This window comes from Lactuca sativa, chromosome 4 (assembly GCF_002870075.4).
Source record: "Lactuca sativa cultivar Salinas chromosome 4, Lsat_Salinas_v11, whole genome shotgun sequence".
Lineage (NCBI taxonomy): Eukaryota > Viridiplantae > Streptophyta > Magnoliopsida > Asterales > Asteraceae > Lactuca > Lactuca sativa.
The window spans coordinates 15451913-15596091 of NC_056626.2; the positions used below are offsets into that span (position 1 = coordinate 15451913).

General features: G+C 36.3%; 6 protein-coding genes and 1 long non-coding RNA gene across 25 annotated transcripts; 5 read left to right on the forward strand and 2 right to left on the reverse strand.

Annotated features, from left to right (window-relative positions):
- Positions 1 to 2120: 2120 nt before the first annotated feature.
- On the reverse strand, positions 2121 to 6143 carry LOC111894911 (myosin-binding protein 2). The gene is made up of 4 exons (XM_023890989.3): positions 4294 to 6143; positions 4106 to 4225; positions 2796 to 4012; positions 2121 to 2616 (listed from the first exon to the last, which is right to left on the reverse strand). The coding sequence occupies exons 1-3, from the start codon at positions 5894 to 5896 to the stop codon at positions 2817 to 2819; spliced, it is 2919 nt and encodes a 972-aa protein (XP_023746757.1). The 5' UTR covers positions 5897 to 6143; the 3' UTR covers positions 2121 to 2616; positions 2796 to 2816.
- A 25053-nt stretch (positions 6144 to 31196) lies between these two features.
- LOC111894905 (uncharacterized) lies at positions 31197 to 38828 on the forward strand. Of its 7 annotated transcripts, none has more exons than XR_008231376.1 (4): positions 31197 to 31626; positions 31854 to 37807; positions 38018 to 38075; positions 38370 to 38828. XR_008231376.1 is itself a non-coding variant. In XM_042900841.1 (3 exons), exons 1-3 carry the CDS (start codon positions 31508 to 31510, stop codon positions 38526 to 38528), a joined length of 336 nt encoding a protein of 111 aa, XP_042756775.1. In that variant the 5' UTR covers positions 31197 to 31507; the 3' UTR covers positions 38529 to 38757. The 7 variants fall into 7 exon arrangements, 1 of the variants encoding a protein (XP_042756775.1); XR_006190053.2 differs by lacking the exon at positions 31197 to 31626 and having other exon boundaries at positions 31876 to 36979; positions 37065 to 37807; XR_008231375.1 differs by lacking the exon at positions 31197 to 31626 and having other exon boundaries at positions 31876 to 32258; positions 32354 to 37807.
- Positions 38829 to 61776: 22948 nt separating this feature from the next.
- LOC111894915 (uncharacterized) lies at positions 61777 to 63576 on the forward strand. 4 transcript variants are annotated; one of them, XM_023891002.3, is made up of 4 exons: positions 61780 to 62045; positions 62276 to 62399; positions 63034 to 63070; positions 63292 to 63576. In XM_023891002.3, exons 1-3 carry the CDS (start codon positions 61908 to 61910, stop codon positions 63039 to 63041), a joined length of 270 nt encoding a protein of 89 aa, XP_023746770.1. In that variant the 5' UTR covers positions 61780 to 61907; the 3' UTR covers positions 63042 to 63070; positions 63292 to 63576. The 4 variants fall into 4 exon arrangements, with proteins under 4 accessions (XP_023746767.1, XP_023746770.1, XP_023746769.1 ...); XM_023891001.3 differs by having other exon boundaries at positions 63320 to 63576; XM_023890999.3 differs by lacking the exon at positions 63034 to 63070 and having other exon boundaries at positions 61777 to 62045.
- A 12214-nt stretch (positions 63577 to 75790) lies between these two features.
- On the forward strand, positions 75791 to 77109 carry LOC111894914 (B3 domain-containing protein REM10). 2 transcript variants are annotated; one of them, XM_023890998.3, is made up of 3 exons: positions 75791 to 75912; positions 76029 to 76406; positions 76476 to 77109. In XM_023890998.3, exons 1-3 carry the CDS (start codon positions 75844 to 75846, stop codon positions 77007 to 77009), a joined length of 981 nt encoding a protein of 326 aa, XP_023746766.1. In that variant the 5' UTR covers positions 75791 to 75843; the 3' UTR covers positions 77010 to 77109. The 2 variants fall into 2 exon arrangements, with proteins under 2 accessions (XP_023746766.1, XP_023746765.1); XM_023890997.3 differs by having other exon boundaries at positions 76029 to 77109.
- On the reverse strand, positions 75908 to 76598 carry LOC122197261 (uncharacterized). The gene is made up of 3 exons (XR_006190051.2): positions 76461 to 76598; positions 76152 to 76377; positions 75908 to 76074 (listed from the first exon to the last, which is right to left on the reverse strand). It is a non-coding gene; the product is annotated as an uncharacterized LOC122197261 (long non-coding RNA).
- A 3582-nt stretch (positions 77110 to 80691) lies between the features above and the next one.
- On the forward strand, positions 80692 to 91204 carry LOC111894908 (cell differentiation protein rcd1). 6 transcript variants are annotated; one of them, XM_042900838.2, is made up of 6 exons: positions 80692 to 81125; positions 87131 to 87774; positions 87932 to 88052; positions 88550 to 88618; positions 88758 to 88847; positions 89817 to 91204. In XM_042900838.2, the coding sequence occupies exons 2-6, from the start codon at positions 87663 to 87665 to the stop codon at positions 89863 to 89865; spliced, it is 441 nt and encodes a 146-aa protein (XP_042756772.1). In that variant the 5' UTR covers positions 80692 to 81125; positions 87131 to 87662; the 3' UTR covers positions 89866 to 91204. The 6 variants fall into 6 exon arrangements, 4 of the variants coding, with proteins under 4 accessions (XP_042756772.1, XP_042756774.1, XP_042756773.1 ...); XR_006190048.2 differs by lacking the exon at positions 80692 to 81125 and having other exon boundaries at positions 82717 to 87774; positions 89817 to 90362; positions 90779 to 91204; XM_042900840.2 differs by lacking the exons at positions 87131 to 87774; positions 87932 to 88052 and adding an exon at positions 89600 to 89660.
- Positions 91205 to 92529: 1325 nt separating this feature from the next.
- LOC111894913 (putative B3 domain-containing protein At5g66980) lies at positions 92530 to 120098 on the forward strand. Of its 4 annotated transcripts, none has more exons than XM_042900835.2 (4): positions 92530 to 92716; positions 118636 to 118772; positions 118848 to 119303; positions 119396 to 120098. In XM_042900835.2, exons 2-4 carry the CDS (start codon positions 118710 to 118712, stop codon positions 119960 to 119962), a joined length of 1086 nt encoding a protein of 361 aa, XP_042756769.1. In that variant the 5' UTR covers positions 92530 to 92716; positions 118636 to 118709; the 3' UTR covers positions 119963 to 120098. The 4 variants fall into 4 exon arrangements, with proteins under 4 accessions (XP_042756769.1, XP_023746764.1, XP_023746761.1 ...); XM_023890996.3 differs by lacking the exons at positions 118636 to 118772; positions 118848 to 119303; positions 119396 to 120098 and adding exons at positions 93137 to 93273; positions 93349 to 93804; positions 93880 to 94387 and having other exon boundaries at positions 92532 to 92716; XM_023890993.3 differs by lacking the exon at positions 92530 to 92716 and adding an exon at positions 117770 to 118228.
- The last annotated feature ends 24081 nt before the right edge of the window (positions 120099 to 144179 follow it).

A 144179-nucleotide genomic window follows, 5' to 3' on the forward strand; every position in this document is an offset into this window, starting at 1 on the left:
CTACTTTACCCATACAAATCTACCATCTACTTACATTATTATAGGTTATTATTATTATATTTATTAGGTAATCATTACATTGTTTTTTTACGATATATTTATCGAAGTTGACGAAAATCGATGTAACAATGAAGTTATTTATTTATTTATTTTTTGTAAAAATAAAACATTAGACATCCCGAACTAAATTAATCGACCAATAATGATGTTACAAGTGAACTATACCTACGTATGTCACAATTATGATTAAATCAACCAACATCAACTGAATCATATAATGAAACATATAAATGTGGTTATAACCGATACAAGATGGTAAACGATATGTTTTTTTAATAAAAGAAAACAGGACATTGCAATTTTATTCACACAGTTATTAACTTAAATATCCTAATTTATGAAAATTACATTTATAGTCTCTAACATATAAATATCTCAATTTTATTTTGTATAACTATAAACAAAAAAATAAATATAGGTAAAATTAAACTAACACTGATATATTATTTTAGTTTTATTTATAATTTTATGATTATAAAAGTATTTTAGTATATTAATATGAAAGTTTGAAGATCAAAAAAAATATTGAGTTAAATACATGTTATATTGAAAATTATTTTTCCTGAAATGTAAAAAAAGAAAAATTTGTTATATATATATATATATATATATATATATATATATATATATATATATATATATATATATATATATATATATAATGGGCCCGCTGAGGTGAAGTTATAACACCTTATAACACTAAAGAGGAAATTATGTTTATAATGTTATGACCATGTAATGAGATGTTAAGAGGAGAAAAATAAAGAGAGAAAAAAATATGTAACCAATCAATGTTCCGGTTTCAATGTCATAACGCCAACAAGATATGTCAACGCCAAAGAGAAATGGTGTTCATGGTATTATAATCATGTTATGAGATGTCACATCAAAAAAATATCATTTTTCTTTGTCCATACCATATACTCTAATAGAAATGATTAGATTAGATATATTAAATTGGTGTTTAATAGTGTTGTATGTTTTTTTTTTTAACCGGCAAATCTAATCTTTTCCTAAACTAACAACACCTATTCCACCTATGTCCACAATGGGACTCGAACCGTCAACCTCAAAGAGGAAAAGCACTATCTAATAGTGTGGTATGTAGCATGTAGAAAGAAATTGCCGTATTAAAAATGGAAAAAGAAAAAGAAAAAGGAAAAGAGAACGGCGCTAAAAGGATGAATAATGGCATGCTGGATATATGGTATTTTGGTATGGATGTAATCATGTATCTGCCACCAAACATGAGCCGATCTTAATCATTATTTCCTTTTTAATTAAATTCATCGACTTTAATCCTTTTTAACACTTTTTTTTTGTTTCAATTATTGCTCCAACTTCACACTATATGATTCATTTTAATCGTTTTAGTTGAAATTTTAAAAACACATACAATTTTCTCTAGTAATTAAAGAGTTTTTTTTACTACTTGTCACGTTCTCATTAAATGTTATAATTAATTTTTTTTCCATGTCATTTTATGAAATTTTATATAATATTTTAATACAACAATTACAATAAATATAGTAATAAATGGATGTCAATTTTATTAATAAACTTATATTTTAATTTTAAAATTCCTAAAATTAAACCTCATTAATTTTTTTTATTTAAATTATTTCTTTAAATTTAAAAAATAAAAAATATTTTCATTATAATAATTTATTACTTTTCTTATTTTCTTATAAATTCAAAGTTCTCAAATATTTTGAATTTTATATTTAATTTTTTTAAATTAACTCATGTAATACATGAGTTTCACAGTAATATAAATATAGAAAATAAATGAAATGAAAAAGAAAAATAATAAGAAATCAACTCAAATATTTTATGCTTTGGTCATAATATAAAATGTCGTTATATTGTAAAATAAACATAATAGTGTTTTATATTCAAAAGTTATTTATTTATGTTATTTAACTTAATTGTTCTTAATTGACTTAAATTATAAAAAGCTTCATTTTTTATTCAGCCCTTTTTGGAGGTAATGGACGAACACAAACATTCCATGACTAAAATTCAAGTACAACACAATGACAATGCCAATAAACAAATAAAATGATGAGTATGCATATAATATATATATAGTTAATTCTAGTCAAAACACCAAACTTGGATATACTTTCAAAAGGACACATAAAATATGAGGAATAGGACCCCTTGCCCTTTCTTCTTACTCCAAAGACAAATAAAAAAAATAAAAAATATTCCTATACCTAACCCTCTCCAACGAATTCGAATGCGACCAAGTATTACATACATGCTTTAATTAATACACATAGTACAAACTAACTTAGCGTGATGTGAACTTAAATCATCCTAAAAATGGTAATTTTTTTGCAGTTTTGCCTTCTTCTAAAACCTCATTAGCCTACACACCATGGACCATCATCCTCCTTTTCCCCTTCAAAAGTAGAGATGAATGGACATAAAAGCTCTCAAGAAAAATTGGGTTGCTTTTGAAACCACATTAATAGTACAAAGGCATATATAACCACAACACAACAATAAGCCTCCGTGGACCTCAACTTCACAATGCACCACCTTTCACCCCTAAAAGTGAAAAAAGAATAAAACTATATGAGGCATTATAATAAGTGAATATAAGAAAATTATATTCTATCATTTTCACAACAAAAAAAAAATCAACTTGTTAATTTCATCTTGTAACAAGTTGAAATTAGATGCGTTGATATATGTAAGAACATAGCATGAGTGATCGATTATATTACCGTTCGAATGTTTGTAGGGGCTCATAGGAGGGCGTTTTCGGTATAGTTCTTTGCTCGAATATTCACATTTCGAAGATCTCGTAAATGATATAAAATTTCTTGAAGAAGTTTCATTCCTTTGTCACCCTTATTCATAGACCCGATACAATGTCTTAAAAACTCTCGATCTGCCTCTAGGGCTTGTAACCTTCCATACAATTGATCCACTTCCTCTTCCATATCAATTCTCTTCTTCTCAAGTTCAAATCGTGTGACAGCCGTGTCTTCAAACTTCGTGGAATAAAACCCGTTTTCGTATCCATTTCTTACCGTCACACCATCTTCGCCCAACGTACTATTCACATTAAATAGAGGAAGAAGTCTCTTCACCATTGCTTGTTTTCCAATTTTCCCGATTCCATTTGCAGTATATTCGACAATATGTTCACTGAAACCATAATTTCCAATCTCTTCGTAATGGTCCTCGGTTACTGTTGTGTTAGCAAAATGTCGATCCTCTTCATCGCTCAATGTGAAAAGCTTCTCTTCTAGAACTTTCAATTGTTCGAGGATCGACACCCTTTCTTCCTCAAAGTCCGCTAACGATGACTCCAAGTCCAAAACCGAATCAATCGGGGTATTTTGATGATTTCGATGTTGACTTTCTTGATTCGGATGTTGGCTTTCTTGATTCCCCTCTAAGTCAATCGACAATCCATCGTCATCCTCAGAGTGACTCCAAGAAATCGATGATGTCCCCGTTTTCGTACTCCCCCGCAAAACCCTACTCTTCTCTTTTGACTCATATTCCGACACTTTCTTTCGGAACAATTCCAATTCCTTTTCCTTTTTCATCATAAGTTCATTCAAGAGTTGTAAAGCTTCTTGATCGTATTCCGACTGTTCTTCCATCATTCGTTGATATTGTAACGCCTCCATTTGCATGGCCGACTTTTCTTCTTGAAGCCGGTTTATCATTGCCATGGTCTCATTAGCGGCCACCATCGAAGCATTCCTCTCTTCTTCCAATTCCGTGTATAACTCTTGTAAGGCTTTCCTCTCGGCTTTTAAAGCCGATTTCAACTTCTCGGCGGTGTTCACAGGTTCACTCATTGTACTTCCATGAAATGAATCTTCGGCCCCCGATTCTTTCATCTCGGGAATCAACCAGTTCCTGTGGAGTGGGTTTAGGCTATGAATTGAAGACGGTGTTTCCGGAGCTTTCTCTTCCTCGGAATCTAAACAAAATACGAAAACAGAGCTTTATTGAATCTTGAAATTAGGATTCAATTGGGTAAATATATTTTTCTTATGTCACTCATAAAGATTACCATTTTCAAGATCTGAATGCAAAATATTAGAATTTGTTGAATGTTCTTCTTGTTTGATCTCATCACATGCATCCAAAACTGGAATCTCTGTTCCGATTGAAACATCATCTTCTTCATGAACTGCAAAAAAAAGTTGAACTCTCTTAAAACCGAAACAAATTGGATATGAACAGCAAGTTTAAATTTACCTGAATGAATATCGGAATCACTTTCTTGAAGTTCTTCAACATCCATAGATCGGGTTTGAATTTGTTCATCAATTGTGACATGTTCATTTCCAAAATCAATCAAATTCGCATAGGAAACACGAGTTCTCACAGAAAATGTAGATGGGTTCTTTGTTATATGATGAACAGAATCATCAGTTTCCGATGAATCAATATCTGAATCGCTTTCGTGAAGTTCTTCAGTGTTGATTGGTGGGAGTTGAGTTTTGTCATCAATGAGGACTTTCTCATTACCGAAATCTATTAAATTCTCATGGGAAACAAATGTTTTCTCAGAAAACTTGGGTGATGCCTCTGTTTTCTGTTGAACAGAGTCATCAATTTCTGATGAATGAATATCTGAATCGCTTTCGTGAAGTTCTTCAGTGTTGATTGGTGGAAGTTGAGTTTGTTCATCAATGGCGACTTGCTCATTACCGAAATCTATTAAATTCTCATGGGAAACAAATGTTTTCTCAGAAAATTTAGATAATGCCTCTGTATTCTGTTGAATAGAATCATCAATTTCTGATGAATGAATATCTAAATCTCTTTCTTGAAGTTCTTCAGTGTCGATTGCTGGGGATTGAGTTTTTTCATCATCGACGACTTGGGCATTACCGAAATAAATTAAACTTTCATGGTAAGCAACAGTTTTCTCCGAAAATTTAGATGATTCCTCTGTTTTCTGATGATCGGAATCATAAATTTCTCCTGAATTCACCTGTGCTTTTTGAAAATCCCCAAACTCATGATCTTCTTCTTCTGGATCAGTTCGAATTTCGTCTGTTTTCGGATCACTTAATTCAAATGGAAACAACTGATTTCCACTGTAATCAATGAAGGAATGAAGATCATGTGAATTTAAATCTTCCCCTTTATCAAACTGAATCAAACTCTGTTCAAATGCATTCAAATCTCTAATCACTTCAATCTCAGCTTCCTCTGTTTCAAATTCTTCATTACCGTCAATTTTGTTGGTTTCTTCAACATAAAGCGATTCTATCTGGTCATCATCAACGAATTTTTCGATATGATCATCAACGGAATTCACTTTCTTGGCATTACCCAATATATCCCACAAAGGATGAATAACAAAACAAGAAGAATCATGGACAATTTTTCTCTCAAAATTCACTCTGCAGCAGGAACACTTCAAATTCACTTCATCTTCTTCATCACTCTGAATCGCATCAATTCTTTCCACCTTCGAGAACACAAAATTCCTTGACTCTTTTTGAAAACCCAGATCGGAGGATGAACAATCCTCACACATATCATGTGATTCCGCTAGCTTTTGATGAATCGAACAGAACCCCATATGCGAAACTTCCTTTGAATGAAGCTCACATAGATGGTACTGAAAATTGTTGTCATCGGATTCGAGAAATTTATCAATTCGAGCACACCAGAAACATGGCGGTTTTAAGCCGAAGAATTGGGCAAAATTGACGATTAAATAGGAGAAAACGGAATTGAGGAGGAGGAGGATTATAAGCGTCCATTCAAGAACAGCATAAATGAGAACTAGAGTGATCCTGTTTGTATTGTTATGCAGCATGGTCGCGAACTTGTTTGCAGCCATGGCGGTTTCGCTGCTACACTGTTTTCCTATATGTATTTACAGAATAAGAAAATGGTGAAATTGGAAGAAATGATGAAAAGGGTTTTAGAATTTTGGGAGTTTTGATTAGAAAAACAGCTAAATTCTAGAGAGAGAAAGAAAAAGATGAAGACTTGAAGAGAGATGTTCTTGAAGCATTTGACAAATGGGGTATTGACTGAGTTTTAAGCAACATATTTAGACTCAAATGGCATTGGGGTTACATTGCCCTTTAATTTTATAAGAAATCATTTTATAATCGTTAGTATATTTAGAAATTATTAATCGTTAGTATATTTATAAAATATCAGAGGTAGCAAAACCATAAAATAAGGAAGTGGGGCCACAAAGAAAAAGCAAGGAGTTGGGGGCCACTAAGGATGCCACATGTTGGACCTAATCATAATTCATACATGTCTATTACTTTCTTTTAGGAGAAAATAAGGTAGAAATTTTGATGTAACTTTTATCATAGAAAATATATTTTTGAGATCAATTTGTAAATTTATGTTAAATATTTATAGTTAAAATAAAATTCTAATTACTCACTGGAAATATGGTTCTGAAAACGTGACACATTCTTTTAATTTGCATTTTTATAATGATCTACTAATAAATTATTTATAATTTAATCTAGAACAAATTATTGAAATCGTCTTTGTGAATTGTGATTTTTAAAAATTTCGTGTTTGGTCTTTAACTTTTGTTTTGTATTTGGACCGTCTCTGTATTATTGTTTTGTTGCATTTTTGGTCCCTAACGAACATGAAAAGACCATATTACCCTTGTTTATTTCTTGTAATTTTTTAATGTTTATTTGTTATTAACCAATTAAAAAAATTATTGATTTTTACATGTGGTTCCACCATTCCCATTCACCAAATCTTTCACGTGATCTCTCTCTCTCTCTCTCTCTCTCTCTCTCTCTCTCTCACACACACACACACACATATGGACTCACTCTCACGTCCACCACCAGACACCATCAACCACCATCAGACACCTCCATCCACCAACAACCATCACTAGCCACCAACAACCACTACCGAGAACCAAAAATCAACTCTAAAAAAATATGACTGGAAACCTAAAAGTCACCACCATATCCACCTGAAAATCTGAAATTAAATACACCACCACCACCAACCATTTTTGCCATTGACGGCCACCACCACCCACTTCTGTCATTAACGACCACAACCAATAATGCACCCCTATTGAAGATTAAACTTACACTTAAAAATTCTAGATCCAGAGGCTCCATTCCCATCAAACCCATTGTAAAGTTTTTGTTCATCAATACTCTTCTGATTTCTGACCAACAACAAACCCTGATTTTTTTCTTACCAGCCTTCTTTAGCATAGAAAACCCCCAATATCAATTTTTTTAAACAATTCCCTATCAGAGCTGGGGGTGTAGAGGTGAACTAATTTCAGAACTACATCAATTTATGTATGGTGGCTTATTCACGTTTAACATTTTATAGGTACAGAGGAGGGTGTCTCTGGTTTCAAGGGTAGGGATGTCAAAAAGTCCCATGGGGGCCCCGTCCCGTTTGGGGGAATTTTTTTAATAAAATTGAGGGCGGGGACGGGGCGGGGGCAAGGTTAACTCCCGTTTTAATTTCGGGGGCGGGGCGGGGATAGGCAATCCCGTCCCGAAACCCCAATGGGGACTCCGTTAATAAATTACACATATATTTACATATATTAAATATATAAATATAATAAACTATTACATGATTTTGAGCTTACAAAATTCATCAAAAAACATGTTTTTAAATTGTTAGTATAATGTTTTTAAGATGTCATAACCTTTTTATTTTTAACATATAAAATTTTATTATACATAATTATTTGTTATCTAAAAAATAGGTTCTTTTAGCATAAATAACAACTTCTTTTAGCCAAAAAAAAAAAAAAAAAGACAGCCCAAACTCAATCGGGGGCGGGGGCGGGGGCGGGGGATGCACTCCCCGTCCCGTTTGCCCCCGTTGACTTCCCTATTCAAGGGAAGGTGTCACATGTTTCTGGATGGAGGGCAATCAAAATCTAGATGGTTTCTAGAGAGATACCCAAATCTAATATTTGTTGTGGTAGGAAATCGAAGGCGTACTCTTGAATACTTCCATGTCGTCATCAAACTCACCTGTTATCGGTGTCGTCATTACGGGCTTCGTCGGATCTGTCGATGAACATGAACAACTGTAGTGGTGTTGGAGAGAAAGATGAGGGTGGTGGTGTTGGACAGAAAGGTGGAGTAAATAGGTGGTGGATGGTCTGCGACGACAGTGCTGGTTGTCAACGATGGTTGTGGTATCCATATGGTGATAGTTGTACAGAAGACCAGTAAGGGATTTAACAGAGGAGAGGTGTCACTGAGATTAGAAACGGGGATAGAAATGGGAAAGGTAAATGGAAGGGGTGGGGTAGGGTATAGGTAGGGTGGGGTGGGTGCGACATCCCCATTTTTATGGCCAGAAAAGACCGATTTTTTTATGCTTGTAAAATCAGAATATTCTTTTAAAAAGGTTAATTATGCAGAATTTGTCCAAAAAACATGATAATGATATTATCAAATCATTTTCGAACAAAATGTGTTTTATTTATATTTTTAAAACTTGGGATGTCAAAACTGATATAAACCATATGCATAAACAGTGACTTACAATATCTCAATATACTAACGGTCTACATTTCCTTGAATCTCACATTGTACATGCACCTTTGTATCGCTACCTGTGATACAAAAAAGTTGACTGGGTCAGGTTGGGGAACCTGCTGAGTACATACGGATTTCAATACCGCAGTGTTATAATATATATATATATATATATATATATATATATATATATATATATATATATATATATATATATTGTGACATCCCTAAATTCACGGTCTTTTTAAAAATTTTATTTATGCTTATTTTAAAATCTGAGTATTTTTTTTTTGAAGAATAATATCAAATATTTCACATATAAACATATTTAATAATTTAATTAATACTTGTATTAAAATCATGTTCATGAAAGGGATTATGCACTCACTTGTTAAAGTGATGACTCGAAATTTGGGCAACGCTTCGCTTTTAACAATTTTCTTTTCCTTCGACGAAACTTAGTATCATTATTACTAAATTTTAGTCTAATATTTATTGTGACTAATTATTAGTTTAGATTCATCATTAACTCAATGTCTACTTCATGATCTATCAAGTAAGGAACAACTAGGTAGAATCATATCGGAGGTAGGGTCCTTTTGGTATACGAAGTATATTGTTTGGAAAACCCACTTTAAACACCTCACTAAATCACAACCTAGACATCATCCCCGTAAGTAGATCAATCAGTATAACGACTTGAAATCACTGATAAATCTTGTTTATAGGTTCATAATAATGATAATGAACTTAAACATAAGTTATACTTAAAATAGGGTAAACTTAACTCACCTACAAGGGAGTTGAGCGAGAAGTCGGGTCCTGCGCGAGCAAAAATTCTGAGCCAAAAGCTCTTCTTCTCAGAGCCTTCTGGCGCTCCGGGACACGCCTCTAACACTTAGAAAGTGCTAGGGAAAGAAAGAGATGATTTGGGGTATTTGGGAGAGAAAGTTTAGAAAGGTCTGGAGAAAAATGAGGAAAAATGCCTCATATTTATAGGTTGGAGGATCGGGTTACATTTGGCGTAAATTTGATGTACGTGGGGTGTACCAGGCGCTACGCGGGGTGTACATGGCCACGTTTCAAGATCCGGTGCACAGCCGTGGGGAGGAAGGTACAGTTGGGATTTAGCCACGTGCCACCTCCGAAGTTTATTAAAAAAATAATTATTTTCTAAAATCCGTAACTTTCGCATACAAGCTCCGTTTTTTACGTTCCTTATATCCACACGTAGGTAGCAACGTGATCTACAACTTTTGTTTAGATTCCGTCAGCTAATTTTGAATTTATTTTTAAAGTTATATTTTAACAGGATTAGACAGTTAAAGTCCGTTAAAAATTCATAACTTTGTGATCTAATGTCCTTGTTGTCTATCTTTATATCATTGAGCTCTTATTAATGAGATATTCAATTCTCGTTTAGGTTGTGTTGGCTAATAATCGATCGATCTAAAATTCAATTTCCTGGCTATGTAGTGTTATGCTAAATCTTAGAAATATCTTAATTTCCTCAAACGAATTCAGATTTGGACGTTCTCTATATGCACGCTCTCGGTTTAACATATATTATGACTTTCGTTTAGGTTGCTAAGGCTAAAAAAGTATTTTGTTAAAAATTCACTTTTTTACGATACGCGGCGTCGTGCCGGTTTGGTAGCAAAACTTCGATGTGTCATAACTTCTGCGTTATAAGTCAGATTTCAGCATTACTTATATGTATGGAATCCTTGTAACATATACTATTACTTTGGTTAAGATTATTTATTCTAGATAATCTTCTATCAAAAAAGTCATTTTTAACGCTTATTATCTCTAAATTGACTAGCCCGAATATGCGGGCGTTACATGAGTGCTTCGCAGATTTATCGGGGATGTGTTATGAACTTGTTCAATGACAAGTATTCTATTGACTTGGTGTTGATTCCTCATCGAGGGTCAAAGTTTGTTATCGGGATGGACTGGTTGGGTCCCAATGGGGCCATGATTGATTGTGAGCGACAACTAGTGAGAGATCGAACCCCAAGCAGGGGAGAATTGGTTATTACTGGTGAAAGGGCTTTGCATGGGCCAAATCTCTATTCAACTACAAGGTCTAGGAGATATCTTCAGTGGGGTTGTTCTGGATTTTTTGGTTACATGGCATACACTCAGATTAAAGGCAATATGACCTTGGGTGATGTGCTTATCATTCAGGATTTTCCTGATGTATTTCCGGAGGATCTACCTAGAGTGCCTATGGAGAGGCAAGTTGAGTTTCACATTGATTTAGTGCCTGGTGTAGCTCCAATAACCAAGGCACCATATCTTTTGGCACCACCAGAGATGCAAGAGTTTTCTACGCAGATTCAGGAGCTGCTAGACAAGGGATTTATTCGCCCGAGTAGCTCACCTTGGGAAGCACTGATCATGTTCGTGAAGAAGAAGGACGGTTCACAGAGGATGTGCATTGAATATTGGGAGCTGAATAATTTAATGGTGAAGAACTGTTACCCACTCCCGAGGATCGATGACTTATTTGACCAACTTTAGTGCGCATCTTGGTTTTCCAAGATTAATTTGTGATCGGAGTACTACCAGATGAGATTCAGGGATGATGGCATGCAGAAGACGAACTTCAAGACTCGTTATGGTCATTATGAGTTCGTGGTGATGCCATTTGGGCTCACCAATGCACCATCAACATTCATGGATCTCATGAACCAGATTGGCAGGCCGATGCTGGATCGGTCGGTGATAGTATTCATAGATGATATTTTGGTCTATTCCAAGACCAAGGAGTAGCACGAGGATCACTTACGAGAGGTGTTAGAGTCCCTATGGAGTGAGAGGTTGTTTGCAAAATTCTCCAAATGTGATTTTTGGTTGCATGAGGTACAGTTTTTGGGGCACATCGTCAACCAGAATGGTATATTGGTTGACCCAGCTAAGATTGAGGTCGTGTTGCGATGGGAGGTTCCAAGGACCCCATCTAAGATTTGGAGCTTCCTTGGTCTTGCGGGGTATTATCGGAGATTTATCTAGGATTTCTCCAAGATTGCAGTTTCGTTGACCCACTTGACAAAGAAGAATGTTACTTTTCGGTGGTGGCCCGATTAGTAGTCGGTATTCGAGACATTGAGATAGAGATTGTGTGAGGCCCCTATCCTCGTGCTTCCCAAGTGTGTGGATGATATTGTGGTTTATTATGACGCTTCTTAATCGGGTTTGGGAGCTTTTCTCATGCAGAAGGGGTCATGTGATTTCTTACGCTTCGAGTCAGTTGAAGCCTCACGAAGCGAACTACCCTACGCATGATTTGGAGTTAGGGGTTGTGGTTTTTTCCTTCAATATTTGGAGGGACTATCTATATGGGGTAAGTTGTACTATCTACACTAACCACAAGAGTTTAAGGTATTTGATGGATCATCCAAATTTGAATATGCGGCAACAGAGATGGTTAGATGTGGTAAAGGACTATGATTGTGAGATCTTGTACCACCCTAGGAAAGCCAATATGGTGGTTGATGCCTTTGAGCCGTAAGGAAGTGAATGCTCCTATCGGGAATATTTGTATGATGATGGTTATTATTTATCCTCTATTGGATATGATCAAGAAGGCTCAGGTGGAGGGATTAAAAAAAGAGAATTGTAAGGCATAGCGTATCAGGGGGTAGATTCCTTTGTTTGTAAGAGACAGTAGGGGATTGTTGACTCGATTATATCTGAATTATAGTTATGGTATGAAAAGGTGAGTATGAGATGGTACCCATGATTGAGACTCGTGTTAGGAGTCGCCTTGTTATCAAGTGAAAAATTTTCGGCAACAATGAATGGTCTGTGATTGTGTCTCCTAGTAGAAATAACAAGATAGTCCATGGTCGGAATGGTTTATGCTCAGTTTCATTGCAACGTGGAGTTGATTTGGCAGTGATGTTTGTCTATCAGGAAGTCATACAAGTTAATCTTCAGTGGTTAATGCTAGTGGGGTAAGGATTTGTTCATTGTTAGGGTATGAGAGCCCTGTTAAGGTTGGGTTCGATTATCGTTTTGGAAGGTTGTTGTATGTATGAGTCAACTTCTCATTCCTTATTGGGGTTGTGGGAGTATCATCCAGGTTTTCGGGCGTCTGGAAGGTAGAAAGGAGTGATTTCGAGGACGAAATATAATTTAAGTGGGGGACAGTTTTAATGCCTGGATCTTGAGATAATATATTTGTAATAAAATTATCATTTTGAGGATTACCACAACGTGGTGGATACCACCACGATATGGTGAGGCGAGAAGGGTTCACGTGTTTTATTCAAGCTACCACGGCGTGGCAGTATTGGCAACGACGTGGTGGATGACTGACGTGAAAATCTTTTTTTTTCTGGGTTTGCTCCATATTTAATGGAATGAGGAGGCTAGGTTTTTCTCATCCTCAGCCTCCATCAGCCCTTTCAATCCCTAAAAAAAAAACTAACCAATTTCCTCTATAATTGAGCTAGTTTTGTTGTTCCTTGAAGCTAAAGAAGAAAGGAAGAGGAAGGAAGAAAATATCAAGCAATCAAGTATCTATTCTTCACCTTAGAACTCTTCTGGACCTTTGTAAGTGTCCAAGACTCGATTTTTATCATGCTAGATTGCTAGATCTTGAGTTTTGTCCCATAAATTTCTTTTTCTTGTTAGTTGGGATGGTAATATCTCTTAAAGTTTTCAACTTTATGAATCTTTGGGGTATTTGGTGTAATTTGTGCCTTGGATCCCTAGTTTGGTTGGGTTTTCAATCCATGCATGAGATTTAGGTCATAAACCCTCATTTTGACCTAATATGGGTTCAAGACATGCATTGGACATGCATGTCTATAAATCACCAACTTTTAGGTTAGTTTTGGTGCTAGAATCACTTATAGAAAGGATGGACTTTGGACTTTATGGAATAAGTTCTTATTGGTTAATTTCTTGCATTGCTAAGCCTTTTGGGACTTATAGATTTGGGTTTTGGACCTTTTGGGTGGTCATAATGGATAAAGTTAAAAACTTTATCCTTCTAGATCATATTTTGGACGAAATTTGAGCTTTGGAGCTCTTGGAATCGAAGAAAACAGCTTTAAGTATAAAGTTGTTGGAACCTCGGCTACCAAGGTGTGGTCCTAGGACACCATGGCATGGCGACTGGGATTTTTGTTGTATGTGGGCCACGACATGGCCAATGAAGACCACGAAGTGGCGGTCAGCTAAAGTCGACTCTAGCCGTTAACTTTAACCGTTGACTTTTGGCAAGGGTTGAATTTTTGGTCAATCTTTATTTTTAGAAGGTAGACTTAGGGTTTGTCTTGTGTAGATTACTAGGAGGTGTTTTGCACCCATGTTTTGGCAGGAGAGTAGTTAGTTGTGTTCGACACGATTTGGAGCTGTGTGTTAGTCGGATTTGTAATTCAACTCCTCACAGTACTTGCGGGTCAAAGGCACCAATGCCAGCCCATTGGATTATGTTATAGTATGGTAGCTATCTTTGTTACTATTGCATGTATTGTATGTGTTTGTATGTATATCAGTCAGCGCCTGGCATGATGAGTGTGTTGGGCAGGGCCCATCACTTGTTACAAATAGATCTATTCCAGGCAGGGCCCGATGCCACACGGGCCCCGATGGTTGTTGGGCAAGGCCCATTGAGTGTATGATATACGGTATTTTGGGGAACTCACTAAGCTTTGTGCTTACGGCTTATGTTTATGGTTTCAGGTACTTACGGTTCGAAAGGGAAAGGCCCGACGTGACTGCATATAATCCCCGAGAGTTTTCCGCATTGGCAATTAATGAAACTATTTTGATGTTTAACTAATATATTCACTTTGTTCAGTTTTGGAACAACTCATTTGTATAATTTACTGTTTTAAAAATAAAAAATTTACTATGAATTTTTGGGACGTTACACCAACCCTTCTCACTTCCCAACCTCCATTCCTCTAAACCCTAAGAACGAAAACCCTTGCCTTGAGAGTGAGATTTGAATCTTTTGAATGAGTTTTGTGTATTCTTGTGTGTGAATGAAGATCACCAAGGAAGGGGTTTTGCTATTAAGTCTTTGGCTCCAACAACTACTCATCATTATGCATCTTCTGGAGGTATAAAGCTCCAACCCTGCTGCATATTTCTTTAGATCTTGTTCAAGCTTATATTTACACTCTTTTTTCCCAAAGCTTTGACCTTTGTGAGTATGGAATACTCCAAAGCCTTTAAGTTGTCCTATCATACATTTTAGGGTGATTTATATCCTAAAAATACAAGTTTGGGTCTTGGTTTCTTCCATGCAAGATTTATTGAGTTGTAAATGATTGAATAAAATAGGTTTCTATTTTTAGGATCCTTGTAGCCATGCAAAGGCATAAAGGTTGCAACTTTATGGCCTTAGATGTTTTATTGAACTCAGATATGAAGTTTGGACGTAAGATCTTAAGGAATTAAGACCTTCATATGAGGTTTTGAACCATGCTGTGTAGGCTAGGCGTAAATCACGTACGATGTGTGTACTGTAGCTCGGCCCCGACTTCCCTTTCTACATCATCCGCTTGTATGCAGGGCGTACAAGGATGTATACAGAGTGTACTACTAGGACTCGGTGTTTGGGCCATTCTTTTAGGCCTTAGACCTTTAGGGTTGGGATTAATAAGTTGGGTTGTGATTAGAAATAAGAAATAACCTTCTTGCCCTTATTAGGATAATGGAATAATTGGACCATTTAATATGGGTTAAAACCCAGATTATCAGTTAGGATCATTTTTGGAATATGATTAGTGTGAGGAGCCGTGTTAGCAGCAGCTTGAGTGTGTGGTTCAATTATATTCATTTAGAGATGAGTCTTCTTACTACACTAGTGGGTCGAAGGCACCAATGCTGACCCACTAATTTGGATATGTTGAATATACATGGTTATATGACTATGACTGATATGGTTGAGTGATATATATATATATATATATATATATATATATATATATATATATATATCCAACCTGGGTTCGGGGTTTGATATGAACCTGACATAACTACTTGCAATCATATAGGGTTGATATAGACCTGACATAACTACTTGCTGTCATATGGGGTTGATATGGACCTAACACAGATACTTTTTGTCATATGCAGTTGATACGTACCTGAAATAGACATGTGTTGTTATATGTTTATGTGTATTGTATGTGGTACTTTAGGGAAGCTCACTAAGACTTGTGCTTACAATTATGTTTATGGTTTCAGGTACTTCCGGTATGAAAGGGAAGGGTTTGGCATGATCGCAACGCATCCAACCATGTTCTGTATTTTATTATGATTTGGATTTTGTACTCTGATGATTATTCATATAATGACATACTTTGTATGGGGCTATTACAACATCATACCGAGTAGCACCACCAGAGATACAAGAGTTGTCCTCTCAGCTTCAGGAGCTGTTGGGCGGGCGATTTATCAGACCAAGCGGTTTTCCATGGGGAGCACCGATCATGTTTGTGAATAAGAAGAAGGATAGGTCTCATCTCATGTGTATTGACTATCGGTAATTGAAAAAGTTGATAGTGAAGAACGTTACTCGCTTCCACGGATTGATGATCTCTTAGGTCAGCTGCAGGGTGCATCTCGGCTCTCCAAGATCGATTTGAGGTCATGGTATCATCAAATGAGGGTTAGAGAGAAGGACATGGAGAAGAAAACGTTTCGGAATTGTTATGGTCATTACAAGTTCGTGGTGATGCCGTTTGGGCTGACCAATGCGCATACGGCATTTAGTGATTTAATGAATCGGGTGTACAGTTCGATGGTCAATCGATCAATCATTGTTTTTATTGATGACATCCTTGTATATTCCAGGACCAGGGAGCAACATGAGGAGCACCTTTGAGAGCTTCTGGTAGTTTTGAGGTGGGAACGACTATATTCCAAGTTCTCGAAGTGTAAGTGTTGGTTATGGGACGTCCAGTTTTTAGGACACCTCGTTAACCAAAATGGGATTTTGGTCGACCCGGCCAATATTGAAGTTGTGATACAATGTGGGAGGTTGCAGACAGCTAAGATTCTGTAGAAAATTTATGTTGACAGGCGTCGATCAGAGTTGGAGTCTCAGGTCGGCGACATGGTTTTACTGAAGGTATCACCCTAGAAGGGTGTAATACGCTTTAGGAAGAAGGGCAAGTTGGGGCCCCAATTTATTGTTCCGTTTCGAGTGATTGCCAAGGTTGACAGGGTAGCCTATCGGTTGGATTTTATTGAGGGGATCAATCAGATTCACAACACCTTCCATGTTTCCTAGATCCGGAAGTGTGTGGATGATGATTTAATAGTAGTTCTTATTAATGATATCCAGGTCGATGAGTGCCTGAATTATGTTGAGATACAGGTGGCGATTCTAGACCGGAAGACGAAGGCGTTGCACAACAAGGTTCTACCTTTGGTCAAGGTCCAGTGGCAACATCGGAAGGGTTCCAAATGGACCTGAGAAGCTGATGCGAAGATGCGAGAGCACTACCCTGATTTATTTGTAGCACCAGACTTCGAGGACGAATTCTGATTCAAGTGGGGAAGAATTGTAACACCTGTTAGAGGTATGGATTTAATTTACTAATGTCAAATATTATTCTGGCCGACCATGGCGTGGTGGAGTCTTACCACAGTGTGGCAGTATTTTTAGGCCGCAAGCTTTTAATGGACTGCCACGACATGGCTATAGGTGCCACGACGTGGCATCTGCTGTTGGTGAAACCCTTAATTTTTAAGGTTTGATCCCTATTTAAGCATCATTAAATCCCAAGACCTTTTTCCTCATTATCCTCCTTTGCCCACTTCATCCCTTAAAACCCCTAATCTCCATTTATGGTATATTGAGATCATTTTGGTGTTTGGTGACCACTTTGAAAGAAGGAGGCCATTAGGAAGCAAGGAATAAACTCCAAGGTTTGTAGATCTGAGTTTTAAACTTCTTGAACAACCCCCAGAAGGTATAAAGTTCTGAACTTGATGATTATCTCTCTAGATCTTGCTAGTTTTGCAAGTTATGTGCTTTTAGTCCCGTATTCTTAGTCTAGGCGAGTTTGGATTGCTCTAGACCGAATGAGTTGCCCTTTTGGGTTTAGAGTTATAAAAATGGGATCTTGACCCTTCACTTTTCTCCATGAATGTATTATGTGGCTTAGAACATTGTGAAATGTTAGGGTTTAATGTTTGGATAACTTATAGCCATGAAAGGTCATAAAGTTGGAAACTTTATGACTTAGAATGTTATTTGAGACTAGGACTGAGTTTTGGACGAAGGGACTTTAGTGATTCAGAGCTTATTATTTAAGGCATCTTGAGATTTTGCTCTTTTTGGACATAGAATGGAGATCTTTGCTCATTGGAAGGTCTTAAGGGATAAAGTTGTAAACTTTATCCATTTAGAACCTAGAATGGACCATATTTGGGCCTTGGAGCCCTTAGGATCGAAGAAATAGACTAATCATATAGGTGACCACGGCGTGGCTTGGACTGCCACGACATGGCGATTGGGCTAAGGCCCATCTATTTTGGCGATTTGTGGCCACGACGTGGTGGTCAACTGTATGTTAACTTTTGACGTTGACGAAGTTTGAAATAGGGATATTTTGGGTATTTTGATTTATAATTGAGATTTGGTTATTTTTTGATGTATAGGTGACCTGTTTAGTCAGTAGTAGGAGCTGTGACCTGTTCAGCTATCTTTTTAGATTGTGAGGTGAGTTTTCCTCACTGTACTTGTGGGTCGAAGGCACCAAGGGTGTCCCACTAGATTTCATATCCTGTTGAGTATGTGTTAGATTGGTAGATCTGTATGATTACCTGTATTCTCTGAGTATGCGTTAGATTGGTAAATATGCATGATTACATGTGTTGTTGGTTATTGATTGTTATTGTATATGTCGACATGTTGTGGTTTGTTGGGTTGAGGCAGTTTGTGTTTTGTGCTGCAGGCCAAGATACTAGGGGTGGTCCGGATAGACTTAAGGCCTATGAGGGGGTCCAGTTAGGCTGAAGGCCCAGAGAGCAGTCTAAATAAGTTGTAGGCCCTACGCGGCGGTCCAGTCAGGTTGAAGGCTCATTTATACATGTTGTTATTTGTTCTGGTTGTGTGTGGTACTTTAGGGGAACTCACTAAGAGTTGGCTTACGGTTTAAGTTTTATGTTTCAGGTACTTCAGATGATCGTGGTAAAGTAAATGCGTGATCGTGCACATCCTTCTGGTTTATGTTATTGGATTCTAGAGATACTCTAATTTGTGATTATTGCTTTTGAGAACAATGTTTTGTAACAATTATTGTTTTTGGTTGGGTTTTAAAAATGAAAAATTTTACCTTGATTTTTGGGATGCTACAAGTTGGTATCAAAGCCATAGTTTGAGAGAATTGGATGAGCATTCGTGTGAATCCATACCCAAACTAAGGATCTATAAAAGTTTTCAAAATTATTTTCAAAATGTTTTTCAAAATGGTTTTCAAAATTGTTCTCAAAAAGTAACCAAGGAAGGATGAGATGTGTACGATCAGTGAGCAAGAAAGTCTACCCCAAGATGCCCACACTATTATTGTTATGATGTTATGATAGAACTGCATGCTAGTGATAAGTCGCTACTACCTTTCACACCTAATCATACTCATCCCATGTATTTTCTCGCTGCCACTAAGTTATCACAAAATTAAATCACACAGAAAGCACATAACATAACTTAGGAAATTGCATTATCTTTGAAAACATTTACAAGATTTATTTATGTTACATGCCTATTACTTCAAGCCACACATCCTAATACTAATAATTTATCTCCTTCCCTCAAGTACTCCAGACAAGCAGCTCCAAATTCTCGTCCTCTTGTTTCCTCATCAAGCCCCATGAAATATGCCTTCACCCTTGGCTTTGGTGGAATATTTGGCCTGACAGCTTCTTTCTTCTTTGGGCAGTCTTTGTGGAAATGCCCTGCTTCTCCACATTCGAAGCAGACTTCCTGCTTGGCCTTTCACTCATTGGCATAGTGACAAGTCTTCCCATGCTTGAAGCAGATCACATTTTTGGTGCATCTCCCAAAGTGATTCCTTTTGCACTTGTCACACCATTATGTCATGCTGCTACTTTCAAGATTCTTGTCGTTAGGTTTTGAAAATCTAATATTTTTCTTGGATTTAGAAGATACTTCGATCTTCCTTTTCTCTCCTTCCTCAGCTTTCTCTAGACACTTTTCCCTTATTTGGATCTCCATATTCTTGGCTGACCAGATAGCCTATTTCAAAGTCTTTGCTAACTTTACTTTTAGACCAAATCCCACTAGTAGTCTGTTAGAAATCCATGTACTTGCATCCCGTTATCTCAACCATATCATCAGGATTGTTCCTTCTTATTTTTTGGGGCTCAGTCTGGCTAACAGTCCGACTATAATTTCCTTTCTCTGACTGTTCTTCTTCCAGCCCATGTTGCATGACGGGTGGAGTGGGTGGGTTCATTTCTATTACCCCGAAGTAAATGTCTTGTCCCTTACATCTAACAGTCTAACATCATTGTATGTACTCCTGCCATCACGATAGGCTTAGGTATAGCTGCTACCTCTGGTGCACGCTCAATCAAGTGTGGCCTAGGATGACGGTTTTCATTATCATTTCCTAATCTGCTATGTGTCCTCACCGTGACGTTCTATATACTAAAACATGCATTTAGTGTATCGAGACGAGAATATAGATAAGGAAGGTTTAGACACGTAATCCTCCTTATCACTATGAAAAGTTATATGTCAGTTCTAATACCATAATTAAACATTTAGAAACTTGAACACATAAAATTTCATAATTCTAGGTCAACAACAAACCATAAACCTAATAATAGAAATTAGACAAGCAACCGAAGGCATGCTACAAATCATTTAGCACTATAAAAGCAAATTAGGCATCTTATCCTGAAGTAAGGTAGTGTTTGTGTCAGTTTAGGTGTACTACCTAAAATATAATAGACACACCTCTCACGATCATCGCTTATGATTCTAAGTATAAGTCTATAAATAAATCCTTACTCCTAGTTCGCTTAAATTAATGTTGTGTTAATACTGTGACATCCATATTTTACGACCAGAAAAGACCGATTTGTTTATGCTTATTAAATTAGAGTATTCTTTTAAAAAGGTTAATTATGCGGAATTTTTCCCAAAAACATGATAATGATATTATCAAAGCATTTTCGAAGAAATGTGTTTTATTTATATTCTTAAAACTCAGGATGTCATAACTGATATAAAACATAAGCGTAAACAGACTCTTACAATGTCTCAATATATTAACGGTCTGAGAGTATCATTATAATCTTGAAATAATATATATATATATATATATATATATATATATATATATATATATATATATATATATATATCTTAACGCATATAGAACCGTACTTGGTTCGTATATCATGTTGTATCAAATTTGTCGTTAACTCATATTCCATGTAATAAGCATATAAATCACATATAAACTCTTTAACATATATTTAATACTTTAACTTATACTTATATTAAAATCATGTTCATGAAATGGACTATGCACTCACTTGATAAAAGTGACTGGCGAATTCGGCAGCGCTTCGCTTCGTGCTTTGAAAAGACCTAGACGCTAAGTTCTAAGGCTTAGTCTAGTTTCGTAATCCTGGTGACTATTATAGTCTAGATTTCTCACTAATCCTAATGTATACATCAAGATGTATCAAGTAAAGATCGGTCAGACATGACAGTTAGGAGGGAGGGCCATTTCGGCATATAGCTTTTTTAAAATCCAACAACCAAGCCAATGTGAACATCCTAGACATCTTTCCCGTAAGTAGATTAATCAGTATAATGACTTGAAATTACTGATAAATCTTATTTATGGGTTCATAATAATGACTTATGACTATAAATATACGTTACACTAAAAACGATAGAGTGTAGCTTAACTTACAAAGCTTTTAAGCGAAACCGGGAAATCGCACTGGCAGGTATCTGGCCTACTAGCTACTAGATGTCGGGCTCTCAGGAACCTCATAGTTTCACCAAAGTATCCAAATTATTGAGAATTTTCGGGCTAAGTGAGTAGAAACTTTAGGATGAATGTTAGGAATGGAATGGGGGGAAAATGAGCCTTGAACGCTATTTATAGGCTATCCTTGGGTCTCTCACATCGTGAGACATGGTGTCTCACGCCGTGACACATGGCATACACTGGCTGGAGCATCGTGGAGGCTTCTAGAAGCGCGCGCTGTGCATACTTACTCTGCCCGAGGTATACTTGGGAAAACTTCAAAAATTCATAAGTTCTTCATCAGAACTCCGTTTTTGACATTCTTTATATCCTCGAAAATCTCTCGACGAGATCTACAACTTTCCTTTAGGTCTCAACTACTAATTCTCACTTTATTTTTCATCCATATTTTTATATATATCTAAATGATTTTGCTAAAATCATAACTCTCTCGTACGGATTCCATTTTTTGTATTATTTTTCTCAAAATTCCTATCTTAAAGACTACTATGATTTTCTTTTTGGTAACTTTAGCTAAAATCAACATTTTCTTCGTAGCTTTTTACGTCACACATTCCTTGTGTGGTGCTAACTTTTATATCTTATAAAAATCATATCTAATTCATATGGAGTTGGATTTTTACAAAATTTATAATTTTAGTATCGGGATGACATGTATTTTCTATGTGTGTGTGTGTGTGTGTATATATATATATATATATATATATATATATATATATATATATATATATATGTTTTGGCACACTTATTTTCATGATTTACGAACGATTCGGTTTATTTTTCCTATTTTTCATAATACAAAAGTTATATTATATAAATAGAAGCGCATATAACTATTGATTATCTTATTCAAGGATTTTAATTTTTAATAATTATTAGTTATTATGTGTAGCCCAAATTTACAGGTGTTACAATGGGTTTATTTAATTGATAAATAAAGAAAAAAAATGAAAAGAAAATTTAAAGGGTATTATAGTCTTTTTATGTCTATGACCACCTTAAACGCAAAAAAAAAACAAACAGTAAGTACAATCCGAGTGCAAACGAAACGTTATGGACCAAACACGAAATTTTAACAAACCACAAGGATGATTTCAATAATTTATTCTTTAATCTATGTTTAAAACGATATTGAATCATCAACTTTGAAAAGGGAGCAATACTTGATATCATTGAAATGAGAAAATTATACGAATCGTCCCTCGTTTGGATACCAAAAAATATGTTTAGTCCCCATTTTTAAAAATTAACTCGGAGCATCCTAGTGTCTCCATTTCCTTACACGGTTAATCTTTATCGCCGTTAGCCGTTGTTTCCATTTAAGTTCCGCAAAAGCATGTTTAGTCCCTCGTTTTTTTTTTAATTTATCATTTTAGTCTCTCGTTTCTTCTTAAAACACAATATTGCCATTTTCTTTTATTATTTTCACTTATTTATAACTTATCAATTAATTTAGATGAATTATAATTTTAAAAACTTATATTAATTTTAGACAAATAATTAGCAATTTGGCTAAGTTTCTCTTTATTTTTTTATTAAATCACATAAGTTTAATTAAATAAATTTAATGATATGCAGGCCAATTTACCATAATAAAATAAGAGGAAATCACAATGTTGGCATGTATTTTAAATTTGAGTAAATTACAAATTGGTCTTTATGGTTTACAAAAAGTGTAATTTCGGACAAAAAAAAATTACGCACGGATGGTCCATAATTGAAACGTCGATGCAGAATCGACCCCTCGACATATCTGTCGTTATCTTTTTCCAGTTAAGTTGGTCACATGCCACTCGTGTGAGGGCAAATTTATCATTTTATATGTATGTAGACAACAATACAGTAAAAGTAAAATAAAGAACTATCGCTACCCATCATCTTCCCCATATATATATATATATATATATATATATATATATATATATATATATATATATATATATATATATATATATATATATCCCTCTCTCTCCCTTTCTCTTTCGCTGGGCATCACCTTCCTCAGCTGACGTTGCCTTCCTCGCTGGAATATCACCTCTAAAACACCCCCTCTCTCTGTCTCTCAAATCTGAACCCAGCCAACCCACCCCTAACATCCTCTCTGTCACCAAAAACTACCAATATCGCCAGAAATCACCAACCGTCATTCTTTCCGAAAACCAATGTCGACGCCAATAATGTCACAGGGAACCACCGCCAAAAACCACAGGAGTCGTCCTTACCCAAACCATTTTCATCGGTGTCGCCGTCTGCCCGAACCACGTTTATTGACACCTTCATCTTTCAACGTTTAGGATTTGCAGCCACGACCACCACCGACCAATGACGCCACCACCACCCTATCATCCGTAGAAGGTGAATCAAACTATATATATGGACTATGATGTTAGGGTTTTCTTCGCTACTTTTTCACTCTCTTCTACTAGTACAACAAGCAGAGGTTTCCCAAAGGAAGCTATGGTTTTGTATAGAGAGGATGAACATGAAGTGTCACGTTATCGGAGAAGAAGAAACTAAAAACGACGACGATAGTGTTAGGTTCTGCTACTAGAAAAAGACAAATCGTGTTAGGGTTATGTACCACCACTGTCAAAATTGATGGCAAAGATTAACCGATGGGTGATGTTAGAGCAATGATGATGGTGGTCCGACATTCCAGCAAGGACGAGGATGTTCCAAGAAGGAGGGCGGCGTTCCGGTGAGGATGTCGGAGTTCCAGTAAGGAGAGCGACACTCGATTATTTTCTTATTAAGAGAGAGAGACAGAGAGAGAGAGAGAGAATATTTATATAATTTATTACATAATTAGGGACAAACTTGTAATATCACAAATATGTCATCACATGAGTAGCATTTGACCAACTTAACTAGAAAAAGATAACGACATTTAAGTCGAATGACAAATTCTGCATCGAAGTTTTAATTTTGGACCATGCATGAAAATAAAATTGGTTCGAAAGCGTACGTTTTGATAAACCACATGAGCCAATTTTTCAATTTACTCTTTAAATTTTGTATATTTTTTGTTTAATCATGGGCAAAAAAGAGGGGACCTAAACCATTGTAAAAATCAAAAGAAAGTTAAAAAAAATGGTAAATTCTATTCATCTATCTTTTATATTTTTGCTTTCCCACTCTCTACTATTAAACTAATATTATATATATATATATATATATATATATATATATATATATATATATATTAATTACCAAAATCGTTTGTGAGGGGTATCACTATTCATTTCAACTTCTATTTTTATCCGTGGATTGTGCTGTGGTGTCATTTTCTTTGTCTATGATTCTGCCACGATTAATATTTCTTTTTTCTATTTCCAAATCCAAGTTTACTAAAACCAAATCATGTTATATATGGTCAAACATTCATTATTAAATGTAAAAAACAATAGTTTTCTGGAAATAACCATTTAGATTCTGGTCATAGAAAATTTTCATATTTATAATCTTTTCCCCTCAATTAATTTTTATTTAACAGTTTTCACCCCTTATAATTTTAAAGTTAAATTATTGGTATTTTATACATTACGATTTGATCCCATATTATATTTTAAAGTTACACTTTGATCCCTTACATATTTTTTTTAATAATCTTTTTATTTTATCAATTTCTTTATGATACAATTTCAAGTCTTATTTTCGTTGGCCTCCTCCATACATAATTATTTGTATCCAAGTTTTATTTTTATATTTTTGTGCTCCACTTTATATTGTTTAATCGTCTCTGTGATATGTATAGTGTTGATCTGCATTTTTTAACATACTGGGACTTTCGCAGCATCGCGCGGACGGTCAAACCCTAGTTATATAATATAACTCAAATAAAAAGATCAACACGTGATATATATATATATATATATATATATATATATATATATATATATATATATATATATATATATATATATATTTGAAACCATATTAATTTATTGAGACATGAATGGAGACGTGATTCTATCCATTCATCTTAGAGATCAGAAAATAAAATAAAAATCTAAAATGCAAAATAAAAAGAAAATAAAAAAATTATGTTTTTAATTATTATTTTTTGTTATTTTATTTACCAATAAATAAATAAATAAAATTACTATTTTTGTAAATATATGTTAAATATTCTAATAGAATACTACACTGTAAATATTCAAATGTAATTTTTTAAATGTTAGAATATTTTAGTATTCTACTAGAATTGTTAGGTATGTTAAAATATTTTAATATTCTATTAAAATTGTTAGAATTTGTAGAATATCATAATATTATATTAAAATTATTTAAATATTTATAGTCTAATATTCTAATAGAATATGTGAACATAATATATGAACATAATAACGAAAATAATATTTAAAAAAACAAATTTGAAAATTTATAATTATTTCACGTTTCAAAAATATTTTTTTATCTCAAAACTGAATGGCTAGGATTTCGTCCCTATGTTTTATAAAATATAGTGGTTTTAAATGAATCTACTCATATATATATATATATATATATATATATATATATATATATATATATATATATATATATATATATATATATATATATATATAGGGTTAGGATTAAATGTGAAACATAATTATTGTGTGAGTGTATGACTTAGTATGGGTCGTTGGATTAGATAATCTAATGACTAAGAATGGGTGAGAAACTGATGAATTTTTAGTATATTCTTTAAGAAATTGATTGATAAAATCGTGCATAAGGGTAATTGTGTCCTCCAGCTTAAATTTAAATTAGGAATGACCGATTAATCTGGTACGCTTAACATAGAACAAATCTTACGTTTTGTTCTTCATTATTTATAACGAACAGATAAAACAATATGCATTCTTTTAAAATGACTCTATTCTTGTAGAATATACATTTATAGTATCAGTTTATGCGTGTTGGTAAATCACAACAACATTCTTTTAGAATGTAATGTTTTATATGACAAAAAATTATAGTCAGAGGCAAACATGAATATATTTTTAAAGAATGTAAAGTTATTGTATATCTAGTTATCCACAATACAACTTCCATTTTATCATTCCCATTCTTTTTTTTATTGGAGATTACTTTGAATGTTTCTACGATACAATTGAATTTCCATTATGACTCTCATTCTTGAAAATGAGTCATGAATTAAGAGTTCGTGTATGATATTCATTAAGAATAATAGTTACATTCTTGAAAAAAAAATATTCTTGAAGAATAAAAAATTAAATACAATTAGATAACTGAAGTTCCTAAAGAATAATATAACATTTTTAAAAAAAATATAATATATTCTTAAAGAACAATACATGTCCAACACACATTCTTCTTCAGTTTTGATGCATCTTGACATGAATAACTTGTTTCTATTTTAATGGTGTAGACTTTAATTCTTAAAGATACAGCAGACCTGCAACCAAGTGTAGAAAAGTCAGAAAACATTATTTGTGACAAAAAAAGTTAAAGAATAATGGAAAAATCACTAGATTTCAGGTATTATAAAATTTGAAACATTAACATTTGAGTGTATAATTTTAAGAATAATGAAAAAGACTTCAATATACAGTTAATATTAATGGAAAATGGAGATAAAAACATACATGTCAAGGAATATATGCAAACAAGCATTGAAGCTCTGGTCAAAAAACTATAACCAAAATTGAACGGTTGTAGTTTGATCTTCCATCGAAGCAGCAATTCACTAGAGAGTCAGACTTCATCAATCTGCTTCAAGTTGGGTGTAACTCCATAGATAAACATTCTTCTCTAAGCGTAAATTCAAGTTTATTGGGAAAAATAAAGCTACCTAATTTTGAAAGGGAAAAATGACATAATAGATTAAGGTAGAATACATCCAAACATGAATTTCTCTCTGCACTAACCATTCATAAGGTTGATGCTCATTCACCCCATTTTAAAAAATCTTTCCAAACCCAAGACGCCATCCTTCAAATGGGATCTTTAAAAAAACAAATATATAGATTGAAGATAGCATCTATAAAAGTTAATTTCAAAAATAAAGAGATTTTATGAACATCTTTTAACCACCTTATCCTAGAGTTCTTGAAAAAAAATTATAGCCGAATATCAGATAGAAAAGATTCTCTAAGAATGAAGTTGAGTATGAACTAGTGGTCAAAGGAAAACTCAAACTGGCATTTTCTTACAATTACCATCTCCAAGATTTTTATATTATTTTTCTTAAATTCTAAGTAGATTGATATGTATTTAAAATCTCATAAAACATTTTGTCTTTTTTCTCTCTCTTATCGATATCGATTACCACGTACATCACCATCCTCTCCTGCCATCGAATTGGATGAAACATCACCATAGAGAGTTCATCATCACAGACCACCACCATCATTCACTGTTAATTCTTTAAGAACCAAATTTAATTCTTAAAGAATGCAATAACAATGTCAATGAATTCGTTTTCCTGCATGCCATAAAAAATACACATAACTTTAAAAAGGGAATAAGTTTGCATATTCATATTAAATAAAGATTGATATCCCACATGTCCAAACTTAATGTTAACTTTTTCCAATGTATAATTAGCTAGCAAGAAAAAAGTATAATACTATAATGTTAAGTTATTGTTCCAGACAAACATCTTCAAAAATATAGGAATAAACTAATATGTTTGTTTCCTTAACTTCTATATTTTTGTTCTATTTAGGCAAAAACTGATCCATCTTAAGTTTGTTTTTTTGGAGATTCAAATAGGTGATGCAAAATGCTAAAAACCATATATCTCATCCTTCAATGAGAACACCATTTCCATTTGGGGATCTTCCTGTATATATTTTCTTGACCCACCCAAATAGGTTCTTGGTTTGACATAACATCCAATGACAAAAGAATACAACATGGGAAAGTGCCTAGTAAAAAAATCAAGTTCGGCATTCCATGGGTATTTACAAAGAAACATCATCACTTAATTCATTTTCATTTTACAAAAATACCTCAAACATTCATTCAAATGTTATTAAACATTAATAAAATTCAAAGAATGGAAGAACAAACTCACATTTCAAGAAAAAAGCAAAACATTTGATTAATATAACCATGAATTAATGTCTAAAAAATCAAAAAATAAAGTAATTTACCTTTTTATAGACATTTGAGTTATTTGAATCCAATCCCCTTTTGGAGCAGGTAGAATAAAGATAAAAAACTAACTTAACCAAGATCAACCAACCAATGTTTTTTTTTTCCTTAGAGAGAAAGTATTGTTGGAACTGTGAATTAATGTGAGATGAATAAGATAATTTATATAGAAAAGCTTTAATATTATCACCTCCACCGGCATCGATTTTTGCAATTCTGATAAGTTCTGGCAAGAATCCTCGTTGTTCTCCAACATACTTTCCAATTGTCGCATAATCTCTTTCAAGCTTCCTCCGATTTCTTTAACTTTGGAATCAAATATCTTAAAACTTGTCTTCAATTTTTCGTCGTTTGAATGTAACGAATGTATTAATGTTTCGTTCCTGATTTGGTGGTTCCCAGTGGCAAGAAGGTTAACATCAAGGAGAGGGAATGTGATATAAAGAGAAGAAGGTCGACATCGATCTGGTGTGACGATTCCTCCAGCAAGTTGGAGACGATGACATTAAGCAAATTTGTGATCTGGTTTTACCTAGGTCAAAGATATCAACGCAAATTCCATAATTATAGGCTTATAATTTTGGATATTTAATTAATTAAGTACTAAATTTACTATAATGCCCCTATCTATTGATTGGTCCACAATTGGTTATACATTCACACAATAGATAGGGTTTATATATGAACCTAACTCTCTCTCTCTCTCTCTCTCTCTATATATATATATATATATATATATATATATATATATATATATATATATATATATATATATATATGAAAAATATTTTGTATTAAAATTAATACTAAATAATATGTTTAATTCTAATTAATATATTTTTGAATCGGTGATTTCGATTAATATCGATTCTTAATTACATATATATCAATATGATTGTTTTATTTACAACTAGGCGAATGCCCGCGCGTTGCGCAGAAGCATCTATATAACTGAAATCTTTACAATTTTTTTTAAATATAACAATAAGATTATTGTTAAATCTGATATAATAATTCGTATACTGAGGAGATATAATATATTGATTATTTTGAAGAGTAAATTACACGAATGGTCCCTATGGTTTGGGGTGATTTGCACGTTTGGTCCCTAACTTACTTTTTTTAACTCGAAAGGTCCCTACTATTTGTTTTGTTACGCACTTTGTCCCTATTGTTTGTTTTTGTTAAGTTTTTGGTCTCTGTGTTATCTAAAAAGACTATTACTTAAATATGAAAAAATTGTGGGGTAGGTAAGGTAAGGTGAATGGGTGAGGTTGGAGGTGTTTATTTAAATAAATTAGAAAATCAAGAAAAAAATAGTCGTCTTAGGTAAGACAGGGACCAAGTGCGTAACAAAAACAAATAGTAGGGACCTTCTGAGTTAAAAAAAAATAAGTCAGGGACCAAACACGTAAATTACTCTAAACCGTGGGGACCATTCATGTAATTTACTCTATTTTGAATTATATGATAATATATACATTTATTAAAACTGCATAATCTCAATCTTTTGAATGACCTCTACCCACGGGTTAGTCATGCATAAAATAAAATATAATATATAGTTTAATGTTATTTATAGTTGTAGTTATTATTAAATAATTTTTTAAATTTATTTGCTTAACGTTTTAATTTCTATCATTGTAATCATTTATATAGAGTTATTTTTAACTATTGTTATTGTAAGTTATTTTAAGCTAATTATTTGAAAACTTTTAACGATTATAAAAATATCTTTAGAAAATATTTTAGTTAAGTTAATATTACAATTTAGTTTTTACATTTAACATTACAATTTATCATTTTTAACTATTCACAAAATATTCTTTGGGTTTTTTAAGTGGAGCTAAAATTTATATTGAAGTTGACCCTGTAATGTTATATTTAAAATAACAATATAATTATTTTGTCCAAACTGTTCAAAAGTTATATTTTAAATTGATAATGGTTTACATACAACAAAATATTGAATCTAATAAATTAAATATAATATGTTAAACATTAAAGACATAACTTTATAAATAGAAGTAAAAATATTATTTTAATATTAAAATTTAGTTTATTTATGATTACACTTTAGGTTTGATACTTATTTAACTTTATTAACCAACTTATAATCATTATTAGAAAGACACTACAATTTATCACTTTTAACTATTTACAAAATAATATTTAGGCTGTTTAAGTTGAACTAAAATTTATAATTAAGTTGATCCTATAATGTTATATTTAAATTAACAATTTAAGTATTTTATACAAATTGTTTAAAAGTTGTAGCTTTAAAATGATAATGATTTACATACAACAAAATATTAGACCTAATAAATTAAGTATAATACGTTAAAAGTGAAAAACATAACTTTATAAGTAGAAAAAATATATATATTCTTTTAATATTGGAATTTAGTTTATATATGATTACACTTTAGGTTTTATATTTATACCTTATTAACTAACTTATAATCATTATAAAAAAGAAATTAAAAGTTATGGAAGTTTCAATTTTACTCTTCGATTGGAACCCCATCGACCCGCTCAAGAGGGAAGACCCGACACAGAGATTAGAGATTAGGAGGACATAGAAGAAAATTCAACGTATCGCCACCACCAGTCTCAGCCACCGCGATGATTCTTACGATTCATCGACAGTTCTACAGGCGTATTTTCTACGCCGCCTCCCTAAACCCTTATTTGACCCTTCCCTCCGTTGAACACCAGAGAATCCCCACAACCATATGATGTTTTCTCGACCTTTGCTACATAGTTGTTACGTCCACCGCTGCCACCGCACGCGCGCCCTCCAATAACATGCTTACATATTTCGTCCTCCACCCCCGACTGTATTTAAGCTGTTCTAATTTTCTGGTCTTTCTTCCGTTGCTTTCCAATTTCTGTCTCCATATGTTGTTAGAAGTCGTCAGTCTCAGGTAAGGTCCATCTTCTACTATTGATTTAAATCCTTGATCGATTGAAGCTTAAATTTGAACTACACCTGGGAAGAGAGACAGATAGGTTCTTGGTGTGGGAGATTGACCAGAGATTGGATTTGGAATAGTAGGTTATGAATCTGATGGTAAAACTTCAAACTACCAATACCATCCATGCTTTACTTTTTGAACTAATGGTATCTTGAAATTTTTTTTGTCGATTGTAGGATAGCCTTCCTGCTGTCAGCGTATTAGGTCTCTAGATAAATAATTTCTTGGAATGTGTGTGTTATTGTTGGTTTGTGTTTTTTATACTCCAGTAGATATGCTGCTCTATCAGTTACAGAGAAATGGAATTGAAGGTGTGTGCTCTCCTGTCACGACTCCGTTGAGGATGCCACCTCAGCACAACGAGCACGCCACAATGCCCATACCGTCTGCTCTTATAAATCCATACATATTCTTTAATGATTAGAATTTTAGTATTTCATCATAAATAGTGTACTTATTGAGTTCCTCAATCGTTGATCTTCTTCTGTTGATCAGTTTGGGTGCTCCACTTGTGAAACTTATGTCAAGGCCTGCAAGTATGTCTCTGCCACAAGTAGCGGTTGATGACTTCTATAGTTAAGGTTTAACCAGCTCCTTCATATCTCCCTATCTCTTTATCCTTAACATTCCCAAACTAAATTAATTGAGATTTTGTATTGTCTATTTATCTTTACAGCTCTACCGACCAGTTTTATGATGAAATTTGAAAGTGAGTTTGACGATGCACCACAAGTGTTTGATGAAATGATATAACAAAATCTTATTTTTACTTTCTTATCTAAAAAAACTCACAAAAAATCTCACTGTTTAAAAGCAAATACCATAACACTCATACCATAGCAAAACATTGTAGGATGTATAAACCTTAAAAGCAAATATTTGAAGTGTCAAGACTATAAATATTCTATTTTTTAGTTACAAAAATCATTCACATCTTCCATACCACTTCAATTATCGAAACATCTTTTATTTCTATTTCTAACCGGTTGTAACATTTCATTTTAGTTTATGGGAAAAAAATATGCAAGCCATTAATTAAACGACTCTTATACTATCCATTTCAATTATTGGAACATATTTGATGTAGTCTGTGACTACAGGAAAAGACAATTTAACTAGGCGTATTGTCAAACGCAAAGAACAGGGGCACTATCGTGTGCCTGACGACCAAAAATTGAGAAACTGATCTCGACTCTTTATTGCAAAACAAAAACGAATTCAGAATATCACACACCAAAAAACCTGATGCATGTTTTGACCCAATACTTATAGCTAAACAATACGAAACCTAATACCACTAGAAAACCTCAACAGATAAAGACTAAATAAAAAAAAAACAAAATAAACTAAACTTGGGCTTTACTCCTTCTCGAATACAATGTCGGCCAGGGGTAAATTAGGAAAAAAAACACTATCACTATATTGCATCAACGCATCATTCTCCCCTGCTTGAAAAAGAACTCGTCCTCGAGTGATTATCAGGATACAAAGGCAGATCCGGCTGAAAAATGGCGAGGTCAGACACATTAAACGTAGGCGAAATCGACCAGCCATCCGGTAGATCAACAACATAGGCATTATCATTCACTTTCCGAATTATCTTGCAAGGGCCAATTTTCTTCATCTTGAGCTTGTTATACGTACCCACTGGGAACCGTTCTTTTCGTAAATGAACCATAACGAGATCACCCACTTCAAATACTTTCTCGCGTCGATGTTTGTCACGTGCTTCTTTATACTTAGCATTAGACAACGCTAGCTTTTGTTTAACCTCTTCTTGGACTGCTTCGATTTTTTTAGCCAAATTTTCAGCTGCTAAATTGTGCCCAGGCAACGCAGGTAACTGAATAAGATCTAGTGGATGTTTAGGCTGCCTTTGGTAACCAATCTGAAAAGGCGATTTACCAGTTGACCAGTTGACCATGTTATTAAAAGCGAATTCAGCTGGAGCGAGAAATTGGTCCCATTGTTTAGGGCGATCGCCACAAAGACACCTTATTAAATTCCCTAAGGTTTTGTTCACCACTTCAGTCTGCCCATCTGTTTGGGGATGGAAAGAGGTACTAAATTGGAGCGTGGTCTGAAATAACCTCCAAAGAGTGCGCCAAAAATGACTAAGAAACTTGGAGTCACGATCAGATGTGATTGTTGAAGGAATGCCATGTAAACGAACTATTTCCCGAAAGAATAATAAGGCAATATTAGACGCATCCGTCGTTTTCTTGCAAGGGATAAAATGGGACATTTTGGAGAAACGATCAACTACCACAAACACAGAATCATTTCCTCTTGTTGTCTTGGGAAGACCTAAAACAAAATCCATAGAAATATCTTCCCAAGGGCCGTCAGGAATAGGTAATGGAGTATACAAACCAGTATTTTGGGATTGGCCTTTGGCTTTCTGACAAATAACACATTTAGCAACAAATCGACCCACATCCCGTCGTAATTGCGGCCAAAAATAACGCTCTTCAACTAACGCAATAGTCTTATCCCTTCCAAAATGGCCTCCTAATCCGCCTCCATGCAATTCTTTGATAAGTTCTTCCCGTAAAGAAGTACGGGGAATACAGAGACGATGATCATAGAACAGATAACCATCAAGCTTAAACATAGGTGGAACTATCTTGCTGCTCCATATCTTTTTAAAATCTTCATCATCAGCGTATAACTCCTTCAAATCTTTGAAACCAAGGATTTCTGTTCGTAAGCTTACTAATAACTCAGCTCGACGACTCAACGCATTAGCCACCTTGTTCTGATCATCGGATTTATGTTTTAAAACAAACGAAAAACGTTGCAGATATGAAACCCACCGCCCATGCATGCGATTTAATTTTTGTTGACTATTAAAATACTTAAGTGCTTCGTTGTCTGTATAAAGAATAAACTCACGATGGAACAGATACTGCTCCCAATGTTGTATGGATCTATAAATCGCATAAAATTCTAACTCATAAGTAGTCCACTTTTGTCGTGCCTCACTAAGTTTCTCACTAAAGAATGCCACGGGTTTCCCGTCTTGGGACAAAACAACACCGATGCCTATAATCGATGCATCACACTCTAAAGTGAAAAGTTTATCGAAATTGGGCAAAACTAGTAAAGGAACAGAAGTCAACTTTTCTTTGATGAGGGCAAAACTTCGAGTAGCTGCATCTCCCCATTGAAACTGACCCTTTTTCAGACACTGGTGATAGGAGCCATAATAGAACTAAAATTTCGAACAAATCACCGATAAAAAGTCGCAAGTCCATGAAAACTACGGACTTCACTAACGGTTTTGGGAACCGGCCACTCGCGTATGACACGTACTTTTTCCTCATCTACTCGAATTCCATCTGCAGTAATGATAAAACCTAAAAATAGTAGCTGATTGGTCAAGAAACTACATTTCTTTAGGTTGAGATAAAGTTTATTACTGTCCAAAACAGTAAGAACCTCTGTGAGGTGTAGAAGATGCTCACTCTCTGTCTTACTATACACGAGAATATCATCAAAATAAACGACCACAAAAGATCCAAGGAAAGGTTTTAACACCTAGTTCATGAGTCGAGAGAAAGTGCTGGGAGCGTTAGACAAACCGAAAGGCATGACCAACCACTCGTATAGACCATCTTTAGTTTTAAATGTTGTCTTCCATTCATCACCAGGGCGAATACGGATCTGATGATACCCGCTTTGTAGGTCGAGTTTAGAAAACACATTGGACCCTTCCAACATGTCTAACATGTCATCTAATCGGGGAATTGGAAATCTATATGCCACTGTTATCTTGTTGATGGCCCTGCTATCAACACACATTCGCCAGCTACCATCTTTCTTTGGAACCAACGGAGCGGGGACTGCACAAGGACTCATGCTCTTACGAATGAGAACCTTTTTCAATAAATCTTCAACCTGTTCTTGTAGTATTTGGTTCTCTTTTGGGCTCATGCGATAGTGTGCTAGGTTGGGTAACTTAGATCCCGGAATGAAATCAATTTGGTGTTGAATATCGCGCATTGGTGGAAGTGTTGCTGGTAATTCACTGGGAATAAGGGACTTAAACTTCGATAGGATAGGTGTTAATTTGGCAGGAATGTTATTTTCGCCCCCCTCCTGGATAGAACCTGTAGCAACAATAGCATAAATGACAGATTCCCCTTTTATCTCTTCTTCAAAATCTCGATGAGACAACACCACCAGGCTATTTTTCTTCACATCGTGATGAGGGGTCGTGGGTTTACTAGATTCTATCAAAGGGACTAAAATCATCTTCACCCTATTAACCTTAAAGGAGTATGTGTTTTCCTTGCCCTTGTGTATCGCATCCTTATCAAATTCCCAAGGTCGCCCAAGCAGAATATGACATGCATCCATGTCCACAACATCAAACCACAATTCATCTTTATATTTTCCAATAGAAAAAGGGATTTTACATTGATCAGTGACGCGGATCTCCCCAATTGATTTGATCCATCCTATTTTGTATGGGTGCGGATGCCTTCTGGTAGGTAGTTTGAGTTGTTGCACAATTGTTTGAGAAACAATATTATATTTTCTGTACTCCCACCATCAATAATAACGTCAAATATCTTTTGATGTACTACACAACGAGTCCGAAACAGGTTATGGCGTTGCGAGGGTTCTTCAGTTACTTTAGGCGCAAGCATAATGCGGCGGATGACACATGATTTAGCAGTGTCATCCTCACAAAAAGTCTCGTCAGCTGCAAAACAAATCTCAACTTCTTCGTTGCCACCCTCCTCACTAACAACTTCATCATCAACTTCTCCTTCTTCTCTTGTGGTAAGGTTAACTTTGGCTGTTATTCCTCTGCAATCGCTAGATCGATGACCCGAGATACCACATTTAAAACACTTCCCTGGTATGGGTCGAGCGTAAGGGTTGGTGGATTTCAGGGTGGTAGTAGCGGTTGCGGTGACACCTTTACCCTTGTCGGGTGCTGGTGTTCTTGTAACCACTTGGCTGTTTTCTGTTGGTTGTGATGTTGACCCACTGGTGAATTTATTCCGATTAGCAGGGAATGAAAAGGTTTTACTACTCTTCGCCAATTGTGTTTCTGCCCTGATAGCTAGATTATACGCATCATCCAATGCATATACAGGTACTAGGGATATTCTGTCTTGAATCGGAGGGCGTAATCCGTTAGTATAGTGCGAGACCTGTTGTGATTCGGTTTCTGTGAGGTCATTCCGAGCGGCTAATCGATGGAATTCGGTGGTGTAAGCCTCCACTGATCGATCTCCTTGCGTGCAATTTTGAAACATGTTGAATAAAATTTGATCATGATTAGGGGGTAAGAACTTGCGCTTTAGTTCACGTTCCATTTGATCCCAGGAAGTAATATGTAATTTACCTTGTCGTTCTCGCGTGGTTTGCAGGTTCTTCCACCAAGCCTGAGCTCCTCCTTTGAGTTTGTAAGCCACGAGAGTGACCCGTTTATTTCCCGGGATATCATAGAATTGAAAAAAATTCTCCAGCTCATTCATCCAGTCTAGGAAGCCTTCGATGTTCATGGATCCGCTGAAAGAGGGTACATCTTTGGCTCTTTGGTGGTAATCGAAATCATGTGCATCCCTACGTAGACCCGGACACCCTCTCGCACCTTCATCACCGTCATCTTCTTCTAGATCGGAGTCTTCCCTGTTCCGTTCTTATTCCTGCATCCGTATTCGATCATAAGCATTGATGATTGGAGGAGGTCGCTGAATGGGTTGCTGGTTGCGAATGAACTGTACGAGCGGTGGTTGGTTATTGCGATTGAGTGCTTCTTGGTTTGCTTGCTCCCTACGATTCTGATTGTTGTTGGTTGTAAGAAGTGCTAAACTTTCTGTAATTTGTTGCAAGGATTGTTGGAGGGTTTGGAGGGTTTGTTCGATCTTGACGATTCGTCCAGAATCGGTTTCTTCGCCCGCCATGGATGTTGGGCTCTGATACCACCTGATGTAGTCTGTGACTACAGGAAAAGACAATTTAACTAGGCGTATTGTCAAACGCAAAGAACAGGGGCATTATCGTGTGCCTGACAACCAAGAATTGAGAAACTGATCTCGACTCTTTATTGCAAAACAAAAACGAATTCAGAATATCACACACCAAAAAACCTGATGCACGTTTTGACCCAGTACTTATAGCTAAACAATACGAAACCTAATACCACTAGAAAACCTCAACAGATAAAGACTAAATAAAAAAAAACAAAATAAACTAAACTTGGGCTTTACTCCTTCTCGAATACAATGTCGGCCAGGGGTAAATTAGGAAAAAAACACTATCACTATATTGCATCAACGCATCAATATTGTCTTATACTAGCCATGGTAATGTCTTGCAGGTGTGACAAAGTTTTGTTATCAATTAAAGTCAGTACTTTTTTTGGTGCTGTGAAGGAGGTATGTTGATCTTGGATTTTGATTTTTTCTGCATATTTTGGTCAATTGGTTTCTTGCTATTTGGAATAATTTCCTCCGTGCAACTTTTTACACAAATTTAAGATTTTTTATACATCTATAACCTATTCGGTTTTAATTGTGTTTAATTGAAGGGTTGTACACTACCTTTTACTGTTACTGTTATGCTTCATGAATTTAATTCTTCGCTTCTTTACTAAAAGATTTGTTAAATTTCTTCATAAACATCTTATCAAATCCACACACAGTAATGCACTTTCATTGTACTTTTTACAGTTGGAGAGCATAGTGCGAAGCATTATCTCAATGCTTTCAAGCCCAAATGATGAATTTCCTGCAAATGTCGAAGCTGCGATGATGACCATATTGCCCTTGTGTTATTTGTTTTTTATTGAGCATTTGTTTAAGATGTTTGTGTTTTTTTTTTGGGTGTGATTACATAAAGAATGCAAGACTCAATGTAGGTTTCTCTTGAAGAGATGAGTTCAGAGTAGTAATGCCCCTTGCAGTCTTTGATGATGCCGGCTTGGAAATGGCGATACAATGAAGCGTAAGTGAATGGCATTTAAAGACTATATATTGTATTTGTTATAACTTATAACTATATTATAAATATTAACAAAAACTGTAAATGAAAGGGTAAAATTGTCATTTACGACAAAAATAGCTTTCATTGTTACTACAAAAAAAAAAAGGCAACTTCATTTTTATCACAAAAGCAACATGGTACTTTCATATTTATGACAAATATAGCATGCTACTTTCACTTTTCTTGCATTTAATCTTATTGTCATGAAAGAACTGTAAATTTGTTTCCCTGAAATCTTATCACATCAAAATTTTCTTAATTAAAAGCAAAATAAAGAAACCCACATGGTGCGAAGCCTGGGTTTTCTCCTAGTTAAACATAAAAAAACATAATCAAATTGGAAAATAAATGAATGAAATATTTCCATACAAATTGGAAAATAAATCAATGAACAATTTCATACAAAATGGAAAATAAATGAGTTTTTTTTTTAACCGGCAAATACAAACTATAATCGTACGTAGGATCGTTTTTTGGGTTTGCAAGATCGGGAGCGGGATCTTAAAATCCTACAAAATAAACATAATTTTAATTAATAATTTTAAAACATGAAAAATATTTCAAACATTCAAATTGTAGCTCAAAAATTATAAAATTGCAAAATATTTGTTATAAGTCACAACAAAAAATGATAAACGGTAAATTGGTAAAGGGTAAAAGACATAAAATAGTAAAAAAATTCATTTGCAAAAAAAATAAAAATCAAGTGAAGGTAGGATAAGATCGAATCTCGATCATACGTTCCTACCTACGATCTTACGATCTTAACTGTGATCATACATAGGATCGTGATTTTGACAACCATTGTTCTACAACTTTTGAATTTTTTTCCTATCTTTAAATTTTTAAAATAGTAATATAAATATATATCATGGAAAGGCTTAGATCAATCAATCACTTAGCATCTCCAATGAATATATTGCTAATTCTTGGGTATTCCTATCGGCACGAATAAATTCATATATAAACAATGATAACATTAATTTGACTGTTGTACGTCGAATCATATATGTCAGTTCTATGATTTCAACTGTTTTAATATTTTTTTCGTTATATATATATATATATATATATATATATATATATATATATATATATATATATATATATATATATATATATATATATATATATATATATATATAATCTTATTAAACATATGATCTATCTCTTGAAAATTAAGAGGTATATCTATTATAACACTATGTACAATCCTATAATTCATAGAATGAAAACATGTAGACATGCCTTTTATTGTAACTTACGATCTTACCTTCTTCCATTGTCTAGATGTGAAAAACCTAAATATCCTCTACACATCATCGGTCGTCGCTTCTCCCATATCTCTTTCGTCTCTATCCTAACTCTCTTGAATCTTCGGCAGGTCTCCGTTACCATCACATATCTCTTTCGTCGCTTCTCCCATATCTCTTTCGTCGCTACCACCACCCTCTTGTCACCAACACTACAACCTACAAGTTGGTTACCAGCCACCTAAATTTTCTTCCCTTTCAACTACATGAAAGTTAACCTGGACATCCACCTTTGCAGCCACCATTGTCCGCCACCCCCTCTGTCGCCCCGCTTCTACCTTATGTTAAGACGAGAAACCCTAACCCTATCTTTTCGCCACCATCAACGCCAACGTCACACAACGTTCACTAGAACCCCTAACCCTGAGTTACCTCTACCAATTGTCTCTCCATACAGTCTCTACCTTTGCACCAACTGTCTCGTCTCTTCATGGGGTCAACCAAATGGGGCAATGCTTCCTTGATGAATAAATATGTATATATATATATATATATATATATATATATATATATATATATATATAAAGAGAGAGAGAGAGAGTGAGAGAGATAGGTTCAAGTATTCTAACTAAATATTATGTGGATGTAGGATTGATTGTAGACCAATCAATTTTAAAGAAATATTAAATAATTAATAAATTGTTTAAAGGGTATAATTGTAACATCCGGATTTCCAGGTATCATAATTTAAGTATTTATTTTTGAGTTAAGAAGAGGGACTCGACGAGTTGACGCCTAAACTCATCGAGTAGGATCGCGATTGATGACTTAGATTAATGAGTGGACTCGACGAGTCGGCAAGTCGACTCGATGAGTCCGCGCTGTGGACAAAAACCCTAAATCTTTGGGCATGCACCCTATTTAAGGGTCGTTATGGCCTTCATTTGTGGCCACGCACACTTAAGAAAACCCTAACGAACTAGAGAGCATAGAGAGTAAGGGAAGGAGCTAATTTCATCACCATTAGTGCATTCTTGCAAGAAGGAGGGGATTCAAGCTAGGTTGATTGAGGAACTCAGATCCACTATCACTTCAACAAAGGTTGTTGTTTGAGGTATGAATCTATGCCTATTTTCGTGTATATAGTAGATCTCATAAATCTAGGGTTTCCTTACCCCTTTCTTTAGTTGGAATATGGAGCATGTGGAGTCCCATTGAGGAATAGACCTTAGATCTGGACCTTGAGTGGTCCAGAGAGTCCCAATCATCCAGCTTTATGCAGTCCCATAAGAGTTTTGAGTCTAGGTTACCATCATAAGACTTATTTCATTAAATAGAGCCATGTGTGTGATGCATGAACATAAAGATGGGACCTTTACGTGACTTTTGGGTGTTAGAAGGCCAAATCTATAAGTTAGAGAAACAGATCTGACCCCAAAAGGTCATTTGAGCATTTCCATGGAGGAAACTCACCGAGTCCATGGAAGGACTCGACGAGTCGGATCGGGTTGCTCCGCGATTCGTGATCAGTGGTAACCCGCCGAGTGAAAGGTTAACTCGACGAGTCGAATGACGCCTTAGGAGGATTCAGAGGACACGTATGGACTCGCCGAGTCACACTAGTGCACTCGACAAGTCTGGTCAAAGTTGGAAAGTTGACTGGAGTTGACTTTCGTTGACTTTTAGGGTTGGACAACAATTGGACATTTGGACTATTAGAGGGGTAAAATGGTCTTTTCCCCTTCTGTGAGATTATAGGAAGGGATTAGTCTAGCCTTTGAGAATCGTATTTAACTAGAGGTAAATTACATTATGTGATTAGGCGGAGGCTAGATCTGTATTATGAGTTCGAGACTTTCCGAGATTACACGAGGTGAGTCTTCTCACTATACCTTACCTTGAATGGTATCTATGTGTAGACCGGAGGGTATTATGTGCTCCTGTATATTTTAGATTTATATGCATTGTGTTATATAGACCGGACTATAGGGTCCAACGACTCATGAGGCCAGAGGTTCCTAATCAGACCGGACCGAAGGGTCCAACGAGCTACGGGACTGGAGGGTCCCCATGAGACACATGGACCGGAGGGTTATATCGAGTTATAGCCTCGAGTGGCTAATGTGTTGTGTGTGGTATTTTGGGGAACTCACTAAACATTTATGCTTACCGTGTTATGTGATATGAGTTTCAGGTACTAGCGAGGATCGCGACAAGGCGCCGGTATGATTTGTACACACTGATAGAGGACTTTGTATTTGAGATTCTGGGATACGTTTTACCGTGATAACATATGATACACTTGAGTTTTGAGATGATTTGTATGAGACATTTTATGTTTAAAAAATGAAAAATTGATTTAAATTTTCACGTCGTTACAAGTTGGTATCAGAGCCTTGGTTTGAGGGATTCGGATGCACCTTCGGGTGTATCTGGACTCAAACTGAGGATTTGAGAAAATATTTCATAAAAGAAACAACTTTTCAAAAAAAAAGGAGTAAAAGATTTTGAGAAAAGAAAAAAGGAGCAGTGTGTACGATCAACCAGCTCCCGAACGGTGATTTCCCAAAATACCCTTACATTATGTGTTATGAGATATTATGTGAAGTGCTATGCATGCTAGAGTAGGCTAGGTAAATCATATTTTAGGACTAGGGTGGCCTGATATGTGATGCCTTAGCCTAGAAGTTTATGTTGATGTGAGTTGCTTTAAGTGCATGTAGGTATCAGAGAGTAGCTTGTGAGAAGCCTTCTTGAGAGTAGGCAGAATTCAGGGAGTATAGAGTACTTGCAAATTGGGATCCAAGGAGGAGGACTTGGTATGGATACGGACACGGTGTGGAAGGTAGTATTGGGCCTGTACTACTGAAAGCACCGGATCGGTAAACATTCCAAGTAAGAATCCTTAGGGTGCTAAGGAACATGTAGGAACTGTTGATTGAGTGTGAGTAATCTCGGTCGTGTCTCTGATTGTTTTATGTCATATTTCAGAGGCAAGTTGGGGACGCGCCACAACCTAGGAGGCAGTGGGACCAGTGGTACTAGTGATGAGGAGATCCGTAGGATGATTCACGAGGAGGTAGCCGCCGCCATCCGAGCTGAGATACCAGAGATGTTTGGGTCTATCAAGACCACATTGATTGAGACATTCGACGAGCGATATTCTGCTCTGACTGAGGTGGCTGCTGCTGCAACCACTGCGGCTATCGTTGCCACGAGGCCGCAGGTGGGTGACTCGTTGCTGTACCGAGAGTTCAACAACACAAAGCCACCAGAGTTTGACGGGACTCAGGATCCGATAGCCGCGATGAGGTGGATATCTGACATTGAGGGATGCTTCTACACATGCTCATGTCCTGAGCATCTGAGGGTACGGTTTACGCTGAACCAGCTTCGCTTAGGAGCGAAGGACTGGTGGAAGTTTATGATGGCAGATTTTACTCCTGCAGAGCTTACCGCGGTGACCTGGGAGAGGTTCACCACTATGTTCAGAGACGAGTATGTTCCCCCGGTGGAGAGGGAACGTTTGGCCCACGAGTTCTTTCCCCTCAAGCAGGGGACGGAGTCCGCGACCGTGATTACACGGATGTTTCACGAGATAGCATTGTTTTGCCCTGAGCATGTGTCTTCTAAGCAGGCACTCATGAGTCGATATATGAGTATACTGAGGTGAGACATTCGTGAGTTCATGGCGAACTCGTCATACCGGACATTTGTCAAGCTCTAGGAAAATGCCCGGAAGAGGGAGATCGAGCTAGAGACTCAGGCCACGGAGGAGGCCGAGTCTCAGAGGAGGGATAGGCGGCCGACATAGTCTCAGCTGGCAGCCAAGCGAGCAAATCCCACTGATTCGAGATCCGGAGGACCGAAGGGACGCACTTGTGGGAAGTGCGGCAAGAGCCATGGGGAAGTGTGCAGGACGGGGGTGTACTACAAGTGTGGCAAGGAGGGGGATTTCGCGAGGGATTGCCCCAAGGGGTTTGCAGTTTGTTTCCACTGCAACCAGACCGGCCATCGGAAGGCCGAGTGCCCACAACTACTTCATGGATCAGCAAAGGGATCTGCACCTGTTGCTACTAGAGCCACCGAGGCCTAGCCAGTGAAGGTCGAGGCACTGAAGGCTCGCGGGAGAGCCTTTCAGTTAACAGCGGAGGAGGTCCGCGCAACGCATGATGTCGTGGCTGGTATGTATTCTTTTATTTACTTATGTTGAGTTTGAAATATTGTGCTTATATATTGTGGTATGCTTAGGTACTTTCCTTGTGAATTCTGTACCTGCTTTGGTATTATTTGACTCGGGTGCGAGTCGATCTTTCGTGTCTTTAGCATTTAGTTAACACATCAGTGTCCGATGAGAGGCGTTGAGTAGACCTCTGCGAGTTTCTATAGCTGACGAGCGAGCGGTTCTTGCTACTGATGAGATTCGTGGGTGTGTACTCGAGATTTTCAGTGTTGAGTTTCCGATAGATTTGGTACCGATTGCGATGAGGGATGTCTGTGTCATCGTGGGTATGGACTGGTTGAGCCAATTTGGAGCTATTATCGACTGAGAGCGTCAGTTGGTGACCATATGAGACCCTAGTGGGGGAGTACTTACAGTATATGGCGAGGGTACCCGATCTGGGTCAGCATTTTGCTTGGCTGCCAGAGCGAGACAGAGTTTACAACAGAGCTATAGAGGGTTTGTAGCCTATGTGATGGATACACGAGTTGCCGCAGAGAGGCCGAGTTCTATCGGTGAGGTTTCGATAGTGCGAGAGTTTCCGGATGTTTTCCCCGAGGAGTTGTCGGTTGTGCCTCCCGAGAGGCAAGTGGAGTTTTGCATCGATTTGGTTCTGTGGGCGGCGCCTATTGCCAAGGCACCTTATCGTCTTACGCCACCGGAGATTCAGGAGTTATCCTCGCAGCTTCAGGAGCTGTTGGAGAAGGGATTCATCCGACCGAGTAGCTCGCTGTGGGGAGCACCGATCCTTTTTGTCAAGAAAAAGGATGGTTCACACCGGATGTGAAGTGATTACCGGGAGTTGAACAAGTTGACGGTCAAGAACCGTTATCCACTACCGAGGATCGACGATCTATTCGATCAGTTGCAGGGAGCTTCTTGGTTCTTCAAGATAGACTTGTGGTCTGGATATCACCATATGAGGATATTCAAAAGACGGCGTTTAGGACTCGTTACGGGCATTACGAGTTCGTGGTAATGCCTTTTGGGCTCACTAATGCACCAGCAGCGTTCATGGATCTCATGAACCGAGTATGTAGGCCGATGTTGGATCGATCGGTGATTGTGTTCATTGATGATATTCTTAGGACTGTTCACTATTTGGATAAAACCGAATTGTCCAATTGGACAATTTGGATCAGACTATTTGGTTCGAATATTCGGATTTTTGGATTGGTTTTTAGCAAAACCGAATTATTATTTTGGATTTCGGATTGGTTTTGGTTTATAAAATAAAAACCGAATAGTCCAAAAAAACCGAATTACAATTTATTATTTTGTTCTTTTTAATATATATCTTTAATAAATTATAAATTTACTAAATTATTCTTTTAATATATTAAAATTTTTCATCTATTATAATACTTTAATATGCTCTTCTTACCAAAAAAAATTGTCTATAAAGTAGTAAACTATAATATATTTTTCTTGATAGTTATTTATAAGTTTTAGTTCACAACTAATTAAACAATATTTTTTAGTTGATATTATAGAGTAAGTTAATACTAAAGTTATATATTTGTTGAAATGTCTTGATTCTTGAAGACCGAATTGTAAAAAACCGATTCAACCGAATTATAATTTGGTTGGATCGGATCGGATTTGAATTTAGTTTCGACTATTTGGATCTACGTTTTGAAAACCGAAATTAATTTGGATTCACTTGATCGGATCGGATTAAACCGATCCATCCAAATGAACACTCCTAGATATTCTAGTGTATTCGAGATCTAGAGAGCAGCATGAGGAGCATTTGAGGGAGATCCTTGGAGTGTTGAGATCGGAGAGGCTTTATGCCAAATTCTCTAAGTGTGATTTCTGGTTACGAGAGGTCCAGTTCTTGGGGCATCTCGTTAATCAGAATGGGATATCGGTCAATCCGGCCAAGATTGAGGATGTTATGAGTTGGGAGGTGCCGAGATCCCCCACCGAAATCAGGAGTTTTCTAGGGTTGGTCGGCTATTATCGGAGATTTATCAGGGATTTCTTCAAGATTGCCGTTCCCCTCACCAGATTAACACAGAAAGGCGTGGCTTTTGCTTGGGGTCTAGAGCAGCAGACCTCGTTTGAGACGCTTCGCCAAAGATTATGAGAAGTCCCAGTGTTAGCCCTTCCGGAAGGAATTAGGGATTTTATGGTGTATTGTGACGCGTCTATATCGGGGTTGGGTGCGGTGCTTATGCAAAGAGGGCACGTGATAGCATACGCATCGAGGCAGCTGAAGCCTCATGAGACGAGGTATCTATGACATCCCCAAAATCTCGGTCAGAAAAAACCGATTTTCATTTATGCTTTTAAAATAATTTCAGAGTAAATCCTTTTGATTTGAAAGAGTTGCGGAATTTGTTCCCAAAAACAAAACATGATAAAACAATGTTTACCAAAGCATTTCATAAAAGAAATGTATTTTCATTATATAATCAAAACTCGGGGTGTCATGTTCCGATACAGACCAATAAGCATAAACGATAACATTACAAGTCATTCAACAAATATATACATATACAGACTTGTAAACAAAACAACTTGATGGTTCGTCCATCTTATGCCATTGCGCCACTTCCTGTAATACAAATAAAACTGAGTGGGTCAGGCTTGGGAGCCTGGTGAGCATATAGGGTTTTCAACCCACAATAAATAATTATATTTAATATTCACCAACCAATAATAACCTAATTACGCATTCCCGTTATTCTCACTTTATGTCCCTAAGACAACTAACATAAGGGACCTAGTCTAAGAATATTTCATCGGGGCGACAACACATGCTTCGGGGGTTCCTCAGCAATATAAGTCAAATAAGGCAACCATGAGGGGGATGGAGTACAGCGAATGAACACTCGAGTTCATTAACACCTACAGGTGGCGAACCTGCTAATGTTTCCACAAGACTATCTAGAAAAGTCCGTGGTCGTCATCTAAACTCCGCTAGATGACTAAATCAAACAACAACGAGGCCTCTCATCTGTTTATTACACACCAACTATCTACCCATGTTCTACCCAACATATTAGTAGATAAAATATACATTTTTATACATAGTTTAAAAACCTGTATAGCATGCTTTAATCAATACATATTCCACATAACAGATGAGGCACACACACACATAACACGTATTTCATAGAGAATATAATCAGAGCTATAAGATAGAAGAAAGTGAATACACATTCACACATATAAACAACAATATACTTAATACACTGAAACCATACTTGTATTATTATCGTGTTTATGAAAGGTAGTATACACTCACTTGATCAGAAGATGATCGGACAGCACTACGGCTTACAGAAGTAGTAATCCTCAGCAGATCTGGAAGATCTTCACAAAAATCGAACTTCTCGCAGGCAGAGCTTCGGCTCGGGAATCGCACTTCTCGGGATCTCGGGAGCGTGAAACTTCCTTCTTAACTTGGATATGAGATCCGGGGTGTCGGGATGGCTTCGGGGGTTTACGCGCAGAGCTTCGGCACAAAATGGAGGAGAAATGAGCAAATAAGCCCGGAACCCTCGCATCCTATTTATAGGAGGCTGGAGCCTCGGAGTACGCGGGGCGTACTGGTCCGAAATCGTCATTGCGTTCGTCATCCGAAGAACTCGAGTGCGAAGGTCGTCATGCTTCGCTGTACGCGGGGCGTACAGCAGTACACTGGGCGTACTTCGGATATGCCCGGTGACTCCCCCTTCGGATAATACCGGGTTTTATAATTAAATTTAAATACAAATTATTTAATAAACTTTGGAAATTCATATCTTCTTCATACGAACTCCGTTTTCGACGTTCTTTATATCCACGCGAAGGTGAGACTACGCTCTACAACTTTCGTTTAGACTCCGTCGGCTAATTTTAACTTTATTTATATTATTTATTTTTTTAATAGGCCGGGACAGAAAACTTCGTTATAAATTCATAACTTCTTCGTTTGACGTCCGTTTTCGCCTAACTTTTCATCGCTTCGATACCAACAACGAGATCTTCGATTCTCATTTAGATCAATTCGACTAAAAACCGCTCGATCTCAAATCGAGTATTTCGGGCTGCATACCGCTAAGTCGAAACTTCAGAAAATCATAACTTCCTCATACGAAGTCAGATTTGGGCGTTCTTTATGTATTCGGAAACCTCGTTTCAACTACTACAACATTATCCAAAGATATCAAGTTTATTTTACACTTAAATTTTGACGCTTGTTTTTATTCTTAATTAATCAAACCACATAATTAAGAAATTAAGCACAAAACACATAATACTCAAATAATACACTTCTATTATTTCAAAATGGGTTACAAAGGTTAACCTAGACTATTACATTGCTAAAAATGGCAAGCCCGGAAACACAGGCGTTACAATTCTCTCCACCTTAGAATGATTCCGTCCCCGGAATCACACATCAACAAACAAATGCGGATAGCGACTCAACATGTCACTCTCCGTCTCCCAGGTGAGATTTGGCCCATTCGTGTGTTTCCATCGGACAAGCACTAACCCAACCATTTTGCGTCGCAACTTCTTAGTCTTTCGGTCAACAATTGCCTCTGGTTCTTCAATCAACCTTTTGTTTTCATCAATTCTCAATTCAGAAATTGGAATTATATCAGGAACTTCTCCCGTGAACTTCCTCAAATAACACACATGAAAAGTGTTGTGAATTCCATTCAGTTCCTCTGGTAGTTCAAGCTTGTAAGCTTGGTTCCCAATCCTCTGAAGAACTTTAAACGGTCCAATAAACCTTGGACTCAACTTTCCCTTTTACCAAATCTTATAAGTCCCTTCCACGGCGAGACTTTAAGCAAAACCGAATCTCCAACTTCGAAAGTCATCGGTCTTCGCTTCTTGTCAGCATAGCTCTTTTGACGATCCTGAGCTGCTAACATTCTTTCCCTAATTATTTTCAACTTTTCAGCAGTTTGATGGACCATCTCCGGTCCCATAAACTGCTTTTCCCCAGCCTCAAGCCAACAAGACGACGTACGACACTTCTATCCATACAAAGCTTGATAAGGTGCCATCTTAATGCTTGAGTGAAAACTATTATTATAGGAAAATTCTACCAAAGGTAAATGTTCATCCCAGTTACCTAGGAATTCCAGGGTACATGCTCTCAGCATATCCTCAAGTGGTTGTATTGTTCTTTCACTCTGACCATCAGTCTGCAGATGGTAAGTTGTACTTAAACATAACTTGGTACCCAATTCCTCTTATAGACTTTTCCAAAACCTCGAGGTGAAACGGCTATCACGATCCGACACAATCGTTAACGAAACACCGTGAAGCCTCACAATTTCTTTCACGTAAGAATTCGCAAGCTTCTCCATAGACCATTTCTCCTTGACTGCTATGAAATGCGCACTCTTAGTGAATCGATCAACGACCACCCAAATCATGTCGTGACCACTTTTTGTTCTGGGCAGTTTAGTGACAAAATCCATCGCAATGTCTTCCCATTTACCCATAGGCACAGGTAAAGGTTCTAAACTCCCATATGGTTTCTGATGTTGTGTATTGACTCTCGCACAAGTCACACACTCGGCCACATACTTTGCAACATCAAGCTTCATCGTCGGCCACCAGTAGTAGGGTTTCAGGTCCCTATACATTTTAGTGCTACCGGGATGAATCGAGTACATGGTTTTGTGAGTTTCTTCCATCAGAAGATCTCTGACTCCTCCTGTCTTAGGTATCCAAATCCGATCTTGGAACACCTTCAGTCCATGATTGTTTACACCGAACACCAACGTTTTGCCCAAACGCTCCTCCTTTCGGTCATTCTTCTTAGAAGCTTCGCTTTGAGCTTTCTTTATACTTTCCAAAATAGTCGAGACAACTTCAATTCTCAACGCTCTTGGCCTTTTCCTTTCAAGATTGACTTTCCGACTGAGAGCATCAGCAACAACATTAGCTTTACCGGGATGGTAAAGTATCTCACAGTCGTAGTCCTTGAGTAACTCTAGCCAGCGTCGTTGCCTCATATTCAATTCTTTCTAATTAAAGAGATATTGGAGACTCTTATGGTCAGTGAAAAGTTTGCACTTTGTGCCATAGAGGTAATGCCTCCATATTTTTAGAGCGAAAACTACCGCTGCCAACTCCAAATCATGAGTCGGGTAATTCTTTTCATGCTCCTTCAGCTGTCGAGACGCATATGCTATCACCTTTTCTCTTGGGGTCAAAACACAACCCAATCCAACCCCAGACGCATCGCTATAAACAGCGAAGTCTTCAACTCCATCGGGTAAAGAAAGTATCGGTGCCTCGCATAGCTTCTTCTTTAGCTTCTCGAATGCTTTTTTATGCTTATCACTCGAAGCATAAGTAGCTCCTTTGTGGATCAAAGTTGTTAATGGAGTAGCAATCGAAGAAAATCCTTAGATAAACCTTCGGTAATATCTGGCTAATCCTAAAAAGCTTCGAATCTCCGTGGGACTTTTCGGTTGTTCCCACTTTATCACAACTTCGATCTTCGCTGGATCAACCATTATCCCTTCTTGGTTGACCACGTGACCCAAGAATTGGACTTCACGAATCCAAAAATCACACTTAGAGAACTTTGCATACAGCTTCTCCTTCTTCAAGACTTCTAACACTTCTCGCAAGTGTCTGCCATGCTCCTCTTGGCTTTTCGAGTAAATCAGAATGTCGTCTATGAACACTATCACAGATTTATCAAGGAACGGATTACAAACCCTATTCATCAAATCCATGAACGCTGTTGGAGCATTGGTTAGTCCAAACGACATAACCAAGAACACGTAGTGTCCATATCTAGTTCTGAATGCAGTCTTCTCGATATCTTGCTCTCTTACTTTTAGCTGATGATATCCTGACCTTAGATCGATCTTCGAGAAATAGCTCGAACCTTGCAATTGATCAAATAGGTCATCAATCCTCGGCAACAGATATCTATTCTTTATTGTTGCCTTGTTCAGCTCTCTGTAATCAATGCACATTCTCATACTTCCATCTTTCTTCTTCACGAGTAACACCAGATCTCCCCAGGACGATGAACTAGGTCTAATGAAACCTTTGTCCAATAACTCCTGAAGTTGCATCATCAGATCCTTCATCTCCGTCGGTGGTAATCGATAAGGTGCTTTTGCTATTGGCGTGGTTCCTGGTAACAAGTCAATTCTGAACTCCACTTGTCTATCAGGTGGTAATCCATGAAGATCTTCGGTAAATACTTCCGGATAATCACACACTACTGGAATACTCTGCATCACCTTCTTTTCCTTCTTAGCATCAATCACGAATGCTAAATATGATGTACATCCCTTGGTCAAACACTTTCTGGCTTTCATTAGGGAAATGATTCCAGAATTCACTCTGTGTTTGTCTCCATACACCATAAACGAATCTTTCCCATGCGGGTTTACGTTAACTATCTTCTTCTTGCATAAAATTTCGGCATCATTGGCGCTAAGCCAATCCATTCCCAAAACGATGTCGAAACCATTAAGTTCGATAGGCAATAATTCCTCATGAAACTTATTCCAATTAAGGTCGATTAAGATGTCTTTCATACGATGGCTAACAGGTACAAACTTGTCACTAGCTACTTCGACTAATAAAGCATTATCTAGTCTATCAACAGGCAAAGCTAGCTTTCTACCAAACTCATGCGAAATAAAGGAGTAGTTGGCTCCAGAATCAAAAAAAATTTGAGCAGGTAATTCGTTTACGAGAAAGGTACCTGAAGCGACATCAGCTTCATCTTTCGCGGCCTCAAGTGTCATCTGGAAGGCTCTCCCCTTCGGCTTTGGTGGAATGTTGGGCTTTGCTGCCTCCTTCTTCTTCGGACAGTCTTTCAAAATATGCCCCTCTTCATTACAACCAAAACACATCCTTTTGTTGTTCGGACACTCATTGGCAAAATGCCCAATTTTTCCGCACTTGTAGCAGGTTACATCCTCGCTACATTTCCCAAAGTGCTTTTTCTTGCACTTATCACACCACTTCGCTTCTCCTCCTTTTCCTCCACCAAACTTTTTTGAATCAGATTTCAAAAATTTGCTTTTCTTACTGGAACCAGATGTTCCCTCAAACTTTCTCTTCTCACCAACCTCAACCTTGTCGGTGGTTCTCCCCTTAATCATGTTCTCAACAGACTTGGCAGCCCAGATAGCTGCCTCTAGAGTATGTGCCTGACGTACTGGCACCTCGTACTCCCATGGGAGTCCCTTCGCATACCGGTTCACCTTTGTCAACTCGTCTGGGACGATACGCAAGGCAAACTCCATCTTATCGGTGAAGTTATTGGTGTATTCATCAACTGACGTGCTGCCTTTCGTCAATGTCAGAAACTTGTTCTCTAGTTCCAACAGATTTTGAGCCGAGCAGAACTTGCGCTTGAACTGCACCAAAAACTCTGCCCATGTCAATTGCAGTGGCTCATTAGGGCTTAAAGTCTTCCCTAGAGTGTTCCACCAACGAACGGCTCCACCTCGGAATTGACGCACTGCATAGATAGCCTGCAACTTGCCTCTGCAGCCACAAGTCATGAAGGCTAACTCCATTTCGGAGATCCAATCCATAACTCCAATCGGATCCTCCTTTCCATTGAAGGTCGATGGTTTGCAAGTTAGAAAGTCCTTGTACTTGCATCCCATTCCATCGTTCCTTCCATCATGGTTGTTTTGCCTAACTATCGGTGGGTTGGCTTGACCAACAGACCCACTGAAGTTTCCACCTTCCGAGTGCCCTTCATTTAATTCAGGCTCTTCCACGCGAATTGACAGTTATTCATGATTCTGTTGAAGCAACCGTCTAGTTTCATCCATCTGACGATCCAACATTGTTTGAATCATCATTTGCACACCAGCCATGGTTATTTGCTCAGGTGCTGCTGCTACGACAGGTATTTGTTCAATCACTGGTGGTTGATTCCTGTTTTCATCAGCATTTCCAACTCCACTTCTTGTTCTCACCATTTGATCTACACACCGAATAAGGTGAAATTAGATCCTCAATCACGATAGATATTCAAATCATCCTTATCACTCCGAAACGTTTACATGCTAGTTCTAATATTGTAGATGTACGCTTAGAATCCTACACACATAAGGTTTCTAGATCCGGTCGGCAATAGACCATAGATCCGAACAAATAATATCATATATGGCAACATATAACATTTAGCACATAAAGTATTTTACGCAACTTTCCTAAAATAAACTAGTGCTCGTGTCTAAAACATAATAGACACAAATCTCAAAATTTCACTTAGCATTCTAAGTTTAAGTCTAGAAATCCTACAAATTCCTAGTTCGCTTAAACTAATGCTCTGATACCAACTATGACATCCCCAAAATCTCGGCCAGAAAAGACCGATTTTCATTTATGTTTTAAAAATAATTTCAGAGTAAATCCTTTTGATTTGAAAGAGTTACGGAATTTGTTCCCAAAAACAAAACATGATAAAACAATGTTTACCAAAGCATTTCATAAAAGAAATGTATTTTCATTATATAATCAAAACTCGGGGTGTCATGTTCCGATACAGACCAATAAGCATAAACGATAACATTACAAGTCATTCAACAAATATATACATATACAGACTTGTAAACAAAACAACTTGATGGTTCGTCCATCTTATGCCCTTGCGCCACTTCCTGTAATACAAATAAAACTGAGTGGGTCAGGCTTGGGAGCCTGGTGAGCATATAAGGTTTTCAACCCACAATAAATAATTATATTTAATATTCACCAACCAATAATAACCTAATTACGCATTCCCGTTATTCTCACTTTATGTCCCTAAGACAACTAACATAAGGGACCTAGTCTAAGAATATTTCATCGGGGCGACAACACATGCTTCGGGGGTTCCTCAGCAATATAAGTCAAATAAGGCAACCATGAGGGGGATGGAGTACAATGAATGAACACCCGAGTTCATTAACACCTACAGGTGGCGAACCTGCTAATGTTTCCACAAGACTATCTAGAAAAGTCCGTGGTCGTCATCTAAACTCCGCTAGATGACTAAATCAAACAACAACGAGGCCTCTCATCTGTTTATTACACACCAACTATCTACCCATGTTCTACCCAACATATTAGTAGATAAAATATACATTTTTATACATAGTTTAAAAACCTGTATAGCATGCTTTAATCAATACATATTCCACATAACAGATGAGGCACACACACACATAACACGTATTTCATAGAGAATATAATCAGAGCTATAAGATAGAAGAAAGTGAATACACATTCACACATATAAACAACAATATACTTAATACACTGAAACCATACTTGTATTATTATCGTGTTTATGAAAGGTAGTATACACTCACTTGATCAGAAGATGATCGGACAACACTACGGCTTACAGAAGTAGTAATCCTCAGCATATCTGGAAGATCTTCACAAAAATCGAACTTCTCGCGGGCAGAGCTTTGGCTCGGGAATCGCACTTCTCGGGATCTCGGGAGCACGAAACTTCCTTCTTAACTTGGATATGAGATCTGGGGTGTCGGGATGGCTTCGGGGGTTTACGCGCAGAGCTTCAGCACAAAATGGAGGAGAAATGAGCAAATAAGCCCGGAACCCTCGCATCCTATTTATAGGAGGCTGGAGCCTCGGAGTACGCGGGGCGTACTGCGTTACGCGGGACGTACTGGTCCGAAATCGTCATTGCGTTCGTCATCCGAAGAACTCGAGTGCGAAGGTCGTCATGCTTCGCTGTACGCGGGGCGTACAACAGTACGCTGGGCGTACTTCGGATATGCCCGGTGACTCCCCCTTCGGATAATACCGGGTTTTATAATTAAATTTAAATACAAATTATTTAATAAACTTTGGAAATTCATATCTTCTTCATACGAACTCCGTTTTCAACGTTCTTTATATCCACGCGAAGGTGAGACTACGCTCTACAACTTTCGTTTAGACTCCGTCGGCTAATTTTAACTTTATTTTTATTATTTATTTTTTTAATAGGCCGGGACAGAAAACTTCGTTATAAATTCATAACTTCTTCGTTTGACGTCCGTTTTCGCCTAACTTTTCATCGCTTCGATACCAACAACGAGATCTTCGATTCTTGTTTAGATCGATTCGACTAAAAACCGCTCGATCTCAAATCGAGTATTTCGGGCTGCAAACCGCTAAGTCGAAACTTCAGAAAATCATAACTTCCTCATACGAAGTCAGATTTGGGCATTCTTTATATATTTAGAAACCTCGTTTCAACTACTCCAGAGATATATGTGAGAGAGGTGGTGTCACGGCATGGATTTCCGATCTCGATTGTTTCAGACCGAGATGTACGTTTCACTTCCAGGTTCTGGAGGAAGTTCCATGAGGAGTTGGGTACGAGATTGCTCTTCAATAGTGCTTACCACCCGTAGACGGATGGACAGAGTGAGCAGACGATACAGACGCTCGAGGACATGCTTCGGGCATGTGTTATGGACTTCGGTGGGAGTTGGGACACATACCTACCTTTGGACGCGTTTTCTTACAACAACAGCCACCATTCGAGTATAGGTATGCCTCCCTTTGAGCTTTTATATGGGAGGAGGTATCGAACTCCCATCTGTTGGGAAGAGGTAGGCAGTGAGTGATGGGTAGCACTGAGATAGTGCTTAAAACGATTGAGCAAATACAGCAGGTCAGGCGGAGGTTGCTGATAGCCTAGAGACGCCAGAAGAGTTATGCGGATAGGCGGCGATCCGAGCTCGAGTTCTAGGTTGGAGATTTTGTTTTCCTAAAGGTATCTCCTTGGAAAGGATTGATCCGATTTAGGAAGAGGGGCAAGCTGGGGCCCCGATACATTGGTCCTTTCATGGTGATCGCTAGAGTGGGCAAGGTAGCATACCGTTTAGAGCTACCCGAGGAGTTGGTTCAGATCCATGATACCTTCCATGTATCCCAGTTGAGGAAGTGTATAGCCGATGAGACGGCGGTAGTGCTGCTAGAGGATATTCAGGTGGATGCAAGCCTGAATTACATTCAGAGGCCGATTGGAATCTTGGATCGGAAGATCAAGGTTCTGAGGAACAAAGAGGTGCCCCTGGTTCAGGTCCAGTGGCAACATCGGAAAGGATCTGAGCTGACTTGAGAGCCGGAGACGGAGATGGGGGAGAAGCATCCAGAGCTGTTTGCAAAATGAGACTTCGAGGGCGAAGTCTGATTCTAGTGGGGGAGAATTGTAACATTCGGATTTCCAGGTATCATAATTTAAGTATTTATTTTTGAGTTAAGAAGAGGGACTCGACTAGTTGACGCCTAAACTCGTCGAGTAGGATCGCTACTGATGACTCGGATTAATGAGTGGACTCGACAAGTCGGCAAGTCGACTCGATGAGTCCGCTTTGTGGACAGAAACCCTAAATCTTTGGGCCTGCTCCCTATTTAAGGGTCCTTATGGCCTTCATTTGTGGCCATACACACTTGACAAAACCCTAACGAACCAAAGAGCATAGAGAGTGAGGGAAGGAGCTAATTTCATCACCATTAGTGCATTCTTGCAAGAAGGAAGGAGGGGATTCAAGCTAGGCTGATTGAGGAACTCAGATCCACTATCACTTCAACAAAGGTTGCTGTTTGAGGTATGAATCCATGTCAATTTTCGTGTATATAGTAGATCTCATAAATCTAGGGTTTCCTTACCCCTTTCTTTAGTTGGAATATGGAGCATGTGGAGTCCTATTGAGGAATAGACCTTAGATCTGGACCTTGAGAGGTCCAGAGAGTCCCAATCATCCAACTTTATGCAGTCCCATAAGAGTTTTGAGTCTAGGTTACCATCATAAGACTTATTTCATTAAATAGAGCCATGTGTGTGATGCATGAACATAAAGATGGGACCTTTACATGGCTTTTGGGTGTTAGAAGGCCAGATCTATAAGTTAGAGAAACAGATCTGACCCCAGAAGGTCATTTGAGCATTTCCATGGAGGAAACTCACCGAGTCCATGGAAGGACACGACGAGTCGGATCTGGTTGCTTCGCGATTCGTGATCAATGGTAACCCACCGAGAAAAAGGTTAACTCGACGAGTCGAATGAGACCTTAGGAGGATTCAGAGGACACGTATGGACTCGTCGAGTCACCGTAGTGCACTCGACGAGTCTGGTCAATGTTGGACCGTTGACTAGAGTTGACTTTCGTTGACTTTAAGGGTTGGACAACAATTGGACATTTGGACCATTGGAGGGGTAAAATGGTATTTTGCCCTTCTGTGAGATTATAGGAAGGGATTAGTCTAGCCATTGAGAATCGTTGTTAATTAGAGGTAAATTACATTATGTGATTAGGCGGAGGCTAGATCTGTATTATGAGTTCGAGACTTTCCGAGATTACCCGAGGTGAGTCTTCTCACTATACCTTACCTTGAATGGTATTTATGTGTAGACTGGAGGGTCTTATGTGTTCGTGTATGTTTGAAATTTATGTGCATTTTTTTATATGTATGATATGTGCTACATTGACCGGACCAGAGGGTCCAACGACTCATGAGGCCAGAGGGTCCTCGATCAGACCGGACCGAAGGGTCCAACGAGCTAGACCGGACTGGAAGGTCCAATGAGCTACGGGACTGGAGGGTCCCCCTGAGACACATGGACCGGAGGGTTATATCGAGTTATAGCCTCGAGTGGCTTATCTGTTGTGTGTGGTATTTTGGGGAACTCATGTGACAACCCAAGTTGTCCCGTTACATTTCCCCGTTACAGTTAACGGAATATTCCAGTTTATAAAAGTTTCGTTAATTAGAGGTCGTCAATTTAATAAACATTACAATGGTTTATGTTTAATAGGTCGTTAAGTCGTGATGGAAGGAAATAAAAACACATATCATACATTTCCATTTAATTGGAAAAGTTAGTTTTTATTATTACGACCACTAAATTCGGTTCGACCAAAAACCCCGTTTAACAGCAGTATTGGGTAGAATTCCACCGAGCCCCGACTCAAAACCCTATATAAGGGTGAGTGGAGTCCATTGGAGACTTTTTACACTCTCTCTCTATACTCTCTCTCTAGACCCCTTTTCGCCCCAAATCCGCCACCAAACGTTTCCAAATCGTAAGTCTCCTTACCCTAGCTTGTTCCAAACATATTGGCTTGTGATTATACTTCAAAAATCATCCAAGAAGGCATGGAGTAATGAGTTTACGGCCCAGGAACACTCTAGGGCCGTAGCCCCTAATATGGTGCCAAACATGCCTTTAAACTCATCCTTAAGCTTAGAAACTATTAGGAGACTTAGCCTAGGAGTGTTTAAACCCCAAAACAACAAGATTTGTGGAATAAAAGAGGGTTTACGGCCCAAGCACATGCTTAGGCCGTAAACACCCTCTAAACTTGTTAAATCAAGTTCCAAACACTCCCAAACCACCCATAGGCTTAAGACATAAAATAAGGACATGCTATTTAGGGTTTGGAACATTTAAACACAAGGAAATATGGGGTGACTTGGAGTTTATGGCCTAAGCAAGTACCTAGGCCGTAAACTCCCCAAAACACACACAAATGATGGTTTTAATCCCCCAAAATGGCATCACACTCCATTAGAAATTGCTAGGAAGGTATTAAGGGCTTAAAACTTCACGAAATCCATGGTATGAGAGTTTACGGCCGTAAAATCCCATGGGAGTTTTCCCTAGGCCGTAAACTCCAATATAATGCCCTTAGAAGCCTTAAACCCACTCATGCCTTTTTGGAAAAGTACTTAGAAAAATCCCATGAACAAGCTAGAAGCCTAAAACACCCTAGAACCCATCACCATGAGTTTACGGCCATAAACTCATGGTGAGTAGTCCCTGGGCCGTAAACTAAGTATTAAGGGTTTACTCTCGGAGAGTAAACTCCATTCCTAGGTCATACACACCCTTAAACGCTACCCGGGACACCCAAACACTTAACCAAAGTGTTTTCCACTCCTTTGAGCGCGTATATTTGTTTAATTAGTATTAAATATACTAATTGTATTTGAATATATGTTATCATATGTTAAATAGGTCATTGTGTGTGTGTGTTCGAGTCCTTGCGTGACACCGAACGCCCAAACGGCACCTTCGTTGGACCTACTTACACCAGGTGAGTTCATACCCCTGAATGAACCTTTTAAATGTTTTTACATGTTTTATAGGGGGGAATACAAGTTAAACATGCCAGTTATCATATCAATCACATGTGATTGATAACCCGCATGCACCAGATTTTACTACACTGTACACTGTTTTACCGAGTAGGACACTATAATGGTTTTCAATTGTTTCAAAACTCTTACTTATACTGTTTTATCTAAATTCATTCTAAACTGGTTTATGAAAGATTTTCTAAGGTTTTCAAACATATTTTACAAAAGAATACAAATTGTGATTTTCTCCGGATATAAAGGTTTTTCATCAAAGTTTCCCTTTTACGACGTATACTTTTACTTGTTAAATACTGCAGCTTCGCTTATACTTATTTTATACTCCTACTCTGTGACGCTTTCACTTATACTTGTAGTCACTTATACCTGATGGACGCTTATACTTATGCATACTCTTACTTAGAGATACAATTCTACTTCACTTATACTTGATATCGCCTCTACTTCACTTATACTCGATACGCCCTTACTTCACTTATTGTCGTCTCTACTTCGTGATACGCTTATACTTGTCCGACACTCTTACTTCACTTGCGACCACTCCTACTTCACTTGTTAGACACTCCTACTTCACAAAGATCACTTCTACTTGATACACACTCAGTCGTAGTTAGATGTATGTCTGTGCTTATATAGGTATATATAAGTAATGATTGAAAGACTTAGGAAGGCTCGTCTGCCCTATTTCCTTTTCTTCATTGAGATGTGGTCTGGTGGGATCGGATGGTCATCCGAAGGTCGTTTGACTCATTAGTTATATATTATGTATATGAGTATGGACATATAGGAATTCTCTAGTCAGTTCAGTTAAGAGTCTCTACCTCTAGTCTACACTTACATTAGAAACCCACTATCGGGAAGTCTCTACCTCTAGTTCAGCACTTACACACTACCCACTATTTGGAAGTCTCTACCCACTATGTGGGATGCATCTTCAGGACACGGCCTTCTCCGTCGTCTAGTTGGTAACCAGAATCTCCTGTAGGGAGAGCGGACATTGTGTGTATACATCTATACGGGATTGACAACCCCGCACCCAGACTGCTAGCTACAGTCCCGACCTACCAAGCCAACGGGTGACAAATGTCACATTTTATTGACGCTTGTAGGGCGTCTGGTACTCTAGTCAGTATGGTTACGAGTATCCCGGGTTATCTTATAATTCTTTGGCTTTAAGGTAACGGTATTTTGCCAGCAATTTACAATGTATGCTGGTAACTCACTTTTAGAGTCACACTGTTTTGACCTTACAAGACGTATCTTTCATTTGATACTGTCTGGGGTCTGTTTTCTCTGTTTTGACCTTACAAGACGTATCTTTCATTTGATACTGTCTGGAGTCTGCATTTCACTATTTTCACTGTATCCACTGTTTTCACTGTATTCACAGTCTTGACCTTACAAGACGTATCCTTCATTTGATATTGTCTGGGCTCTGTATCCACTGTATTAGACCTTACTAGTTGTACCTTTCATTTGGTACCGCTAGAGGTCTGTGTCACTTTCTATTAGACTGAGCCAGGCTTGTCGTTCGTTCGATACTCTCTTGGAGTCTATGATTCCTTTGCCTTAGTCAGCAGTCCTCACTGCTGAGGCATATGTTATTCCCTGTTGTCTCTTGCTTTCTTTAATAATCAAATTTAGTATTTTGATAACGATAGCAATTTAGGGAAAACTACTTTTTACCACATAACACTGACCAGTCTTGGTAGAAGACTGCTTTTATTAAAGAAAATATAGGATTTTCTGGAAAGAACTCTAATACACCGTAATCTCTTAAACTACTACTTTTATTAAAGTTATTTGAATGATAACGTCACTAAATGCTTATGAACTCACCAGCATTTGTAAAAATGCTGATACTCGCTTTTCAAATAACTTGTATTCTCAGGTTAGCATTAGACAGGTACACACCCGAAGCTGTTGATGTAGATATGCTTAGTACCACGCTGTATTTATTCTATTACTTCTATTACTTTGATGTATTAATGTAACCATGTAAAACTATTACTATTAATGCAATGTTTTGTTGTACTTTGATTACTATAATGCATGTATTGTGATACTTGACATGACGTCATCCACCCCAGAACGTTTCCGTCGTTCCGGTTTTGGGGTGTGACAACTCACTAAGCATTTATGCTTACCGTGTTATGTGATATGTGTTTCAGGTACTAGCGAGGATCGCGGGAAGGCGCCGACATGATTTGTACACACTGATAGAGGACTTTGTATTTGAGATTCTGGGATATGTTTTATCGTGATAACATTTGATACACTTGAGTTTTGAGATGATTTGTATGAGACATTTTACGTTTGCAAAATGAAAAATTGCTTCAAATTTTCACGTCGTTACAATAATAGTAATGTTTAATCTATTTAATTTTACTAAATTTTGAAAACATTTAATATCACCTTTTAATTAGGGAATTTATTTTAAAACCCTACAGTATATACAATATATCAACATCGAGCCATTGACCCACCACAATTCCGTCCTTCGTACGATTCTCCCAGACCACCATCACCTAGTCGTTGCCGCCCAGTCTTCTTTTCCCTCTTCTCATTTCGCCAGAAAATACTATTGGCTTAATAGTGCGATTCTCCATCAACAGGGGCAGTATCGAGATTGATGCCGCAAAGAAACGTTAGTGATGTTGGAGGAGACGACATCGTTACTCAAGTGTCAAACGATTCGTTTATCACCGCTATGTCGTCTCATGATTCACCTAATTTAAACAAGCAATCGAGAAACATCGTTAACAGCCAGGTTAGATTGAAATCTCTGACTTTTCAATTTTCAGTTTTCATCGAACACTAATTGGTTGAATTCCCATTTGGGTTATCTAAAACTTGAAACGATGCACAGTTAATACAATCACCAGAGTAACCATCCTCTGCAAGTTCCCTTATTAGGACCTCATTCAGTTCAACAAAGAACACACCATCAGCTACAAACTTTCGCTTTTTGCTCATTTGTGTTGCCATTTTTGTTGGTAGTGTAAATGGGGTAAAGAAAACCCACGTCTCCATGCAAAATCCACAATCGTTGTTAATGGTGGAAATCGTCAAGTGATGTCTTCGTACGCCAACACCACAACCGTCAGACAGAAGCTTAGCCCTGGTATGTTCTTGAACTTAGTTTCTTATGGTTTTGTTCTGGGGAAACAAAATTAATTCCGAAAATTAGGGTTTTTATTCAGATTTGGGGTTCTAATCTCATATGGGTTCCATATTTTTTATAATTTTTTTTGTTAGATTAATTTTGCTCACCTTATGCAACCATTAATTTTAAAGAATGTTTGTTGAATGAACTAATGGTAGAGTTTTTAAACTTTAGATGGAATGATTAGAAAAACTGCCCATATTCTTGTGATTACTGGGTACTATGTTTTTGACAATTACTTGAACATTATACCAAAATTGATTTACAAGTATAATGATCATTTGACATTATACTCTGATAAGAGTTCTTGTGTTTAGAAACTTTCTAATGCAATTTTGGTGCTATTGGATTGTGTTTTATTCGTCATCATGTTAAGAATACTAAAGCTTTTCGCATGTTAGATTTTGAAGTTACGACATTCTGCAAGCTATGAATTTTTATGTATGGTCGGAGTTCTGTTTGAATTCATTTGATCAAATCGGATATGGTTGAAGAAGTTACTGCTGTGTAAATTTTGTAGTGATTTTTCTCTTTGGTTTGTTCGTTTTGTTTTTTTTAATTCCTCTTAATGTCGATTATTCTTTATATCTAGATAATTGAAACAACGAGAGATATCGAAGCAAAACAAGGTACATATGAACCTTACAACATTCTACTGGAATGGAATCTTAAATTTCGATTTTGTCACTATAGAATCTTGAATTCCAAGTTAACTTAAGCAGTGAATTACCAAACACACCACATAATGTAATCTCATAAACTCACTTACCTACCGATCTCTTTCTCGATATGTTCTTATTATGTTTGGTATGGTTTTGTGAGAATTTTTTTTAAAATGTCAATCTCACAGAATGTAAGCGTATTTTGAAATGGATTAGGGGTCAAGATGCTGGAAATGAACCAACGAGAAGGGGAGGGCCTAAAGGATAGATAACATTATATTGGATGAAGATGAACAATGATCACCAATCTTCCAAAAAGAATGGATTATTCTAGCAGAATAATCTACAATATAATGAAAAAACTATATGTAATAGTATATTCTGGTAAAATAATTTATATATTGTGCTTCTTTGTTATTAATAAGTGTAACATTATAAGAGAATAGTATATAAAAAAATTTCTTTTCTAAGAATGTAATATAAAAAATTTAACTTGTATCTAAATTTTTGTTATTCTTCAAGAAACTCATTAAATCAATATATATATATATATATATATATATATATATATATATATATATATATATATATATATATATATATATATTCTGTCAAAATGTGTATTCTTACATGGTTCAAGCATATTTGTTATTTTTCAATATATTGATAAACATATTCTGTCACAATATCCGAGAATTATCACCCTACAATCAGATTTTAAAAATTAATAGAATCTATTATACCTTAAAATATGCAATTTTCCTTTTTTAAATTTATGTTAAATTACTAAAATACCCTTAAAATTAAATTAGATGGTATTTTCTAATTATCTTTAATTTAATAATATGTATTATTTACTTTCTTAAAATAAGTAAAATGATTGACCCACAATAATTCCTACAACCACACAATAACTAGTTAAAATAGAATAACCTAAGCATATATATATATATATATATATATATATATATATATATATATATATATATATATATATATATATATATATGTGTGTGTGTGTGTGTGTGTGTGAGTGTGTGTGTGTATGTGTGTGTGTAACATACACGTTCAGTTATCGTGTTTTGTTTGTTTAATAATGAATATTATTAAATAGTATATGGTTTTGAGCATTGAGTTCTAACAAGATAGTTTTATGAGGATTGAAGTAAAACTATGTTTAGAATTATTCGGGAAGTATTTGAAGTCTTATCAGATTCCAATCAAAAGTCAAATATTGAAATTAACAAAAATGTAAAATTTAGGTTGGAAATAAGTAAAATAATGTTATTGAAAGTTGTAAATTATCTCGTTAGAAACGTTTAGGCGAAAACCTCATCGAAATCTAAGTTATAACAAAGAAGTTATGACTTATTGAAGTTTCGCGACACAACCCGCACGACGCCATATAACGTAAAAAGTGAGTTTACGATAAACTACTTTTTATCTTTAGTAATCTAAATGAAATTCGTAGTATTTGTTAAACAGAGGATTTTCATAAAAAGAACGTCCAAATCTGACTTCGTATGAGGAAGTTATGATTTTTCTAAGATTCGACATAGCAGTATACAACCCGAAACTCGAAATAAAGATCAAGTGCTTTTTAGCCGACACAACCAAAATGAGAATCGAAGATCTCCTCAATAGTACAACGGTAAAAAGACAGACGAAAACGGACGTCGGATGAAGAAGCTATGAATTTTTAACGGACTTTTCATGTCCCGGCCTGTTAAAAATATAACTTTAAAAATAAAGTCAAAATTAGCCGACGTAGTCTAAACGAAAATTGTAGAGCATAATTTCACATACGTGTGGATATAAAGAACGTCAATAATAGAGTTCGTATGCAAAAGTTACAGGATTTTGAAGTTTATGGCACAAATTACGAGGTTGTATTGGAGAAGTACGCCCAACGTACTACAATCAAAGGATACGTATCATCCGCTTTTGACACGTCCGAGGTCCGGGAATCGAACAGATGCCATGCATCACTCTATGCGCAACGTACTGAATTTACGCTTAGCGTATAGCCACTCAAAGCAGTACCCCCCGCGTACACCAAATTTACACCGAGCGTAATCTGCGGCTTCGCATAGTATAAATAGGAGTGTGAGGCTGCCGACTTATGTTTACAAAAAACATACATATTTGCACCTTATACTTTCCTTATTTCTACCCTAATACCCCCCGAGGCCTAGGAAACATCCCCGACACCCGAAGCAAGTCCCGACACACCGAAGACCCGAGAAAAATAATATTTTCAAGTTGAAACTTTGTCCACGCAAGGCCCGGTTTTCAACAAAAATCCCCGGTTTCGTCAATAAAATTCGTTTTTAGAGACAAAGTGTTGCCCAAATCAACATTTTATCATTCAGTTATTTCACGATGAGTTCAATATAGGGACAATTGTATGTTATGTGTTATTGTGCAATGTGCTTTCTCGTGTTATTATGATAAAGAGCTATACCTTTAACCACGAAATGAATGAGTAAGCATCACTTGGGTATTGGTATGTAGCCTTTGACCATGAAGTGAATGATTAAAAATCACTTTGGCATTAGCAGAAGGCTAAGTAAGGCTGAAAGCCTATAAATTTCTAGCAAAATGTTAATTCATAAATCGTTTATTTTCTATGCCACATGGGCTAAAGTCTTATTGATGTATATCATGTTGAAATTGTCGTATTTAATTGATTGATCTTTGAATCAGATTATTCGATGGTATGGAAAACATGTCATATGATACTCATCTGTCTTTGTTGTTCTTTGTCCCCTTTGCTTATGTCATATTAATATATATATATATATATATATATATATATATATATATATATATATATATATATATATATATATATATATATATATATATATATATATAGCATAACGTTATAATGTAACTGTTATTGAACTCACTAAGCGTCACTGTTTATCCCTCTCAGTGTTTAATTATTGCAGGTGATAAGCATCTAGTATAGTTATGTATTGTTAGAATATGTAGAAAAGATAGTATCATAGCTTTTGTATTTAATGTATAAATTCCTGGGAAGTTATGTAATATATAAAACTTAGTAAAAAAACATCGTTAGTCGGTTTGTATCCAATCTTTTGTAATAAAACCATATAAATATGCATGTAGCTTGTTTGGAGTAATAATGTTAAGTAGGAAATGGGTCTTTCAATATATATATATATATATATATATATATATATATATATATATATATATATATATATATATATATATATATATATATATATATATATAAGGTTATAAATTACACAAATAACCCTTATGATTTAGAACAATTTTTATATTTAGAATAAAATAAAAATTATAAACTCATTTCCTACGTAATAAAGAAGTGGAATTAGTGGTTATTAAGTGGAAATATCACCGAGGCCCAAATTATACTTGGAAAAAAAAATAAGAATAAGATAAGAACGAAATATCCCCATTAGTGTAAATCGTTGTAATTTCGGGGACGAAATCCTCAAAAGGATGAGGTATTTGTAACATACACGTTTAGTTATCGTATTTTGTTATGAGCATTGAGTTCTAACAAGATAGTTTTATGAAGATCGAAGTAAAACTATGTTTAGAATCGTTCGGGAAGTATTGAAAGTCTTATTAGATTCCAATCAAAAGTCAAATATTGAAATTAACGAAATTTAAGTTGAAAACAAGTAAAAATAAAGTTATTGAAAGTTGTAAATTATCTCGTTAGAAACGTTTAGGCGAAAACCTCATCGAAATCCGAGTTATAACGAAGAAGTTATTACTTATTGAAGTTTCGCGACAGAACCCGCACGACGCCATATAACGTAAAAAGTGAGTTTACGATAAACTAATTTTTATCTTTAGTAATCTAAATGAAAGTCGTAGTATTCGTGAAACTGAGAATTTTCATAAAAAGAACGTTCAAATCTGACTGCGTATGAGGAAGTTATGATTTTTCTAAAATTCGGCACAACAGTACACATCCCGAAATTCGAAATAAAGATCGAGTGATTTTTAGCCTACACAATCAAAATGAGAATCGAAGATCTCCTCAATAGTAGTACAACGGTAAAAAGACAGACGAAAACGGACGTCGTATGAAGAAGCTATGAATTTTTAACGGACTTTTCATGTCCCGGCCTGTTAAAAATATAAATTTAAAAATAAAGTCAAAATTAGCCGATGGAGTCTAAATGAAAATTGTAGAGAATAATTTCACCTACGCGTGGATATAAAGAACGTCAAAAACAGAGTTCGTATGCGAAAGTTACGAAAATTTGAAATTTATGGCACAAATTACGAGGCTAGACTGGAGAAGTACGCCCAACGTACTTCATAGGTACGCCCTGGGTACTACAATCAAAGGACACATATCATCCGCTCTTGACATGTCTGAGCTCCGGGAATCGAACAGGTGCCACGCAACTCTCTACGCGCATCGTACTGGATTTACGCTTAGCGTAGAGTCATTCAAAGCAGTACGCCCCGCGTACACCAAATTTACGCCCAACGTAATCTGGGCCTTCACATAGTATAAATAGGAGTGCGAGGCTGCCGACTTATGTTTACAAAAAACTTACATATTTGCACCTTATACTTTCCTTATTTCTACCCTAATACCCCTCGAAGCGTAGGAAACATCCCCGACAGCCGAAGCAAGTCCCGACACACCGAAGACCCGAGAAAAATAATCTTTTCAAGTTGAAACTCTGCCCGCACAAGGCCCGGTTTTCAACAAAAATCCTCGGTTTCATCAAAGAAAGTCATTTTTAGAGACAAAGTGTTGCCCAAATCAGCATTTTATCATTCACTTATTTCACGATGAGTTCAATATAGGGACAATTGTATATTATGTGTTATATGTGCAATGTGTTTTCCCGTGTTATTATGATAAAGAGCTATACCTTTGACCACGAAGTGAATGACTAAGCATCACTTGGGTATTGGTATGTAGCCTTTGACCATGAAGTGAATAATTAAGCATCACTTTGGCATTAGCACAAGGCTAGGTAAGGCTGAAAGCCTCTAAATTTCTAGCAAAATGTTAATTCAAAAATCGTTTATTTTCTATGCCACATGGGCTAAATTCTTATTGATGCATATCATGTTGAAATTGTCGTATTTCATTGATTGTAAATCTTTGAATCGGATTGTTCGTTGATATGGAAAACATGTCATATGATACTCGTCTGCCTTTGTTGTTCTTTGTCCCCCTTTGCTTCTGTCATATATATATATATATATATATATATATATATATATATATATATATATATATATATATATATATATATATATGGCATAACATTATATTGTAACTGTTATTGAACTTACTAAGCGTCAACGTTTATCCCTCTCAGTCTTTAATTATTGCAGGTGATAAGCATCCAATATAGTTATGTATTGTTATAAGATGTAGAATAGATAATATCATAGCTTTTGTATTTTGTTTATAAATTCCTTGGAAGTTATGTACTACATAAAACTTTGTAAAAAAACCTCGTTAGTCGGCTTGTATCCAGTCTTTTGTAATAAAACCGTATATGTAAAATATGTTTATGAATATGCGTGTAGAATGTTTGGAGTAATAATGTTAAGTAGGAAAGGGGTCTTTCACACACACACACACACACACACACACACATATATATATATATATATATATATATATATATATATATATATATATATATATATATATATATATATATATATATATATATATATATATATAAAAGGTTATAATTACACAAATGACCCGTATGATTTAGAGCAATTTTTATATTTAGTCCAAAATAAAAATTATAAACTCATTTATTCAAAACCTAACCCATCATCATAAACATCAAAATTTCAACTTCCAAAAACTTTTTGACCGACCATCGGACCAAATTTTCCATTACGAATTCATGAATCATTTCGATAAACACCATTCAATCATCATCATGAACAATTTGCAGAAGTTGTGGATTAAAATCAGTTTTAGCGATAGTCTTGAATTAATTTCGATTGACAAACAAATCAAATCATATTAAACAAAATTCTTATGAATGAGATAAAGACAATCGATTCAAAGATGAGCATCAACAAAAAAATAATTAGAACCATCATTAATGGCAAACCTACCATCATCGATAGTAGATTGATCGATTTCTAGAAATGGAAAACTAAATTGATCGATTACTGAAAATGAAAACCAAAATCACATAAAACTTGTCATACTCTAAGAGGGTCAAAATCAATCCATTTATATGTCGTCGTTGTGGATTTTGAAATCGGTTATACTTCACAACGATTGATTCCCCATTGTGATACTCCATGAGTTTAGAGAAAATGAGGGAGAGAGATCTCATCATATTTTGTCGGTTCTAAATGGATGCTTCAAAAATCCATATTTATCGAGGAGTCAGAATTGATAAGGTCTCCGATGAAATCTAAAAACGAGTTTCATGTTTCTCCTCTTTCCAGGGAGAGAATAGGGAGATGGATAAAGATGGGTATGTCAATGGCTCTAGATTTTAGATCGATGACTTCTGGAGGTCTCCAGTGGCATTCAAAGAAGATTGATGTTGCAAATCGATGGTTGATTAAGAACATCTTCATGTTTTTCGGTTTGTTGCAAATCTGTGGGGGATTAAGAATCACAGATCACCATATTAAGAAGAAGAGATGGAGGGGCTTGGAGTCGTCTTCAGTAGAAGGTCACAATGTGTTGGTGGTTTGGGTAAATCATAACAGGTTGAGGCAGTTATCAGTGGATCTATGGATAATAGACTTTGCTGGTGAGGAGTTGAGTGGATTCGAAGATGATTGGGGTTACAGAGGGGGGGGGGGGGGGGGGGGGGGGAGAGAGAGAAGCGGCGGTGAGGGTTAACGGGCGGTGACGACCCAAGAGATGGCCAAATTTGCAGTGGGCAACGAAAATGGACGATGTAGAGTTTTCGGTGACTGTGGTTGGATGAGCACCAGATTATACAAAAAAACCTACTTCTTTTTTTGTTTAATTCCTTTAAGACAAGTTTTTTTATCGAAAAAAGATGAATATATCTTTGTTCACAATTATAAAAAATGTTAAGGTTTATTTTATTTTTTTATCACTTTGTTTTTTTTTTTTTTTTAAGAGTTAATGTTTATTTTTTACCGAAAAAATTTAATAAATATATTAAAACTCATATTTTTTTTCGTACTCATTAAATATAGATTAAAATTTGTGTAGATATTTTTTTCAAAATTGTAGCTTAGATTTTCATGTGAATCTGATATGTATCGAAATTTTATAAGTTATAAAAATTCACATGTGCTCCTATTGTTACAACGTGCTCCAAGATACAATATTTATAAGGGTTAATTATGAAAAAAAAACACTATTTTTCCAAAAGTTCAATCTAACCACCAATTTTAAATGAATTCCAAAAAAAACCACAATTTTTTGTAAAACGTTTGAACGAGGCCATTATAACATGTTAGAGCTGGGTTAATTATTGATTAATTACAAAAAAAACACTATATTTTTTCAAAAATTCAATTTAACCATCAATTTATAGGTGTTTTTTAGCACAAATAAAAATTGATGAGTTATTTAGCAAATAAATGCAAGACATAATGGTCGCGATAGAACTTTTATCCGAAAATGGAAGGTTTTTAAACACCAATGAAAATTGGATAGTCAAACTTAAAAAAAATATAATGTGTTTTTCGTAATTAATCCTATTTATAATTATTAAAAGCTGTAAGTTAAATTAATCTGTGTTCTCCAAACAATAAAAATATAAAGTAAAAAAAATCAAAAATCTAAATTCAAAACAAATTATCTATAAAATACATGAATATTGGGTCGGGTTCTAATGAGGACTCTCTTTTGGGCGATGACTCACGAAGACATCTTAAAAAATTGAACATTTAAAAAAAAAATACAAATCATAAAATCGAAATTAGTATTACATACGGGAGAAAAAAATTGATTTGTTTTTTTGCATCATTAAAATTGAATTATGGATCATAAAAACTGAATCATGTTTCAATTTTAATAATCCAAAAAAAAAATTCTAATTTTTTTTCTCCGATGTAGTATTATGTTCGATTTTATGATTTGCATTTTTTTCAATTTTTTTTAAGGTATCATCACGAATCCTTATTTATAAAGAGACATCATCCGATTTTATCTCTACGAATATTTAGAGGTATAAACTGAAATACTGAAAAAGTTGTCTTTACAAATCAATCATTATTTAAATAATAAAAACAATAAAATTATGTCATTTATTTGTGTAATTAGAATTTTAGAATTACCCTAACTCTTTTCCAAATCTTTAAAATTTTAATTTTAAAATAGTAATATAAATGTATATCATGAAAAGGCTAGATCAATCAATCACTCTAACATCTCCAAAGAATATATTTTTACGTTTTTTAGGGATCAATGTAGATGGGGAAATGAAAATAAAAGTGTTTTTGTTTTTTGGTGTTTTTACGAAAAATTGTATTTACTTTTACTTTTGACAGTTGACCACACTCTATGTTCAAACTTGAGTTCCATTTCCCTCTCCCACACCCTCTTTCTCCTTTGCACCATATCTTCTTCAACTTTAACTGAATGTCTTCGAGGTTCATCAATCGAAACTCAGGTAAATAAATCTCCCCTTTTTCTCCCACGAAATCACCATTGGACCCCGATTTTTCAACCCAAAACCAACTCCACCACAAAGCATATATAAATCTAAAACCCTCCTCCGCAAATGGCCCCTTTCCGTCGCCTTCCGCGGCTGCCTTCCTTCTTCAAGATCTTTCTCAACCGTTCCGTCGATCACCTGGTACCCATCTACTACAACGACCCAGTTTATATTTTTCTTTTCTTGTAATTTTCGTATCATGCATCAACATTATCCATATTGCAGCCATTGCCATCTGGTTTTGTCCACAAGCACATGGAGAACAACATCCCTGACAACGCAACACTCCGATCTGTAAATGGAGGCTATTCCTGGAGATTGAAGATGAAAAAAGACGGTGATATTTACTGCTTTGCCGATGGATGGAAGCAGGTCGTTGAAGACACCCGATTGGTTTTTGGGGATGTTCTTGTCTTTTGGCTCGTTGGTCGCTCCATCTTCAAACTCTTAATTTTTGGTACAGATTGCTGTGAAAAAGATTTCCCCCCAAAAACAAAGCTTGAACATGATCATGATCACATTCATGATGAAGAAGAAGATGATGATGATATTGATGGGGACGCCGGGGATCCTTGCTTTACGATGGTTTTATCTAAAAAACAAAAATTAGCTTTGGTAAGATTTGGGGTAGTAATAACTATCATAAATTCATCATATATATATATATAATCTGTAGAACTTTTTATTAAAAAATAATGATAATAATAATAATAATAACTTTTGCATCAGCGGTTTCCGTTGGAATTTGCACGATTGATCAGATTGACTGCAGGAAGAACAATGAGCATGAAGAATCTGGAAGGAAAAGAGTGGCCAGTAAGGTTACTTTCAGAGGGGGGACATTATACAAGGTATTATTTGTCCAAGGGGTGGAGTGAATTCAGGCGAGATAATGAGTTATGTGAAGGAGATACATGTGTATTCAAGTATCTCAGAACCGAAGATAAGCTCTGTTTAGCAGAAGTCACCAAGAAAAGAGTTCCAGATGCTGTTGAAGTTCTGAGAGGGCGGCCGGCACGTGTGGTGGCGGAGCAGACAGTCGGAAATTTTTTAAAGAGACCGAGAGGTCGTAAGGAGGTGGTGGTGGAGGAAAAGGTGCAGCCTACAGAGCCAGATGGCAACGTTCCGGTGGCTGAAGTTGCTCAAGTTTTAAAGAGGCCGAGAGGTCGGCCACCGCGTGTGGAGAAAAAGGTGCAGTCCACAGAGCCGCCAGATGGAAAAGCTCCGGTGGGTGAAGGATTGAAGAGGAAGAGAGGGCGGCAGGGAGTGTGGAGGTGGAGAGTAAAAACGGCGGTGTGACGGTGGTGAAGAGACCACGTGGAAGGCCATTTAAGAAGAAGGTAGGGCGGCCGGCCGGTGGTTCATGTTGATAAGAAATCCTAACAAAAAATTATTATAGTGGACTAACTTATATGATGGAAACAAGTCTATTTTAACATGTTCTCTTTGTTAGAAACGTTACTTATTTATCATCACAAGATATTTAAATCCTTATTAACTGTTTTAGCTTCGATTAATCGTAGGCTGAATATCCGTTGAGCCCACATATCAAACTAATTAAAGTTTCCACCACTTTTATTATTTTAAACACCATAGTTTTATACTCGGACCAGTAGTTTCATATAAATTAAAATCAATCCAACTATTTTAGTCATTAAAATGGTCCACTTATAAATTTCATGATAATAGTCCATTTGTTAAGTAGCTCCTGATGACCCAATAACTAGAAAGCATGGGCAGTAAATGACTTGTTGATACAACCATTTAATTGGCCCATGATATGGAACTAGTTCAACAGAACAGAAAAAAAAAAAAAAAAAAAAAAAAAAAAAAAAAAAAAAAAAATTCAATGGTCAATGTTGCAATATTTTATTTGTTTAATAATGTAGTAAAATGTTTAATTAATACTTATTGGATATACCTTTCCAAATTCCAAGATGTAGTAACTAGCAGCTGACCATATTTCTTATTTCATGTATGAAATCGATTTTCACGTCTAACATAAGAGTACATCTTCTTTTGCTCTAAGCCAAAGCCCAGTAGAATCTTAAGTCAACATCCCCTTTCCATCTTCCACTTTGAGCAATCAAAAAATAGAACAAATTACTGAAATCGTCCCTATGGTTTAATCAAAATTATGAGTTTGGTTCATAACTTTTTTTTTCACTCGGAACGTCCTCAAAGTTTGATTTTATTGTGTTTTTCATCCATATCCGATGTGAAGAGACTATATTGCCCTCTCTAATTTATTTTTTTACTTATTTTTTATTATTAATTTTTTATTTTTTAATAAAAAAATAGAATGGGCCCATACCTACCCCTTTATCTTCTTAAGTTCAAGCCTCTTTCAATTTACTGCCATTCACCACCACTACTATGCCTTTACTCACCTCCTAAATCATCACCATCTCCGACGATACCAGAATTTCGGCGAAACTAGAACACCGGCGCACACCATACCCGCCACCATCATCTTTTCCCCTAAATCAGTAAACCCTCATCGGTAACCTAACACTCACCCTCACTATGCTTTTCTCCCTCTTGTTCATCCATTGGATTGCCGACAGAGATCTTAAATCGAAAATCGAAGATCTGCAATGCAAGATCTTGAACTCAAATCGAAGATCTACAATACAAGATCTTGAACTCAAATCGAAGATCTGCAATGCAATATAAGCTCTGGAACTGGAATTGAATATCTTCACTCAACCTGTATCTCAAATATCCCACCACCATCATCGTCTTACTGAAATTAGAACCATCACCACCATCGTGTTACTGAAACAAGTGTTTTCTGAAATTGGAGACACCACCACCATCGCCTTACGTGAATCAATCCACCACCCTCATCGCTTTTGAAAATCTTCAGTTCTTCAACCAAAGTCATTACACATTTTCATCGCTTTTGAACTGTTGATGAACTCAAACTACACAGATCGATGAACCAAAGGTTGAGGTTAGTGTTTTCAGATGGAGGATTACCTTTTCATTAATGGATTGAGCAGCTAGTTGTTCTTGATTTCTGGAACCTCCGACGACACTTTCGTTCAACCTTTTTCTTGTTTGATTTTGATTTTAGTTACAGGTTACAAGTTTTTTTTTTGTTGGATACAAGGTTTTGGTTGTGATTACATGAAGTTTTTTTTTTTTTTTTTTTTTTTTTTTTTTTTTTTTTGGTGCAAATTCAATTAATTTGGTGTGGTGACTGGTGGTGGTTTTCGGATGTGAATGGTGGTGATGATGGGAGGTTAACGGAGGTGCTGCCAGAGGTTACGCGATCAGAGATTGACGGAAGGGGAAAGGGAGGGAGAAGGAGTGTGTTGGTGGGACCATATATTTTTTAATTTACTTTTTTAATTAATAAATAATATAAAAACTGAAAAGCAAAAGAAAAAGGATAATATAGTCTTTTCAAGTGTGTGAGGGACGAAAAACGCTACAAAATTATACTATAAGGATGGTCCGAATGCAAAAAAAAAAAATTAGGGATCAAACTCATAATTTTGATAAACCATAGGACCGATTTCAATAATTTGATCTAATCCATAACAATACCCAATTGGTTTTTGGGTAGGGTGAGGTTTTTTTCGTAAACGGTGAATTCAAGAGTAGTAGAGGGATGAAAAATATAGAAACATATTGACGAAAGCACATCACGATAACATTTGTTACAGGAACTAATTGAAATATTCGGTTTTAATTATTTTGGATTCTATTTTTATCAACAAATGTACATTGTGTTCAGATTAATTGGAACGTAAAATTTAAGTCAATAAGTCAAACACAAGCACAATACGAATTTTGTAATTTATTTATTTTATTAATAACTCATATAAGTTTAGTTAAATAAATTTAATGATATGCCTTGCGGATCGATTTATATTACGAGATTAAAATAAGAGGGAAAAGAAAATAAAAGTGTTTTTGTTTTGTGGGTTTTTTATGGAAAATTGAAATACTTTTTGGCTTTGGACAGAGATACGAATTTTGTAATTTATAGTTGCCTTAATTTTCCCTCTTTCCCTCTTCAACTTCAATTTTCATTCTTTCTTCCAACTTCATCAATCCAACGAAATGGCCCCTCGCCCTCGCGGGATCCCTTCCTTCTTCAAGATCATGCTCGACTGTTCCGCTACTCATCTGGTACTCATCTACTTCAACCAACGACCCCATTTCAATTTTCGTCTCTCGTAATTTTCGCATCATATCATGCATTAGCATTAGCATTAGCATTAATTTTTTATTATTGTTTATTGCAGCCATTGCCAACTGGTTTTGTCCGCAAGCACTTGGAGAACAACATCCCTGAAAACGCAACACTCCGATCTGTAAATGGAGGCTATTCATGGAGATTGAAGATAAAAAAAGATGGTGATATTTACTGCTTTGCTGATGGATGGAAACAGGTAATTGAAGATACCCGGTTGGAGTTTGGGGATTTTATTGTCTTTTGGCTCCTTGGTCGCTCCATCTTCAAGTTCTTAATTTTCGGTACCAATGGGTGTGAAAAAAAATTCCCGCTTGAACATGATCACATTCATGATGATGAAGAAGAAGATGATGATATTGATGGGGATGCTGGGGATCCTTGCTTTACGAAGGTTATACCTAAAAAGGGAAAACAAAAATTTGCTTTGGTAAGATTTGGGGTAATAAGTAATCATAAATTCATCATATATAATGATAATAACTTTTGTTTGCATCAGCGGTTTCCGTTGGAATTTGCACGATTGATCAGATTGACTGCAGGAAGAACAATGAGCATGAAGAATCTGGAAGGAAAAGAGTGGCCAGTAAGGTTACTTTCAGAGGGGGGACATTATACAAGGTATTATTTGTCCAAGGGGTGGAGTGAATTCCTGCGAGATAATGACATATGTGAAGGAGATACATGTGTATTCAAGTATCTCAGAACCGAAGATAAGTTCTGTCTAGCAGAAATCACCAAGAAAAGAGTTCAAGCCGACAGAGCTATGGCTGTTGAAGGTCTGAAGAGACCAAGAGGGCGGCCGGCACGTGTGGTGGTGGAGCAGCCAGCCGGAAAAGTTTTAAAAAGACCGAGAGGTCGGCCGCCGCGTGTGGAGGTGGCGGTGGAGAAAAAGGTGAGGCCGACAGAGCCAGATGAAGGCTTGAAGAGGAAGAGTGTGGAGAGTAAAGATGGCGGTGTGGAGATGGTGAAGAGACCACGTGGAAGACCATTTAAGAAGAAGATGGCGGCTGAAGTTGATAAAAAACCCTAACAATACTAACTTATATGATGTAAACAAGTGTAACATTTTTTTTATAAACGTTACTTATTATTATTCATCCTCGCTAACAAATGAAAATAATTTTGCCACATGTCACTTTCTCATTAATTTAAACACATGTCATTTTTTGGTATTTTTGATTAAATGTTTTTTTCATTTATCATTTTCTCATTTTTTTATTTTTTCTTAATTAACAATTATATTTACACCTCAACTAATAATTGCCTTAATTGAAAATAACCAATAAATTATAATATTAGTATTCATATAGTATTTAATATGTTTCCTTTTAGATTTAAATTTTAAATTTTAAATTTCAAATTTAAATAATTTTTTATTTAAACTTTCATATTTAATTTTTTGTTTTATCAAACCCGTATAACATACAAGTTTCACACCTAGTATTAATTAAAGATAAACATGGCTCGTGAACAATAAGTTGTATCGAGTCAAGCCAAACTGCTTTTTCATTAGCTTGCTGGTTTAGCTTAGCTTCACTGGTTTATATGAATACTAGGTATGTTTTAGGTTCGTATTTTTGCATTTTGGTCATTGTTTAGAAATGGTTTTGGTAAACCCATTATTACAACATCAGTATCCTACTTAGGCTAAAAGATTGTTTTAGACTTTATCATTCCATTACAAAGCTTTTCCCGAATACCCATTTTTGTGGAAAAAAAAAAACTTTTTCTAAAACAACCACAAATAACAGATTGCATAACTCTATTTAAATACATGATACATGGTTTACTAAATTTAAAATGAAGTATTCATTAAATGGACTTCATATAACTACAAACCATATGGGAAAATTTTATTTTAGCTATAAAAGCAATGTAATCACACATAAAAGCAACAGAAATAACTTTAAAAAGCACAATGTCTCAATAAGGAACAAATATAAAATACAATATTGTAAAACAAATAAAAATAAACAAGACTATCATAAAATATTATACAATGAAATGAAAACAGTGTCTCATTTCTAGCAATCAGGTCCACAAGACAATAAGCCCCTACAGTTTGCATGAAGCAGTACTTTTGCTGCAAGACTAATTACCACTTCTTTTCCATATACTTCATTTCTTCAAAGAGAACGATTGATTATGCTTCCATTGTTTCTGATCATTATTGTATTGAGAATAAACCAATCAATTAAGCTAACAATATCCACTAAAAGAACATGAAAGTGTAACTATTTGAAGTTATGTAGTTCAGCACAACTGTTGGAATAATTGCAAACCCGGGTAGATGATGAAAGTTATGATGTGTTTTTTGCCTCAAAGATGTGGAGCTTAAAGAGAGATCTAAGCAAACATATGATATTTTATCAGTTTTATCATTCTTTAATTCTTCTTCTGAATTGAGTGTAGTTATAGCCTTATGCTTTTTCTTTTCTCTTCCTATCCCAAAACAAACCATGGAATATTGATAAGAAAAGGCACAAAATCATCGCACAATGTGTTGGTAGTCAATATCCTTGCGTAATTTACATCTGATACAAGAAATTTTGCACCCCAAACTCTGGTGTTTTAATGGAAATGTGAATAAGGGGTTGTTTGTTTTTTGTCTGCAGATATTTTTGACCTCTTTTGTCGGCGTAAACCACATGCAAACGTTACTATTCGCCGACTGCTTATTTTGTTGAAGACAAAGTCTGCGCGTCCTCTTCTTGGCGCATAAGAGTTTTTTAACATCTTCAGACATCTTCTAGCCTAAAAAAACATATATATATATATATATATATATATATATATATATATATATATATATATATATATATATATATATATATATATCTTTGTTTTGTTATTTTTTAAACTTAAATTTATTCAAACTTTATCTATGATAAACAATTTATAAAAAAAATACGATATTTAAGAAAAAAAAAAGTTCGGCGTGACCTTTGTGACAAATTTATAAATAAAGATTTAATTACAATAATATTCATTGGAACTCTTTTTATAGATATGAAAAAAATCATTGTATTGTCTTATATTTTTTGTGCCAAGTTTTATAAAACATTATTTAATGCAGTATCATTTATTTCTTAGAAAAAAAAATATTTATGGTCAATATTTAATTGATTTCATTGAAAAAAATAAAATGAAAATTTTAAAAATTTGCATTTTAAAATCGAAGTTTATCCCATACAATTTATATGTTAAATACTTTGATATCTAATTATAATATTTATGTATAACTTTACGACCAAAGTTTGTCGGTTTTTTATCATATATACACATTAATCTGTACTATTTTATTCACTTTTTATACAATAATACATAAATTTGATATAGATTTGTTAAGTATCTATAATAAAGTCATAAAAGTATTGAAAAATTCTTTTAAGTTAAAAAATCAATTTATTTAGATTGTAGTTTATTTTAGCAGTCTGCAGATATTAAAAAATAAACAATCTTTTTCTTTTAGACTGCAGATATTTGGTACACCTCTTCTACTGCAGATGTGTTCTGCAGAGTGCAGACAATTTGTCTTAGAAAAAATAAACAACACCTAAGTCAATCATTCAAACTCCAAAAAATTTAAATTTGTTCACCGTTAAATTAAGCCGCTTTTTAGGTGGCAAGTTGGGGGAAACCAACAATGGCGGGAAGGTTTGCACAAACTCACAGTGGCGGGAAGCTTTGGACTCCTTATAATCGTAACAATTTTGAATTTATTAACTTATACCGGTATTAAAACGGATTTTTTTTTTTTAAAAAAAAAATTTAGATAACTTTAAAAAAAAAAATTTAAGCTTTTGATAAGTTACCAAGTAGTTAGTGGCTTTTTGTTTACCACTTTTTAAAAATTAAAAAACAACCTCTCAAAAATTCAAATGTACCATGTTATTTTGGTAGCCTTTTATAAAATGTCTCTTAATTTGATAAATGACTCTTAAAAATTCAGACACATACCAAAGTCTGAAAAAAGAAAAAAATAAAGATGTATGTGCCTTGATAAAATTCATCTCCTTTAATTCTTCTCATATGCACACTCCTTTTCTTCTCATCGATGCAAACACACCTCTCTTCCATCCCAATCTGCTGCAGCTCCGATCTCTTTGGTCGTCGCCGTCTCCGGCATTGCCTTCGTCTTCGGTTGTTGTGCGTGATCTGCCTTAACATCGATGCTCCTCCGCATTGTTTTTTTTTTTTATATTTTTTTTTCCTAATTTTGTCATTTTTTGTTGTTTTTTTGTCATATTATTCGTTCGGACTATTTACATGTTATTTTTTCGTTCAGACTATATTTAGGTTTTTTTATTGTTCAGACTATTTCTATGTTTGGATTATCATTAAGTTATTTTTTCCGTTTGGATTATCCTTGCATTGTACTTTTTGGTCGTATTATCCTCATGTTAGTTTTTTTGTTCAGACTATCCTTATATTATGAAAAAACATCATAAATGGTCCCTGTGGTTTCCCTAGATCTGAAGTTTAGTCCCCGTGGTTTAAAAACATCATAGATGGTCCCTTTCGAAACTTTTGACGGTTGGTCCTTATCCCTCACACCATTAAATCTTATATGTTAATGGAAGCGTATTTTCGTCGTTTCACTACCATAGGGACTATTTATGATGTTTTCTCTTATTTTCAAAAAAATGAAATAATATGCAAAGGGTCTCTCTCTCTCTCTCTCATCACACAAAACCTACACCCATATCTTATTCTTTCTTACGCCTCAATACCAACAACGCCTCAGCCCACCTAGAAGAAAATTTTAGATTGCCATCCCCACCTTACTTGCGTTGGTGTTTTTTCCGGCGGTGTTTTGGCTTCATCGTGTTCCCATCATAACCCCTGTTTTTTTTTTCTACTCTTGTACTTAGTTGTCGTTCAGTTTTATGGAGGGTGTCCCTCCAAATCTTGATCTCGATGTTTCTACGTCATTTGAAGGAAAATTGGATAAATCACAGTTAGACTCAAAATCGGTTACCGTTTTACCTCGAATCTTCCTTCTAGTTCTTATCAAGCTAATACGGTGTCTATGTGTGTTAAGAAATTCAATCCATATGAGAAATTGGCTAAACCTAGGGTTACCTATTTGGAAAATAGCGATGTTGTGAAGAAATTGAGCTCCAATCCTCCGATTCAGTTACAGGTATACCCTCCCTCCCTCTTCACTATTCTTGATTCGATCACAACCACTCCTTTTTTTCATGTTTTCTGTAGATTTAACGGGTTGGAGATAGGGGAGGATTATGGTCTCAATTATGGTGGTTTGTAGAGGTTCAAGGGTAGTAATGGAGGTGGGTGAATGGTGTTTGGATTAGAGAAATAAGTGTGGTTGCTGGGTTGTCTAGGTGATGATGGTGGTTAGCATTGATGGAGTCGGTGCTTTTTATGGCGTTATAACAAGGGATGGAAATGGGTGGTGTTATGGTGGAGCTGTTTTGGAGAAATAAGGGTGGATTGAAGTTGTCGATGGCTAAAGGTGAGGGTATGATGGTTTTCATGGAGGTATAGTGAGAATTCGATATTTGCTAAAAATAGGTTTCGATTTATTTGGGAGCTCCTTAGAAGTCTTGATAGGAAGTTGTTGGTGGTTCTAGGTTCAAGAGGTAGTAGTGTTTAAAGAGAAGGGTGGGGTTGGGGTGGTATTTCCTTTATATATATATATATATATATATATATATATATATATATATATATATATATAGAGAGAGAGAGAGAGAGAGAGAGAGAGAGAGAGGTTGGGTGGGACCCTCTTTGCATATTATTTCATTTTTTTTCATTTGCTTTTTAGAATAAGAGAAAACATCATAAATGGTCATTATGGTAGTGAAATGACGAAAATGACCTCCAGTTAACGGACAAAACTTAATGTAGTTAGCAATAATGACCAATCGTCAAAAGTTTTGAAAGCATAGAGACCATCTATGATGTTTTTAAACCACGAGGACTAAAATTCAGATCTGGAGAAACCACATGGACCATTTATGATGTTTTTTCTTATATTACTTTTTTCTAACTATCTTTGTTTTATTTATTGGTTTCGACTATCTATTAGTTTTTTTTTACCACACCTACCTTATTCTTTTTGTTTCGACTATGTTTGTGTTACTATTATTATTATTCGTTTGGACTATCCATGTGTTATTTTTTTTCGTTTCGACTATCATTGTGTTATTTTTTTCCATTCCGACTATCCTTGTATTATTTTTTTCGTGGAGCAATATATTAAGACGAGGATAATAACTTTTAGAATTTAAAAATAAAAGATCAAAGATAAAAAATAAATATCGACTATATTTTTTCGATTTTTATAATCGTTGAACAATATATAGAATACAACCGTTTGTAAACAAAACGCACACATAAACATACATATAGTTGTTTGTATTTTGAATATATATATATATATATATATATATATATATATATATATATATATATATATATATATATATATGTGTGTGTGTGTGTGTGTGTTTGTAAACAAAACGCACACATAAACATACATATAGTTGTTTGTATTTTGAATATATATATATATATATATATATATATATATATATATATATATATGTGTGTGTGTATGTGTGTGTGTGTTAAAATTATAATAATAATAATAATAATAATAATAATAATAATAATAAACGGTCCCTGTGGTATGTATTTTTTCGAGTTTTGGTCCAAACCCCAACTTTTTTGGATCCCTGGTCCTTGTAATCATGTTTGTATGTGGTTTTAATCCCTCTGAATGTAACATCATGTTTCGAGAAGTTTGTGATTCCATGATTGTGGACAATAAATGGATCAAGTAAAGGCCTTAGGCTTTAAGGGAATATGGTTTAGCCCTTATTGGATATGGATAATAATGGTTATGTGATCTAAGCCCTGGTTTGTGTTTTGGAGTCAAAGGGTAAAATGGGAAAAGTAGTATTCCAGACTTCTTGCATGGATTATGGTTTTTAGTTTGACATTCGTTAAGCCCAAATTAACTAGATATAAGTGTGGAGCTCATTAATACCTGTTTGTGGATATAAAGATCGCCAAAATGGAGTTGAAACGAAGAAGTTATGGTTGTTTGAAGTCGAGGTGGATTTGGGTGAAAACCGTCGCCACACAGTGGGGATCAGAACTCACAACGTGGCGGTCGCTACGTAGTAGGGATCAGAGCCTACAACATGGCAGTCTGTCAAGCCCAAAAACATGAATTTAGGGTTTTCAACGTATTTAAGCATAAGGTTTCGCATTTTTTTTGGCCATTTTAACATCCTCCACCACTTCTAGGACCCCTTAGGAGAAACCCTAGCCTCCACTTTCAAGATTTGAGCTTCTCCCTTCTCCCATCTCCTATTTGGGACGTTTTTTATGATATTTTTGTTGGATTAGGTGTCTAATCCCATAACTATAATTGGTATGTACTTGAATCGATAGTAGCATAGTTATTTTGGGTTGCCTTCACACTAGCAACTAGACAGGATGATTAATTGAGAAAGAGGAAGAATTTATTATTTGGAATAATAAATTAATATAAATAATTTACTAGTATGTTATGGAAATAATATATTAATTAGAAATCATGTTATTTAATTAATATTTAATCAGAAATTAATTTGGAATTAATTTTGGGATTAAATGAATTAATTAAAAGTGTAAGGGCTATTTAATAATTTATTGATAGTTATGAAATTGGGCTCTTGGACCTCCCTAATGAGGGTTGGACGAAAACTTCTAGGGAGGCCCTAGAATTTTCGTCCAAGGCTTATTGGATGAGGGTTCATGGGCTGTGTAGGCCTTAAGCTAAGGAATTAGGGTTTCCTCCTTAAAACCCTAGCTTTGGCCCTAAGCTACCAACAACTATATAAAGGGGATTAACCCCTCTTGATTTCATCCTTGCCATTCAAACCCTAAGGATAACCGAAATTTTGAACTATCTTCCTCCTCTCTCCTCTCATCCTCTTGCTAAGTGTGTCTGTGAGCCATTAGAGGTGTTACACTTGTGACACTTGCTCTAAAGTCCGAGATCTTTAAGGATTTCATTGTTATTACAATATAACAATCAAGGAATGTATCCTAACCCTAGTTTATTGTTAATTTTGAAAATTATAGATGTCTCCTAGGGTTTCTTGTTTTGTGTTCAATACTTGCATGTCCAATAGTGAAAATATAGATCCTGCATGTAGGGTTGCATGCACACATAAGGATTGTTTGTTATGCTCAAAACCCATCAATTTTGATGAAGTTTGAAGATCAAGAAGGCTCCTTTGGTTTCAAGGAAATTTGTTTCAATTTTGGATCCATCAAAGGCACTAGATTTATGGACTATTGTAAGTATGAAGTTTCGATCTTGCTATTAAGTTCCTTAAATCTTGTCATTTGGGGTTTTTGACACTTTTGGTCCATTTTATAGGTAATCTTTGAGTTGAGTGGACGCCAACATCTTTTGATCAGTTTAGAATGCATCTTGGACCTCATGGACTAAGAAAGTTATGATCTTTTGCCTCCCCTTCTAGCCATGCAAGTTATCTTAGTCCTTTAGATCATTTTAGTGTATTAATGTTTAGATATTAAAATTTGGTGAATTTATTATGGATAAAGTTGAAAACTTTATCCATCTAAACATCATGTTGATCTAGATCTGATGGTTGGAGACTTGGACTTAATGATTAAGTTAAGAAAGATGCATTTTGGGTCCCTTTGAGACTTAAAGTCCACATCTTGGTGGTTTGTACATTCATAATAGATAAAGTGAGAAACTTTATCCGTTAAGACCTTGGAAAGGATCGGATATGAGATTTGGAGCTCTTGAAATTGGAAGAAAATGGATTAAACTCGTTTGAGCTGTTCAGATCATTCCACACGGCATGGCCTTAGGCTTCCATGACGTGGCGACTGTGGAGCAATGCCTATTTTGGTGTTTAGTGTCCACGACGTGTCCAAGGAAGGCCACAACATGGAGAGCTCTTGTTGGCAATTTTGACATTAGCTTTGACCGTTGACTTTTTGATCGGTTTAACTTTTGGTTAAACTTGGGTAGAATTGAATATTTGGCTAAGGATTGGTCTCAACTTGGTTTAAGGAAGCTTGAGTTGGCTGTTCTGTTACGGAGTATGGGCCGGAGGCACCAAGGCCGACCCATTCATTTGTGTTATGTACTTGATGTAGGATTATTATATGATTAATTATTACTTGCATATTTTGATATATTTGGATGGTTAGGATGATGTGGGAAGTCAACAAACCCGAATGGTTGGGTTGAGGTATTGCTTCGTGCGGTGGACCAACAAACCTGGATGGTTGGGTTGAAACTGTATGTCAACAAACCCTGATGGTTGGGTTGAGCCTGTATGTCAACAAACTCGGATGGTTAGGTTGAGATTTTATGTCATCAAACCCGGGATGGTTGGGTTGAGGCCATGGGCCAACGAACCCTATATGGATGCACTATAATTGTATTTCTGATATATCGAGTATTTTGGGGGAAACTCACTAAGCTTTGGCTTATAGTTTGATTTCATGGTTTTAGGTACCTTAGATAATCGGGGGAAGACAAATACATAATTTTGCACATCAACCTTGGATATTTTATTGATACATGATTTTGGGATACTCTGATTTACGATTATGGTTTTTTAGAAACAATGTTTTGTATGACTTATGGATTATAAAATGGTTTTGAAAATAAAAAATTTTACTTGACTTTTGGGGTGTTACACCGAAAATTAAAATTACTGTAACACCCTTGATGTATTTATTTATCATTTTTCTTTCATTTTTTTAATTTAATACTCATTTTTTTATTTTAGAAATTAAAAATGCAAATCAGAAAAGAACCCAACTCGTTCTTGCTCATAGTGCACCACCATTACACATGCTTCTCCGATGAATATCGCACTAGCATCGCTTCTGTAATAACATGTGTGTGTGTGTTTTTTTCCTATTAGTTAATTGGTTTCTTGTGACTAAAACCCCAAATCTCCACAGTTCTTGATTCTAAAGAAGAGGAGACGAAGAGGAAGAGTCAGGGTTTTGAATCGAAGAAAAGAAATGGGTAAGACGGTTTGGAGATTATCTTAGAATCTGCAATCTATCTTAAACTAAAACCCTAAATCAAATATGGTGGGTAGTGGTGGTTTTCTCTGCATTTGTTACTTGTCGACATCGAAGCAACTATAGTGAAGGTTCCCATAGGATTGGGGTGGGTTTGTGACACCATGGGTTGAGGATTTTACGAGACCTATCGTATGCTTAAAGGTTGTGCACTTTAGATGGATGATTGTGACAGATATAGATCTTGAGATTGTCACCAAAGCTCGTGACCATGTTCTTAAATTTCTTAAGCTCAATTTCGCTGAATAGTAAGATGAGTCAATCTTCATGTTAATGTCGTAGGATACATCTCTAAAAACCCTTTATCATATATGATTTCATGTGTGTGTGTTCATCATATATGTGGTTCATGGATGTGAGTGTGTGTGTGTGTGTGTTCTAAATCTCTTGAGAGGCTTCAAAGGCTTATTAGGGGGGGGGGGAGGTTGGTTGAGATTAATCAATGAAGGTGAAGGTGGTGAAGGAGGAACCAATTGTGTGGAGCTCTCATGGAGGGTTTGGCAGCAAGGTTTTTATGATTCAAAACATGAGTATGAACACACAAGAATAAACCCAAAAAATCTCTCAATAAGGGTACCTTGGAGAGAGAGAGTGAGAGAGAGAGAGAGAGAGAGGTAGACTCTCTATTGTTTATTAATTATTAAAATAAATAAATAAGTACTAAATTTAAAAAAAATAATAAAAAATAGAAAATAAGTACACAAGGGTATTATAGTTAATTTAATTTCCGGAGGGACCAGAAGCACAAACAAACATGGTCTAAAGGACCACCAATCCAAAAAATTTGTGGTTTGGACTAAAACCTGAAAAATACATACCATATCAACCATTTTTATAGTTTTGTCTAAGACAATAACAACAAAAAAATCAACAAAAGACAAAAAAAAAGATTTTATTAGATAAAAACAACCAAAATACAAATAAATAAATAAATAAAGTAATTTATTTATATATATACTAATTTAGAAAGACACGATGAACAGGATTTGTTTCCTATTGGACCACTTTTAAAATTTCTTTTTTGTTTTTTTCTTTTTCTTTTGGCAGTCAACCTTACTGTTCAAAGTGTACACGAGTCCTCTTCTTCTTTGCCACTCCATGTTGATCAGTTTACTCTCTACACGTAACCATCCACCGCCTCAAATGTCTCACCTTTCACCTTCCCATATTTCACATTTACTTTTCGTCTTCTCTCATATGTATCACCACCTACCACCGCCTGGCGTATCACACCTCCATTACAATCGATTCAGATGCATTAATGGGAATATTGATCGACGGATCCATTACAATCGATTCAGATGCTTCTCCACCCCATCCGCGTGTAGCCATCGCCGTTGACTTCCGATAAAAATATGACCTTTCTTACCCATCACCGTCTCTCTCCCAGATTAGTAGACTAACATCACCGGTTTTGTTCTTCACAGTTGAGACCCAAAACGCTTCCACCACCACCGCCTTATATGCCGCTGCTCACCACCACCATATACGCGTATACAAACATGACTGCAGTCGATCGTCTCCACCGATTCACTCCGCTGCTTCTGCACAATCTTCAACCTCCTCTGTTTGTAAACCGATGAAGCTTCCAACTTGGATTGGAGGTCGTCGTCCTATCCTTATGTCGACTAGGCCTCCTCCTTTTGACGCCAATCTGTCCGGAGATATGATCAGTATAAATGGGTGGCAAGGTTAGTTTTGAATTTTCTATTATTCTCTTCTTTTATTGATGTCTTCTTTTTAAGCAAGAAACACAGTCTCCTTCGACTTCAAAACCCTTGAAAACCCCCCTTCTTATTTTCTGGAGTGAGAAATTGCTAAAGAGAGAAGGTATGATGGACGTTTCAGCCACGGGCGGTAGTTCAAGAGAACTTTCGCCGGAGGAAGAGATGCTGATCATACATTCCACTTCAATGGCAGCCGAACCTCTAACCAATGTAGGCGATACGTTTTGCTTAATTAATAGAAGGTAAGACCGATATTTTTTTTATCTATTTCAATCGCGTATCTATATCTATCGAGACGATGATTGAATTTGTTGGTCATTTTAGTAGAATGTAGCGGCTTCATAAAGAATTAGGGGTGTGGTTTCATTTAAGGGGGTGCTTCGAGAAAAGGAAGGCTGATGTCTGTCGATTTTGAGGTTCCTGCAGTTAATCTGATAACTATCATCTAGAATTATGGTTTAATTAGATGTTGAATTTTGGTATGAGTAAGAGTTAGTGCAAACTAGACAGTCTTCGGAAGCTGATCTATCATCTATGCACGATTTTCCACTTCAACATTGGTTTGGTTGAAATTATTTTCTTTTTTGGGTAGAATGCATTGCTTGTATAAACGATTAGGGTTTTAGTATCCAGTTTACATGGGTGTGACGATAAAGGCAATTCAAAGTTTTTTTTAATTCAAGCTCCATACAGTTAACTCCATAGTTGTTATGTTCACTTAGTATCCTTCTTAATATAGGGAAAAGGAGGTTGTGAGGTGGGGTTGCTACTTTGGAATTCAAGAGACGCAATCTTTTCATTGTTTGAGGTATGCTTAACCTCATAAAACAATGTGTATCGATCATACAAATAAATTTGATATTCATTTAAAGCTATACAACATTAATAAACATTACTTAATAGAATTGGACAAGAGAAGGCTCTCATTAATTCTTTCCCATTTTCAGGAACTTTTGTGGGTATACAAGTTGGTGTCGCCTCTTAAGCTTGGTATGGCGGAAGCTACAAGAGTTTGTAATGCACTTGCCTTGGTTCAGGTAACTATTACTGAATATTAATTTATTTTCCTATTGAAATATATTTTTTTTCCAATTCTCCTTCTACTCTACAATGTGTATGTGTGTTTGTAAATTGTATTTGGTCTACTGATCTCTGGATGAAAAAACTACGAATTTGTATTGGTTGATTGGAAACGTTTAATTTTACGGGTTTTGTGTTGTAGGTGTTGCCGAATTAGCAACCCGTCGATTACCCGACTTTTAGGGGTTAGGGTTACTGTTTATACAACTTATATGTGAAAGATACATTTAGGACATAAATACCCCTGTGGTGGTTCTTAATAAATAAAACGTTTGAACGTTAGAAATAATGAAAAAAAACCACTTTGCTTGAAAAAATAAAATAAGCCACTGATCTTGTGTGTTAGAATGTATTTGCATTTGCTATACAAATAATGAAATAAAACAATGTTCTTGCAAAAAAGAAACTTAAACCGCATCATATTTGAGGAAGGAACAGTTTTAACAGTTGTTGCATGTATTATGTTACTTCTGGGACATTTTCTAGGTCTTTATCACCTCGCACATTGTTTTCCAAGTTTTATTTTCGACTGATGGTTAATTTTCCATAAAGAGTTGATACGCATTGTGTTTACATACAATTCCAAGTTAGAAATGAATTTGAATCTCTATCAAACTGACATCTAGGTCACAAAGAGTACTCTCTCTATAGCAGTAGATGCTTTTTTCTGTTTCCATGACCCTAAATAGTCATTGTTTGAATTGTGTAGGAAAAACCACCTGCGTGAAAAAACATTTAACTGGAGATTTTGAGAAGAAATATAAACCTAAGTAATTATAAAACTGCATTCTCCTATCTACCAAAGTCTTTCATTTCGACTCTAATAATTAATAAATTTCTTTTTTCGTTCATATAGCGACCATTGGTGTTGAAGTTCACCCTCTGGATTTCTTCACTAACTGTGGAAAGATTTGATTTTACTGCAGGGACATAGCCGGACAGGAGACATTTGGTGGTCTTCATGATGGTTATTAGTAAGTATCTAATCTGCCATTGTTTATTTATATCAAATGTCTAAAATGTCCTTTATTAACAATGACAATAAGCATATTTACTGACCTATTTGAATGATGTTCAACATTCATGGTCAATATGGCGTCATCATGTTTGATGTAACTGCAAGCAAAGACAGGTACGTGCTAGCAAAGAAGGGAAGTGGCAAGGGATTTCAAAGAAGAAGAAAGAAGAGAAAGTTAGTACACAGAGTCTTCCCAATTTCTAATGAATCAAGATAACCATTTGTTCCGGTATAAATAGTCAGTACCTGTTCTTCTACCCCGAGAGGGGCGGATTGGGATTGTTTAAGCAATTCACGTAAGCGTTGACCTCTTGCCAATTGATTCTGAGTAGCTTTATCGAGATCAGAAGCAAATTGTGCAAAAGCTTCTAATTCTGCGAAAATAAAGAGATGCACAAACGCAGGATCCGATCCGATCCGGTCAACAATCCGATCCAGTCAACAATCCGACCCGGTAAAATCCGATCCGAATCCGTCAAAATCCGATCCGAATCTGGTCAACAATCCGAATCCGATTTGAAACCGGTTTGATCCGGATTTTTTAAGTTTTACCAGATTTTTCAACGGTTTAAGAACCGGTTTATGTAGAATCCGGGGGTAAATCCGATTTTGAGTCCGAAAAGTCAAACCGGTTTGAATCCGGTCACCGGTTTAATTCGATCCGGTTTGGTCTAAACCAGTTTTGACCGAAACCGGTTTTCGGATCGGATCGGTTTCATTTGGTGGATCCGGTTTCTATGTGCACCTCTTCAACTTGACTTACAAGAATGTTCTCACATGGCATCATGATCTTTGCCAGTTAGTTTTGTGATATTTTTTTTTCATGAATCTTTATTGTTTCTTGATGTATTTTTATATGGATTTTTATAGTGTTTGTGCGAACATCCCAATTGTGGTATGTGGAGACAAAGTTGATGTGAAGAATCGTCAAGTGAAAGCAAAACAACTTAGTTTTCATAGAAAGAAGAACTTGCAATATTATGAAATCTCAGCCAAGATTAATTACAACGCTGAGAAGCCTTTCCTTCATCTTTCCAGGAAGTTGCTGGGTAATGCATCAAGGAAAGAGTAGAGTACAGCACCAAGAAAGGTGAAGATCCTCTCTCCTCAGCCTAAAAAGGACGGCGGAGGTGGTGGCGATAAGAAGCCCAATGAAAAGCCACCGGAGAAAAAAACCTTGGAGAAAAAACCTGCCGATGACAAAAAACCAAAAGAGATGCTGCAATTAATTAATGGAAATGTTGGGTTATGAGTTTATTCCATTAATTTAATGATTTATCCAAAATTTATATTGTATTTGATTGTTTTTTTTGGCGGTGGTTGCTATATAGCCTCAACAAAGCACGGTGGTTCTCAAGATTCCGCTCCACTTCTACTCTAGACCAATTTCATTCAAGTATATCTTTCCAGTTTGCTATAAATGGCTTGTGTGTCTCGCCCAAAACAGAGTTACAACCTATCGCCATGTTTGTCATCTACAAATAATAAGTTCTAATCCCGCAACTCGGGTTCCTTCACTAGTTTAAATCAAATCATAAAGGCTTTAAATTAAGTAAAAAATAAATAAAATAAATTATTTTAAATTATCCATTTCAAATTTCAAATTTTAAATTTCCAACTCTAATTACATTAAATTAATAATTGATTCTTCACTTTAAACTTTAAATTTTAAAAATTTTCACTTTAGTTATATTAAATTAATAACATTAGATTAAAAAATAAAATAAAATTAATACAGATTATAAGGTGATATAACTTCACGTATTTGTTTAAATCGACTATAAGTTTATATAACTAAAAAATATCTTAAGTAATAATTTATTTAAAATAATTGATTAATAATTTTAATTTTTTAATATAAAAATTTAATTAATTTTATAACCGTTGTTTTTATGGGTTATAAACTACTATATATATATATATATATATATATATATATATATATATATATATATATATATATTGTCAAATACACCCTTTACTAATTAAATTTTAGCAAATATATATTATATATTTTCATTAAAAGAATATTACAAATTATATTATCATAAATAAAATGTTTATATACAATAAATTTTATATAATTATTACTTTATTTTAGATAATTATTAAATAAATAAAATTATATTTATAATAAATATATCAATATCACCACTCATGTATAATTACTATATTTTATAAAGTATGTTACCATGTTTCAAGTCTATAGTATTTATTTATTTTTTTATATAGATTCAATAAATAAATATTAAACTTTATATTTATGATTAATTAATATAAATTAATATATAACATGATATTATAAATATTAAATATTAAATTTAAATTATACTTAGTAAATAAAAATAAACTAAAAATATATAAAATAAAAATGAAGAAAACTAAAATTAACAACCGAAACTTGAAACTTACTTTTGAAAATTTGAATAGTTAGTATTCCCTAAATATAAAGAAATATTATTCATATCTAAAAAATAAGGATGGAAAATAAGTTAAGGTTGGAAGAGAATGGATAAAAAAGGAAAGAAAAAATAAAATTTGGGGTAAATTGTCAATTTTACACATGTTTTTACTTTTGTCAATTTAACGCCAACATGTTTTTACTTTTGGTTGACCATTCACCATTTATGTTCAAGCTTCCCTTTTCACTCTATCTCCATCCTCTCCCAAAGTCTTTCTCCTTTTCGATATATCTTTTTCAACTTTAATTTCGTCATCGACATCAGTGTCTGGCATGTATACTAACCCTTCATTCTGTCTTCGAGGTTCATCATTATTTAATCTATCGAATGCATCCGAGGAAGTCAGGTAAATAAATCACACAACTCTCCCCTTTTCTCCCAAGAAATCACCAGTGGACCCTAATTCTCTATTTGATTCCGAGTATTTTCAACCGAAAACCAAATACCCAAACATATTTGAACTGTGAAATCATAAATCTTGAAATGAAAGGACCACGAGTAAATCTAGAAACGGCATATGAAAACAAAATGGTATTTCTACCTGGTAAAGAAAGAAGTTCATTGCATATAAGGTGTTTGACAAAATGTCTCGGCAAGTTTTCTCTAAAATATGGTATTCTCACGTTCTGAACCATATATAATTTGATCTATTAATCCATGAACTTAGCGAGTCACATATGAATGTACCTATAGTCACCATGTAATTAAAAGGAGCAGAAGATAGGTTCATCCTTCTTGTTTATAGCAAAACTTATTGATGTTTCAGGTGTATCGGGGAATAAGGGCACATATGTTTGGCAATTGGCATCCCTCTTTCCCAAATTCTAAAGCCCTCTGCAAATGGCCCCTCGTGGGCTCCCGTCCTTCTTCAAGATCTTGCTTGACCGTTCTGCCCCTCACCTGGTAATCATTTATATTAAGCAATCCAATTTCTATTTTTCTTTTTCCTGTAATTTTCATTATCATGCAATTTTGCAGGAATTGCCACCTGGTTTTGTCCACAAGCACTTGGAGAAGAAGATCCCTGAGAACCCAATACTCCTATCAAGAAATGGAGGGTATGAATGGAGATTAAAGATAAAAAAAGAAGGTGAAATTTACTACTTTGCCGATGGATGGAGTGACGTCGTTGAAGATAGCGACTTGGGATTTGGGGATTTTCTTGTGTTTTGGCTCCTTGATGAATCCACCTTCAAACTTTCAATTTTCAGTCCAAATGGGTGCGAAAAAAATTTCCCCTTAAAAATCCAGGATGAACATGATGACACTGAAGAAGAAGAAGAAGAAGAAGAAAAAGAAGAAGATAATTATGATGATGATGGTGGCAATGGAGTAGAATACGAGGAGGATGACGATGACGATGGTGGTGATATTGATGGGGATGACGGGGATCCTTTCTTTATTAAGATTATATCTAAAGACAAATATACTTTGGTAAGATAAAAGGTATCATAAATAGATTTTTTATTCCAAAAATAAAAAAATAATAATAAGTTTTGTTTACATCAGCGGATTCCGTTGGCATTTTCACGGTTGACCGGATTAAAAGCAAGAAAAAGCATAAAGATGAAGAATCTTAACGGGAAGGAGTGGCCGATGAAGTTGCTTTCAGAGGGCCGTAACTATACAAGATACTATTTGTCAGCGGGGTGGAGTAGATTTCGGCGAGCTAATGAGTTATGTGAAGGAGATAAATGTTTATTTAAGTTTCTCAGAAGCGAAGATAAGTTCTGTCTATCAAAAGTCACCAAGAAAAGTCAAGTTTTGGAGAGGAGGCCAAGAAGGCAGCCACTTGTGGAGGTACGTCTGGAGGTGGTCCTGGGTTTAAAAGCGCGATCCACAGACGAGATGGAGAAGAGACCACATGGAAGGTCATTTAAGAAGAAACGACTCAATGTTGATAAGTAATTTTGAAAAAACAAACTGTTAAGTAATTTTGAAAAAAAAAAAACTGTTAGAGTGGACTAACTTTTATGATGTAAACAGGTTTATGGAAAATGTTATTTTTTATGAGAAACTTTTTTTTTTTCTGGAAACACTGAAATATATTAAAATAAAACAAAAAACAAACCACACTAAGGAAGGAGGTAAGATGCTATTGTATCAAGGTACATCTTACAAAGAAAAATCAAAAGGATAACAAGATCAATTCAACCCGGTTTACACTTGTACACCACCCTAATGTTTATGCCACATGTAGGATAATGAAATCACATCGTCCACAACCGATGTAGGAGAGGGGTGTCTATTTTTGAAGACCTTTGTAACACCTGTCGAGCTAGGCAAATAAGTAATTATAAGTCATAATAACAACTTTTTAAATAGGAAATTATTTAGGATAAATAATATTAACCAAATTATAATATGTGTGACATGTATTTCACGCTTATAAAAAACGTTAAAATCCGACTTCGTATGAAGAAGTTATGTTTCTTCGAAGTTTCGTGATTAAACCAACATGACTCTGCGTATCATAAAAAGTGAGATTTTCACAAATAATTTTTTAGCTTAAGTAATTTAAATAAAAGGCATAGTAGTCGTTAAACCGAGAGCGTGCATATAGAGAACGTCTAAATCTAACTTCATTAGAGGAAGTTATGATTTTTCTAAGATTCAGTGCAACAGTGTGCACATTGATATCGACTTTTAGATCGGTTGATTGTTAGTCTAAACCATCTAAACGAGAGTTGAAGATCTCGTTAATAAGAATTCGTCGATATAAGGAACACCGAGAATGGAGTCTGTACGTAGGAGTTATGCTTTCTACAACAATTTCTAAACAACCTAAGCCTATAAAAAATATACATTTTTGATAGAGTGAGAATTAGTTGTTGGAGTCTAAAGGTAGATCTCGTCGATAACTTTCCAAAAATATAAAGAACGTCGAAAATGGAGCTCATATGATGAAGTTACACCATTTTGAAAATCTAGAAAATCGTGTGCGCGGTGACGTGGCACCACGAGAGGGCGCCATGTGGCATGGTTAGGAGCCGCCTTCCTCCGAGAGACTTGTTGATGTGGCTCCATGATATTTTGACATGTGGCACCATGAGAACATGACACGTGATACCTTATAGAAGATGCGTATGTGGACCACCGTTATTGTGCACGTGGCATGAGCCGAGAGGAGCAACGTCGCAGAAGCGCACGACGTGCACTTGGAAAAACCACCTATAAATAGTCCTCGCATATAAGTTCCTCACCCATTACCCCTAGAGCCTCTCTCTCTCTCTCTCTCTCTCTCTCTCTAGTTCTTCGATTTTAGCACTTTTTCCTTTGTTTTTAGCCTACGGCGAAGCCCTGCGACACCCGTGTGTGCTCAACTAGTTGTAATCTTCGAGTAGGAGTTCCTGAGTCAGTGTTCTACCCGTTTAGATCCTGGTTTTCACTAAAACCTCTGTAAGTTAAGCTACACTCTATTTTCTTTCGGTGTAACTTATATTTATAGTCATAATTTGTTATTATGGACCTATAAATAAGATTTATTAGTAATTCCAAGTCATTATACTGATAGATCTACTTATGGGAGAGGTGCCTAGAATGGTCATGTTGGTTTGGTTGTTGGATTTCATAAAAGCTATTATGTCATAATGATCTTGTTGCCCAACTGTCATATTGGCTAATCCGTACTTGATAGATCTTGATGTAGACATTGGGATTAGTGAGGATTCTTGACTACCATTAGTCACCAGGATCATTACACTAAGACTCTCTATTAATCATACTTAGATCACATTAAGGGAACATCTAAGGTGTTAGACGAAACTCTGCTGTTTCAAAACCTCATGGATCGTCCCTGTTGTTTCAAAACGTTTAACATTTAGTCCTTCCGGCTCACTCCGTTAACATTTCACTGTTATCTCATTTTTCAATATTATATTGCAGGGCAATTTCGTCATTTCAGTTGTAACCTTCTCTCTTTAGAATGAAATGATTACCTATTGTTTGCACGTCAACTCCACTATCCGTCCCTCTCCCAAGAACATAACCAGTTACATTTGTAATCATTAGGTTCATTCCCATCGTAGAAGCAAGAATAAAAATTGGGATTTAGGGTTTAAGATGAAGGAATTGAAATGGTGCTATCAATATGGTGTTTTCGAGAAAAATTTGCAACCGTGAAGGACTTGGGAAAAATATACGACACGATACTACAACAAAACTTGTTTTTTCTTGGTCGATTGTGTTCGCGTAGAGAAATCATCGCCTTTACCCTTTTTTTGAGTTTGCAGAAGGATATGACAACTATTTCACGTTGAAGATACGCCACAGTGGTGTCTTCACCAAAGCATCTGGAAGGAAATATGTTGATGGTGTTGTAGCATATGTAGATGATGTTGACACTGATTTATTTTTAGTTCATGAGCTTGATGACATGGTTCGAGAACTAGGGTATAAAACTGAGCAAACCCTTTACTACCATTTCTGTATCCCTGAATACCCTTTAGACTATGGCTTAATGCCTTTAGGTAATGACCAAGATGTACTTAAAATGGTATCATATGTCCTTAAACACAGACTTATAAGGGTGTATATTGAAAATGGTCAGACAAGGGTAGCTAGTTATTACAAGTCTCCTTCTAAAGTTGTTATTGGAAAGTTGGATCCTGATAGTGTGTCACCTGAAATGAATAAAAAGAAACCTTGTAGGAGAGAAGAAAGATCATGTAGTAGAAAGCTTGATTTAAGCAAGTCTATGAACCCTAATTATGAGCAGTCACAAGTATTAGATGTTGATGAAGGGCATGATTACTCAAAGAGTATTCTGCCATATATAAGGTCACAGGCTAGCAAACAAAGTCATGTCATTCAAGAGGAAGTGGTCAATCATGAAATTGAAACTCAAGAAGAAGTGATCACTAGTTCAGTTGAAACTGAAGAACCAGTGGGAACTTACCATGTAGAGGAACCAAGTTGCCAAGCTGATTAATGACTTTGAACCATTTGTAGAGGATTATTCACTTTATGTTGATTATGATGTTGAGTTTAATGTTCAAAGTTCATGTGAACAACAACCAAAAGTGGATTATCTAGAGGGTATGGTGAGTGATGATAGTGGAGAGGCTTTCTATTCTGAGACTAGACATGGTTCTAAGGGTACTGGAGATGATTCTGATGATAGTGAATACAATGTGGATGAGTCTAACATACAATTTGATGTAGATGTAGACATGAGTGAATTCCATAATGTTGTTGATGTAGATGAACATGGAATCTTATACAGTCATTCAACAGATGAAGGTAATGACATGGTTGATAATGAGTTGGAAGTTATTGCGACTGATGATTATCAATTTGCGGGATTTCATGAAGATGATAGGAAGAGACTGCTAAAATAGTTGAGTAAGTTAAGTAGATTCTCACATGGAGAGGTTCATGTAAAACCATTTCAGATTGGCCAGGTCTTCAAAACCAATCATGATGTTAAAAAAATAAATTAACTAACATGCTATAGAAACAAGGAGGTCTTTATACCTAGCAAAAAATGTCAAAATCAGGATTAGCGTGAAATGTAAAGGTGTTGTAAGTAAGCCATCTAAAGCAGTTGATGGTGGTGGGCCCTCAACTAGAAGTAGGGCAAAGTGCAAGGGTAAAGATGTAATTGCCAATAAAGGTACATGTCCATGGGCGGTCCAAATCTCGAGGGCTGATGAAAATCAGGATTGGTTGGTGAAAACAGTACAAGATGAGCATAAGTATTTGCAAACAAGGGCGGTTAAAGTTTGCACTTCTAGATATGTTGCAAACTTAATTGTTCAACAAATTCAGAGTAACCCTAGAATTCCAGTGAAAGCTTTACACGAAGAGTTGTGCAAGATACTAGAGTTAGGAATGTCATTGCAAAAGGTTGCTAGGGCAAAGACAATGGCTGAACGTATCATTAGTGGGGACTACCAAGTACAATATGGATTTTTAAGGGATTATGTGTTGGAGCTACTAAACACTAATCCTAGTACAACAATTCGGATTGATGTGTATCCAGAAACCTCCCTGTCTATTACCACAAGAGTTTTAGAAGAATATATGTCTGTCTGGGTGCATTGAAGTTAGGATTCAAAGTTGGGTTAAGAGATTTTCTAGGCGTGAATGGTACTTTCAAACAATGGCATATACCCTATAGCATATGTCGTGGTAGAGACATAATCAACAAGTAGTTGGACCTGGTTCTTGGAACTATTAGGAGAAGATTTGGATCTGGGAGCAAATTCAAACTTTACATTCATTTCTGATAGACAAAAGGTATGTATCACCTAAATTTTTTTTCTGAGTACTATTGCTAGATACATTTGGGTAACTGATGTTTCATACATTGACTTTTCTTTAGGGAATAATACCATCAATTGATATGGTATTCCCCAGTGCAGATTACAGGTTCTGTTTGAGGCATATCCAGATAAATATGAAGAAACAGTGGAAAGGAAAAGACTTAAGTGACCAACTTTGGGAGTGTGGTAAAGCAACAACAACCAATCATTTTAACAGAGCAATGGATGAGTTGAAGAAGATCAATGAAGAGGCTCATGCTTGGGTGTGTAAGATCCCAACAAACACTTGGTCTAAATCTCACTTTAGTGGTATGTTTGTAGAAATTTACTGATAAATGTTAATCTTTCCTATTGTGTGTTTACTATATGTGTAATTGTCTTCTCTTAATATCTATTATTCAGGTAGGGCACATACTGATTGTTTGTTGAATAACCTTTGTGAGGTATTCAATTCTAAGCTAAATGAAGCTAGGGATAAACCTATTATCACTTGCTTAGAGTATATTAGAGAGTATCTCATGAAGAGGTTATGTGTTGTGCAAAAGGAAATAGATAAGTGTGAAGGACTTATAACCCCTACTGCAGCTACAATATTTGAAAAGATTAAGACTGATGCAGCTAATTATGTGGAAAAATACAATTGAGCAGGAAAGTACCAAGTGGCAAGCACATGACAAGAGCAGTATGTGGTAAACTTGAGCAAAGTTGCAGTTGTAGGTTTTGGGAGATTACAGGTTTCCCATGTAGACATGTTGTTTGTGCTATATGGGACAAAATTGAAAATGGTGAAAATACCCCACATGTTGATGAATGGGTCCATCCTGTCTATAGGTTATCAACATAGAAAGCCATGTATTTCAACAAAATTGATCCATTGAATGGACGTTCAATGTGGCCTAAAAGTAACTGCCCATTCACTTTACTTCCACCAAAACATAAAACACAGGTTTGTATTTCAAGTAGACCAAATATATAGTATACATGTGAACATGGAATGAATTCAATTTTAACTATAGTATATCAATATGTGTAGGTTGGGAGGCCTAAGAAGAAGAGAATGAGGGGTGTTGATGAGCCAAACAACCATGATGGTAAATTGAGAAGGAAATATCTGGCAGTCACTTGTTCAAAGTGTCATAACAAAGGGCACAATTCCAGAACATGTAAAGGGAAGGGAGGCAGTGGTGAAGTTGGAGGGGGCTAAAAACTATGTTTAGTGGTTATTAAGATGCTTGTGTTGTAGGTCTTTTGAAACTTAAGTCATGTATACTTGTGTAAAGAACTTTAAAACTTTGCATGTAATGGTGTGTATGCACAATTTTGGTAATAAATTAATATGTTATGTGTACTACCCTTCAAAGATCAATTTATAACATTATACATTTCAATTGCAAATCAAAACCATCTTAAAGATGCATTTACAATACACTTAACAATTGCATTTCAAAAACATTCAAGAAATTCAACAATCAACTATAACAAACTACATTCCATTACCATTACCATTACCACTCCGTTACACATTAATCTGATATATAAACAAAATACAACAACACCAATTCCAAAACCCCCTACATAAATAAAACCAAAAAAAGAACACCCATGGATAAAACAACATCAACCGGTAGTTACACAATTGTGCACTCACAATGGCAACCCTTTCTTCCAATCGGTTCATTGATCTTATCAAACCTGGAATCACCATCAATGCCCTAGCACACAAAAGAGGATCAGACCATCGAAGGAACCCACATCTTGTACAGTTCCAAAATTGTCTTCCAGGGTTACGATCCGTCCATGCAAGGCTGGTCCAAGCTGATTTGAGGCCGGGGAAAAATAAAAAATGAGGCCCTCATAACGATTTTTTTTTGTTAATGAAATACGGCATCTCGGAAAATTTTATTAAATTAAAAAGTTAATACAATAACACTTACTTTAGTGACGTTCATTTCTTTTCAAGGTCTACAATTAGTACAAATTAATAAATAAAGTTTCCAATTGCAAAATCTGTAAAAGATATACATAAAGCATGTACACTGAGCTACAAATTTTCAGTAAAAAAAGAAATTCTAAATCATATTTAATTGAACTCTAGAACTCAAATTAACAAAGTACTTAGTTGAATAAAGCCTAGATATAAAACAGTGCTAATAATCAAAACAAATATTAATATATTTTAATTAATAGCAATAATACTAATATTAAAGGGAGGGAAAAAATACAGAGATGGTAATTGTTGGCCCCTTAGCCAAACTACAAGTACGAAAAAAATAGAATACATTGGGCCCTAGGCCTTACAAGTAAAATATATGAAAAACAAAGCAAAAAACAACCTTTGGCCAACTCTAGGTTCGAACTCGGGACGTGTAATATAGTTAATGTAAGTCCCTAATTTGCCTGTGTATCAATCAGATCCGTTTGATGGTGCGGAATCTCAATCAAACGGATGATGTCAGATCAAATAGAAGAGAATGAGAAGAAGAATAATATGAATCTCTGTATGAATTGATTAGAATTAAAGTTCCAGATACAAAAGATTCACACACACAAAAGCTCCTCTCTAGTTTCTCTCTTGGCCGTAAACTCTCTTCTGTTCATCACTCTCTACTCCTCACCCTAACACCTATATTTATACAAGGGGAACATGGGCTTGGTGGACATGGGCCGTAAAAGGGTTTACGGCCGTAAACACTGACCGCAAACCCCACCTGACTGTAAACTCCATAAATATTACAGAAAAATATATTTTCCTAGAAAAGTAAAGTATAAACCATATTTTTGACCCAACAATCTCCCCCTTGGTTTATAGCTTTCTTTACTTAAATGACCCAACAAGCTCCCCTTAAAAAGTAGTTGGTTTTTCTTGTTAATCTTCAGTTGGAGATTGGCTTCAGCGTTAACCTTCGATTTCTTCACAACTTCAAGATGTACTTGATGAATCTTCAATGAATCACTTCATCTTGAGCACTTGAGCTTTTCTTCAAGATTTGACTCTGAACGCACATTGGGTGAGGAGGCTTCTTGTACTGATTCTTGAAAGATGGCACTTTCAGCTTGAGAATCTTCAGAGAGAACATCAGAGAGAAATAATCTTCTGGATCGCTTCAACAGGTTTAAGATAGAAGCATACTAATTGAGGAGGGTTCAATGCAATCCGTCACATAATCTTCAATTTCAGCTTCACCTTGCTTCTGGGGTTAAAAGATTGAATGTTGAAAGAATAATCTTCATTTCTTGCTCCTTCGAATGAGAATTCTTCGATGCTCACGGACGAAGCCTTGGCTCAGAAATCTTCGATACAGTCTCCATGAGTTTCATCTTCACCTAAAATCACTTTTCAAGAAAAAACAAAACTAAAAGAAAACTTAGAACAAAAAGTAAAACAGAAATAACACTATTTTTGATTTTGAGTTTTTTTTTTTGATTTTTGATTTTTTTTAATTTTAATTCTCCCTTAATATATAAATTAGAAGAACACTATGAACAAACTTAACAAAAACAAAAATAATAGATAACTTTAAGAGTGATTTGGGATCAAAGTTGTTGGACAACCTTATTCCACTTATCGGTACCCTTATCTTCACATCTTCGTCTGATCGATCGCCAGTATTGTAGTCCACTTAAACACGAAACATTTGTGACAAGTTTTGGACAATTTACCAATGACATGATACATGCATATATCTAATTGTAACTTTATTATCATGATTGGCCCTAATCCTTAAATAATTTTTTCTTAAGACCATTTAACTGACTACAACTAGGTATATTGTTATCCACCTAAATCGAGCAGCGAGATTTACAGACAATCTGTATGTGTTCAATTTTAAGTGTACTAGAACGTGTTTCCCGCTTCCTGATATGCCCCAGCCATCAAGAACTTACAGAGTACTCCTTACATCGGGTGAGCAGACAATCATTCAGAGAGAGGACAGATTCAGATTGCTATTACTTATTGTTTCAGAGGGATTGAGAAGCAGAAGGTTGCATATACTGTGTACCAGGTCGGATTGGAAATCACGCAAAGGAGACAGCATATGGCTAACAGATAAAAGGAATTTCATATATATAACATACAGAGAAATAGAGTTGCATATGTTGTGTACCAGGTCGGATTGGAAGTCACGCAAAGGAGACAACATATGACTAACAAACAGAAAGAAAGAAAACGATTTTCTACAGACCTAATTTATCGGAATTTACCAGTCACCCCATCCAACCGGAATTAAGGATAGAATCCGCACATCGAGGAAAAGTGAATCCACAGTTCTAGATACAGGTTCTTTAGTGTGACCAGTAGATTCCCATGCATATCTCCCTGCTCAACCTATCCGAGCGACGTGATGTCAGGCTAAACGGATCTAACTAGGTCAATGTTTGTCAAGTCCTTGAATTCCTTAAGTTCAAATCTTCCTAGTCAAGTTCATTTAGAATCTTTCGTGCCTACCAGCGCATCAAACACAGAGCCTAGATAATTCAGATTCATTCCCTTACACAAATTCAGATTGCCTGTTATCACATGATTATATCACTTCCCAAAACATCTCCTGCAAGCACATTCCATTAACACCATATTTTGATTTTCTGATTTTCTAATGTTTTTGGATTTTTTTTAATTAAAATTTTCTAATTTTTGTTTTGTTTTTATTTCTCCCCCTAAATTTGTGCATAGGAGAGAAACGAAAGTAAATGCGCAAATTTAAACTATCCTAAAACAAAAATTAGTCTTTAAAGCGAATCAGCTTAAGAAAAACTCAGAAGTATAGAGAAGAAAACGCAAACAACGTTTGACCGATTGAATCTGCATTAAGAAGGTCTGAGAACAGCAATCATAATCTCACAACAGATCCGAAAATTCTTCATATCATTAAGCACTAACCCCATTTGTGATATCTTCCTTTCTTCCTTTCCCGCAAAAGGACACCTACTCTCAACAAAGGTCTGAATGTTGTACAGTTGAGAGATGTCCCCAATCATATGTCAGGAGCAGCCACTACCAACAAACCGAAGTCTGATGATATTCCTCCATAGCTGCTCCGACACAGAGCGGGATCAGTTGGTCTTCGGAACCCAGTTCATTTTGAAACTGGGTCGACCTTTGTCATTAATGTAGGGTACTCTCTCCCATGACATATCCTGCTTATCACAAACAAAAGATGATGAAATATTAGAGTCATTAGAAGATTTGGGAGTTTTCACCTTTGGTACCCATCTATATTCGGGTTTGACCTATTTCTTGTTCGATCCGATGGGTGCCTTGGCACTTGATTTGGAACTTGAAGCCGTTTGCCTAGATGACTTTGACATAACCGGTCTTGGATTCACTGGAGCATCTCTTGAACTAGACTTTTGGGCCAACATTCCCTTCTTGTTCTTAGGAGTTGGATGCTTGGCCTTGGAAGATTGATTCTTGGCCTTTTGCGCATTCCAGTCACCATTTTCTGAACGTGACCTGGAAGGGTTTCTTTTGAAGTATCTCACACTTGGCGCGTTTTTCCATCCTTGTGCGTTGTAGGGAACGTATGCGCAATTAGGACAATTTTTGGCAATGTGTCCAGGTGTTCCACAGTGAAAACAAGTCTTTTTCTTCACTGTGAAGTTATTTCTTACTGCCCCTGGTGGCGTATCTTTGCCTTGTCTCTTGCTTTTCCCACACGCACAGTTGTAACAGGCACTCTGTTTAGCTTGAAATGGTGGCTTGTATTTACCAACGGTAGGTTGATTAGAAGCAACAGATTCAGAGTTCAAGGGGTCGTTTGTTTGTTCAGTAGAACTCTCCTTGTTCTCATCCTCTGTTACTTTGCCTGCACAAGAAGTAGAAGCATTAGTATCGTTCAACTCAACACCCTCAGTTGCCTTTTCAACAACTGGTTTACCGTATACCATAAATGGTTCTCGGTCAATCTCTTCCTGAGTCAAAGGTATGGATATATAGTTATGATTGAAAGGAGGAAGAACACTATCATACCCTAAACCCTTGTTTTGATTATCTTTGAATTTTAATTGGGTTTCAAATAAGGACTTGACTGTCAGACTTGACGCAGTATAATTTTGGAAACTAATATCTGTTTTTCCACACTTAAGTTTCAACGTGTCAAGTTCTTCAGTTACAGCAGCAAGTTTTCTCTTAATATAGTCACAATTTTCACACTTGTTGCTATACTCTTCCTGAAGCCTCCTAAAGTCTTTGGTTTTTGCTTCTAATTCAACCTTCAGGGGTTTCTGTCGTTTCCTAAGTTGATATCCTTTGTATTTTAGGTCCTCGACTTCTCCTTTTAATAAATCAATTTGTTCACGAAGAATTTTAATCGTATCTTCACTAGATAGTGTACATGAAACTTCACATGATTGAGAACATGAAACTTCATTGACCGGAAGGTTTACAGAACTCATTGTATTTCCACACTTCAAAGCATCAAGTTCTTCAATTACATCAGCAAGACTAAGATGATTGAGATCTTTTGTCTTCTTGATGATAGCCATGTTCATATCCCACGATTTCGGAAGTGAATTCAGTAGCTTTTTGTTTATCTCAAACTTAGACAAGAAGATCCCAGCTATATTCATCTCAGTAGTAAGTGTAGTAAATCGCTGCAACTGAGTTTCGAGGGTTTCTCCAGGGATATAATCGAAAATGTTGAAATTTTGTCTTAACATATCCTGACGACTCTCTTTCATGTTTTCAACTCCCTCGTAGACCTTAAAATAAATTAAAAAGCACAACTAGAAGCCAAAATCAAACTTAAAAGTCAAACCCTTTGATTATAAATCTCAAAAGTCAAACCGAAAAGCTAAATTTGAAAATCTAAAAGTTAAACGAAAAGGTCAAAGTTTAAAGTCAAAGGTCAAACTTGAAAGTCAAAGTCAAAATTTTTAAATAAAAAATCAAAAATAAAATTAAAAAATAAATTTTTTTTAATTATTTTATTATACTATTATTATTATTATTAATTTTAAAATGTTTTTATTTATTTATTTTTTATTTTGGATGAAAAAGGAATTTAAAATTAAAAAGGAATTAAATTTTGGGTTAAAAGTGTCAAAATAGGAAAACGTGTTGCGAGAAAGACGGGTTATAGTTTAAATTTCGAATGAAATGAAGAAGGATTCGGCTAGTTGAGTTGGATAAAGCGCTGAATTGTTGAGCAGGAGGTCGCGGGTTCGAAACCCGGCACCTCCAAATGCGCTTCTGATTTTTTTATATGTGCGAGGCCGAGAACTCAGAAGCCGGAAACGTGCGAGACCGAGTCGCAAACTGCTGAGCCGTATACTTCGAGTCGCGGCCGCAAACCTCAGGCCGTGAACTCCTCGGAAACCCTAGCTGCTGGCCGCCACCCCCTCGCAGGTTACGACCAAAAACAATGATTTTTGCCCTTTTTTGCTCCAAAACTCGATCAAAAACCTTTTTTTATGAAAAACACGAAGAACAAACCCCCCTTATTTTTCAGAGATCTATCCAAAAACGCAAAAATCTTTCGAAAATAAGATCAAATAATGCTCCAAATCTGACAAAATTGACTGATACAACCTTGCTCTGATACCAATTGTAAGTCCCTAATATGCTTGTGTATCAATCAGATCATTTTGATGGTGCGGAATCCCAATCAAACAGATGATGTCAGATCAAATAGAAGAGAATGAGAAGAAGAATAATATGAATCTCTGTATGAATTGATTAGAATTAAAGTTTCAGATACAAAAGATTCACACACACAAAAACTCATCTCTAGTTTCTCTCTTGGCCGTAAACTCTCTTCTGTTCATCACTCTCTACTCCTCACCCTAACACCTATATTTATACAAGGGGAACATGGGTCGTAAATGGGTTTACAACCGTAAACCTGTTTATGGCTGTAAACACTGACCGCAAACCCCACCTGACCGTAAACTCCAAAAATATTACAGAAAAATATATCTGCCTAGAAAAGTAAAGTATAAACCATATTTTTGACCCAACAGTTAATGAAGCGTTTCATCCAAATCAACTACATATGTTTTTGTTTAATTTGTTCGGCGTTATTTGTTTTATATTAGCTAAAAACTATATATATATATATATATATATATATATATATATATATATATATATATATATATATATATATATATATATATATATATATATATATATATATATATATATATATATATGCTAATCATTTTTTGAAGGGGCCCCGAGATTTGGCGAGGCTCGAGGTGATCGCCCAAATTGCCCACCCTCTAGGGTCGGCCCTGCGTCCATGAAGTGATCTTCATTGCTTCATTCCCACATCTGCAAGTCACCATCTTTCAATCAGAAGCGATTGGATGTCGTAAAGGGTGCAACGGTCGACCAACAGTGGAAATGAGTATAGAGATGACGATCGCAGATAAAGGTAAAGGGTTTGCACAAAAACCGTACATGCAATTTCTTTTAAAGATAGAAGGTTACAACTGAAATGACGAAATTGCCCCTGCATTATAATATTGAAAAATGAGATAACGGTGAAATGCTAACGTAGTGAGCCGAAAGGACTATATGTTAAAAGTTTTGAAACCACAGGGACGATCCGTGAGGTTTTTGTAAATTAGGGACCAAACTTCAGATTTTGTGAAACAACAGGGACCTATTTTTGAAGTTTTGTCTTGCTTAAATGATATATGCGTTGTCTCGATGTGTTTAATATGTACATGCAACATGATATAATTATTACCTGGTTAAACTATCTATACTTTATCATACTTAATAATAAGATTGGGCAGTAATGGGTTGTGTCAAATATTAATAGAGATGTCGTGTTAGAGCCGTGTGAGATAGTAGTTGTGATAGGTTAGTGATAATTGTGCAAAATAATAAGCAGTTTCTATCCCAAGTACTACTGTATTGTCATGCCTACTGTGTCTATCCAAAGTATTATTGTACTGTCGTGCTAAACCAAAGTACTATTGTACTGTCGTGCCTGTCGTGACTATCCAAAGTACTAATGTATTGTCATGTTGTCATGTTTACCCAAAGTATTATCATATTGTCGTGCCTAATCATCTAGGAATTATAGATGTCTGCTAATAAAGGTCCTTCTATGTACTCACCAGGTTTCCCATCCCGACCCACTCAATTTCTTGTATCACAGATAACGATACGAAGGTATTGATAGATAATATAATTATTTGTCATGAGATTAAAGGAGTTCGTAGGCTGCTAGAATATTGAAGGGACTCGTAACTCTGATTGATGAGATTCAAAATGTTCTAAAAACTAGAGACAATTTCAGACGACTTTTGTGTTATGAGAAAATGATGATTTCCAACGAACTCGTCGAGTTTAACACAAACTCAACGTGTTGAGTAGAAGCTTCGCGATTCTTGACGCTGATTTGGGGAATATGGGATTTTAATGAAGAACTCACCGAGTTGGTGTCCAAACGCGTCGAGTTGAATCTGAAAACTATAAATAGAGCCGAAAATTAGCCCTAAAGAGAGATCTTACACCATAGATTGATTCATGCGATTATAAACTGTTAGAAAATAGGGGATGAATAGATTGCTTGGATTCTCTGAAAGTCGTGATTCACTATCAAATTGAAGTATTTCAATGGTACAGATCGAACACTCAATTGGATGAAATTCAGAGAATGAAATCTGAGAATGTATGTGAAAATGTTCTTCAAGATGTACCAGAAAAACGACCAAAAGACGAATATATCATTCCTGTCTGAAAATTGTCAATAGACAGTTACAAATTGTCATAAAACTACCAAACCTGTCATTAAACGGATCTCAAGGAAAAAGAAGGGTCAACTTTCTAAATTGGATTTTTGATGCATTTTTTAATTTAGCCAGGGGCTATGCCCCTTGGACCCCTTTGATCTTGGGAGACATTGTGATTCGAAAACTTGATGTTATGACATTTTGTGAACGAATTGTTTAATTAAAAATGTGTTTTTCAAAAGTGAAAAAATTGTTTTAATTTTTACGGTGTTAGAAGTTGGTATCAGAGCCTAGGTTTGAGGGATTCGGGTGCACCTTCGGGCGTATCTGAACTCAAACCGAGGATTTGAGAAAAAATTTGATAATAAAACAAGTTTTCAAAAGAAGAACTTGCGAGATAAACAGAGCAGAGTCGTGTGTACGAACAGCCAGCGCCCGAACGGTGACTTCCCAAAATACCATCATTATAAGTGTTATAATATATGATGTAATATGTTATCTGATGAGCTATGATATGCATGCTAGAGTAGACTAGGTATTCTTATTAGGACTAGAGTGGCTTGATATGTGATGCCTGAGTCTAGGAGTCTTACTGCTACGAATATTTCAAAGTGGTTAGGTAGCAACGAGGAGATTTTGAGAGATCTGTTGCGAGTATCATATGATTAGAGAGAGTAGAGTGCTTGGGACTTGGGACTCTGGGAGGAGGACTTGGGGTGGATGCTGATGTGGTGTGGACGGTAGTATTGGGCCCGTACTACTAAAGACATCGGGTCAGTGCACAGTCCAAGTAAGATTCCTTGGAGTACCAGGGAACAAGTAGGATGGAGTACTCGAGTGTGAGTATACTTGAGCGAGTCCCTGATATTATTCTTATGTTGTATTTCAGAGAGAGAGAGATCATGGTTGGGACTCGCCAGACATCAGGGACCAGTGACACGAGGGTTGAGGATCCGTAGGATCATTCAGGAGGAGGTGGCTGCGGCCATCAGAGCAGAGATACTAGAGATGTTCAGGTCTATCAAGACCACGTTGACAGAGACATTTGATGAGAAGTACGCTGCTCTTTCTGAGGCTGCTGTTGCTACAGCCACTGCAGCCATAGTTACGACGAGGCCGCAGGGTGGTGATGCGTTGCTGTTCCGAGAGTTCAGCAACACGAAACCACCGGAGTTTGACGGGACCCAGGACCCGATTGCGGCGATGAGATGTATTTCATACATAAAGGGGTGTTTCTTCACTTGCTCATCTCCTGAGCATTTGAGAGTCCGGTTCGCGCTGAACCAACTTCGTTTGGGGGCGAAGGACTGGTGGAAATTTGTGACGGCGCACTATACGCCTGCTGAGCTTGCAGCAGTGACCTAGGAGAGGTTCACTGCTATGTTCCGAGATGAGTACGTTCCCCAGGTGGAGAGGGAGCGTTTGGCCCAAGAGTTTCTGACCCTCAAGCAGGGTACTGAGTCTGTTACTATGATCACGAGGATGTTTCATGAGCGGGCGATGTTCTGCCCAGAGTACGTGTCCTCCGAGCAGGCACGTATGAGTCGATATTTGAGCATTATGAAGAGGGACATACGTGAGTTCATGGCGAACTCGACGTACCGGACATTTGCCGAGCTTCAGGCAAATGCCCGGAAGAGGGAGATAGAGCTGGAGACTCAGGCTAGGGAGGAGGTTGAGTCTCAGGGGAGGGATCGACGACCGGTGCAGTCCCAACCGGTAGCCAAGCGGACCAAGCCCGCCGATTCGAGATCAGGGAACCAGAGGGGCAGCACTTGTGGCAAGTGCGGCAAGAGCCACGACGGAGTGTGCAGAGCAGGGTCTTGCTACAAATGTGGCAAGGAGGGGCATTTGGCCAAGGACTGCCCCAAGGGGTTTGCAGTATGTTTTCACTGTAACCAGACCGGAAACCGGAAGACAAAGTGTCCGTAGTTGCGGGGATCAGCACAGGGAGCACCTCAGGGATCTGCCCCTGCCGCCATCAGAGCTACCGAGAGTCGGCCAGTGAAGGCCGAAGCGCCGAGGGCACGAGGGAGAACCTTTCAATTCACCGCGGAGGAGGTCCACGCAGCGCCCGATGTCATGGCCGGTATGTATTCTTTCATGTATTTATTTTGATGTTGAGATATTGTGCTTATATTATGTTATGCGTAGGTACTTTTCTTGTGAATTCTGTACCTGCCTTGGTGTTATTTGACTCGGGTGCGAGTCGGTCTTTTGTATCTTTGGCTTTTAGTCAGCATATCGGTGTTAGTCGTGAGGCGTTGAGCCGGCCTCTGAGAGTTTCCATAGCTGACGAGAGGGTGATTTATGCCACAAAGGTGATCCGAGAGTGTGTATTCGAGATTTTCGGTGTTAAGTTCCCGATTGATTTGATTCCTATTGCGATGGGTGATGTTTGTGTCATTGTGGGCATGGACTGGTTGAGTAGATTCGGTGCGGTTATCTTCTGTGAGCGATAGCTCATGACCATACGAGACCCTAGTGGGGGAGTTCTTACAGTGTACGGCGAGGGTACACGTTCTGGGTCAGCATTTTGTTCGGCCGCTAGGGTGAGGTAGTGTCTACAGCAGGGCTGTAAGGGCTGTGTGGCGTATGTGATGGATACGCGGGTTGATTCAGAGAGACCGAGGTCAGTTGAGGAGGTTCCGATAGTGCGTGAGTTCCCGGATGTATTTACAGAGGAGTTTCCGGGTGTGCCTCCCGTGAGGCAAGTGGAGTTCAGTATCGATTTGGTTCCGGGGGCCGCACCTATTGCCAAGGTGCCCTATCGCCTTGCACCTCCAGAGATGCAAGAGTTATCCTCGCAGCTTCAGGAGCTGTTGGGGAAGGGCTTTATTCGGCCGAGCAGATCGCCGTGGGGAGTGCCTATCCTGTTTTTCAAGAAGAAGGATGGTTCACACCGGATGTGCATTGATTATCGGGAGTTGAACAAGCTGACGGTCAAGAACCGTTACCCGTTTCCGAGGATTGACGATTTGTTCAATCAGTTACAGGGAGCATCTTGGTTTTCCAAGATCGATTTGAGGTCGGGATATCATCAGGTGAGGGTGCGAGATGAGGACATCCAGAAGACAGCGTTCAGGACTCGTTATGGGCATTATGAGTTTGTGGTGATGCCTTTCGGACTCACTAATGCCCTGGCAGTGTTCATGGATCTCATGAACAGAGTGTGCAGACCGATGTTGGATCGGTCGATGATCGTGTTCATCGACGATATTTTGGTGTATTCGAGATCCAGAGAGCAGCATGAGGAACATTTGAGGGAGATCCTCGGAGTTCTGAGATCGGAGAGGCTCTACGCCAAATTCTCCAAGTGTGATTTCTGGTTGCGAGAGGTCCAGTTCCTAGGGCACCTCGTTAACCAGAAGGGGATTTTGGTCGACCCGGCCAAGTTGGAGGCAGTGATGAGTTGGGAGGTGCCGAGGTCACCGTCCGAGATCAGGAGTTTCTTGGGGTTGGCAGGCTATTATCGGAGATTTATCAGGGATTTCTCCAAGATCGCCGTGCCACTCACCAGGTTAACCCGGAAGGGTATTGCTTTTTCATGGGGACCAGAGCAGCAGACCTCCTTTAAGACGCTTCGCCAAAGGCTATGTGAAGCCCCAGTTTTAGCCCTCCCGGAGGGGATGGAGGACTTTGTGGTGTATTGTGATGCATCGATCTTGGGGTTGGGAGCAGTGCTGATGCAGAGAGGGCATGTGATATCATACGCATCGAGGCGGCTGAAGCCTCATGAGACGAGGTATCCCACCCACAATCTTGAGTTGGGGGCAGTGGTGTTCGCCCTCAAGATTTGGCGTCACTATCTGTACGGGGGTCGGTGTAAGATATACACGGACCACAAGAGCCTGAAGTATTTGATGGATCAGCCCAACCTAAATATGCGACAGAGAAGGTGGTTGGATGTGGTTAAGGATTATGATTGTGAGATCCTGTACCACCCAGGCAAGGCTAATGTTGTAGCCGATGCACTGAGCCGCAGGGCGGAGAGCACCCCGCTGCGGGATGTATGTCTGAGATTGACTGTGATAGCTCCAGTGTTGGACGCCATTCGTGGGGCACAGGCCGAGGCTGTGAAACCTGAGATGCAGAAGAAAGAGCGAGCTGTTGGTTTGATTTTAGAGTTCGTTACCGATGGTAGGGGGCTTATGACATTCCAGGGGCGTATCTGGGTGCCGTTTGTGGGAGGAACGCGTACCATTTTGATGGAAGAGGCTCATCGGTGGAAATTTTCGATCCATCCTGGGGCCACTAAGATGTATTTGGACCTGAGGAAAGAGTATTGGTGGCCCTGTATGAAGAGGGATGTTGCGTGGTTTGTTGAGAGGTGCTTGACCTGCCATAGGGTTAAGGCCGAGCACCAGAGACCGCATGGTAAGTTGCAGCCGTTGGAGGTTCCCGAATGGAAGTGGGAACTGATCACCATGGATTTTACCACCAAATTGCCTAGGACTGCCAGGGGAGTTGATGCAATTTGGGTGATTATGGACAGGTTGACGAAGAGCGCTCACTTTCTTGCTATCAGCGAGAGTTTTTCAGCAGAGAAATTGGCAGAGGTGTATGTGAGGGAAGTGGTGTCACGGCATGGAGTGCCGATCTCGATTATTTCAGACCGTGATGTGCGTTTCACTTCCAGATTCTGGAAGAAGTTTCACGAGGAGTTGGGTACTAGACTGCATTTTAGTACCGCATATCAGCCCCAGACAGACGGACAGAGTGAGCGGACGATTCAGACGCTCGAGGACATGCTCCGGGCATGTGTGTTGGATTTCGGGGGAAGTTGGGATACGTACTTGCCCTTGGAAGAGTTTTCCTACAACAACAACCATCATTCGAGCATTGGTATGCCGCCCTTTGAGCTGTTGTATGGGAGGAGATGTCGGACCCCCATTTGCTGGGGAGAGGTCGGACAGCGTGTGATGGGTAGTACAGAGATCGTGCTTCAGACGACAGAGCAGATCCAGCATGTCAGACAGAGGTTGTTGACCGCTCAGAGTCGTCAGAAGAGTTATGCAGACAGACGCCGGTCCGAGCTTGAGTTTCAGGTCGGCGACCTTGTTCTCCTGAAGGTTTCTCCTTGGAAAGGAGTGATTCGATTCAGGAAGAGGGGCAAGTTGGGCCCCCGATATATTGGTCCATTCCGAGTGATCGCGAGGGTAGGCCGGGTAGCCTATCGTTTGGATTTGCCAGCAGAGTTGGGGCAGATTCACGACACTTTCCATGTGTTGCAATTGCGGAAGTGTATAGCCGATGAGTCGGCAGTGGTTCCATTAGAGGATATTCAGGTGGATGCGAGCCTGAATTATGCTGAGAGACCAGTGTCAATCAGAGATTGCAAAATCAAGGTTCTAAGGAACAAGGAGGTACCCTTGGTTTTGGTTCAATGGCAGCATCGGAAGGGGTTCGAGATGACTTGGGAGCCGGAGCGTGAGATGCGTGAGCAGCATCCGGAGTTATTTGCAGAGCGAGACTTCGAGGGCGAAGTCTAGTTCTAGTGGGGGAGAATTGTAACAGCCCGGATTCCCAGGTATTATTTATTCTTATAATTTTTGGTGATTTGTGAGGAGACTAGGCGAGTTGGAGCTCAAACTCGCCGAGTATGATCACGGTTTGGGCACGGGTTCGCGTCTAGACTCGGCGAGTCCAAAAGGTGGACTCGGCGAGTCCAAGCTGTATAATGAAACCATAATTTCCAGGGTATGAGTCCTATTTAAAGGGGCTTATGGCCGTCATTTGCGGCCACCAACCCCAGAGAGAACCCTAAAGAGTCTTTGAGAGTTTTGTGAGAGAGAAGAGGAAGATCCTTGACTATTTGTGGGTGTTTTTGCATATAGAAGAGGATCAAGGCAAGAGGAGACCAAAGAGGGTGTTAATCCAGTGATTCCTGAGCTCAGAGACTTCATTTGAGGTAACCATTCGTTCCTTTCTCAGTCCTTGGTGTAAATCTAAGAGTTAGGGTTTCTTTGTGGAATGATCCATGGAGTAATTGGCCTCTTCTTGTGTTGGTGCTTTAGATCTGGACCCAAAGAGGTCTAGAGACTCTTTTCCCTCAAGCTTTATGAGTGTTAATGGAGGCCATGAGCTTAGAATAGCATTCTAGAGACCATATCATCAAATAAGGCCTTTGGACCTTTGCATGAGCACCAAGATAGTAAGTTTACGTGATGTATGTGCTTGGAAGGACTGGATCTATGAGTTATTGGAACGGATCTGACCTCAGGAGTGAGTTTGAGTTTATGCATGGCATAGACTCGCCGAGTCCGAAGAACAGACTCGGCGAGTAGCATGAAGATTGTCCATAACCACTCAGTGAGAGGTCTTGCCGAGTCAAGGGGTTGACTCAGTGAGTCAGGGAGAGACAGAGAGGGTTGACAGGTGGACTGAGTCAAGCTGGAACTCGCCGAGTTGTTCTTGAGACTCGGCGAGTTGAGTCGTGGTGGCCCCGCAACTCATGCCAGGTGGAACTCGTCGAGTTGGGAAAATACTCGACGTGTCGAGAGAGGATCCCAGGGAATCAGTGGACACGTATAGACTCGCCCGAGTCGCCCTAGTGCACTCGTCGAGTCCGGTCAAGTTGACCGTTGACCGTTGACTAAAGTTGACCAGTGTTGACTTGATAGGGGTAGTCAACCTTAGTTGTGAAAGTGTTAATTAGAGATATATTGTGTTATAGGAGGATTATAGCTCGGGGGATCGAGCGCGAGTGATTTCCGGGATTTGCGAGATATCGATATACGTGAGGTGAGTCTTCTCACTATACTTACCTAGTGTGGTAACAGAGTTAAGAGACAGAGTATTATAGAGTTATATGCCAGTGTGATTGCATGTTATTATGTGTTGTGATTTATTGTGATATGTGATATGCATGATTCAGAGTTACAGAGTTGGGACTTTCGGGACCCTAGAGTTCGGGCCAGAGGGCCCACAGAGAGTTGGGGTTGGAGGGCCCCACTGAGACACATTGACCAGAGGGTCAACAGAGTTACAACCTCGAGTGGCTATTATGTGATTATTGTGGTATTTTGGGGAAACTCACTAAGCTTATGCTTACAGTGTTCAGTGTTATGTGTTTCAGGTACCAGTGATGACCGCGGGAAGGCGCCGGCTTTTTTCGTACACACATATGGGAATTGGATGTATTTTGATCTTGGGAGACATTGTGATTTGAAAACTTGATGTTATGACGTTTTGTGAACGAATTGTTTAATTAAAAATGTGTTTTTCAAAAGTGAAAAATTGTTTTAATTTTTACGGTGTTACACTTTGGTCATCTGTTCTAAACATTATAACTTCTTCATATGATCTCAGATTTTAACATTCTTTATATCCATGCCTTCGTATTTTAGTCTACTACAACTTTCGTTTAGATTACTCATGTTAAAACTAATGTATTTTTACATACGATCTTTATATCCATACGTTTTTTATGAATGCATGTAGGGATATTTTTTTTATAAAATCGTAAGTAAAAATATACTAATTTTAACGAGAGTAATCATAACGAAAGTTGTAGACTCAAAAAACGAACACATAAATATAAAGATCGTTAAAATATGATATTGTATGAAGAAGATACAACGTTCAGAACACAAGACCTAAGCCAAACCACAATACCTACGTAACCAAGCAGTTGAGATCGCGATGGACATAAGCATCAACAACCTCAAACACATCATCAATGATTGTCCCACGTAAGATGTCGTGAGAAAAACTTAAAGAAATCATTTATAAGTACTGATGAGTACAAAAACAAAAATGACTTATTTTGAAACAAAAAAAATATTAAGGACTAAATGTGTACAACAATATTAATGACTAAATACGCACAAAATGAGAAATATATTACTCGGTTAAGTCATTTTTCTCGGATAACCTGGAGTAACCGGTCATAAGGACTGAATATGTACAGTTTAACAAGTTGAAGGGGATAAATATGAACAAGAAAACTCAGTGACCGAATATGTACATATCGAAAAATATATTACCCTTTTAAGTCATTATCTCTTTGGTTGACAATTCATCATTTATGTTCAGCCTAAGGCTAAGGGGAGTGGTAACACTCCTAACACCTTGTCACGTCAGATTTTTGAATGCCACTTTATTTTTGGCCATTTAGCACTTAATATTAGCATTTGGTATGGGGTGGTAACACTTTTAACACTCTATTTTTTTTCTTTTTCTAATTTAATTATATTACTTTATTTTAATATACAAACAGTTTTTGTGCACATATATTAAACAAATTTTATTTTTTTGATTAATTTTTATGTTGTTTGGAAAATCTGGAGTACATTCATCGAACCTGAACTTAGTCCAAACAAATCAAAGCTCTACCACATATATAGCAAAATGCATTTGGTGAGTTCTAATTTTCTACCTTTAATTTTAATTAAGAAAACCAAAATAATAACACTTAAGATTGAATTGAGGTAGCATTTACAAATTGCAATGCATCTTGGAAATTTAAAGCAAATGCCCATCTCACAAGTCTATGGAGAAATATATTTGATATTCCTCCCGCAACCACAATAAAAAGGGCCAGTTAATAAAGTCGGCCCAACAATTTGCCAACAGTTGAGGAATCCAATTGCAAGCCCACTGAAGAATGTAGCCATGTTATGGATATAATTACCAACCTGCATTAATGATAATGATGGTTAAAGAAAATGTTACATATTAATTCCAATAAGCAAAACTTGATGAGAAAAGAACCTACTTTTTCACTAAGTGCAGACTGGATAAGCAATACATCACTTAATACTTGACTCATGATGTCGCCATTGTTGCCATATGTGTCGAAGAAACTAATATCTTGATTTAGAAGTACTTGGACATATCTAGACCTAATAACATTTGTTTGCCTTCCACCGGTAAGAATCCAACATGAAACCTCTGAATGGAAGAGTGATTACAAAATGGGCATTGTGAAAATGACAGATAAATGAGAGTAGATAAGAATATGTACCTATCCAACCAGTAGCAAAAACACCACCAACAATATAAAGAAGGGTCAGAGGCTCAGAGTAAGCTGCAGAAATCATGAAAGTGTATGAATTTACAGTTTTATGATTCTAATCTTATGAACAATTGATCTCATGAAGCAAATGGTTTTAAATCTCATTAGAAAATCCCGATGCTTTAAAATTGATCAGATGATAGGAGAAAATCTAATTACTAGATTCACAAATAACAATATAGTTATTTTCAGAAAACAGCTTCGACAACCACCCAAAGAAAAAATCATCATGAATTAAGGTCTTTATGCTACATATAGAATAAATGATATATGAGGAATTTCATTGAGCACTTGGTATTCGTCCAAACACCATGAAAAGACAACGGTAAATTGTAGAAATCAAACACATAAATCACAAAAATAGAGTATAGGAGTTGATAATTCATTGAAATATGAAGAACAAAAACAGAAACAATGAAGATGCATAATGGAATAGCAAAATAAATCGAGATGTAAAAAAGATAAACAAAAACCCGAGATGAAAGTTACAACGATGAAGGACTGAACACATTTACTCATCTCTCTCTCTAAGATGCTGACAATTAGCTATCGACCCTCTTGGCGCAAGCTAGGGGCGGTGTTCAGCGACCGATGGCGACCTCACTAGCTATGCCCACTCTCTTTGTCAACACCAACATTTATTTATTTATTTACTTTTGGTTCACACAACATTTTTGTACTTTTGGTTGCCATTCACCATTTATGTTCAACCTTCCCTTTTCACTCTCTCTCCATTCTCTCCCAACCTTTTTTTTTTCCTTTTCACCCTATCTTTTTGAACTTTAATTTCGTCATCGACATAAGTGTCTCGTATGTATACAAACCCTTCATTCTGTCTTCGAGGTTCATCATTATTTAATCAATCGACTGCATCCGAGGAAATCAGGTAGATAAATCACACAACTCTCCCCTTTTCTCCCAAGAAATCACCATTGGACCCTAATTCTCTATTTGATTCCGAGTATTTTGAACCGAAAAACAAACACCCAACATATTTGAACTCATAAATCATAAATCTTGAAATGAAAGAACTACGAGTATATCTGGAAACGGCATATGAAAACAAAATGGTATTTCTACCTGGTAATACCGTATTGTTTCTTTATAAAGAAGTTCATTGCATATAAGGTGTTTGACAAAATGCCTCGGCAAGTTTTCTCTAAAATATGGTATTCTCACCTTCTGAACAATATGTAATTTGATCTATAATGTACCCATAGTTACCATGTAATTAAAATGAGCAGAAGATAGGTCCATCCTTCTTGTTTATAGCAAAACTTATTGATGTTTCAGGTGTATGGGGGAATAAGGGCACATATGTTTGGCAATTGGCATCCCTCTTTCCCAAATTCTAAAGCCCTCTGCAAATGGCCCCTCGTGGGCTCCCGTCCTTCTTCAAGATCTTGCTTGACCGTTCTGCCCCTCACCTGGTAATCATTTATATTAAGCAATCCAATTTCTATTTTTCTTTTTCCTGTAATTTTCATTATCATGCAATTTTGCAGGAATTGCCACCTGGTTTTGTCCACAAGCACTTGGAGAAGAAGATCCCTGAGAACCCAATACTCCTATCAAGAAATGGAGGGTATGAATGGAGATTAAAGATAAAAAAAGAAGGTGAAATTTACTACTTTGCCGATGGATGGAGTGACGTTGTTGAAGATAGCGACTTGGGATTTGGGGATTTTCTTGTGTTTTGGCTCCTTGATGAATCCACCTTCAAACTTTCAATTTTCAGTCCAAATGGGTGCGAAAAAAATTTCCCCTTAAAAATCCAGGATGAACATGATGACACTGAAGAAGAAGAAGAAGAAGAAGAAAAAGAAGAAGATAATTATTATGATGATGGTGGCAATGGAGTAGAATACGAGGAGGATGACGATGACGATGGTGGTGATATTGATGGGGATGACGGGGATCCTTTCTTTATTAAGATTATATCTAAAGACAAATATACTTTGGTAAGATAAAAGGTATCATAAATAGATTTTTTATTCCAAAAGTAAAATAATAATAATAATAAGTTTTGTTCGCATAAATTTGGTTACATCAGCGATTTCCGTTGGAATTTTCACGGTTGACCGGACTAAAAGCTGGAAGAAGCATAAATATGAAGAATATTGAGGGAAAGGAGTGGCCGATGAAGTTATGTTTACAAAGCGGTATTAAATATACAAGATACTATTTATCAGGGGGTTGGAGTGAATTCAAGCGAGCTAATGAGTTATGTGAAGGAGATAAATGTGTATTCAAGTTTCTCAAAAGGGAAGATAAGTTCTGTCTAGCAAAAGTCACCAAGAAAAGTGAAGTCTTGAAGAGGAAGTCAGGAAGGCAGCCGCCACGTGTGGTGGTGAGGCAGCCAGCGGGAAAAGTTCCGGCGGCTCAAGTTTCAATGAGATCGGGAGGGCGGCAGGTGGTGATGGGTTTAAAGGTGTGGTCCACAAAGCTAGATGGTAAAGCTTCGGTGGTTGAAGAATTGAAGAGGAAGAGAGAGCGGCCGCCACGTATGGAGGTACGTGTGGAGGTGGTGCTGGGTTTAAAGGTGTGGTCCACAGACGAGATGGAGTTCAAATCACGTGGAAGGCCATTTACGAAGAAACGGCTCAATGTTGATAATTAATTTTGAAAAAAAATATTTTAAAATGGACTAACTTTTATGATGTAAGCAAGGTCACGTCTATGTAAAATGTTCTTTTTTTAGAAACATCACTCATCTGCAGGGACGGACGCAGGAATTGATAGTAGGTGTTGCCGAATTTTTTTTTCCGGTCAAACATAATATAAAACCAAAAACTAATTCATTATGTCTAATACAAATAAGCAATCCATTACATAAAAGTTAAAACCATAACAACAATCTATCATCTATTACAATTTAAATTTGTCCTCTTCGTGCAGACATCTTTTGAAACCGTTTCATTACCTTTTCATTTTCAACTTTCATAAGTGCTTCGGTCTCAACATAGCAAAGTAACGCATCGTTCAAAAACTCATCGCCAATCTTGTTGTGCAAGTCGGTCTTCAGGAGCTTCATCTTTGAAAAACATCTTTCTACACTAGCGGTTGCTATGGGTAATATCAAAGCTAACTTTAAAAGCTTATAAACCAAAGGATAAGACCGATGTTTCCTCGTACTAACCATCAAACGAGAAAGCTTAGAAATTCCTTTCAAAGTGGTAAAACGCTCATCTTTGATGGAAGAATGATAAAATATCTCAAGTTGTCCTTCAAGATCTATCAAATCCGAATCATCAAAGTCATACTTGTACAACTTAGCCAACTTCAACAACTTTGATTTGTCAAATTGTGAAAATGAATCACAAGGGCTCAAAGCACCCATGTATTCTAGTAACTGGGTGCTTGTTTCACTAAATCGATCATGGTATTCTATCAGTTGCATATCTACCACCGTGTTGAAGATTTCAACCTCAAAGTGAAATCTATTGGTCTTTGTGGTCGTACGGTTTCTCGCACCAATATAAAAATCCTGCATTTTCAGAGTAGCAATAATAGAAACGATAAACCGGTCTTCAATAAAAGTCTAACAACAATAATAGAAACACGTGATCGCGCTTTATATTTATGGTCCTCTGCTTCGGTTTGCCTCCTCAAGACTACATTAATAGCTTGTTTTTCTCTCAATAAAAAGTCACACTTTTCTCTTGCTTTGTTGTGAAAACTATCAACATTACCCACATGAGTCCGAAATGCATTTTTTTTTTATTCCAAGTATCAAAACCTTGGGAAACAAATACATCTCTCCCTCCTTTTTGTCCCATGAGGTCTCCACATACATAATGATATAAACAATATGCTTTTTTATTTTTCACACTATATTCCAACCAATCAAAATCGTTAAACCATGAAGGAACGAAGCTTCTTAATCTATCACCTATTTTCTTTTTTGGAAACTTATGTAGCCTTATTTGACAAGGCCCTTGAAGTAAATATGTCCTTCTTACATCATCTCTTATATTTGAGGCATAACTTGTAATCATTGGCCTATCCGCCGGGTCCTTTGGAAGATCTTTCAAATCAACACCATCATTAGTTTCATTAGAGTATGGTGTTTGTGGAATTTCATTAGAGACCGAAGGAATTGATTGGTTGGTGATTGGTGTTTGGGAAGATCCTTCACCACTTTCATTAATATTAGGTCTTGGTCTTTTGGTAAGAAAACCACCAAGGGTAACCTACAATTCAACATTAAGCAAAATAACTAATAATTTCACCAAATCATCCAATAGCTTCAATCAAAAGTTAAAACATAGAAATATAGCAATTTCACCAAATCAAAATTGAATTTCAATAAAGACAATATGACATAGCAATTTTATTTCACCAAATCAATCAATAAGTCAATAAAATCAATAAAAATATAGCAATTTCACCAATTCAAGATAAAAACATAGCAATTTCAACCTAAACAAATTGGTAAAATTTCACCAAATCAATCAATAAGTCAATATCATCAATGAAAACATAGCAATTTCACCAATTCAATATAAAAACATAGCAATTTCAACCTAAACAAATTGGTAAAATTTCACCAAATCAATCAATAAGTCAATAACATCAATGAAAACATAGCAATTTCACCAATTCAAGATAAAAACATAGCAATTTCAACCTAAACAAATTGGTAAAATTTCAATTTTCAAACACTTACTTGTTTCATTCTTAGCTAGGGCTTGGTCACTTGGAGTCGAATTGAACAATTGAGAATTGATTTTTTCTACTCAATCAACAATATACTCAAGAAATTAGAAGGAATTAGCAATGGAAGCATCAAGCACTAAGCAAGTCTTCGTGAGGGCTGAGCGTGCGTCACAGTCGAACTCTCGAAGTCGACTTCACTGTGTCGATGTCTTTTTTTTCTTTCTTTTTTGCTTTATGTTTTGCTACTCTATCTCATCGGCCGCAAGTTTTTTTTTGCCCTTCTCCCAATTGGATCAAAAGATCCAATTATCCAAATGAGCTTTGGGCTACACTAGTTTTTTTTATGGGCTAAAATTAATAGGCTTTTTGGACTACTAATTGATAAGTCTAAGTTATAAATATATTTTTGGGCTTGGTCGAACCAATTGGGTGGCAAAAAAAATTTCATAGTTGCCAATTTTTTTTACGTAGTTGTCAATATATAAAAAAATTGAAAAAACTTACACTGCATATACGAAAACTAGGTGTTGCCGGTGCCCAACTGGGCAACACTACAAAACCGTCCCTGCTCATCTGTTTTTTTTCCTGAGACGGTGAAATATATTAAATAAAACAAAAAAACAAACCACACTTAGCAAGGAGCTAAGACGTGATTGTATCCGGATACATCTTACAAATGAAAATTAAAAGGATAACAACACCAATTCATCCGGCTTACACTTGTACCCCCGCCCCTATGTTTATGCCACAAGTAGGATAATGAAATCACATTGTCCGCAAACGATGTAGGAGAGGGGTGGATATTTTTGAAGACCTTTGTAACACTCGCAAATTCGGGTTAGGCAAATTAGTTATGTTTTTTTTTTGAAAGAGCAAGGCAAATTAGTTATTATAAGTCATAACAATAACTTTTTAAACAAGAGATTATTTATGATATATAATCTTAAATAAGTTATAATATGTGTGACAAGGATTCCACACATAAAAAACGCTAAAATCCGACTTCTTATGAAGAAGTTATGTTTCTTCGAAGTTTCGTGATTAAACTGATATGACTCCTCGTATCATAAAAAGTGAGATTTTGATAAATAAATTTTTATCTTAAGTAATCTAAACGAAAATAGTAGTTGTTAAACCGAGAGCGTGCATATAAAGAACGTCTAAATCTAACTTTATTAGAGAAAGTTATGATTTTTCTAAGATTCAACACAATAGTGTGTGCATTTATATCAACTTTTAGATCGGTTGATTGTTAGCCTAAACATTCTAAACGATAGTTGAAGATCTCGTTAATAGGAGTCCGTTGATATAAAGAACATCGAGAACGGAGTCTGTACGTAGTAGTTATGCTTTCTGCAGTGATTTTTAAAACAGCTTAAGCCTATCAAAAATATAAATTTTTGATAGAATGAGAATTAGCTGTTGGAGTCTAAAGGAAAGTTGTAGTCTCGTCGAGAGCTTTCCGAAAACATAAAGAATGTCGAAAACGGAGCTCGTATGAAGAAGTTACGCCATTTTGAAAATCTAGAAAACCGTGTGCGCAAAATGCGCGGCGTACATGATGACGTGGCACCACGAGAGGGCGCCCCGTGGCATGCAACCTTCCTCCGAGGGACATTTTGACACGTGACACCATGGGAACGTGACATGTGACACCTTCTAGAAGATACATATGTGGAGCGCCGATATCGCGACACGTGGCACGACCCGAGATGCATGACGCATACTTGGAAAATCACCTATAAATAGTCTCTGACAAATAAGCTCCTCACCCATTTCCCCTAGAGCCTCTCTCTCTCTCGATAGTTCTTCGATTTTAGCCCTTTTTCCTTCATTTTTAGCATGCGACGAAGCCCTGCGACACCCCTGAGTGCTCAAATAATTGTAATCTTCGAGTATGAGTTCCCAAGTCAGTGTTCTACCCATTTAGATCCTAGTTTTCGCTAAAACCTATGTAAGTTAAGCTACACTTTATTTTTTTCAGTGTAACTTATATTTATATGTAACACCCATAAAATTCATAAAAGTTTTAAACTTTTCAAAATACCGAAAACCACCAGTTATTACAAATTGTTTTAAAAATAGTTTAACATCAGAGAAGTCCCAAAAATCATAACACAAATTGTGAGGAGGTGCATGATCAAGCCTTCGCCTTTCCGCGATCATCAGAGGTACCTGAAACATAAATCCAAAATTGTAAGCCCAAAGCTTAGTGAGTTCCCCCAAAATACCAACACCATACAAACCAGAATAATATCATGAACAAACAGTATGCATACAGAGCCTTCAGCCTGACTGGATCGCCTCACCGGGCCTTCAGCCTATCTTGATCGCTCACAAAACCTTCAACATGACTGGACCGCCTCACCGGGCATTCAGGCTATCTGGACCATTCTTCGGGCCTTCGGCCTGACTGGTACGCCTCGTTGGGACTTCAGTCTACCTGGGTCGCCCTGGTTCTGTTAACCTTCAACACACAGCAGGACCACCTCAACCCATCCGCCATCACACAACATCACATAAATATCAAATGCTAGCTAGCACATACAATAATCATACAGGCACGACCGATCATCAATCATGACATTATCCTATATACTAGGACACAGATCTAACAAATCACTACATATAACATCATATGATAAACCAGGATACAATCCAAAGGACCGGCCTTGGTGCCTTCAACCGTGTTAGTATAGTGAGGAGAACTCACCTCACACTGACGTATCAAACATAACCTCCGGCCGCTAGCCCACGAAAATCTCGAAATATCATAATAAATAAACCTCCGATTAATAATTGGATTATCACCTCAAATCCCTTAGCTCATAATTGTCCATTAACTCTTCATTAACCGGGCCAACCCCAAGTCCAACCTTGATCCAAAAGGTCCAAAATATACAAGGCCCATAATTGACCCAATTTTCCAAATTAGGACCAACTCCTTATTGGGCCTTATCCTAAGGTCCAACTTTCTAACTGGCCCAACACTCAAACTCAGAAAGTCCAACAAGGGCCCAAGATGTGCTGACCCAAAGATGGCCCAAAACCGCAGCCCAACTCGCAAAGGCCCATCAGAAGATGTACGTTGGGCGTAATTCGAGGCTACGTAGGGCGTACGCGAGCCTCGCATCGACTGCAAACGGGGGCGTTGACTGCGTACGCGGGGCGTACCCTCACAGAGTTCTAAACTCTAATAAGTGCTTAATGGCTTAAGCACTTAAGCCCAATTTCTAGATCCAACGACCAAATGCATCTCAGAACCATAAAGTCTCAAACTTTAAGACTTTGGACGTCCAAAAAGTCCTTAATACATGGTCTTAATCCATTAAGACCTCCTATAAGCAACATGAAGCCAAACTAGCCAAAGTGTCACACCCCCGAACCAGACGGCGGAAACGCCCGAGGGATCGCGTGACTTAAATTGAATATCATCACAATGAATATACATGAATCATAAAATAAACATCACCAAACATCAATATATTACAACTGACATTGTTCACATCAAGTACATTGTCTAAATATTACATATCCATAGCATAAATTCTTTGAGAGTTTTCAAAACATAACATCCTAACACACTTGGTATTATCATTCAGCTTATCTGTTACCTGAAAATACAAGTTATTTTGAAAATGTCAACATATGGAATGTTGGTGAGTTCATAAGCAGAGTTGATATGAAAATGTTTTGTGCAGTTTATAAAACTCAGAAAATCCGATATTTTCTGAAAAGACAATTGTTTATACTAAAGTGTGAAGGTCCATAGGTTCATGCATTAATGATTTCAAAATGTTTATATATAGGAAGTTTTGCATTATAGTTATTGAAAGTATGAGTGAATGGTGTTGATTTCCTCGAAAAACCCGATGTTTTCCGATAATATAATATGATTGTTTTGAATTATTATACCGTCACAACGAATGATTTTGAATTCCTTTGATTACTCAGATAGTATTGGATTTATTTATGTGAGTCGTTATGACCATGCATGATAATGACTAGTTCGTCTGTCTTGGCATTATAGCGAACGCCGGAATTGATCTTAAGATTTTGTCACCCTAGACTGGCCGAGTCTAACTATAGCGAACAACTGAGGTGTGGGGGAGTCACCCCCGTATAGATCTATACACAAACTATCGCTCTCCCTCCAGGAGAATTTGATTATAACTACAGACTACGAACGACACTTAAATTTGTCGCCCGTTATTACTCCCTTAATCCAAACGAATTTGATTACCATTGATTAACGACCTGTATTTGTTTACTTGAATTGAAGGTAAGCCTAACAAACGAGGAGAAGAGGATTACGAGGTCATACTAATTACATATGTTATTTAAGGCTGTTGGGTATACGAAGGATGCATTGGCCCATTTCGCATATGATTTATTTGGACCTTATTAGCAATGCTAATGGGCCACTGAGGCCCAATAGCACGTAAAAGCCATTGAGGGTCCCTTAAGCATGTAATTGGGTCACAAGAGGCCCAATAGACATGTATTATTATCGTTAGGCCCAAAAGTCATGTTAATGGTCACGGAGGCCCAATATGTTGGATTAGGTGTCTAAGCTCATAACTATAATTGGTATGTACTTAAATTGATAGCAGCACAGTCCTTTTGTGTTGCCCTCAAACCTAGCAACCGGACAAGGAAATTATGAAAGGAGAGATATTAACTTATTATGAGATTAATAAATTCATATAAATGATTTATTAATATGTTAAAAGATTAATATATTAATTAGAAAACATAATGTTTAATTAATAGTTAGCCAGAAATTAATTAGAATTAATTTTGGGGTTAACTGTATTAATTATAAAGTGCAGGGACTAGTTTGCAATTATCTAATAGTTGAGTGGAAGGCTCAAGAACCTCCTTGGAAGTGGGTGGACGAAATCTATAGGGGAAACCCTAATGATTTCGTCCATGGGGGCTTGGATAAGGCCCTTGGGTTTGCTTAGGCCCTAAGCAAGGAGCATTAGGGTTTTTCCCTAAACCCTAGATCCCTCAACTATATAAGGAGCCTCCTAGATCACATTTTGGGCACTCCTTCTTTTGAAGAAACCCTAGGCCAGAAATTGCATACTCCCTCTACCCTCTCTCCTTCTAGTTTCCTTCTTGCTAGTTCTTGGGTGTGATTTCATTAGAGGCATTACATTTGTGGTGCTAAGCTTCCAAGAAGATCAAGAGGATTGTCAATTGTTTGCTATAACAATTGAAAGGTATGTAACTCCTAAACCCTAGTTTGTTATTTTCGAAAATAGCCTCTCTCTCCTCTAGGGTTCTTATTTTGCAATTCAAAGTTATATGTTCAATAGTTAAAACATAGATCCAAAGTAGGTTGCATGTGAACTTAGGAATTGTTTTTTTTAGTTTATTTGTTTTACCTAAAACCTATCAGTGGTATCAGAGCCTTTGTTGTTTTAAATTGAATTGCTATAATAGTTGAATTGCAAATTAGGGTTTATAGCTATTAAACCCTAAAAAGCCAAATTTTCGATTTCTAGGGTTATTGGTTCAAAGGGTTTTCGAAAAACCCTAGCCTCCATGAACCCTAATCGAAATTAGGGTTAGGGTTTTGGAAACCCTAGCCTCCTCCGTTGATTTTCGAGATATGCTAGAAGAATTAGGGTTTCTTTGTTTTGGATAATAATTGCCTTATTGGATAATTGAAAAAAATAAGGAAATTATCCTATCCCCATATTTTCGAAATCTAGAAGGGATATGGATTAGGATTAAATTAATTGTTTAATTTAATTAGATAATCCTTACAAGATTTAATTAAATAATTAAAAGTTAATTAATAGATAAATATTAAATCTAGTTATTTGGTTGAGAAAAATAAGGAAATTATCATATCCCCATATTTTCGAAATCTAGAAGGTATATGGATTAGGATTAAATTAATTGTTTAATTTAATTAGATAATCCTTACAAGATTTAATTAATTAATTAAAAGTTAATTAATAGATAAATATTAAATCTAGTTATTTGGTTTATTTTAAATTTAAAATTAATGTCTTAATTTTCAAAATTTATATATAAACCTTAAAGTTTTAAAAGGTTAAAAACACACCTTATATATATATATATATATATATATATATATGTATATATATATATATATATATATATATATATATATATATTATAATTAAAAGTTAAATATTATATATGTATAAGAATATGGTCAGTCAAATCGCTAGTATGCCTCATTCACAAAGCTAGTCTATAAGGGGGTATAAGGAAACTGCCTATAAAATGGTAGTTGAATGGGTGTCCACTCTCACCCACCGCTTCCTTGATTAGTGGAGGGTCGTTAGCAGAACGGATGATAGGACAACTACATCTTATTAAAAGTATAATGTTATTAAAGAAAGTACTAGAACATTATGTTATAAAATCCCAACTCTAGTTACTTTAGGAAAAATGTGAAAAGTATGCTAATCCATGGAATTGCACATTATACTTTATTGGTCGTTAGTGGAGCGTGTGTGGTTAACAAGCACACTAAAAGGCACTAATAAAGAGTAGTAATGGGTATCTCATGATTGTCATTTTGATGGAGCGTGTGTGGTTTACCACACATCAATAGTTAATGATAAAGACAATGAGGTTACCAAGCACATTTGCATGGTTATTCACATCTTGTTTGTGATCCTCGGCATCCCAGTCACAAATAGAAGAGCATAATCCGAGATTGAAACATGCCATTGAATAGTTTCAATGTATCTCAAAAGTTCTAGGAGTTTCCAATACATTTAAAACTTAATCTTCTTTTTCGTTCTTCATGGTGGAAATTGGTAAATCGTCATTTACCTACCTTCAAATATTCTGCAAATTGGATTACGACATTCCTCTTCAAATTTGTGGAATGTTGTGTTGGATCCTAGCCTTAATATCTCTTTTGGGTGTTTTATTAAGGATTCAATCGACTAACTTGATTTCTCCCGATTTTGTAGATGTCTAGTTCTGACAATCATGGTCTTCCCAAATTCCATGGAACAAGTTTTCCAAATGAAGATGATGTTCCACGATATGATCGAAGAACAAGAGATCATGCTTAACTTCCTCCACCTCCTCCAATTGTTCTCCCTAACCCACAAGTTTGAAGGCTTGAAAAGTTCAAGTTCACTCAAGCCCTTTTGGTAAGTAAACACGAAGATGGGAAACCTGTGTGTGCACACATCTTAGAGATGAAGTCACACATTGATAGCTTAAGCATGTTTGGTGTCGAGATTTCAAGTGAGTTGGCTGTTGACTGGGCTCTTCAGTCACTTGCTAAATCATATAGTGAGTTCGTTAGAGAGTACTATGTGATGGATCACGTTGTGACCCTCATTGATCTCACCTATTTGCTTATAGCTGCTGAATCAACAATGATTTGGCGTGTTGGTCAAGCAAATTTGTCTGGTGAATCAAACTCCCAAACTTCAATGGACGTTGAAAATGATGACATTAGAGATCCAGAAAAGGTAAACTCTGAGATAGTTCCTTGTGTCATTCCAAAAAGGTCCATTTGCTTTTATTGCCTAGAGAAGGGGCATTGGACACGAAGCTGCCTTATCTACCTGAGAGATCTAAGAGATGGGAGAGTCTAGTGTTATGACTCCTCTTCAGGTATGAAATCCACTATCTAGCTCTTTTAAGTTCCTATTCCAGATTCTTAATTCATGATGTGATAAGATTACATTTTGATGTTTTGTAGGATCGAAGAAAAGAGAGGAAGCTTAAGGGAAGAAGTGAGCTGAATCTAATCTTGAAGAAATGGATTTCGGTCACATTGCTTGAAGATTGGATTCTTGAGCTACTACTTGGAGTTAGAATAGATTGCTAATAACATAGTTTTTCAATTGAATTGCATTGTAAGGACAAATTTTTCCGCAATAAAATAAAATTTTGATTTTATCTTATTTATTTATCCTTGCAAAGGCGTGTATGAAAAAAATTGATGTTTGAAAGTTTTTATTATTAGCAATAATGGATTTGATTCTTAATTATGTTATTTGTGGAAATGTCGAGAATTTACCAAATAGGGAGAGTTTCTCATCGCCCAAGTTTCAATTGGACAGAAACTTGGAATCATGCAACTTGGTTGCGTGATGAATGAAAAACTTTCATATTTGGAAATTAGACTAATTCTTTGACAAAGTGTCAAGTGAAGGACTAGGAGATCGAGTACACTAGGTTGCGCGTTGATCAAGTCCACCACAAATATATAAGATATTCATCATGATTTACTAAAGTTTGGTAAATATGATTATACTTATAAGATTAAGTGTAACTCTGAGTCGATTGAAAGAGTTTCAATGAATAGCGGAACGAATAAAGAAGAATCAAGTAGGCAGAAAGATAAAAGTTTCTCTATTCTAAGAAGAAGGAAGAGTACTTTTTATTGTGTTTTATGATAATTCTTAATGATTAGGAACCATATCTCAATTGATCCTCTAAGTGAGTCCTAGTGCATTTGCATGTCTAAAAAGAGGAATCGAGAATTGTGGAAATGGTTAAATCAAGAAGTCAATCATACTTTGTTCCAACATCAAGTCATAGAGTTATACTCCAAGATTGTGAATTGAGTGACAAGTCTCAAGAAGGTTTATAACACTCATCAAATGTAGAATTTGGAAAAGTTTTCTTATTCTTGCACATTTGAAATTGGTATGTTGTGCTGTCTTGGAAAAGACAAAGTCCAACTAGGACCAATTATGTGAAGTGTTTTGTCTTGATAAGAACTACACTAACTCTTGAATATTTGTTTTGTCTAGGAAAGGTTCCTGACGAGAGAATCATATATGTCAAGAGGTCAGTGGGAGTCTCAATTGTCTTGAAAAGTTTCAAGAACAAATCAAGAATAAACCGATAGTTAATCACTAACACATGACTTGAGGTTTCTAACCTATCGTGTTCACACATTATTGTTTCTGTGCCATTCCAGGTTAGTCAACTATGCATGTGAATTCTATGATATCTCAATGGGTTGCATAAGAGCAAGGCACCTTGATCAATGGATAGTACATTGAAAGGTAAGGGTGAGTTGCTAAATAACTTGGAAGCAAAGGTGGGACCCTTGATAGCAAGAAATTAAGAATGGACATGTTCGATCCATAAGAGTTTGGATTTGTCACAATTGTTGTCTTATTATTATGGTTATGACAAATTCACATGGATAGGAACACATGCACCACAAAATCTGAGTGTTATAAGGTTTCTCTCATTCATGAAAATGATTGTGAGGAAACGCTTTCACTAAGAAAGATTTTGAAGATAGCATTATGTAATTTGTATTTCTCAAATTCGATTATGATTATGGCATCCCTCTTCATAGTTCGAATTGTGGGAAATGGCAAATGGGTCTGAACATTTTAAACATATTCTAGAAATGTTTAAACACACATATGGGTTATCTAAGGAAATGTGTATAAGTTCGAGAAGCTTAAATAAAGGCTTATCAAAGGGTCTCGGTTTCAGAAATCTGAACTTTGGAAAAGAAAGTCAATAAGTAATTGGTTTCTAAAAGTCCAGCTAATTTCTGAATACGTGTCAAAGCTAGTGGGAGCATAAATGTTATGCTAGGATAAATATAATCATCATGTTAGTGGGAGCATGATTATTATTATTTTAAGTATTGCAAGTTGACAATATTAATTATAGAAAAACAAAAGTTTCAATTTGCAAAGTTGCATGAGTTGATAAGTTATTTTTGCTATAATTAAGGGAGAGAATATTATATTTCGTTTCAAAATCTAAAGCTTAGATTGAGAAATTTTAATAAATTTAGTCAAAGGATACATAGTGTGTTCTTAAATTTCGATTATGATTACGGAATCCCTCTTCATAGTACGAATTATGAGAACGTGACACATAAAATATTATGGCAAAAGATTGATAAAGTATCATGCATCGTGTCCCATATGCTTCGGGTATAGGATCGATTGCAAATGCTATAATATTTGACCATTCTTAAATTTTCCAAATGTCTAGCACATTAAGAGGGAAAAAGGACTAGAATCGGTTTTGACTAAAATAATTAAACAACTATCAAAGAACAATCCAAAGTTCGCTGAGGATTGGTCGCTTGTGAGTAGTTGGAAGTATGGTATTGGATGGACCATATGAACATTAATATGAATAGATAAGATTCTATTAAGAATGAGTTGTCATATGGCAAATATGGAAATGATTCCATATTGGGAGTTGGATGTTGAGAGTCTATGTCTGGATTAGAAACTTTTATGGAAGAAGGATGTTCAAAGGAATTTACTTTGAATATGAGACTTTTCGTCTATGGAATTGTCTTGTGACATTTTTTTTATAAGAGTACTTTGTAATTTCATTGGCCAAGTCTTGGTGACTTTTGTGCTATGACTTTGCGAAAGGATCGTTGCATAAAATGTTAGAATCTAGCATATTCTAGTAGTAGCAAGAACCTTGTGTTCTAACACTAATAAGAAGGATTGGAAATTGTGAAATGAGCATCATTGGAAAGGTTTTTCAATTGATCTATTTCAGAAAGTAAGGACCATGGGATACAAAGTATGCATGCTTGGAGCATGGGACAATTATTGTTGTAATTCAAGTGATAGGTTGATTACTCGAAACATTATACAATGAATAATGTGTAGTTAATATGGTGACTAAATAAAAGGATTTTTATTTATACTCAAAAGTTTGGGGCCATATTGGATTCGATTATTATTGTGTTTCATATTTTGCATGTTTTACTTCCCGAATAATATGATTGTTCAAACTCCACAGTCGCTCATACTTTTGGAAGTAAGTAGTGAATTAAGACTGTCATGAATTGGATTGCAGATTGTCTAAGGATAGACATAGCAATAGAATTGTTGCAATGTTCATGAGTACTCAGAGAGTGAGATTTGAGTATTGGTTAAACCCACGCTCAGAGTATTACTTCATGGAATTCATCACGAGTAATACTGAGACGATAATATCTATGATCTTGAAACAGAGATATATGAGTTGTAATTTGCAAGTCGGCTATACATTGGTGATACGAAAACGCATCAATAACTTGGTGTTATAAAACGTATTGTCATGTATGGTTTGATGAGTAAAAGATACAAGCATATGAGTCAATGTTTATTCGTTCCTTTTGCCTTAATGGGAAAAGCGATATCTGTGGGCCCCTCGATGATTTGGTGTTGACTTTTGTGTTGGGCCCAGCCAGGACTAAATTGATGTGTTCGATTAGAAGTCCTATATCATCACAAATCAAAAATCGGGAAACATAGATTCTGGACAAAGAGATTGATTGTATTCCATGTCTTATGTCTAGAGATATCTAGTAGAACGAAGGGTCATATGATCACGTATCTTAGGACACGTAACTGACTGGGTCAGAGTTCGGCAGCAGCTTTTGGAAGCTACAATTTGCTGGTCAAATTTAGAAGCCATACTAGCAATTATAGTTACAGACTTATCCAAGTGGAAGACTGTTGTATTAGGTGTCTAAGCCCATAACTATAATTGGTATGTACTTAATTTGATAGCAGCACAGTCCTTTTGGGTTGCCCTCAAACTAGCAACCGGACAAGGAAATTATGAAAGGAGAGATATTAATTTATTATGAGATTAATAAATTAATATAAATGATTTATTAATATGTTAAAAGATTAATATATTAATTAGAAAACATAATGTTTAATTAATAGTTAGCCAGAAATTAATTAGAATTAATTTTGGGGTTAACTGTATTAATTATAAAGTGCAGGGACTAGTTTCCAATTATCTAATAGTTGAGTGGAAGGCTCCAGAACCTCCTTGGAAGGGGGTGGACGAAATCTATAGGGGAAACCCTAATGATTTCGTCCATGGGGGCTTGGATAAGGCCCTTGGGTTTGCTTAGGCCCTAAGCAAGGAGCATTAGGGTTTTTCCCTAAGCCCTAGATCCCTCAGCTATATAAGGAGCCTCCTGGCTCACATTTTGGGCACTCCTTCTTTTGAAGAAACCCTAGGCCGAAAATTGCATACTCCCTCTACCCTCTCTCCTTCTAGTTTTCCTTCTTGCTAGTTCTTGGGTGTGATTTCATTAGGGGCATTACGTTTGTGGTGCTAAGCTTCCAAGAAGATCAAGATCAAGATCAAGATCAAGAGGATTGTCAATTGTTTGATATAACAATTGAAAGGTATGTAACTCCTAAACCCTAGTTTGTTATTTTCAAAAATAGCCTCTCTCTCCTCTAGGGTTCTTATTTTGCAATTCAAAGTTATATGTTCAATAGTTAAAACATAGATTCAAAGTAGGTTGCATGTGAACTTAGGAATTGTTTTTCTAGTTTATTTGTTTTACCTAAAACCCATCACAATAAGCATGATTAGAATCTTTCAAGCCTAACAATTTGAATATTTACTTGTTTTAGGTATAGTATACTTGTCGGAAGTTTGATTGAACAATTGTTAAACTGCAAAGACACGAAGCTTGTCGATTGTTTATAACGATATTTGAAAATATATGTATATTCTTCATTCTATTTTCATAAGTTATAATTTGGTATTTTTGACCCAAATATCTTAATAATAAAATAGTTGACTCAAAAATATTGGTTTGACCTATTCAGCCCTTCTTTAATAAAAATGACAATCTTAGTCCTTTTTTATAAAGAAAATGACATTTTAGGCCCTTAAACTATTTTCTTGACATTTTTGGCCCATAGACTTATTTAAATAATGTTTTTAACCCAAAATTTACTCTTTGGTAGTTTCAGCTCTTTAGTAAAGAATTTTCATTTAAAGTCCAAACTTTTTGCAAAATTTACAATTTTGACCCAAAATCCAAAAACTTTGCATTTTTTATCCTTTTTGGCAAAAAGGTCATTTTAACCCCTAAAATAGATTTATTTACCCTTTTACCCATTGTTTTGAGAAATTTACCATTTCAACCCCTTAAAACACATTTTTTCGCAATTTTGGGCCTATGGGCCGAAAAGCCCAAAAATTGGCCCATTAGGCTACAATTTACATTTCTAGTCCCTTGAAGAGCACAATATTCATAAAAACATTTATTTTAACTGTTTTGACCCTTTTGGTCCTTATGAAAACCGTGAATGACAACCTTTAACCCAACTTTTGTTTATTTGACAAATATAGCCCAAAAATGAGTTTTATGTTGTAATATGTTTAATATAACCTTAGAGGGTAATTTTTCTTTTCTTGTTTAATGTAATATATCTTAGATTATGTTTATTTTCCTCGTTGAGCTATAGATCTCGAGATTTCTTTCCTTTTTGGCACATATATACCACATAAACACATGAAATCACACATAACATACACATACACATAGATCTACACATTTTACTTGTATTCTCCCCCATAAAACTTCTGAAAACCGAAAATAGAGGGATATGAACTCACCTTGAGTTTGTGGGTTCGGTTTTGAAGAGAAATGGAAGAAAATGGTGAGGTCTTTCGGCCTAGCAAGCTTCTTGGGAGGTCTTTGGCTTAGATGTGTTCTAGGAAGCAAGATCATGAATTTTGCATGAGTTAGGGGGGATTTTTGAGGTAATCAAGAAGCTAAATTATGGATCAAAACAACAACTTACCAAGGATCGGTGATATTAGGGAAGAATCTTCTTGGAGCTCTTGTGATTCTCGAAATTTTTGATGGAGGGAGGATGACCTCTTGAGAGAGTATTCTTGAGATATTTTTGAAAGAGAATGAGGTGGAGAGAGTGGGAATCGCACAAGAAGAAGATGAATAGAGGAGAGAAGGAGTGAGTTGACTTGCATGGAAACCCACCATGCAATAAAGAGGTGGCAAGTGCACAAAAATCCTCCAATTCTCTTTTATTTTTATTCCTTCTTCTTTTTCCTTTACATGGGCCAAGAATGGTTCTTAAGAAGGAGAAATTGGATTTATTTTGGCCCACTTCTTAATTTGGTTTGAATTTATGGGGTCCACAAGGAGGTTTTTCGGCCCATTAGGCCTTTAAAGATTGTTTACGGCCCAAGGTGCATAAAAGAGTTGATTTATGGTTTATTAGGGCTAATTGGATTAGTTAGGGCCCAACAAGGCCCCAATGGTTAGGTCTCATGAATGTGGGCCTAGTTATGGACCATTTGAAGGTTCTAAGTCCAACATAGTCAAATTGGAGGCTTATTGGCCCATTAGGCTCAATAAGAAAATCCTAGTCCATAATGGACTTAAGTCGGGATTTTTAGGGTTTCCAATATTTTATTGACTATTTGAATGTTTGTATGAAGTGTTTGATGAAATTTTGTCGTCATTGGATAAGCACCATACTGTTGGGTTTTGAGCAATCTAACACTTCCTAAGTGTGCATGCAACCCTAATAAACCTTGGATCTATGTTTGTCTAAATACATGCAAAATAATAATTTTCCAAGGTTCATAACCTATCTAACATGGCATGGGATACTTTTAAACATAAAAGAATTAGATGAGATTACATACCTTTTGATGATGAGTTCAATTCCTAAGGAGTTTGAGGGCCAAGCACCAATAGTGTGAATGCCTCAAATGGAATCACAAATCACCACAAACTCTTGGAAAACTTTGAGAGAGTGTACACACACTTGTAACTTTCGGCCACACACAAGCACACACACTGGTGCCACTAGTGGCTATTTCATGCAACATAAGCATGCTTATATAGTGTACATGATTAGGGTGAAACCCTAATAACCCATGACTTTTCCTTTCCAAGGATCCATGGGTTAAAAGCTCCATGGATCATCCATGGACTTCCATATAAGCCTAGGCCATTAAAAAATGATTATTAGCCCACACTATATAATACCAATAGCCCACAATCTAATTAGTCTTCCTTTTAATCTCTAAATTAATTCATAATTAATTTAAGACTAAGACTAATTAAATAACATGACTTCATATTAATATATTATAACTTATAATATATTAATAATCATATGTGTATAACTCTCATAAAATTATCCATAAATAGTTTGGATGAAATGCAACCCAAATGGACCATGCCGGGTCGGGTCAAGTATATACCAAATAAGTTATGGACTTAGACACCTTATCCAACAGACTCCCACTTGGATAAGTCTAATAACTATATTTGCGTATGTTACTTCAGGAACCAACTAGCAATCGTAGCTCTCGAAAACTCTATTGAACTATGAAGCGCCATTTTAGATAAGTGATCGTATAATCCTTTGTTCTCATGATATCAGCCGGACAAATACATGGAACAACGTCGTACTTATTGTTCAGCAGTTTGTTTCCCGATTTTCGATTTGTTTGACAAAGAACTTAATTGAACACATCAATTTAGTTCTGACCGGCCGGTACATAGGTCACAACAAAATCATCGAGGGGCCCAGATATCGCTTCTATTTCTAGAAGGAACAGATAAACTTCGACTCATATGCTTGTTCTACTACTTGTTGAATTTTACACAAAGGCACGTTTTATAACATCAAGTTACTGATGCGTTTACGTGCAATCAATGCACAACCAACTCATAGGTAACAACTCATATCTCTAGGTTTGAAGATTTATATGATATTACCGTCTCACGATCACTCGAGATAAATTCCATGAAGTGATACAAGTGAGCGTGGGTTTAATCCAATACTCATAACTTATGAGCACTCATGAATGTTGTAGCAACCATTGCTATGACTAAACCCATTTAGCCATCTACAAACTCGATTCATGACAGTCTTGATTCATACCTACTTCCAACATATGAACGACTGTGGAATGTTTAAATAACTTAGTCATTCGGAAATAATAACCTAGCTATTTTGGAAGTCAAAACATGCAAAGTGAAACACAATAATAATCGAATCCAATATGGTCTCAAAACCCTTTTGAATATAAATAGAACCACCTTTTCTTTATCACCATATTGATTACACATTATTCATTGTATAATGTTTCAAACAATAAACTTAAGACTTGAATAAAAACAACAGTCGTCCCATGCTCTTAGCATGTACACTTTGTTTTTCTAAACAATAGTTATGCCATACTCCAAGTATGCACACTATGTTTGTCTATGATCCTTACATTGTGATGTAGATCAATTGAACATGATTCCAATGATACTCATTTCACAATCCCAAACCCTTATTTTAAATGTGAGAATCCCCGATTCCTATCATTTACCAAAAAAATATGTTAGATTTTAAACTTTTATGCAACGTTCCTCTTGTAATGATTATGCACAAAGTCACCAAAACCTTGTCACCAGTCATTACTGAGTATTCCAAAGAAGGTCAACTTCTATGGAACGGAAGTCTCATATTCAAAGTACATTTCTTTGAACATCCTTCTTGCATTAAGGTTTTCTAATCTTACATAGATTGAATAACTTCCACCTATGGAGACATTTCCATAGTCCCATTTTGACTATCACTTCCGAACAAGAGTTACTTCTTTTCAGAACATGTCAATACGGTCCTTTCCGACAACTTACATAATACTTCCAACTTTCCCTGAGCAACCAATCTTTGGCAAACCTCAGATTGTCCTTGACAATTGCTTAATCACTTTAGTCATATCCAGTTCTAGACTTTTCCCTTCTCAATGCCTTAAGCATTTGGAAAATTTAGAAAAGATGAATATTATAGCACATGCAATCGATCCTATATCCGAAGCATATGGGACACAATTCATGATGTTTGACATAAAGACATGATACTAGACCAGTCTTTTGCTACAATATTTTATTTGCCATGTTTTTCAAAATTTAACTATGAAGAGGGATGCCGTAATCATAATCGAATTTTGAAAACGCAATATATATAGAATTTCTTCAAGTTGAACCATTCCAACATAAAATTCATATATGTCCTTGACTAAAGATGATTAAAATCTCAATCTAAGCTTCTAGAATTGAAATGAAGTATAATTTCCTCTCCCTTAATTATAGCAAAGCAACTTTTCAACCCCTGCAACTTCACGAATTGAAACTTTGTTTCTATAATTAACATTGCTAACTTGCAACACTAAACGTAATAATCATGCTCCCACTAACATGATGCTTATTAGCAAAACAATTATGCTCCCACTAGCTCTGACATATTTCCAGAAATCTGCTGGACTTCTAAAATTTAGATTCATACACCCTTTCTTAGATAGCTCACATGTGTGTCTAAACAACATTCAAGACTATGAAAAGGGATGCCGTAATCATAGTCTCAATTGCCTAGGCATTTTCCATTTCTCACAAGTCTATGTTAGTGTGCCGGTTAACCACACACGCTCCACTAACGACTTTTGAAAATTCAAATAACACAATTGATATCTACGTAAAATCTACTTAGTGAAAGCCTTTCCTCACCATCATTTTCATGAATCGGAGAGAGACCTTATGACACTTAGATTTTATAGTGTATGAGTTCCTATCCATGTGAATTTGTCAAAACCATAATCACAAGATAAGGTTAGTGACAAATTCAGCCTTAGATGGATTAAACTTGTTCAATCTTAGTTTCTTGTCACCTTGGTAACACAAGGCCCACCAATGCTTCCAAGTTGAACTCTGATAACTCACATGCAAATTCAACTTATTTGAAGTAGGTACATAAATAAGAATTATGTCAACACGATAGGTTGCAAACCTTAAGTCGTGTGCTAGTGATAAATTACAGGTTTTACTCTTGATTAAATCTTGAAACTCTTTCAGGATCTTTAAGGCTCCCACTGTCTCCTTGACATATAAGTTTCCCTAGTCAAGAACCATTCCTTGACAAAACAAATATTCAAGGGATAGTGCGGATTCTTATCAAGACTAACACTTCACACAATTGGTCTTAGTTGGTCTTTGTCTCATCCAAGACATCACAACTTACCAATCTCAAATGTACAAGAGTAGAAAACATTTTACTCTTACATTTGACTAGTGTTAATAAATCTTCCTTTATGTCACTCAAAGTTACAATCTTGGAGTATGACTCTAAGAATTGTTTTGGAACGAAGTATGACTCATCTTCTTGATTTTAACCAATCCAACAATTCATGACCTCTCTTCTTAGCCATAACAATGCACTAAGACGTCCTTAGAGTATGAATTTGTGATATGGTTTCATAATCATTAAGATGATCATGAAATACGATACTAAAGTACTCTCCCATCCTTTCAGATTTGAGAAACTTTTATCTTTCTGCCTAATTTGATTCTTCTCATTTGTTTTGTCATACATTGTAGCCTTTCCAATGTTACAGAATTATACTTAACCTTATAAGTATAATCATATTTACCAATCTTTAGTAAATCATGACAAATCAATCTTTGTGGTGGACCTTGACCAGCGCACACCCAGTGTACCTAATTCCTTAGTCCTTCAATTGACTCACATATACATGTGATCAAAGAATTAGTCTTAATTTTCAAAGATGAAAATTCTCATTCATCATACAATACAACTTGTATGATTCCAAGTTTCTGTCCAATTGAAACTTGGGTGATGAAAAACTTTCTTCATTTGGTAAATTCAGACACTACCACAAATGAAAGAATCAAATCCACTTTCCAATATTGCTATTACTGGAAACATATAAGCAACAATTTTCCACAGATGCCATTGTAAGGATATTTTTAAAATAAATAAAATTAAAACCCCTTTTTCTTTTATTTTAAAACTTTGCGGAAAAACTTATCCTTACAATCCACATGAAAATCTTGTTGTTATCTATTCATAAGCAATATATTATAACTCTTAAGCAACAGCTCAAAATTCTGATTGCCGAACCATGCGATCGAAACCCACCTTCGCAATCAGAATCAACATATACTTACTTTAAGCTTCCTATCTTTTCTTTGATTCTTAAAAACATCAACATGTGACCAATTCAAATTATGTAATAAGGATCTCCAAATAGAAACTTAATAGAGTTAGTCAGTGGACTTTAACTGAAGTAGAGTCAAACTTTTTGACTTGATCAACCTTATGATCTTTCAGGTAAATATGGCAGCTTCGCAATCAGTTCCCTTTCCTTTGTCAACAAAACACATGGACCCTTTGGTAATGGTACATGAGGCCATCTCAGACTTAGTCTTTCTCTTTACCATTTGGTCAAACGAGTTGACTATGGCCGATCCCTTTCCATTGGGAAGAGAAATCTTTTTCTAGATATCCAATGCTACCATTGTCAATGTCCATTTAAGACTTGGGAAGTTGTTCTTTTAATCAAATTTGCTTTACTAGTGTTCCAAATCATTGCTAATTCCACAACACCAAGCAAATAGATAACATCATTAAGGGTCATGTCATAGTCTGTCTCATAGTAGTCCCAAAAAGACTCACTATGTTACTAAGAAAGTGATTGAACATCCAACTTTCACGAGACTTTGACACCCAACTCTCCCGGCTTGTCAATATGTGACTTTATCTCCAAGATGTGAGCACACATAGACTATGCTTGCCAATAGGAATTGAGTGACTTTAAACTTTTCAAGAACTTGTGGGTGAGGGAGAATAACTGGAGGAGGTGGAGGAAGTGAAGCATGATGTTGAGGGACACCATCTTCAAGAGATTTGGGAAGATCATAGTTGTCTGAACCAGACATCTATAATGGGAGAAAATCAAGTTAGTTGATTCAAAGTTCTTAATATAACACCCAATATGAAATATTAAGGTTAGGACCCAACACAATATTTTATAATTTGGAAGAGGGATGCCGTAATCCAAGCTATAAAATATTTGAAGGTAGGCGAATGACGATTCACCAATTTCCACCATGAAAAACGAAATAATTTATTAGGTTTTAATTGGATTTGAAATTCCTAGATCTTTTGAGATTCATTGAACTTTTCAATGGCATGTTTCAATCTCGAGTGTGCCCTCTCAAATTTTGTGACTGGGATGCCGAGGATCACAAAACAAGGTGTGAATAACCATACCAATTCACTTGGTACCCTTAATATTATCACCTAATCAATGTGCCGGTTAACCACACACGCTCCATTGATCTATGACAAACATTAAGTCACCCTTCGTGATCCTTACTAGTCCAAGTTAGTGTGCCGGTTAACCACACACGCTCCACCAACGACTTGGTAAGGTACAAAGTGTGAATTCCATGGGCTAGCACCAAATTCACATTTTTCCTAAAGTAACTAAGATTGGGAATTAAATGAAAATTTAATTACTTTATAATAATCATTATACTTTTAATGAGAATTTAAAGTCATTGTCCTACCCGTTCGGCTAACGACCCTCCACCGATCAAGCAAGCGGTGGGTGAGAGTGGACACCCATTAAGTCGCCATTTTATAGGTAACAACCTTATACCCACCTTATAGACCGGCTTCGTGAATGAGGCCTACTAACGGTAAAACGACTTGTTCTTATACATATATATAGTAATTAACCATTAATCTTATAATAGTATAAGGGTAGAATTTTAACTTTTAAAACTTCTAAGGGTTGGAATTAAAGTTTATTAAAGTGTGTGAAACTTTACAAATTCCAAAACTTGAGGGCAAGTTTTGAAACTATTCAAAACTAATTAATTCCATGATTTATGTGTTTAAAGTAGTTTTAATCCAAAAACTCTTCAAGTTCCATAACTTGAGGAAAAGTTATGGAAGACTTTAAACTAATAAAAGAATTACTTTTCTTTATTTTTATAACTTATGGAATTAATTAAGGTTACACTTTATTTATATATTTATTGATGAAGTGACTCTTGAACCTCCATAACTTAAGGACAAGACTCTTCATCTTTTGTAACCATCCAAGACTTTTCATTTCATAACTTATGAATTAAAGGTTCATAAAAATGAAGACTCTTCATTTTCATGTAACTTATGTGTTTTAAGTGTGTGTTAAATAAAAGTGACCTTTGGATATCCATAACTTGAGGACAAATTATGGACTCCATTAAAACACATAAATGATCAAGAATTAATTCTAAACAATTCAGCAAATAATTCCTATCATCTTCTAAATTCATAAGAACATGAACATGATCATCAAAATTTCAAGAATTATATGAACACATAAAATCATGGAATTTTGATTATAAATTTGAAATTGGTCCACCATCATCATTACCACATCAAAAACAGGTTTTATGAGTCCAAAACTGTTTAAGGTAATGATTCTAGACCAATTCCAGCACCAAAACTCGAAGATATGCTGTCTGGGGGTCCAACTCGTCGAGTGCATGAACCAACTCGCCGAGTTGGATGAGTTTTGCCTTGGACTCGTCGATTCCCTTCATGGACTCGGCGAGTCAGCTGTGCAGACAGCATAAAATCTTCGATTTTCAGCAATTTGCATCAAGTATTCAAACAAGCAAGCCTAGGCTCTGATACCACTGTTGGGTTTTGAGCAATCTAACACTTCCTAAGTGTGCATGCAACCCTAATAAACCTTGGATCTATGTTTGTCTAAATACATGCAAAATAATAATTTTCCAAGGTTCATAACCTATCTAACATGGCATGGGATACTTTTAAACATAAAAGAATTAGATGAGATTACATACCTTTTGATGATGAGTTCAATTCCTAAGGAGTTTGAGGGCCAAGCACCAATAGTGTGAATGCCTCAAATGGAATCACAAATCACCACAAACTCTTGGAAAAATTTGAGAGAGTGTACACACACTTGTAACTTTTGGCCACACACAAGCACACACACTGGTGCCAATAGTGGCTATTTCATGCAACATAAGCATGCTTATATAGTGTACATGATTAGGGTGAAACCCTAATAACCCATGACTTTTCCTTTCCAAGGATCCATGGGTTAAAAGCTCCATGGATCATCCATGGACTTCCATATAAGCCTAGCCCATTAACAAATGAGTATTAGCCCACACTATATAATACCAATAGCCCACAATCTAATTAGTCTTCCTTTTAATCTCTAAATTAATTCATAATTAATTTAAGACTAAGACTAATTAAATAACATGACTTCATATTAATATATTATAACTTATAATATATTAATAATCATATGTGTATAACTCTCATAAAATTATCCATAAATAGTTTGGATGAAATGCAACCCAAATGGACCATGCCGGGTCAACTCAAGTATATACCAAATAAGTTATGGACTTAGACACCTTATCCAACACATACATGTTTTCAAGTTGTAGTTACAATGTCGTCCTTGTTAAGTGTTTACAAAGCATCGGAATTCCTAGTTGTGATACAAATGGACCTCATTTTTATAACTTAGAGCCCTTCCTAGGG

Bases quoted from the DNA above. Each gene is read 5' to 3' on its own strand.
- LOC111894911 (XM_023890989.3), bottom strand. From the start codon at position 5,896: ATGGCTGCAAACAAGTTCGCGACCATGCTGCATAACAATACAAACAGG. The intron at 4,226-4,293 runs GTAAATTTAAAC...TTTTTTTTGCAG, and splicing joins TGATTCCGATATTCATTCAG to TTCATGAAGAAGATGATGTT. The intron at 4,013-4,105 runs GTAATCTTTATG...TATTTTGTTTAG, and splicing joins GCATTCAGATCTTGAAAATG to ATTCCGAGGAAGAGAAAGCT.
- LOC111894905 (XM_042900841.1), top strand. From the start codon at position 31,508: ATGCTTACATATTTCGTCCTCCACCCCCGACTGTATTTAAGCTGTTCT. The intron at 31,627-38,017 runs GTAAGGTCCATC...AATGTCTTGCAG, and splicing joins TTAGAAGTCGTCAGTCTCAG to GTGTGACAAAGTTTTGTTAT. The intron at 38,076-38,369 runs GTATGTTGATCT...TACTTTTTACAG, and splicing joins TTTTTGGTGCTGTGAAGGAG to TTGGAGAGCATAGTGCGAAG.
- LOC111894915 (XM_023890999.3), top strand. From the start codon at position 61,908: ATGCCGCAAAGAAACGTTAGTGATGTTGGAGGAGACGACATCGTTACT. The intron at 62,046-62,275 runs GTTAGATTGAAA...TTTTGTTGGTAG, and splicing joins GAAACATCGTTAACAGCCAG to TGTAAATGGGGTAAAGAAAA. The intron at 62,400-63,291 runs GTATGTTCTTGA...TCAATCTCACAG, and splicing joins CAGACAGAAGCTTAGCCCTG to AATGTAAGCGTATTTTGAAA.
- LOC111894914 (XM_023890997.3), top strand. From the start codon at position 75,844: ATGGCCCCTCGCCCTCGCGGGATCCCTTCCTTCTTCAAGATCATGCTC. The intron at 75,913-76,028 runs GTACTCATCTAC...TGTTTATTGCAG, and splicing joins ACTGTTCCGCTACTCATCTG to CCATTGCCAACTGGTTTTGT.
- LOC111894908 (XM_042900838.2), top strand. From the start codon at position 87,663: ATGAAGCTTCCAACTTGGATTGGAGGTCGTCGTCCTATCCTTATGTCG. The intron at 87,775-87,931 runs GTTAGTTTTGAA...TGGACGTTTCAG, and splicing joins CAGTATAAATGGGTGGCAAG to CCACGGGCGGTAGTTCAAGA. The intron at 88,848-89,816 runs GTAACTATTACT...ATTTTACTGCAG, and splicing joins ATGCACTTGCCTTGGTTCAG to GGACATAGCCGGACAGGAGA.
- LOC111894913 (XM_042900835.2), top strand. From the start codon at position 118,710: ATGGCCCCTCGTGGGCTCCCGTCCTTCTTCAAGATCTTGCTTGACCGT. The intron at 118,773-118,847 runs GTAATCATTTAT...GCAATTTTGCAG, and splicing joins ACCGTTCTGCCCCTCACCTG to GAATTGCCACCTGGTTTTGT. The intron at 119,304-119,395 runs GTAAGATAAAAG...TGGTTACATCAG, and splicing joins CTAAAGACAAATATACTTTG to CGATTTCCGTTGGAATTTTC.